General features: G+C 34.5%; 7 protein-coding genes, 2 long non-coding RNA genes and 2 pseudogenes across 12 annotated transcripts; 6 read left to right on the top strand and 5 right to left on the bottom strand.

The window, feature by feature from the left end:
- The first annotated feature begins 8,570 nt into the window (after nucleotides 1-8,570).
- LOC126719236 (uncharacterized) lies at nucleotides 8,571-19,927 on the top strand. Its single transcript, XM_050421813.1, has 4 exons — nucleotides 8,571-8,583; nucleotides 8,751-9,574; nucleotides 16,711-16,975; nucleotides 19,854-19,927. Exons 1-4 carry the CDS (start codon nucleotides 8,571-8,573, stop codon nucleotides 19,925-19,927), a joined length of 1,176 nt encoding a protein of 391 aa, XP_050277770.1.
- Nucleotides 19,928-20,018: 91 nt separating this feature from the next.
- LOC126717037 (F-box protein At1g55000) lies at nucleotides 20,019-21,698 on the bottom strand. Its single transcript, XM_050418190.1, has 2 exons — nucleotides 21,214-21,698; nucleotides 20,019-20,573 (listed from the first exon to the last, which is right to left on the bottom strand). The coding sequence occupies exons 1-2, from the start codon at nucleotides 21,601-21,603 to the stop codon at nucleotides 20,199-20,201; spliced, it is 765 nt and encodes a 254-aa protein (XP_050274147.1). The 5' UTR covers nucleotides 21,604-21,698; the 3' UTR covers nucleotides 20,019-20,198.
- An 11,711-nt stretch (nucleotides 21,699-33,409) lies between these two features.
- Nucleotides 33,410-37,398, bottom strand: LOC126717038 (protein AUXIN RESPONSE 4). The gene is made up of 2 exons (XM_050418191.1): nucleotides 36,009-37,398; nucleotides 33,410-33,951 (listed from the first exon to the last, which is right to left on the bottom strand). Exons 1-2 carry the CDS (start codon nucleotides 37,197-37,199, stop codon nucleotides 33,700-33,702), a joined length of 1,443 nt encoding a protein of 480 aa, XP_050274148.1. The 5' UTR covers nucleotides 37,200-37,398; the 3' UTR covers nucleotides 33,410-33,699.
- A 1,568-nt stretch (nucleotides 37,399-38,966) lies between these two features.
- Nucleotides 38,967-50,046, top strand: LOC126717039 (aminopeptidase P2). The gene is made up of 13 exons (XM_050418192.1): nucleotides 38,967-39,397; nucleotides 41,346-41,471; nucleotides 41,710-41,829; nucleotides 42,319-42,594; nucleotides 42,886-43,058; nucleotides 43,505-43,759; nucleotides 44,927-45,078; nucleotides 45,585-45,775; nucleotides 46,840-46,948; nucleotides 47,054-47,208; nucleotides 47,892-47,984; nucleotides 49,103-49,183; nucleotides 49,671-50,046. Exons 1-13 carry the CDS (start codon nucleotides 39,071-39,073, stop codon nucleotides 49,740-49,742), a joined length of 2,130 nt encoding a protein of 709 aa, XP_050274149.1. The 5' UTR covers nucleotides 38,967-39,070; the 3' UTR covers nucleotides 49,743-50,046.
- A 2,083-nt stretch (nucleotides 50,047-52,129) lies between these two features.
- LOC126717040 (long chain acyl-CoA synthetase 7, peroxisomal-like) lies at nucleotides 52,130-61,207 on the bottom strand. Its single transcript, XM_050418193.1, has 23 exons — nucleotides 60,960-61,207; nucleotides 59,858-59,918; nucleotides 59,669-59,746; nucleotides 59,456-59,527; nucleotides 59,278-59,359; nucleotides 58,948-59,053; nucleotides 58,790-58,866; nucleotides 58,051-58,095; nucleotides 57,855-57,941; nucleotides 57,104-57,193; nucleotides 56,902-56,981; nucleotides 56,699-56,792; nucleotides 55,727-55,815; nucleotides 55,545-55,633; nucleotides 55,279-55,408; nucleotides 55,078-55,196; nucleotides 54,795-54,918; nucleotides 54,623-54,709; nucleotides 53,558-53,661; nucleotides 53,399-53,484; nucleotides 52,782-52,868; nucleotides 52,617-52,703; nucleotides 52,130-52,449 (listed from the first exon to the last, which is right to left on the bottom strand). The coding sequence occupies exons 1-23, from the start codon at nucleotides 61,087-61,089 to the stop codon at nucleotides 52,354-52,356; spliced, it is 2,100 nt and encodes a 699-aa protein (XP_050274150.1). The 5' UTR covers nucleotides 61,090-61,207; the 3' UTR covers nucleotides 52,130-52,353.
- Nucleotides 61,208-68,386: 7,179 nt separating this feature from the next.
- Nucleotides 68,387-83,997, top strand: LOC126717041 (mannosylglycoprotein endo-beta-mannosidase). Its single transcript, XM_050418194.1, has 11 exons — nucleotides 68,387-68,624; nucleotides 73,592-73,730; nucleotides 74,317-74,544; nucleotides 74,705-74,763; nucleotides 76,310-76,358; nucleotides 76,673-76,903; nucleotides 78,474-78,643; nucleotides 78,728-78,932; nucleotides 81,456-82,124; nucleotides 82,213-82,440; nucleotides 82,869-83,997. Exons 1-11 carry the CDS (start codon nucleotides 68,479-68,481, stop codon nucleotides 83,664-83,666), a joined length of 2,922 nt encoding a protein of 973 aa, XP_050274151.1. The 5' UTR covers nucleotides 68,387-68,478; the 3' UTR covers nucleotides 83,667-83,997.
- Nucleotides 83,998-88,648: 4,651 nt separating this feature from the next.
- Nucleotides 88,649-89,610, top strand: LOC126717046 (uncharacterized). Its single transcript, XM_050418210.1, has 2 exons — nucleotides 88,649-89,207; nucleotides 89,278-89,610. The coding sequence occupies exons 1-2, from the start codon at nucleotides 88,751-88,753 to the stop codon at nucleotides 89,469-89,471; spliced, it is 651 nt and encodes a 216-aa protein (XP_050274167.1). The 5' UTR covers nucleotides 88,649-88,750; the 3' UTR covers nucleotides 89,472-89,610.
- Nucleotides 89,611-96,529: 6,919 nt separating this feature from the next.
- Nucleotides 96,530-100,501, top strand: LOC126719237 (uncharacterized; annotated as a pseudogene).
- Nucleotides 100,502-102,983: 2,482 nt separating this feature from the next.
- On the bottom strand, nucleotides 102,984-106,374 carry LOC126719238 (uncharacterized; annotated as a pseudogene).
- Nucleotides 106,375-107,772: 1,398 nt separating this feature from the next.
- LOC126717049 (uncharacterized) lies at nucleotides 107,773-112,655 on the bottom strand. 4 transcript variants are annotated; one of them, XR_007652409.1, is made up of 5 exons: nucleotides 112,398-112,655; nucleotides 112,059-112,215; nucleotides 110,468-110,637; nucleotides 109,283-109,394; nucleotides 107,773-108,271 (listed from the first exon to the last, which is right to left on the bottom strand). It is a non-coding gene; the product is annotated as an uncharacterized LOC126717049 (long non-coding RNA). The 4 variants fall into 4 exon arrangements; XR_007652406.1 differs by having other exon boundaries at nucleotides 107,773-109,394; XR_007652408.1 differs by having other exon boundaries at nucleotides 107,773-109,427.
- A 1,009-nt stretch (nucleotides 112,656-113,664) lies between these two features.
- Nucleotides 113,665-118,704, top strand: LOC126717048 (uncharacterized). The gene is made up of 2 exons (XR_007652405.1): nucleotides 113,665-114,479; nucleotides 118,316-118,704. It is a non-coding gene; the product is annotated as an uncharacterized LOC126717048 (long non-coding RNA).
- The last annotated feature ends 3,192 nt before the right edge of the window (nucleotides 118,705-121,896 follow it).

Consider the following 121,896-nt stretch of genomic DNA (forward strand, 5'->3'; position numbering starts at 1 on the left):
TTGTTGATATCAATATTCACTGGAATGATATAATTGTTGAATTTTATTGTGTCTACCTGGATAAGTTTGCTTAATTCATTTTGTATTTGTCACACGCTTTATGGTTTTATGTATTCTGGTGTAACTTCCTTTTATAATTGTTAATGTGAATACTTCCTGCGATAGTTGGAATCTAATTGTGTTTTTTTTTTTTCATATTTGCACAAGTTTTAGTCACTAGTAAATTGATTCCAACATCTTTTTAAGTAAATATTTGATAGACTATGCAAATATCGTACTTCTCTGTATATTGTTATTCTGTAGTATGTTTAGAAATTTGATTGGGCCATAATTGTTCTATGGTTTCGTAATGGATTGTAGTTGTTTTCTCAACTACCTTCACAATATTTATTTAGTTTGGCTAATCTTTCTATATTTTTTTGTGTTCTTTGAAATTTGTATATAATGGAGTCATTCTGTATCTTGAAATATAAAAGGAATTGAGGGCGGAAAAAGCAAGACACAGAGAGAGACACTCTGTGTGTGTGTTTTGTTTATTACATAGTGTCATTAATGTCCCTTATCATATATGTTCAATTGGTTAGAATCTGAACAGCTTTTTCTTTGGACACTGTGTTTTAACTTCTTTTATGAAAGATAATTTCATGTATCATAATGTCTTATATTTCATGTTATAACTTATAACTATGAGATTTACTCATAAGCAATTTGGTTATACTCCTGCCTAATTAGCGATCATTTCTTGATATCAAGTACCTAATAATGCTTGGTCAATGTCATTGCTAGTTTGCATCATTTACACTCTTCTAGTATTCTTTAGTAACAAATCAAGGTAGTTATAGTTGGGTGAGACGTATATCAAATTCCTGCCATGGTATTTATATCTGAAAAAGAAATAAGAAATCACCTAAAAGAGGGGGCGCATCTGGTTTACTGATGAGAGCCTTTAGTGGTTAATGTTTTGGTTTTAAAGAACTTCTTTTGCATCAAATACTTGAAATGGATGAGATTTTAAAATATTTGTCAAATGTTTATATTATGTTATGAACAAATTGTGGATATGCAATGATATTTATGAAAATGATTTGAGAAGTGAGTGTTCCTCCCTTTTTTCTTTTTTCTTTTTGGTTTCTGAAAAGCATGTTCTTTATATTCATTCTAGTTAGATTTTATCTTTTAGTTGGACCGTTCCTAAGTTGTTTTTTTTCTTTTTGGTTTCTGGTCTTTGGGTTATAAAAGCTTACACCTTCATTTTGGCTGTTACTGAGTTGTTCCATTGTTTTCCTTGAAACAATGAAACCCAATCAGGCTCCTCATGCATTTTTAGAGCAATTTGGGTGGAAATGGCAGCAACTGGAGCTTCATTTGTCAAAGTAAAGAGGCATATACTCGGGTTTACAACTGTCTTGAAGTCTGTAGCTTGTGAATTTTATTTTTCTGCTACTTGTTGATGCTGTATTATCAAATCCGCTGACAAAATTTGCTAGTCTATATATATATATATATATATATATAAAACCGAAGTCTCTGCTGGCACCACAATTTTTCACGTCAACATAATATTTAAAAAATAAAAAATAAAAATAAAAACATTATAACACCTCAAAACCCTAGCAACCTCACCCCTTTCTCAAGTTAAGAAATATAAAGCCACAGTTTCTGCAAACTCTCTCTCTCCAAACGTAAATATCAAATTCAACCCCTTTAATTTCTCTTTATATTTTTTAGGCTTCTATAGAGTTATAGTGAGTTATACTGATTTTGTTTTTTGTGTGTGTGTGTGTATAGATGGTCATAATACTCCGATATTCCAAGAGAAGTTTGTGTTTTCGTTAATTGAAGGCCTTAGAGAGATAAGTGTTGCAATTTGGAACAGCAATACAAAAGACGATTTCATTGGCAACAGAAAGTAATTACTTTGTCTCAAATTTTTGTTTTTTGAATTGATTTTGTGTGCTTTTTAGACCCTTTTGGATCAATTTTGTTAATTGGGTGTTTTTTTTTTTTTTTTTTTTTTTTTTGATAGTGTCCAATTGGGGGAGGTTCTTTCAAAGGGTTACGACGACCGCACTTGGTGTCTGTATACTAATAGTGGGAGGTAAGTGCTATAAATTACTAACCCTTTTAAGTGTATAATCTGTTTCTAAAATTATCTATAATATTTTGTCCTCCAAAAATTTTATCTCTTTAATTTTAGTATATTGTGTTTCTTAAGCTATAGACAGATTTTCTTTGTTTCTTATTTTCAATAATAAATCATTTTATTGCAATACCGGTAAATGTTTGAGAAATCCAATATGTTCATATCTCTATAGAATAGAGAATAGTAGAAGCCAATTTTATTACAACTACTTAAATTGAGTTGACTTAATTCCGTACAATTACAAAATATAGCATGAAAGATAATGGAATTAATTGTTGTAATTTTTATTTTCTTTCCATGTTTTGAATTTCCATGTTTTTATTGTTAATGAGAAATTAAGGCTCAGTTGCACAATATGTGTAAATTCTTCAAAAGACACTTTAAATAGTAAGTCAATGTGTCTCTTACATTTGAGTATTAGTTAGAATTATTTTCAAATGATTGTACCAATAAAAGTGAATGTGTATAAATTTTGTTTAACTATCCCGTGCATCGCACAGGTTAGCGACTAGTTATTGTAAATTGCAACGCCTTGTATTTTGTGTTCCAAGCTAGATCATCTCTTAGGCCATGAGAAATTTGGTTAGTAATTTTAGTTTCAATTGGGCCAGATTTAGTTTGCTCTCTCTCTCTCTCTCATTTGTAGTGATAGTGTAAAACCTGAGAATGTGATAATGTCTAAAATCCACCGGATCTCTCTCTCTCTCTCTCTCTCTCTCTCTCTCTCTCTCTCTCTCTCTCTCTCTCTCTCTCTCTCTCTCTCTCTCTCTCTCTCTCTCTCTCTCTCTCTCTCTCTCTCTCTCTCTCTCTCTCTCTCTCTCTCTCTCTCTCTCTCATTTGTAGTGATAGTGTAAAACCTGAGAATGTGATAATGTCTAAAATCCACCGGAGAAACTGAGAATAAACTCTAAATTTTATTAATTTGATAACTAAATGTCTTAGAGCCTAGAACATGTTTAAATAGTAAAATAAAAACCTAGGGCAGCTAGGAAAACACCCACCGAATCGTAATTTGCACTAATCTCACAAGATGAGGTGGTAAATTTTACCAAGAACAACAAAATTGAGATAATTGCAAAATTAAAAACTATTGTCTCCAAAAGACGTCCCAAAATAAACGAGATCTTATTCGGAATTTTAAATTAAAAGTTATAATGGAAATAAATATTACAAAAAATGGCAAAAATGAAAATTTTAGGGACTTTGCCCAAAAAGTGGCTTCAAATGTGGCCTAAGGCAGCATTTTTTATTTTTATTTTTTATCCCAATATCATTTCCATACATGTCACCAATTTTTACGCAATTTTATCTTTATCGTTGATGATTTTTACTAGTACTTTTTATTAAATCGTTATCACCCTGTGTGTTTCGCGATTAGATGGTCTTACTTGAGAATTCCTAGAAGTACGTACTTTTGTGATACTCGAAACCATAAAATCAAGGGATCAAAAGAAATAGAAAAGAAACACCCTTCTCCCCTCGTAGGGTTGAGAATTAGAAAGATAATAGTATAAAGTAAAGAAATGGAAAAAATAAAATGCCAAAAATTGAAGAAAAGAAAAAAAATATAAAACTAGGATACCTGCTCACAAACCCAAGACCCCACCATAATTTTCTTTTTCTCTTTCCTTCTTTTAAATTTGCTTCGAAGTTTAGAGAGGAAAGGAAATATTAAATATTAAAAAGGTTTAAGATAATCTCCATATTCAGACTTTAAGAAAATAATAATGAATAAAAAATAAGGAAAAAAAAATAACTTTGTCTCAATTAATCAAGTGAAGGAGGTGTTCTTCCATTTGTTCCTTTGTTGTTTTTGTTTCAAATAAAAGAAGGATTCCTTACTTCCACTCCTCTCAAGCATAAATTTATCTCATCTAATATTGATGAACATGAATAAAAAATAAGAAAAAAAGAATAACTTTGTCTCAATTGATCAAGTGAAGGAGGTGTTCAATTCCATTTTCTTTTTCTTTTCTTTTTTCAAACAAAAGAAGGATTCCTTACTTTCACCCCTCTCAAGCATAAATTTATCTCAACTTATATTGGTATTCATCATTGTATAGGAAAATTTTAATATATTTGCTTTACTATTTATTGAGTCATATTATTTGTAAATTTGTAGACATAATAGTGTAATCATAATTAAATGAATTTGTAAAGCACGTTGTTGATCCTTATAAAGTCACAGCTATCAACTCTTTGCATAGTATTTGGATGAAAGGAATATAGAAATAAATGATTTATTGTTTATTTATTTTGAAAGTCATAAACTTAAAATAGCAAAAGGAATGGAATGGTTAAATTTGTTCCACTTCCACCCACAAATTTTTATGGAAAATACTAAAGGCACAACAAATTTCATTATAAAAGTTTTTACATATTAACATAACAATGGATATCCTAGATAACACATTAACAACATAATTAAGACATATATTACAAAAATGATACATCAATTTATCATGTAATTGTGTTCAGATTAAAATAATTTTTTTTTTCTTGGATATGCATTTGAAGTATATGTAGTAAAATTTGCATTGCACCTTTAATCAGTAATTTTGTATTGCGTGTGGGCAAAATGGTACATTCTTATTAATTAAATCAAAATTAGATGTTTACGCCCATTCAACTAATGCACAAATCATTCTCACCAAAAAAAAAAAAAAAAAAAAAAAAAAAAACCTAAAGCACAAATAAAAAATAAAGAACAAAGATGACATTAAATTCCTTCTCTCTCTCTCTCTCTCTCTCTCTCTCTCTCTCTCCTTCCTTTACATCTAACATCCAAAGAAAGAAAGAGATCACCAAATTTACACATAAAGTTTTTCATTCCTTTCCACTTCTTTACACTATCTAAATTATATTTGAAATTAAAAGAAAAGGAATCAATGGTGCTATAAATATTGATCTACCCAACATAAATTATTCATGCAACCAAATGGATCAATGGTTATATATTTTAAGAGAGCCAACAATTGATAGCTTGACCAACGAAGCTTTGAAGCCAAATCCAAGTTCTTGTTCAATTCCTACGTAAGTATTGCTTGCTGTTATTATTTTAAATAAAACAATAGCTTGTTCTGTATTGTAGAAGTGAAATACAATAAGGTTTCATTGCTATTATGAAATTAAAATTTATGATGAGTTAGTGGGCATTTTTCTTAGCTTATTCACCAATTTTTTTCCCTAAATTGAGAGATCCAAGCCCAGTTTCATTTGAAGATGGTCGTCCTTTTTAAGTGCAGGTAGCATTTTGTTGAAGTGTACAAAAAGTTGTACTTGTTCGAAGAGTTCATTTTCCAGGTGAGTATCCAAGATAATCCTTTAATACTTATTTATTCACATACATATAGAACACCACCTAATCAATTAGAAGCAAAACACACACAACTATCAAGTGCAATAGACAAAAGCAAAGCATCCACCACTTTCAACCATATGATGAGGGGACTTGCACCTGCAGTTTCTACAGTTTATCTTGCAAACGGTTTGTTTACCCCTCTATAAACTTGACTTTGGTATCAAAAGTGCCTCGCTGCCGCTCATCTTTTTGAAGTTCAAATTCATGAGCTGGTTAATCCTGTTTAATAGGTTAGTATTATTTATTAACAACATATTAAAAAAATATTCTTAACTAATTTTTTTATTTTTTTGTTTAAAAATTAATACATTAGTTTGTAAGATTTTAATAATAAATATAATATACTCCAAGAATCATTGATTTTCATTTTGTATCGCCGGCCTTTAGGCAAAACATTACTTGTTAATTGAGTTAAAATTAGATTTTTACCCCTATTCAGTTCAAGGTGCCGATAAATAGTACATAGAGCATCCTTATCAAGACTTTTAAAAAATTTAGCATCTACCTTCTCAAAACCTATATTTATAACATATAACACACCACTTTATAAAACAACCTATATCATACTTCTATTTTTTTTATAATTTTATTTAAATATTGTTTCTATATTATTTTTCAATAATTTTTTTATTTTTCCTCTCTCCTCTGTCTCTCTCTTCTGTCTCTCTCTTTCTCACAGAACCGCCGGCGCCACACTACCACATCCACTCACCACCACCACCACTGGTATAACAAAACCCAACAGCCACCACACCCAACAGCCAATAGCCACCTCACCCAGCAGCCCACAACCACCACAAACCCATCACCCACCACACAAACCCAACCACAAACCACCACAGCACAGCCATAGCCACCATCACCGGCAGCACCCACAACCTCTGCAAATCGGGATTCCCACCACCCAAAACCAAATCAAAAACTCAACAAACTAACATCAAAACCACCAATCAAACCCAGTACCACCACAAATCACAAACCCATGTTAGAAATCACAGACCCAAAATTAGAAAGAGCATATTTTTGAAATTTCTCACCCAAAATCAAATCACAAAACCCACCCAAACCCAGCCACACCAGTCGAAACCCAGCCATGCTCGCCGAACCACCACAACCCAGCCACCCTGATCAACAGCAGAGAACCACAAACCACAAACTCGACCTCATATTCTTCACGGTTTCGCCGAACCACTACCACCATGGTTTTCAGTTGTGGATGCCGGTGAATGAAGAAAAGAGAAAGAGATATGGTTGGAGAGCAAGAATGACCGACGGAAGAAAGCCAAGAAAAGGAGAAAGAAAAAATATAAGAAGAAAAGTAAGCGGGTCCCACGGAATAAAAAAATAATATAACTTTTACCATTGGTGAACAGTACGGTCTCAAATTTGAGACTGCAGTGTTCATCCATGCCAAAAATTATGGCATTTAGAGCATTCCCATCAACTGTTCTATAAAAAATGTCATTTTAACACATCAAAAGCCTACTTTACTATTTTATCACATTATTTTACAACATTTAATTTATCAGATGTTCTATTCTTCAATCTCATACATTAAAATAATATATACATCACATTAAAATATCATTAAAAAAAAACTTCAAACGGTAATATACTGCATAGCCCCCCACCACCACTGCCCATAGTAGCCGGCCACCACCCACCGCCATAACCCACCAATATCAACCCATTAAAACCCACGAAACTCAACCCACATCCACCAAAAAAAAAAAAAAAATCCCAAGCGATCTGATCTGAGAGTGTGAGATGGGCAGTGCTACGTGATGGACGCCGATCTGCCCATCTGAACCCACCCACCGCCAATCTGTCCATTCGAAGCCACCCATTGCCCAACCCACCCATCAAACCACAGCCAAAAAAAAAAAAAAAAAAAAAAACCACAGCTAGAGAGAGATCGGCGTGGAATTGATGCGTCGGCGTTGGCGTTGGTGTCGGCGTCGTCGTCGGCGTCGATGTCGGCGTCGGCGTCGATGTCGGCGTCGGCGTCGGCGTCGATGTCGGCGTCGGCGTTGGCGTCGATGTCGGCGTCGGCGTCGGCGTCGGCGTCGATGTCGGCGTCGGCGTCGGCGTCGATGTCGGCGACGGCATGGAAGGGAACTGATGGTGAGAAAGAAAATATGAGGGGATGAGAATGAGAGAACCGATCGGTGTTTGAGAAAAAAATGAGGAAGAAACTGACTGAGGAATGAGAGAGAAAAAAATAAAATATTCATTAAAATTATAACACATCTGTCCGTACGCTCTCAAATATGAGAGCGTACTGTTCATGTGTGCCAAATTTTTTAAGATTTAGAACACCTCATGAGAGATATTTTTTGGTGTTTGGTGTGCCAAATGTCAAATATTTGGCATTTGGCACACCTGATGAGAGTGCTCTAAAATGTTTGATAGGAGTGATTTTTAAGAGTTTGGGGTGTCAAATGCCAAATATTGGCATTTGACACCCTTGATAAGGATGCTCTAAATGATATTAAGTTCTAAAGAAAGAAAATTATATATTTGGCATTTGACACCCTTGATAAGGATGCTCTAAATGATATTGAGTTCTAAAGAAAGAAAATTATCTGATTCCTTTATTTCTTATTTCATATACATTAATCATTCATTTCTTCCCACTCTTTTAAGCTCTCTAAATTCTATTTTAGAAATCCAAATAAAAGGTTTGACAGAAATGGAGGTTTAAATATATATCTTCCCAACCTAAATTTATGCAACAAAACGGACCGTACCTTATATACTTAAGAGAGGTAACGTGGTACTTGACCAACGAAGTTTTGAAGCCAAGCACAAGTTCTTGTTCCTACGTGAGAATTGCTTGTTCTTATATAAATATATATATATATATATATATATATATAATGTAGCTTATGTTGTATTAATAATGCATTATTATATATAGAAGTGAAATGCAATAAGATTTTGTTGCTATTTTTCTATTCTATTTGAAGATGATCATCATCCCTTCTAAGTGTAGGGACTAGGAGTGACAAAAGGGTGCGTTCTGTTGAATAGCACGGAAATTGAGTTTTGCTATTTATAATACAAATGAATACGGAAGGTAAGTATATTTAAGATAATCCTTCATTAATATTTTTCAAATATATAGAACGCCCTATTCAGTTAAAAGCAAATTACACTCACGAGTATCAAGTCTAATAATACACAAAAGCAAAGCATCCACCACTTTCAATTTCTTTAAACAAATTAGTTGTGTCTGATTGACAGGGGAACTTAAACACTTCAGCCATGAGCATTCTTTGGTCTCCTTTGAAGGTTCAGGACGTAATAGTTCTTTTATATGTATCGGATGCGGTAAAGGCCTACATGGCTCATGCTACGGTTGCGTTACTTGTTATCCCTCATTTCACCTTCACAAGTCATGTTTAGAAGTAGCCCACTCCCACGAGGTGCAACACTCCATACACGACAAGCACCCTCTGATCATTTGCAAAACACCACCGTATGATAAGGAGACTTGCACATGCAATATTTGCGGTGAACCTTGCATGAGGTTTATTGTTTACCACTGTCCCCTTTGCAAAATTTACGTTCATTTCAAGTGTCTTTCGTTACCGCTCTCCATTGAAAGTGAAATTCACAACCACCCATTAACCTTATTCAGGAAGTTCATCACGTTCATTTGTGATTTTTGTGGTAAAGAAGGTAAAACATTGACCTACCTATGCAATGTTAGCTTTTGTGGATTTTGGGCCCACCATAATTGTGCTTCCTTACCACGCATGGTCAAACGTATGCGCCATAAGCACCCTCTCATCCTCACTAACTCTATTAAGGATGATCATTCTGAGCACCGAGTTTGCCAACTTTGCGTGAAACATATAGACACAAATCATGGAGTTTATTATTGCTCAAGTTGTGATTACGTTGCCCACCTTGATTGCGCTACAAACGAGAATGGCATGGATGAAAATTTTATGCGGGAATCTAAAGGCAAGGAACCTGCTGAGTTAACAAATATGCTGAAATTTGAAGATTTGGAGCTTGATGAATTCGCCAATGAATCATCTTATAGTGTCCAAAAAACCAAGGTGGGTGAGGGTGAAATTAAAATACCCATAGAAATCAAACATTTTTGTCATGAGCATGACTTAAAACTTATTGATGAGCTTGAGAACTACAAAATATGTGATGGGTGTGTATGGCCTATCTTTCCTCCATTTTATAGTTGTACTGAGTGTAACTTCTTTCTTGACAAATGTTGTGTAGAATTACCTCGTAAAAAGCGACACCCACTTCACCAACACCCCCTTAAGCTTGAACTAAATAGACCTCATTTATGGAGAAATTGTGTTATTATTATGAGTTTGTTAATGAGATCTTAATCTTGACCTGCTCAATTGTATGATAATGTCCTGGTGCATGTGTATTCAATTGTCTTTGAGAACTTGTTGATTGAAGAAATTTGATGGTAGGTTTTGGTTGTGGCACGTTTTGTTGATATCAATATTCACTGGAATGATATAACTGTTGAATTTTATTGTGTCTACCTTGATAAGTTTGCTTAATTCATTTTTTATTTGTCACACGCTTTATGGTTTTATGTATTCTGGTGTAACTTCCTTTTATAATTGTTATTGTGAATACTTCCTGCGATAGTTGGAATCTAATTGTATTTTTTTTTTCATATTTGCACAAGTTTTAGTCACTAGTAAATTGATTCCAACATCTTTTTAAGTAAATATTTGATAAACTATGCAAATATCGTACTTCTCTGTATATTGTTATTCTGTAGTATGTTTAGAAATTTGATTGGACCATAATTGTTCTATGGTTTCGTAATGGATTTTAGTTGTTTTCTCAACTACCTGCACAATATTTATTTAGTTTGGCTAATCTTTCTATATATTTTGTTTGTGCTCTTTGAAATTTGTATATAATGGACTCATTCTATATCTTGAAATATGAAAGGAATTGAGGGCGGAAAGAGCAAGACGCAGAGAGAGACACTGTGTGTGTGTGTGTTTTGTTTATTACATAGTTTCATTAATGTCCCTTATCATATATGTTCAATTGGTTAGTGTCCGAACAGCTTTTTCTTTGGACACTGTGCTTTAACTTCTTTTATGATAAATAATTTCATGTATCATAATGTCTTATATTTCAAGTTATAACCTATAACTATGAGATTTAATCATATGCAATTTAGTTATACTCCTGCCTAATCAGCCATCATTTCTTGATATCAAGTAACTAATATTGCTTGGTCAATGTAATTGCTAGTTTGCATCATTTACACTTCTAGTATTCTTTAGTAACAAATCAAGGTAGTTATAGTTGGGTGAGACGTATATCAAAATCCTGCCATATTATTTATATCTGAAAAAGAAATAAGAAATCACTTAAAAAGGGGGCACATCTGGTTTACTGATGAGAGCCTTTAGTGGTTGATGTTTTGGTTTTAAAGAACTTCTTTTGCATCAAATACTTGAAATGGATGAGATTTTAAAATTTTTGTCAAATGTTTATATTATGTTATGAACAAATTGTGGATATGCAATGATATTTATGAAAATGATTTGAGAAGTGAGTGTTCCTCCCTTTTTTTTTTTTGGTTTCTGAAAAGCATGTTCTTTATATTCATTCTAATTAGATTTTATCTTTTAGTTTGGCTGTTCCTAAGTTGTTTTTTTTTTTTTTTTTTTTTTTGGTTTTTTTTCTTTTTGGTTTCTTTGTCTTTGGGTTATAAAAGCATACACCTACATTTTGGCTGTTACTAAGTTGTTCCATTGTTTTCCTTGAAACAATGAAACCCAATCAGGCTCCTCATGCATTTTTAGAGCAATTTGGTGGAAATGGCAGCAACTCGAGCTTCATTTGTCAAAGTAAAGAGGCATATACTCGGGTTTACAACTGTCTTGAAGTCTGTAGCTTGTGAAAATTTTATTTTTCTGCTACTCGTTGATGCTGTATTATCAAATCTGCTGACAAAATTTGCTAGTTATTGTAAATTGCAACGCCTTGTATTTTGTGTTCCAGACTAGATCATCTCTTGGGATGAGAAATTTGGTTGGTAATTTTAGATTCAATTGGGCCAAGTTTATTTTGCTCTCTCTCTCTCTCTCTCTCTCTCTCTCTCTCTCTCTCTCTCTCTCTCTCTCTCTCTCTCTCTCTCTCTCTCTCTCTCTCTCTCTCTCTCTCTCTCTCTCTCTCTCTCTCTCTCTCTCTCTCTCTCTCTCTCTCTCTCTCTCTGTAGTGAAAGTGTAAAACCTGAGAATGTGATCATGTCTAAAATCCACCAAAGAAACTGAGAATAAACTCTAAATTTTATTAATTTGATAACTAAATGTCTTAGAGCCTAGAACATGTTTAAATAGTCAAATAAAAACCTAGGGTAGCTAGGAAAACGCACACGAAAGCGTAATTTGCGCTAATCTCGCAAAATGAGGTGGTAAAATGGTAAATTTTACCAAGAACAACAAAATTGAGATAATTGCAGAATTAAAAACTATTGTCTCCAAAAGATGTCTCAAAATAAACGTGACCTTATTTTAAATTATAAATTATAAAGGAAATAAATATTACAAAAAATGGCAAAAATGAAAATTTTAGGGACTCTGCCCAAAAAGTGGTTTTAGTTGTGGCCTAAGGTGGCAATTTTTTTTTTTTTTTAAAAATAATCCCAGTATCATTTGCATACATGTCACCATTTTAACACAATTTGATGATTTTTACTAGTACTTTTTATTAAGTCGTTGTCACCGTGTGTGTGTTTCACGGTTAGATGGTCTTACTTGAGAATTCCTAGAAGTATGTACTTTTGTGATATCCAAAACCATAAAATCAAGGGATCAAAAGAAATAGAAACGAAACACCCCCTCCCCTCGTAGGGTTGAGAATTAGAGAGATAATAGTATAAAGTAAAGAAATGGAAAAAATAAAATGCCAAAAATTGAAGGAAAGAAAAGAATATAAAACTAGGATACCTGCTCACAAACGCAAGACCCCACCATAATTTTCTTTTTCTCTTTCCTTCTTTTAAATTTGTTTTGAAGTTTAGAAAGGAAAGGAAATATCAAATTGAAATGGAATAGATTGGAATAAAAAAGCCTAAGATAATCTCCATATTTAGATTTGAAGAAAATAATATGAATAAAAAAATAAGGAAAAAAGAATAACTTTGTCTCAATTAATCAAGTGAAGGAGGTGTTCTTCCATTTGTTCCTTTGTTGTTTTTGTTTCAAACAAAAGAAGGATTCCTTACTTTTACTCCTCTCTAGCATAAATTTATCTCATCTTATATTGATGGACATGAATAAAAAATAAGAAAAAAAGAATAACTTTGTCTCAATTGATCAAGTGAAGGAGGTGTTCAATTCCATTTGTTCTTTTGTTGTTATTGTTGTTGTTTTTTTTTTTTTTTTTTTTAAAACAAAAGAAGGATTCCTTGCTTTCACCCCTCTCGAGCATAAATTTATCTCAACTTATATTGGTGTTCATCATCGTATAGGAAAAGTTTAATATATTTGGTTTACTATTTATTGAGTCATGTTATTTGTAAATTTTTAGACATAATAGTTTAATCATAATTAAATGAATTTGTTAAGGTTGTTGTTGATCCTTATAAAGTCACAGCTATCAACTCTTTGCATAGTGTTTGGATGAAAGGAATATAGAAAGAAATGATTTATTGTTTATTTATTTTGAAAGTCATAAACTTATAATAGCAAAAGGAATGGAATGGTTAAATTTGTTCCACTTCCACCCACAAATTTTTATGGAAAATACTAAAGGCACAACAAATTTCATTATAAAAGTTTTACATATTAACATAACAATGGATATCCTAGATAACACATTAACAGCATAATTAAGATATATATATATATATATATTACAAAAATGCAACATCAATTTATTACGTAACTGTGTTCAAATTAAAATAATTTTTTTTCTTGGATATGTATTTGACGTATATGTAGTTAAATTTGCACTGCACCTTTAATCAGTCATTTTGTATTGCGTGTGGGCAAAATGGTACATTCTTATTAATTTAATCAAAATTAGATGTTTACCCCATCTATATATATAAATTAAAATTTCAAATTAGAGTTCCAATGTGTCTTAAATTATTTATTCTTAAAGAGTTTTATTTCTTAATTTTAGAATCAAATGTGGGACTACATCATAAATATTAATTAAAGTGAGTTATTAAGTACAAAAACTAAAGAATCTAGAATAAACGAATTGTAAAAAAAAAAGTGCTTCATAATAATTAAAAAAAAAATTCAAAATTTATATTTTATACCTAATTATATCCTTACAACTTTGTTTAAAACAATTTTTTTTAAAGAATTAACAAAATATAAAAATGACTATCAATAGTATTTAAATTATATATATAGGAATTATATTGTGCATCTTATTGTATATCTTTAAGTATATCCATGAGGTTATAAGCTAGTTCAATTAAACCACAAATAAAAAATAAAGAACAAGGATGATATTAAATTCTCTCTCTCTCTCTCCCCTTTACATGTAACATCCAAAGAAAGAAAGAGATCACCAAATTTACATGTAAAGTTTTTCATTCCTTCTCTCTCTCTCTCTCTCTCTCTCTCTCTCTCTCTCTCTCTCTCTCTCTCTCTCTCTCTCTCTCTCATCCAAAGAAAGAAAGAGATCACCAAATTTACACGTAAAGTTTTTCATTCCTTCCCACTTCTTTACACTATCCAAATTCTATTTTGAAATCAAAAGAAAAGGAATCAATGGTGCTATAAATATTGATCAACCCAACATAAATTATTCATGCAATCAAACGGATCAATGGTTATATATTTTAAGAGAGCCAACAATTGGTAGCTTGACCAACGAAGATTCGTAGCCAAATCCAAGTTCTTGTTCAATTCCTACGTAAGTATTGCTTGCTGTTATTATTTTAAATAAAACAATAGCTTGTTTTGTATTATAGAAGTGAAATACAATAAGGTTTCATTGCTATTTTGAAATTAAAATTTATGATGAGTTAGTGGGCATTTTTCTTAGCTTATTCTTTAATTTGTTTCCCTAAATTGAGAGATCCAAGCCCAGTTTCATTTGAAGATGATCGTCTTTTTTAAGTGCACGTAGCATTTTGTTGAAGTGTACAAAACGTTGTACTTGTTCAAAGAGTTCATTTTCTAGGTGAGTATCCAAGATAATCCATTAATACTTATTTATTCACATACATATAAAACACCACCTAATCAATTAGAAGCAAAACACACACAACTATCAAGTGCAATGGACAAAAGCAAAGCATCCACCACTTTCAACCATATGATGAGGGGACTTGCACCTGCAATTTCTACAGTTTATCTTGCAAACGGTTTGTTTATCATTGCCCCCTCTATAAACTTGACTTTGGTATCAAATATGCCTCGCTACCGCTCATCTTTATGAAGTTCAAATTCATGAGCTGGTTAATCCTCTTTAAAAGGTTAATATTATTTTTCAACAACATAATAAAAAGTACTCTTAACTAATTTATTTTTGTTTTTTGTTTAAAAATTAATACATTAGTTTGTAAGATTTTAATAATAAATATTATATATACTCCAAGAATCATTGATTTTCATTTTGTATCGTCGGCCTTTAGGCAGAACATTACTTGTTAATTGAGTTAAAATTAGATTTTTGCCCCCATTCAGTTCAAGGTGCCGATAAATAGTAAATAAATATAAATGATATTAAGTTCTAAAGATAAAAAATTATCTGATTCCTTTATTTCTTATTTCATATACATTAATCATTCATTTCTTCCCACTCTTTTAAGCTCTCCAAATTCTATTTTAGAAATCCAAATAAAAGGTTTGACAGAAGTGGAGGTTTAAATATATATCTACCCATCCTAAATTTATGCAACAAAACGGACCGTACTTTATATACTCAAGAGAGGTAACGTGATACTTGACCAACGAAGTTTTGAAGCCAAGCACAAGTTCTTGTTCCTACGTGAGAATTGCTTGTTCTTTTATATATATATGTGTGTGTGTGTGTGTAGCTTAATACAGTATTATAGAAGTGAAATGCAATAAGATTTTGTTGCTATTTTGCTATTCCATTTGAAGATGATCATCATCCCTTTTTAGTGTAGGGTCTTGGAGTGACAAAAGGGTGCGTTCTGTTGAAGAGCACGGAAATTGAGTTTTGCTATTTATAATACAAATGAGTATGAAAGGTGAGTATATTTAAGATAATCCTTTATTAATATTTTTCAAATATATAGAAATCCCTATTCAGTTAAAAGCAAATTACACTCACGAGTATCAAGTCTAATAATACAAAAAAGCAAAGCATCCACCACTTTCAATTTCTTTAAACAAATTAGTTGTGTGTCTGATTGACAGGGGAACTTAAACACATCAGCCATGAGCATCCTTTGGTCTCCTTCGATGCTTCAAATGTTTTAGAAGATGTAAGATCTAAATTATGTAGCGGGTGCGGTAAAGGCCTACATGGTTCATGCTACGGATGCGGAATTTGTTATCCCTCTTTTTCGTTTTTCCTTCACAAGTCATGTTTCGAAGTAGCCCACTCCCACGAGGTGCAACACCCCATACACGACAAGCACCCTCTGATCATTTGCAAAACACCACCGTATGATAAGGAGACTTGCACATGCAATATTTGCGGTGAACCTTGCATGAGGTTTATTGTTTACCACTGTCCCCTTTGCAAAATTTACGTTCATTTCAAGTGTCTTTCGTTACCGCTCTCCATTGAAAGTGAAATTCACAACCACCCATTAACCTTATTCAGGAAGTTCATCACGTTCATTTGTGATTTTTGTGGTAAAGAAGGTAAAACATTGACCTACCTATGCAATGTTAGCTTTTGTGGATTTTGGGCCCACCATAATTGTGCTTCCTTACCACGCATGGTCAAACGTATGCGCCATAAGCACCCTCTCATCCTCACTAACTCTATTAAGGATGATCATTCTGAGCACCGAGTTTGCCAACTTTGCGTGAAACATATAGACACAAACCATGGGGTTTATTATTGCTCAACTTGTGATTATGTTGCCCACCTTGATTGCGCTACAGACAAGAATGGCATGGATGAAAATTTTATGCGGGAATCTAAAGGCAAGGAACCTGCTGAGTTAACAAATATGCTGAAATTTGAAGATTTGGAGCTTGATGAATTCGCCAATGAATCATCTTATAGTGTCCAAGAAACCCAGGTGGGTGAGGGTGAAATTAAAATACCCATAGAAATCAAACATTTTTGTCATGAGCATGACTTAAAACTTATTGATGGGCTTGAGAACTACAAAATATGTGACGGGTGTGTACGACCTATCTTCCCTCCATTTTATAGTTGTATTGAATGTAACTTCTTTCTTCACAAATGTTGTGTAGAATTACCGCGTAAAAAGCGACACCCACTTCACCAACACCCCCTCAACCTAAATAGATCTCATTTATGGTTGAATGACTGTCATGCTTGTAAGTGTATAACTAATGGCTTTATCTACAACTGCCACGAATGCAATTTTGTCCTTGATGTCTCATGTAGTTTGATCTCAGAATTAGACACATTAACTCACGTTGGTCACGAGCACCCCCTAATCTTCTCTAGCGCAACTAATGAAGAGGAGTGTGGTGCTTGCAATTCTAAAGGAAGAATCTTTCGTTGTACTAAATGTGAATTCACTTTGGATTTTGGATGTGCTACATTACCACATACCGTAAAGTACAAACAACATGAACACCCATTTACCCTTAATTATATTGTTGAAGATGACTCAGGTGAATATTATTGCGATATTTGTGAGGAAGAACGAGACTATCCAAAGCATTGGTTCTATTATTGTAAAGAATGTAATTATCCTGCTCATCCCAAATGTATTTTTGAAGAGTCCTTATATTATAGATTGGGAGACTACAGAAATATTAAGTTCGGGAGCACTTACATATCCACCGTCCACCAACATCCCCTTACTCTTGTTCAGGAGACTAAGGATGGCTTTCATCGTTGTAACAGGTGTGGTTATCGTTGCCATGATATAGCCTATGCATGTGCCACGTGTAATATCAGTTTTGACCTGCTTTGCATGTGCATAATGTAAAAATGACGTAACTGGCATCCAGCTCCTATCAAGAACGGACACTGCCTTAAGAGTTGTGTTAATAAGACACTATCTAAGTATATATGTATTTAACTTCTTTTCTTTGCATCCATATGGAATATTGTTCTTATTATCAACAAAGAAGTATCTTTTTCAAGTAATTATTAATTATCCGTTTCTTTCTTATTTCATTTTTTTTTTTTTTTTTTTTTGGTTATAACCGAATTTGAAAGAGAGATGCTACGTCTACAACATTTTTACAACATTTTTACAACAAATCATAGGTGGTTAATTGTTATTGGGTCAAATTTAAAACTAACACTAAGATTACTTTTTTACCCCAACAAAAACAACCAGTAACAACTTGCCACTTAGGATTTGTTGTAAAAATATTGTAGAAATATTGTAGACATAGTATTTCTCAATTTGAAATAGTGATGAAATAGTGTGTATTAATGCTTTGCTGCATTTAAAGAGAGAAAACAATAAATTGGAAATATTTATAATTAAAGCTTAAATTAATTAATACACACCAAAAGCTTCCTGTCAGAGTCAGACAACATATTTTATTGTAGCTAACCAACTACAGTAGTTCTGGCCGAAAAGGCAATGCTGGCCCGTTGGGTACCAAAACCTCTTCTCCTCCTTTTTTTATTTTTATTGTTTTATAGATATAGTGCCAATATATATTTATGATTTGGTAAAGCTATCAAATACAACAATGCTGCCGCTAGCATCTCTTATGGGTATTATAATTACATGCCTTATTTATAAGAATGTCAAGATTATTGGTTATAGCGATTTAATTGCAGTCTTTCCCTTGAATATATATATATATATATATATATATGTATATATATGGCTAATCCCACTATAGCTCTATAATCTTTTTTTATGCCCGTATACCTGTCAACACAGAAACCAACTGGGAAAAAAAATCAACGAAAATTAAATTTCTTTTCTTTTTCCCAATTGTTTCAGAAAATGAAAAAAATGTCGGCATTTTAAACATACAATAATATAAAATGTGAACTTAAACGTTGTAATTGGATTTTCTTTTTAAACTATTGAAAATTTGCTAAATCCAATAATTATATTCAATGAAATTGAATTTCTCTTCCTTTTTATAATCATCTCAGAAAGAGAATTGCTACGTCCATAACATTTTTACAACACTTTCACAACAATTAAAATATATCAGCACTTTTACAACATTTTTACAATCTATCACCTGAGATTCGTTGTGAAAATATAGTAGATATAGCACTTCCCTTTCAGAAAATCAAAAAAAATAAATATCATAATTTTACATACAACAATATAAAAATAAATAAATATCATAATTTTACATACAACAATATAAAATTCATAATTAAATCCAATATTTATCTTATGGATATAATATATGTATTACCTATTTCATAACATATGGGTTTTGTACAATTGTAGACCCTATATTGTAAGATTGATGTTATATATGGTGAATACATAAAATACCTTCTCAGGATCATGGGCGCTACACAACATAAGATAACACTCTACTTTCCTTTAAACGTCAATTTTCTAGTCTAAACAAAAAAAATTTACAAAGTCTATAGTAAACTATAATAGATTTCACTTGTTAAATTATCTGATTCCTATTTTAGTTGATTAATCTTCACATGTAAGTACAGTTTCTTCTTTATTGGGGAGAATTTTCAAGCATAATCATTTTTAACATCATGCATAAGCAGCTATGTACACTTTCTTTTTTCTTTTTTTTTCTTTTTTATAAAGCAGCTATGTTAACTAAATAGGAGCTGTACGGTGAGCACAGTGCGAAACTATTCTTTCGCCTTTTACCAAAAAAAAAAATATTAACTAAGATTGCATTTGGATAGTTTATTTTTTGCTAACTTATTTTACTATTTAGTTTATTTTTTTCTACTATTCATAAATTTCATTGCACTTTTTAGTACAATTCATAAGTCCCGCTGTATTATTTCAACTTCATAAATCTCACTGCACTTTTTAGTACTATTTATAAGTCCCGTTGTATTATTTCAACTAACTTTTATCTTTATCTACGGTACTTTCAGCAAAAAAATTTTAGTTTTAACAAAATAAACTTCCAAACACACTCTAAATATATTTTTTTTTTTCTAAATAAATACAATTTAAATTTTTCTTTCCTTTATTCTTTGAGAACAACCAATTAAGCAAACATCACAACCCACTTTTGCTTTTCTCTTCTCATTTTTGCTTTTAACCTTCAGCTTTAATTTGCGTGTATTTGCTTTCTAAGAAGCAAGCAACAAAGATTCCTTTGGTAATTTTCCTGCTCTTCTAAGCCAACATTCGCTGGATTGGAGCAATTTTTACTGCTCATCCGACCACCCAACCTCCCTTCCTTCTTACTTTCTCATATAAATATAATAAAGTAAAAGAAATCCTAAGTAGTTATGCATTTAGAAAAACCAAATAAATCATACATAGCCCTATATGGAACATAATCCCAGAGTGATCAGCAATTACCATTCTTGGCCTTTCTTCACCATTTATTATATATACCTCAAGGTTCCAACTTATGAGCAGCTGCGATCAACATTTTATTTCAGAAACTAGGCCAAGCTCATTTGTCTCTCCCACTTAAGGTCCTCAGAGAATTCAGAAAGTGCAGCTCGAGGATTACCATTTGATATAGATAAGTAATATTGAGCAGTCCCATCATCGACTTGCATGCTCCTCTTCAATGAGTCAAGAACCTTTCTCTTGCCTTGTTCGGTTGTCATCTTATTCAACATATGGCTAGAGTTTCCACTCGGACCACCTTCAAGATACAACACTGCCACTTCCCTTTTCGCATAGGTATCTAGCTCGATGTAGCATACTCCATTTACAAGAATGTCAGGATTGCTTATAGGGATTAACAACCTCTCCCTTGAGTATATGCCATGGTCGCTCATCATGTTGTTTAAACGTTTTATGTCCATAACCTGCTAACACCAAAAACAGAAAATTAAGAATGTACACACAAGTACACAGACTATGTACAGGACAGGAAGAGCAAACCAACTTGGGCTAACAATTTGCATGCAGGAGAAAAGTTCAAATTTTTAAAGTACAATCTAGACCTCAATAACCAAAAGGGTAAAAAAATTTCTGTTCGGTATCTCATGTTGATATATTTTCTTATATATCATAATTTATGGAATATTATCTCTTTTCTATATCAAACATTCATTTAAAAATGGAAAGAAAATTTTACCTAATTTATCAATGTCTTATTATCTTTTAAGGTTCAAAGCTTACAAAAGGGAAACAAGGTACATAAAAAAGAGGGGGAAATACAGAAGCAAGAGTTGTAATGAAAGAGAAAAAATAATAAAAGAACATTATAATTACCTTTCAAAAATTAAAAAATAGAGCATCCCATATTCTTAATGTAGTATCTTATTCACATTCGTATAAATTTAATTTAATAAAAATGTACTAACATCAACAACTAAGCTATACTATATGCATTATCTAAAAACCTAACAAATTAAAAAACTTTGCTGTCCTTTCCCACACTTTCTCGTTAACCAAACAGAAATTAAGAAATTGAAAATTATAAAAAAAAAAAAAAAAAAAAACCTGAACAGAGTACTTGACAGCGAGACTAGCGACACTATCTCCTCTAACAATCCGATGCGAAATCGCGAACTTCCAAATCCCACTGTCTCTCCAGAAGCTTCCAGAGACAGGCTTTCCGATCACCTCTCCGAGTTTCCAATTCGCCTTGAAGGCTTCGACGACGAGCTCGTAGGCGACCGAGTTCCAGAGTCGGCACACGCAACTCGCTCCAGCGAGCTCCGAGACTCCGCTGTCGCCGCCGCCGCCGCCGAGCCTCTCGAGGATCAGGCGGAGAGTGTCACGGTACGCAAGGACCGAAGAGAGGTTGGAAGAGTTAGTTATCCTTGCCGTTGCGGATTCCGCGGTGGTTGTTGCGGTGAGAATTTCGTCTTTGTCGCCACAACAACCCATTTTTTTAGAGAGAGAGAAAGAGAGATTGGGTTTTTGAAGCTGGTGGCTTGTGAATTGTCGCCGTAACAAAAATATAAAATGTGATTTTTTTTTTTTTTTTTTTTTCAGAGTTTGGAATGGTTGGTGGCGGAGAACATTGGATATGGAATTAGAAGGGCTTCTTTTTTTCTTTTTCTTTTTAATTAGAAGGGCTTCAATTATTACGTTTATTTATCTATATCAAGAACCTTTTTTTTTTCTCAAAAATTAAAAAAAAAAAAAAAAAAAACAACAAAACAAAAAATAATAGATGTACAGTTAGTACACTTTCTATACATAAAATGATAAAAAAAAATAGTATTAGACAGATTTTGATTCAATTATATTTGATATTTCTACTAATTCTTTAATTTAATTTTTTAGTATTTAAATAATTGTTCTCTATAAATATTTTTTGTTAAATTATTGATTTTTTTTTAATAATGAAACAAATATTATATTAAGAGAAATGAGGCAAACTAGGAGAATAATCTATTTTATCTGCTTCTCTCAGAGCCCAAAACATAGAGGAAATTAGAAGAGATGGTGATGATTCTTTCTCGTTTACATGAGGAGGCCCAAGCCCAACTAGCTATCAACTGTGCTTCAGAGTTGGGCTCAAAGACTATGTTTGGTTGGATAGAAAATATTTTTTATCTTAAAATAAATTTTTGAAAAATAAAATATTTTCAAATGTTTGGTTATGTTTTTTAAAAATGCTCCGGAAAATATTTTCAATTAAACGGTGATAGATGATGGCTGATGGCAGTGGTTGGCAACTGGAGATTACGGATGTTAGTAGAGGTGGTGGTTGAGTGGCTAACAGTAAGAAAAAGTGGCTGACATTTTTAGTTGCCCGAAATACATGAAATTGCGGAAAATATTTTTTGGAAATCAATTTCTGTCCAACCAAACACATGAAACAAATATTTTCTGAAAATTGAGAAACTAATTTTGAATTCTTCAATCAATGGTGCCATGAGCTAATGTGGACGATTAGTGGAGCTCTGAATTGGTACAATTGCACAAGAAGCATCCCCTTCAAAAGAGCACCCTTTGATTTAGCCCGTATTGCTTCTCCAGTAAGGTCAAAAGAAGCCCATGTGAAGAGAATTTTGTCTTAGAGGTTCAGGTTACAGAACAAGGCAGCTTGATTAGTGTGGTTGTCTCAGATAGCATCATCATCAGAGAGCATAAATGTATAGAATCCATTTGTGACACCATATCCCAAGTTTGAAGATGTGGCTGAAAATATCTTAACCATCTTCAGCTTAGGAAAAAAAAATATATATATATATATATATTTTTTCTACATTGAATTATAAATGAATATTGAAGATGATAAAATATAGAGCCTGACGGGCCTACCTTAATGGGCCTGACGGATTGGAACTGTTGGGCCTGTGTAAAGATGATCCCATGCGCTTTTAAGGCCCATCGCTGACAGACACAGTAAGGGCCCATGATCCGAAATCTCTATCGCCTAGAAAAGCCCTAAGATCCGAAAATGGGAATCCTTGCTCACCACGCTTAGAAGAATTGGAAGTAGAGTCCCACATGGAAAAGATTTGGAGACCAAGAAGGAAAAGTCAACTCTCTACCACTATAAAAGACCTAACACCCTCGCAAATCAAGGTACGTTTAATTGACCCTCTCTAGCGCTCTAGAGTGGTGAGAAGAATTCTAACTTGACTTTCGGAGAGTGTTTGGCCGGCACCATACCGGTGCTCTCTAAAGGTTTTCTTTCGATTGCTTCTGTTGTACAGGTTCGCTTTGAGTCGCGAGTGCGGTGTGACCTATTGGTGATAGTTTTTCAACGTCATCAGTTGGCGCCGTCTGTGGGGAACGTAGCACATTATCGCTTCCTAGACAAAAGAGTTACATGGTACTCACTCGCTCAATGACAACCACTAACGACGTTCAAGAAGAAGAAGCCCCTACGACTGCCCTTGAGAGACAGGTCAGGACGCTCGCCACAGCCGTGGAGCGCCTCACCAAACAAAACCACGACCTAGAAGAGCAACTGAACCAAAAGAGTGCGGCGGTCAATAACCAAGGAGCGGATCAAGAAGGGACCAGCGCTGAAAGGAGAAATCATGACGGACCACAGGAGAGTAACTCCCCGAGCAGACCAGTGCGACGAGACACTAGCATCCCTTCAGTGACGGATGTGGCTCCATAACCCATCATCGCGGAGATGCAGGCGATGAAGGAACAGATGGAAGTAATGATGAACGCTCTCAAGGGGCGAGTGTCCAGTGATCTTGACGACGACCTTGTCAACCGGACTGACTCGCCATTTACGACAACCGTCAATTCCTTCCCCCTGCCGAGTAAGTTCCGCATGCCAAGTATGGATAGTTATGACGGAATTAAGGACCCTCTAGATCACCTAGAGACCTTCAAGACCCTGATGCACCTTCAGGGAGTGGCAGACACAATTATGTGCAGGGCATTTCCTACAACCCTAAAGGGCGCAGCAAGGATTTGGTTCAGCCGGCTAGCACCAAACTCCATCAGCACCTTCAAGGAGCTAAGCGCTCAATTTACTACGCACTTCATCGGAGGACATCGGTATAAGAAATCCACGACTTGTTTAATGAATATCAAACAGCGAGAGGAGGAGACGTTACGGGCCTACATATCACGCTTCAATAAAGAAGCGCTCTCGATCGACGAAGCCGACGACAAGATACTGGTAGCAGCGTTCACGAATGGGCTGAAGGGGGGTAAGTTTTTGTTCTCCCTATACAAAAACGACCCAAAGACCATGTCAGAGGTGCTTTACAGGGCCACCAAATATATGAACGCTGAAGACGCACTATTAGCCCGAGAAGATAGACCCAAGAAAAGAGACAGACAAGAAGATCCCCGACAGGACCAGGGGCGGAAGAAAGGAAGGGATGGAGACCGAAGGGAGGAGAGACGTCCAAAACCCATGGGCGGAAGGTTCACAAGTTTCACCCCGTTAACCGCTCCTATAGACCAAGTCCTAATGCAGATTAAGGACGAAGGATCCCTGACGTTTCCGGGAAAGCTGAAGAGTGATCCCAACAAAAGGTCCAGAGACAAATATTACCGCTTCCACCGTGATCATAGTCACGACACGGCCGATTGCTACGACTTGAAGCAGCAAATCGAAGCCCTTATCCGACAAGGGAAGCTGAAGAAGTTCGTCAGCAAGGAGAGAACGGATCAACCCCCACAAGAACAACACCCCTACCGAGAAAACGAGCGACCAAGACCCCCATTATGGGACATAAGGATGATAATCGGAGGAACAGCTGCGGTCGGATCGTCAAAAAAGGCTCGCAAAACATACCTTCGGATGGTACAGAATGTCCAGTTGGCGGGTACAGTGCCAAAGATGGCAAGAAGGGAAGGCCCCATTATCGGGTTCTCGGAAGAGGATGCACGGCGCCTACACCATCCACACGACGATGCCCTCGTCGTCAGCATGCGGGCAGGGGACTACAACATGCACCGAGTGTTGGTCGACAACGGCAGCTCGGCCGATATCTTATACTATCCGGCGTTCCAGCAAATGAGGATTGACAGGGAGCAGCTAATACCGACAAACGCCCCGCTCGTTGGTTTCGGAGGGAGTAGGGTATTCCCTTTGGGCGCGGTCACGTTATCGGTGACAGTAGGAGATTACCCCCAACAAATCACCAGGGACGTGACATTCTTGGTGGTCGATTGCTCGTCCGCCTACAATGCTATTATTGGACGACCTACGCTTAACTCGTGGAAGGCGGTAACATCAACTTACCACCTAATGATCAAGTTCCCAACGGAGTATGGGGTAGGAGAGCTACGCGGAAGTCAAGTTGCCGCACGAGAATGCTACGTAGCTATGATGGAGATGGAAGACCAAATCCAGGCCTTGAACATAGAAGAGCACCGAACGATGGCAGAACCCACAGAGAAGCTAGAGGAGATAACTCTAACAGTTCCAACCCAGACAGAACAACCAAGATCGGAACGCTTGCCAAACCCGCAATCCGTCAAGAGCTCGTAGCTTTCTTGAGGAGCAATAAGGATGTGTTCGCCTGGAGCCATGACGATATGCCAGGAATCGATCCCTCGGTCATGGTACATAAATTGAATGTATTGCCCTCATTTCCACCCGTCCGACAAAAGAAGAGAGCGTTCGCGCCGGAACGAGACCAAGCAATAGCGGAAGAGGTCCGCAAACTCCAAGAGGCAGGCTTCATCAGGGAAGTCTACTATCCCGATTGGCTGGCGAATGTGGTAATGGTGAAGAAAGCGAGCGGCAAGTGGCGGATGTGCGTAGATTTCACCGATCTTAACAAAGCATGCTCCAAAGATAGCTATCCCCTTCCAAGGGTCGACGTCCTGGTAGACTCGACGGCTCAACACCAATTACTAAGCTTCATGGACGCTTTCTCGGGTTATAACCAGATCCGCATGCACGAGGCCGATCAGGAAAAGATTTCGTTCGTAACCAGTCAAGGACTCTTCTGTTACAAAGTAATGCCATTCGGCCTGAAGAATGCGGGGGCAACATACCAAAGGCTAATGAACAAGATGTTCGCACAGCAAATCGGGAGGAATGTACAAGTCTATGTCGATGACATGCTGGTGAAAAGCCGGAAGGAGGAAGACCACCTGGAAGATCTTAAGGAAACATTCGGTACGCTTCGATCCTACATCATGAAGCTCAATCCGGGAAAGTGCGCATTCGGCGTAACGGCAGGCAAATTCCTAGGATTCATGGTATCCCAGAGGGGGATTGAGGCTAACCCGGACAAAATCCGAGCCATAGTAGAGATGGCCCCACCGCGAAATGTGAAGGAGATACAAAGCCTTAACGGCAAGATAGCGGCATTAAATAGATTCGTGTCGAGAGCAACAGACAAGTGTTTGCCCTTCTTTCGCACGTTAAAGAAGTCTTTCGAGTGGACGGACGAGTGTCAGCGAGCATTCGAGGAATTAAAAGCATACCTATCTTCACCACCCCTATTGAGTCCCTCGCAACCTGGTGAAGAACTTTTCCTCTACTTGGCTATCTCCTCTGTTGCAGTCAGTGCGGCCTTAATTAGAGAAGAGGATAATGCACAGAAGCCTGTATACTACGCTAGTCGGGCGCTCCGCGGTGCCAAAGAAAGATACCAACCTATGGAGAAACTCGCTTTTGCATTGGTCACGGCGGCTCGCAAGTTCAAGCCCTACTTTCAAGCCCACACCATGAACGTAATGACCGATAAGCCCTTGCAAAGGGCACTGAGTAATCCTGAAGCCGCAGGTCGGCTGACGCTATGGGCAATAGAATTGAGTGAGTTTGATATCAAGTACCATCCACGTGTGGCCATTAAAGGACAAGCAGTAGCAGACTTCATAGCAGAGTTTACGCGTGACGAAGACAAGGGGGCAGAAGAATCCCCCCAGTGGAGCATATACACCGACGGATCATCCAATCGGCGAGCCGGAGGGGTCGGCATAGTATTGCTGTCACCTGAAGGAGACAAAATTGAATGTATGGTCCGTCTCGACTTCCCCACTACCAACAATGAAGCGGAATACGAAGCAGTGGCGGCAGGACTCGACCTAGCCAAAGCCGCCAGAGCTGAAAGCGTAGTTGTTTACTGCGACTCTTAAGTCGTGACCAATCAAGTAAACGGGGATTATGAATGCAAGGGGGAAAGGTAGAAGAGGTATCTTGATCAAGTAAGGGCAAGAGTCGACGGACTAAAAGCAATGGTCGTCCAAATCCCCAGGGGAGAAAATGAGCTCGCCGATCGGCTAGCCAAAGCCGCTTCAGCAGAACATATGATGACACCGGGTAATGTACTCTCTTTTGTTCAACTTTTTCCACTAATAGACCCCGACAACATGCAGGAGATACGCTCCGAAAGAAACTGGACTACACAGATAACTTCATACTTAAAGGACGGGTTACTGCCAGAAGAGAAGGAGGCAGCAAGAAAGCTAAAAGTCCAAGCGGCAAGGTTCGTCTTAATAAAAGACATTCTTTACAAGAGAGGTTTCTCCCGTCCTTATCTAAGATGCCTGGGGGCTGAAGAGGCAGACTACGTAATGAGGGAAGTACACGAAGGGATATGCGGGAACCATTCTGGATCGCGGTCGTTAGTGCACAAACTGGTACGAGCTGGGTATTACTGGCCAACCATGCAGAAGGATGCCGAGTCTTACGTTAAAAGCTGCGACAAATGCCAGAGGTTCAGCAATTTTATCGGACAGCCAGCTGAGGAGCTAACCCCTATAACGACTCCATGGCCGTTCGCTCAGTGGGGACTAGATATCATGGGACCTTTCCCAACGGCGGTAAGGCAGCTAAAGTTCTTGGTAGTGGGTATTGACTACTTCACAAAATGGGTAGAAGCGGAAGCCTTGGCCACCATTACAGAAAAGAACATTAGAAGTTTTGTCTGGCGGTGCATCGTATGCAGGTTTGGTATTCCTAGAGTTCTTGTCTCAGAAAACGGGAGGCAATTCGACAACGGCCACTTCCGGGATTTCTGCACACAGCTAGGAATAAAAAACCACTACTCATCACCCGCCCATCCTCAGGCTAATGGCCAGGTTGAAGTCACGAACCGATCCCTGTTAAAGATTATCAAGACTCGACTCGAGGGGGCAAAGAGCATATGGCCCGAAGAATTGCCGAGCATACTGTGGGCATACAGGACAACGGCGAGGACTCCAACAGGAGAGACACCATTCCGACTGACATACGGGAGCGAGGCGGTCATCTTAGCAGAAGTTGGGCTCACAAGTTACAGGGTTCACAACCATGACGAGAGCAGGAATGACAAATCTTTGAGGCTACAGCTGGACCTGATAGATGAGGTTAGGTCGGCGGCGGAGCAAAGGATCGCTAGATACCAGGATCGCATGACCAGACACTACAACTCCCGGGTCCGACACAGAAACTTCCAAGTAGGAGACCTCGTACTCAGGAGGGTCATGGGTGCAACTAAAGACCCTACACAGGGAAAACTCGGCCCCAACTGGGAAGGACCTTATAGAGTTACGTCATGGAAAAGGAAAGGAACATACCACCTGGAAACAACAGATGGAGAGAAGCTACCGCATCCATGGAATGCCGAGCATTTGAGAAAATACTACCAGTAATAGTAACACGGCGAACGGCAACCAATTTTTTTTAAGCTTTTTATAAGTTTTTCTTTTAACTGTTTTTTTGTGCTACAATCTTGTCGTGCCTTTTTTTAAGCCCAAAGAGGGCAGGCACTTTTCCTTTACGCATTTCTATAATCAGATACAATTTTGATCTTCTACTTGGATGTCATTACATTTGTCCACAAAATTAACGGATACAAATGAAGTCCACAAGATGGACGGATCACCCTACAAGGACGATCACTGTAAGTCCACAAAATGGACGGACACAAAACAAAGTCCACAAGATGGACGGATCATCCTACAGGGATGATAACATCCTACAGGGATGATAACTTGAAGTCCACAGAATGGACGGATCATCCTACAGGGATGATAACATCCTACAGGGATAATTACTTGAAGTCCACAAGATGGACGGATACAAAATGAAGTCCCCAAAATGGACGGATCATTTTACACTAAAATAGAAGCCATAAGGTAGACGGATCATCCTACAGGGATGATAACTTAAAGTCCGAAAGATGGACGGATACAAAATGAAGTCCACAAGATGGACGGATCATCATATAGGGATGATCCCTTGAAGTCCACAAGATGGACGGACACAAAATGAAGTCCACAAGATGGACGGATCATCCTATAGGGATGATCACTTGAAGTCCACAAGATGGACGGATACAAAATGAAGTTCACAAGATGGACGGATCATCGTATAAGGATGATCCCTTGAAGTCCACAAGATGGACGAACACAAAATGAAGTCCACAAGATGGACGGATCATCCTATAGGGATGATCACTTGAAGTCCACAAGATGGACGGATACAAAATGAAGTCCACAAGATGGACGGACACAAAATGAAGTCCACAAGATGGACGGATACAAAATGAAATCCACAAGACGGACGGATCATTTTACACAGTAAAATAATATCCACAAGGTAGACGGAACATTCTATAAAGGTGACGAGCCCAGACCAAAATGGACGGAACATTCCACAGGTTTCCAAAGAATAAATTCTTAGGATCAAAAATATACCTACACATGCCGGATCTAGTAAGAAGTTGATAGCTGAACGGATATAAATAGGTCAAGCAATGACAGAATTCGAAGGCAAAATTAAAAAAATTCAAACATTAAACATATAAAATGAAGTGCACGGATGCATTTAACAAAAATAGGCCATTAAAAGGCAATGTTTACATATCATCAACAACGGATGAGAATTGTTCCAAAAAGTACATAAAAAAAAAAATCCATCTACTGAGCTTTGTCCGCGTTGTCGACGAGCTGAGGAACCGTTTCCGTGTCAGGCTCAGCTTGATCAACTTTTGCTGGTGCCGACTCCCCGTCACCAATGGCATCGTCAACAGCAAAGAGGTCGTCTGTATCCTCTGAGGCAACAGGCACGACGGATGATTGAACTGGGTCTTCAACTTTGAACTTCGAAATGTCCAAGTCTGGATAAGCTTGTTTGACCTGACGGAGGGCATCCATGAAGCCCTGATGGAAAGAATCGCCCAGCTCCGTGATTAGGGCGTCGGAGTCACGGTATTCACGAACCGCAACATCCTTAGCCTGACGGACTTCATTTTTTAGCTCTACTATCTCCTTGTCCTTGCTCTCTAGAGCCTTCTTTGCCTCCTCCGTCAACTGTTCAAGGCTCTTCCTTGCCTTCTCCGAAAGTTCAAGCTTCTTCTCCATCTTGGGTTTCCAGTTCCGCAACTGGAGAAGTTCTTCCTCCGTCTGCTCCGCTTTGGCCCGTACGCGATCCAAAGCCGTCTCATGGCTGAGGCACCGTCCCATCAGCCCCTTCATCATGACCATTGCCTAAAAAAAAAATAACAACGTAGTTATAAAACGAACATTGGGCAGAGGATTTAATTTGTATTTGAATAGTAGACGGGCTGTCTTACCTGTGTAATTGCAAATAGGCCCGTCTCACCCATGGCCTCCGTCGAGTGATTGCCTAAGTCTTCATAGTCCTCCGCCGAAATGATGGAGGAAATCTGTTCTAAGGCATGCTTAGAATCCTCTCGAAGAAGGACGGGCGGCTTCTCTTGATCCTTCGACGGGCCCTTCATCAGGCCCTTGCCAACCCCGTGCTTGATTGGAGTGACCGTCTTCGGAGGCTCCGCCATAAGTCCCACGACGGGATCTAAAGATACTTTGGCCTTCTTGGCCTGACGATCCGCTTTGGGTTGAGTTTTCCGCTTCGCAGACGGATTGCTTGGGCCCATCGCAGGGGGAGCGTCGTCACCAGTCTTCTTTGCGGCCTTTGCCCGGATCATGGCTCTTCTCTTAGCGTCGTCCATCTCTGAAACATGGACAGGGGAGTTAATTAGTAAAATAAGTTACATAATTTTTTCAAGTAAAGGGTGACGAACTTACGCCTCCTTATCTGTGCTTCGTACTTGACGGCTGCCGCTGTCGGTTCCGGTCCGTCGCAATACCAATGAATGGTATTAAGTGTTACCAACTTTGCCCAAGTCCTTTCCTCCGGCTTGGTCTTTAAGAAAATTTTCTCAAGGAAAGCAAACTCCTTAAGGTCAATTTGGGGGCGTCATCTAACTACAAAAGAAGATAGAGGACGGTTAGATTATATTCAACAAACTTAATAATGTTAAAGTTTGAAGGACAGTCCATACTACACGGGTCCAATATGCCCCAAGTAGTGTCGACGGGCATGAAATCCGTTTCCCCCAAACGACCCATCCAACCGTCGCCTTCTAGGAAGAAGTACTGGCTCTTCCAATCCCTATTTGAGTCCGGCGTGTCATAGATGACTTTCAGCAACGGACTCCTGGGGACGAAGCTATATATTCCCCTAGATTTATCAATTTCGTCCGGACGGTAGCAGTGAAAGAACTCCCTAACCGTCAGCCTTTTTTCTCCGTCGGACATAGCACCGTACAAGACCTCCATCGCTATAAAAACCCTCCAAGCATTAGGGGAAATCTGGTTCACGGATAACCCCAGTTGACGGAGGAGCTCACGATGAAGCGAACTCAATGGGAATCTGAGTCCGGCCTTCAACATTTGCTCATATACCCCAACTCCCTCTACCCCGTCATAGTAACACTTCTCCGATTTGTAGGGTAGACGGATCGTAACATTTTCTGGAATTTGATAATTATCCCTAAATGTCTTAAAATGCTTTTCTTTGATAACAGACGTGAAGTAATTCACCGTCCACTCCGGTAGCATGACAAACTCCCTGAGCCCATCAGCACCAATGACGGATCTGACAATCTGATCCTCACCGTCACCAGGTCCCTCGTCTGGATCAACCACCTCCAGATCCTCATATGTTGAGGACGAGGAGGAGGTGGACGGGCTCCTATCATCTGGACTATCTTGTTCTCGATGACCGGACGGATATACTTCCTCGTAATCCAACCCGTCACGAACAACCGACTGATTACTCGACGCACTAGACATTTCCTACATGAAACGACAAGAGCCTAAGACTCTGACGGTCTATGTGTCTATAACGGGTGTGGATTGTAAGGAAAATTAAAACAAGTATTAGCTTTAAGAAGAGCACTTACCAATTTTACCAACGAAGTGATGAAGGATGGCACTGACGATTAAGGTAATTGAACGGATCAGCAAATTATGACGGGTGCGCTCTGACAAGATTGACGGGTACGCTCTGACAGGTTGATTTCTGCTGAAACTGAAGAAATGAGAGGAATCACTCCCTTATTTATAAGAGAGATGCACGGAAGTCGAAGCGTCGCTTCGATCCGAGACAAGACCCAATCAATTTATGACACGTGTCATCATCATTAATGACCTTCGTACAGCCTGTCTATAGTTGGTATGACCGACGGACTCCTTATTTGCACCATCATCCTATCTTGCATAAATCCGTCAACCAGTTGTGACTATAAACTTAAAACCTTCTTTTTGTCTCATGGGCCTCATTCCGTCATAAAAAATACCCGTCATACCCTTACGTTAGGATCGTCACCCCATTGATCCTTTGTCCTAAAAACTGACGGACCATTGGGGTGAAGGGGGCAACTGAAGATGATAAAATATAGAGCCTGACGGGCCTACCTTAATGGGCCTGACGGATTGGAACTGTTGGGCCTGTGTAAAGATGATCCCATGCGCTTTTAAGGCCCATCGCTGACAGACACAGTAAGGGCCCATGATCCGAAATCTCTATCGCCCAGAAAAGCCCTAAGATCCGAAAATGGGAATCCTTGCTCACCACGCTTAGAAGAATTGGAAGTAGAGTCCCACATGGAAAAGATTTGGAGACCAAGAAGGAAAAGTCAACTCTCTACCACTATAAAAGACCTAACACCCTCGCAAATCAAGGTACATTTAATTGACCCTCTCTAGCGCTCTAGAGTGGTGAGAAGAATTCTAACTTGACCTTCGGAGAGTGTTTGGCCGGCACTACACCGGTGCTTTCTAAAGGTTTTCTTTCGATTGCTTCTGTTGTGCAGGTTCGCTTTGAGTCGCGAGTGCGGTGTGACCTATTGGTGATAATTTTTCAACGTCATCAAATATCATTGAAGGAAAGGGAGGTTGTTCTTTCAAATTTGAATGATTGTACTTGGATTCTGTAAAGTTTTGTCATGCATTATATGATATCATGAGTTTGGATTAGTAGCTAGCTTAATCATCAACACAAAATGAGAAGTTTAGAAAAAGTAATCAGAAACATTATATTTGACCATCTTAAATCCAGTTCACTTGATAAGTAGCTTACAACAATACAGTTTGAAAAGTTCACAATAAAAACCTATATGATTTCAAGCTTCTTTGGTGTTATCTTGCAGCACAACAATATAGAAATACAATCTTCTCCAAAAAAAAAAAAAAAATTACAAAGCATCTATGCCATGAAAAGGGTAATCCCATGACCCAGGTCTAACTTCTAGCGCAAATGCAAACCTTTCCATTCTGGATCCAGAAAGCAAAACACCAACTTCACCATCCCTGGCCAAGCCCATATGCATCCATATAACCAGCCCCATGAACATGAGCATGATCATGATCAGCATGATGTTCATGGCCACCATGACCATGATGATGGTGATGGTGATGATCACTGTTTTTTGCTTCATCTAACATCTTTTGAATATGCTCTGGGATTGGCTCTTCCTCAACTTTTCTCACAGATTTGGGTAATGACGATACAAACTGAACAATATTCTCAGATAGTTCATCAGCTGCATCCTCCTGATTTTACCAAAACAATGAGCTATTTAGTATTTTGAAAGCAACAAAACATTACAATCACTACAACATCAACCCATTCGAATTAAGTAATTGAGTGAACCATGCACCCTATAGTGTAAATATATAGTAACCATCTTTGGAAAAATGAGTGCAAGTCAAAGTCCTAAAACAAATTAAAAGGCCATGTCAGTGCACAAGGCTCCAACTTAGGCAACCTTACCCCCAATTCAAAGTACTACAACAAATGATGGGTTATTTTCTTTCGTTCTTTTTTTTTTTTTTTTTTTTTTTTTTTTTTTTTTTTTTTTTGAGGGGGGGGGGGGGGGTGGGGGGTGGGGGGGAGAGAGAGGAGAAGCATTCTATTTCTATATCCTTTCTTATATACTAGATGGAAATTCAGTATATGTAATCATTAAACAATGAGCAACCATTTCCAACTAGGAACTTTAATTGACTGATTCTATCTATAAATTGTACAAGCTTTCTTCAGGCAGATTTCCAAACATCTTTTTCTTTTCAACAATGACCCCAAAATTAAATAATACTAATACCAGAAGCATGTCTGCAGCATCCTGAATCATTAATTCTGATTCGCATACTCAGAGGATTGTATTTTGTGAAGGCTCCACCTTAGGTCCATCAAATGAGAGTGAGCAGAAACTTGTAGAGGGAATAAATGTCTTGATTCATGGCTACAATGAAGGCAGCACGAGTCTTGAATATGACAAGGAAAGCACAACTAAAGTGTATTAATATTAGTTTTATACAAATTCAACTCCATCAAGAACTCCACCAAAGACAAAAGTCAAATTGGGAAAATAATATTCAGAGTAGAGTTCTTTTTTTCCCCCAAAGCCTACATTATCAAGCAAGCTCTATGCAGATGACTTCCAATAGAGTGTAATACATGTCACAAACTTGAAGCCAGTAACAGCCATGGTAATCCAAGGCTTCTTTTAATGCTGGAAACATGCATCTCTTCATGTTGTCCTAAATTTTGCACACAGCCAATTATGTGCCTAGGGGAAAAGAGAAGAGAGTTGCAGTAGGTTGTTAGCCAGCATAAAACTTAGTCAATTCTCATGAATGGCTCGAGAAACTGAGATGTACCCCATTTTTTAATGGGGGTGGAGAGAGAGAGAAGAAACCAATAAACAGACAAAACTCTATTCGAGTTAACATCTCGTTTTCGTTTTTGAACATCGGACATTTTATTAAATTGTAAAAAGTTAAGGCTAAATCTATCTTCCTTGCAGCTTGTACTTGTACTTTCTAAGCCTGTATCTCTTCCAAACTATCTCAAGTTTTCAATATTTTATGAAGGCATGGAAACAACACAGTGATTTAGGCACACCATCTAAAATGCAAGCCAAGCCCCTGTGCCAAGCCATGGCCGCCCACTTTCCTGACATTGCCTTGGCTTGCACCATTTGTCAACACTAATTACTTTTGTTTTTGGCTAGTGGCATCCAGAAACTGGAACTAAACTATTCTACACTTAAACATGTATGTTTTATCTTTCCTTTGATGAGTTATATGTAAATATTTGAAGAAAGCTATACATATAGTATCAAATTCTAACAACAGACTTCTTTAAGTTGCTCCACTTGCAATATATATAGCAGTCACCAGCTCATTCATTGACTGTGGAGTACACCACTGATAAGTGATAAGGTGTGTAAAAATACTTCACAACCTTGATTCTACTTCATATGGTCTACCATCTACATGTTATTGCAGGCGTTATCTGCATCTGATTCTAGATGAGCGACATTTCAAAGTTAGCCATTCTCATTAATCAAACAGACTCTAGTCAAAAGAAAAAATTTCAGGTTAACCACAAGTAGTTGAATAACCATAGCTTGAAATCAATATAAAGTCACAATTCTCCACTTGATGTGCTAGATATTCATATTGCTTAACTAAACTCAATATCATTCCAAAAAATTGATCAAATCAATTCTTCTGAAATTTGAAACCCAAGCAAATGCAACCAGGATTCTGAAACCACTGTTCTCAATCACAAACAACAAAAACAACCATAGCAAGATTCTTACCTGAGCCCACCGCCCACCAGAATGCGTGACAAAAGCTGCCCGGGGCAGTGCATCAGCAACACGACGTCCCGCTTCACTCCATTCTTTGGACCAACCACCAGACCAGAGCACTTGCATTGGCATATCTTTTAACCCCTCAGAACCACCCCACTCAGCAATATCAAAGCTAAAATTCATCTTCTTCCCCGTTCCCACAACTGCTCTCCTGCCATCCCTTCCCCTCAAAAGAACTCTATTAGCCTCCACATCCGAAGCACCAATCCCCTTCGAACAACACATCTTAATCAAACTTCTAAACACAAATGAAACCCCCAACATGAGCTCTCTAAGCACCGGGAATTCCAAAACACACAAAGGCAACGCCCCTACACCTCTAGAATTAGTATCAACAAGTGTCACACTCCTCACCAAGCTTGGATTCTCCAGAACCCAATTTGATCCCAACCCCAAACCCGAATCGTGCAAAACCAAATGCACAGGAGCCAACCCCATTGTCTGCACCACTTGCCCCAACACCCTCCCCATCTCCACAGGACCCAATTCAATTGGCCTAACAACCTTCCTCTTCGAAACCCGGTTCCCAATCTCCTCATAAGGAATCTGACCAGTCTCAATCATCCTATCAAACGCAAAAAACAGACCCTTTTCTTGAATTTCATCATACACATCCATAAACCTCCCTAAAATCCCATTCCCTCCCTCAACAACCTCTTCCACAGACTTATCCGAAAACCCATTTCCTGGGAAATCAATAGCAACAACATGAACCCCTTTTGAGCCCAAAATCCTAATAACTTCACGAAATGAGTAAGAACTAAGACCCAAACCATGAACTAAAACAACATTTTCAGACGCCACAGGACCATGTTCAACAGTGAATACCTCAATAGGTGCTTGGTTTGGACTCGTTTGGACCTTGACAATGCGACCTTTAGAGTAATGCTGACGAAGATTACTGGGTAGACTCAAAAACCAAGACTTGGGGTCTTGATGAGGGGTTAGATAAGAGACTGAGATAAAGAAGAAGGTTGCGAGCGAGACCAAGAGAGTGAAGTAAAACCAAAAAGTGAAGGGGTTTGTGGAAGCTGGAGGTGAAATGGGTTTGTGGGGTTTGGGTTTTTGGGTTTGGGAGTTTGATTTTTTGGGGGATTTGGGTTGTTGTTGCTCTTGCTCTTCGGTTATGATCGCCATTGATGATGGATCTGTAAGGTTTTTGGAGCTTTGGGTTTATATAGAGCTACAGCAAATAGTGACTCACCGGAGTTGCTGACGTGGCCGGTACTCTTGGTAGTGACAAAGTGAAAACACACCCAGCTCAGTTTTTTCGCAGTGTTCGAGCTTTTTCCCAAATCGAAGAGATTCAAAATGGCAACAGAGAGTCATGAGTGGGGTATGAAATTATGTCGAGGCTTGTTACGGCTAAACTAGTCGCGTTTATAAGTATTTTTTAGTAACGAGCTCTTTATTACAACTCTTTTTCGCTTTATCCAGACTAGGTAATAATTTCAAAAGCGGCTTTGCACTTTTAAGATTCGTCGTAATAATTTCAAAGAGCGACTTTGTTAATGAAAAGCACCACCATACTTTTAGTATTTCAATTTTCAACCAATTCTTTTTGAAGAACAAATAAAGTATTAAAATAAATTAAATATTTGTATTTTTCAACCCGTCAAACAATACTTTTGAGTATTTCCAACTAATTAATTTAATTTAAAGTATTAACATTCTTTTTTAAAAAAATAAAAAGAAATAATAAAATATGATTCTTTTTCAAATCTTTTTGACTTTTGAGTTTTTCTTCTAATTAATTTAATCTTTCTAGTTTTAATAAAAGGAAATAAAATATAATTATTTTATACACTTTATAGACAATAAGCAAGAATAGATACAGCTAAAAACATTATTTCTAAAAAAAAAAATTCATTTTTGAAGAACAAATAAAAAATAAAAGGAAATCGACAATAATTCATTTAAACACAATATAACTCTCTTTCAAATCAGTTAGACTTTTGGGTTTTTCTTTCAATTAATTTAATTTTTCTAGTTATAATAAAGGGAAATAAAATATAATTATTTTACACACTTTATAGACAATAAGTAAGAATAGACACACCCAAAAACATTTTTAAAAAAAATCCTTTTTGAAATAACAAACAAAAAATGAAATGAAATCAAAAATAATTAATACACAATTTATAGACAATAAGTAAAAATAGATAACAACTTATGCCATTACCAATCTATTATTCAACAGAAAACTTAATCAATTATGCAATTTATAAACACTAGTATATAAAATCATGTATACACATAGATACATTTAAAAATATATGCATTCTTTTAATCATAAAAATATATATAATATTAATCAAATTATTAAAAAAATTAGATATATATTAAAAATTTTACCTAAATTTAATACTACTTATAATCATTTTTATTCTAATTTTTAATAAGATATAAAGTGTGGTGATATTTATTGGTTTTTTATCTTTATATATTATTAAAATTGGACTTTTAGTATCTTGAACCTATTAACTTACTTAACACAAAAATTAAAATAAAATAAAATAAAATAAAAAAAACTTTAATGGACACGTGGCACAAAATTAACCCTCAATTGAAATCTAATTGAATTTTTTTTTTTTTAATTTTGGCTTAAAGTATACCACACAGATAAGTAAAAGTAGATACTACTTAAAAACAAAAACAAAATAATAAAAATTCAATATAAAAAAATAAAACAGAAATTCTTTTTGAAGAACAAATAAAAGGAAATAAAATATAATTATTTTACACACTTTTATAGATCATAAGTGAATAAAATCTTGTCACATTTTCCATGTAATCATACAAAGCAAAATTTAGAAAAAATAAACAATGCAACGCTTTTAAATTATTTTCCTTAAAAGGTTTCAAAAAAAAAAAATTATTTTCCTTAAAACGACACCCATTTCCTCACATTTCCAAAGTCCCATCTTCAGCTTCTTCGTCCTCTCAATCTGTGACTTGTTGCCTTCACTCTCTCTCTCTCTCTCTCTCTCTCTATCTCTCTCTACAAAATGGTGACCATGAGCTCACTACCATCACCACTAACGTATTCTCACTCACGCGCTCGCTGCCTTCGCTTCCTCTCATCAGTCTCACTCTCACTGCCAATTTTCCACAAATTCAAAACCAGCCCCAAACTCTTCACCAAGTCTCCGAACCCACCAATCCTCACTGTCCGAAACTGCGGTTCCATCACAGCCAAGCCATCCTCCGATATCAGGAGAAGGAACCGTACCGGTTCGGAACCGGACGAGAAGCTACGGAGGCTCCGGGAGCTCTTTGTGAAGCCCGGGATTGACATCGATGCCTATATCGTTCCCTCTCAGGACGCTCACCAGGTTGAGTTTTTTCATTGGTTTTGAGTGAATTTGTGACTTTTGTGGTTTGAATTCAATTGGGTTTTCTGAGTTTTGCGTGTTTGTTATGGAAATTTGTGATTTTTTGGTTCAGTTTTTGGTTGAAGTTGAATTTTTCTTCAATGTTTGGTGCTTGTTTTGTGTTATAGAGGAGTAAATGGAACTGAGTTTTGGGATATTTAGGCTGAATTATTGGTTTTTAGTTGAAGTTGGTTTTTTTTTTTTTTTTTTTTGGGGGGGGTGGGGGGGGGGGGGGGGGAATAATTGGTGCTTGTGTTGTGTTATAGAGGATAAAATGGAACTTGGTTTTGAAATCTTTAGGCTAATTTCATGGTCTTTGGTTTAAATTTTATAACTTGCTTTTGCTTAAACTTGTGGTTGTTGAGTATGGGAATTTTTTGAGCTTTTTGTTTGAGTTTTTTACTGAAGTTGAGAAAATGCTTACTGGTTTTAGAATGTTTAGGCTGAATTCTTGGATTTTTGGTCGAAATTTTATAATTTTCTTTTTGAAATTTTGGCTTTCGGGGTCTTGAAGTTTTAAGTGATTGTGTTGAAAATTTTGAGCTTCTTGGTTCAGTTTTTGGCTGAAGTTGCAAGTTTCTGGTGCTTTGTGCTGGTGTTTTAGAGGAGAAAATGCAACTGGGTTTAGAATTTTCAGGCTGAATTCTTGGGTTTTAGTTCTTCTAATTTGGTTTTGTTTGAACTGGTGTTTTTTGGGGCCTGGGATTGTGCCTTTGGTTTTTTTTTTTTTTTGTTTTAGCATGCAAATGGCTATATATATTAGATAAAGTAAAAAGTATCACAGAGAAGTTTAGAGGTAGTATCAGCACTCTGAAATATATATACAGACCAGCTAGTGAAATTGTTAAAAAATTAAGTAGTACGCAAATGGTTAGTTCCCATCATGTCACAAAAGTATGTAGTGATCAAAAAGGTCTGGCACGTGTCATATAAAATCTCCCTTTGCATTTCACTGCTTCCTCTATCTACTAGCCGGTCCACTACTCCATTAGCCATGCGGTAAATATGCTTTAGCAAGATTGTCCATGCTTACTTCATTAGGGACCTGCAATCAGCAATTAAATTGGTTAGTATAGGTGTATAAGTTGGAAGAAATGGAATTTAACAAAGTTACTGAGGTTTTTGTTGTTGGATGTGAGCTTGTGTGTTAGAGTTGGGCTTTTGTTTTTTGTTATGTTGACCGTTTATGTCAGTTTTTACCAAATTCAAGTTTTGGCAGTTTATGATGGTGTATATGTTGGGAAATCAAATGGTTGTTTACGCTTGCTGCACTTTTTTCTGTAAATTTTTTATTAAGGTTTTTATCAAAAAGAAAGAAGAAAGCAAGAAGGCTTTTATTACTGTATAACACACGCACGCACACGCACACACTCGCACACATATGTACATGTATGCTGGACTGTTTCTTTCTGTTTGGTCTGAATTGTTGGTTGCTTCAAAAGTTTGAAATTTGGTACTTTTAGCTTTAATGTTATTTTTAATAGTTCCCCTTTGGTGTTAATCACCTTTGTTCATTTATTCTTGGATTATGAACGAATTCTGTGAATGAATGGTTCACAGTTGCAAAGCAAATTTATTTGCTAAGATAATATCTGTATTAACATCTTTATAGATATTAAAAGTGCCATATGGCCTATATCTAAGGCTCCAATGGTTTCTAGGAAACATGATGAAAACGAAAGGAAATGCAACCGGGGAAAAAAAAAAAAAAAAAAAAAAAAAAAAAAAACCCTGCTATTCTTATCCATAGAATGTAAACATTCATTGTTCTTTTCATACTCTTTGGGCACCAACTGAGTGTTAGGAATTATAGGGTTTATGTTGCTTTGCTAGTGTACTAGGGATTGTAGAATTTCTGCATTAAATGTTTCCTCCAGCAAATGTTAATTGCATTTTTTTTCTCCCACAGAGTGAGTTCATTGCTGAATGTTACATGAGGAGGACCTACATATCAGGGTTTACTGGTAGTGCTGGTACTGCTGTTATCACAAAGGATAAAGCAGCTCTTTGGACAGATGGGCGTTATTTTCTCCAGGTTTGAGAAAAGGATACTTGCTTCGTGTGCCAACTCTTCAGCTTTAGCTCTGTGCTATATGCATAGTCAAAACCTTTAGTTTCCCCTCTTTGGTCAGGCCAAATCATTATAGTATTATTGGGGAAATTTAAAAAAAAAAAAAAAAAACTAAATTTGGAGAAGAAATATCTATTTTGATATCCTCTACAATAAGACATAGTATTTACTAACAAGTTTTTTCCCCTCTTTGTAATGATAGGCTGAGAAGCAGCTGAATTCGTGTTGGATTCTCATGCGGGCTGGTAATCCTGGAGTTCCTACGACTAGTGAATGGCTTAATGATGTTTTGGCTCCTGGTGGTAGGGTTGGCATTGATCCTGTGAGCAATTCTCTGCTTCTTTATTATTTATTGTTTTTGGCTAAGCATACTCTGCTTCTTAAAATGGCCGCACCAAATTTCTTGTTTATATTTCTCTTTACTGTGCAATTCATACTCCATCACATTAAGTGCTGATTTTGACTTCTCATATGCGCTTTCATTTTAAACTTTGGATTTCACCTAGCTTTTTTATTTGCAACCATGGAGCATATTCTAAAAAGTTCATCTTATCATGATTTATGGTTTATTTTCATAAGTATAGGGCATTATCAAGTAGGAGATTGATTCACATCTTGTTTTACTTTGTAACTCTCCCTTTCTGTCAAAATATTTTCATTGCTTCTTTCTATTTAGTTTCTTTATTCTTTATTTTCTCCCCATGATAGGCTTCCCTTTCTTTCTGTGGGTAGATATCTGCTGTTGGTTATTTATGCTCACTGTAGGATTCTGTCTCTGATGCCAGTGTCTTTGGTATTGTGAAGGGAGCAGTTTCTTTTTTCTTCCGATGCTGCGGAGGAACTGAAGCAGGCAATTGCAACGAGGAATCATGAGCTGGTGTACTTACATGATTTAAATCTAGTGGATGAAGTTTGGGGAGAATCACGGCCTAAGCCTCCTAAAAAACCAATCAGAATACATGACCTAAAATATGCTGGTTTAGACGTAGCGTCAAAATTGTCTTCGCTGAGGTCTGAACTTGTTGATGCTGGCTCATCTGCAATTGTTATATCAGTGCTTGATGAAGTTGCTTGGCTGTTGAACTTGGTAATATTTCTGAACAGCTTTTTAGAGTGGAGTTGCATGTAGACGTTGTTTCTCTGAATTTGTTGGAATTCTTGCTCCTTTGCTCTTCTTAAAATAAAGGAAAAAGAAAAGATATATAGAGCATGGTACTTCCTTAATAGATTTTGTTTTTTTCTTTCCTTTAGGATAGGGGTAAGGGAAGGGGGGGATACATTGCCCCACACAAAGCTGAACTTATTAGTTCGAATTAATTTTCCTGCTTATGTCTCTTAATCTTTAAATCGATACTTCAATTTTTTTTTTTTTTTACAGAGAGGAAGTGATGTTCCCCATTCACCTGTTATGTATGCATACTTAATTGTTGAACTTGATGGAGCAAAATTATTTATGGACAATTCTAAAGTCACGCCAGAGGTGATGGATCACTTGAAGCAAGCAGGCATAGAGTTGAGGCCATATGATTGTATTCTTTCTGAAATAGAAATGTAAAGTTTGGAGCTCCCTCTCTTTTATATTTTATATGTGTATGTGTATGTGTGTGTGCACGTGTGTGGGTGTGTGGTTGCACAAGTGCAAATGGAAACTATCAATATGTGTGTGTGGTGCACTGCACTGGAAAGCATGGTCCTTTTTTATACTGGTGAACTGGCTTTGATTTCAATATACTATATGGTATGAGATTCAGGCTCATGGGCTGTGAAAAGAAGTGAAACTGTGATCAGTTTTATTCATACCTATCAAAAAAAGATCAGTTTTATTCATGTATATAATGCTGAAAACACAGATAATCATTTTTTTTCTGGCATAGTTACCACGATATTTTGAGGTTAGACTGGCCTTAGGTTTAGGTTTATTGTTACATGCATATTGAGGTGAGCTCATTTCATGAGCACTGCAAGCTGTAAAATTACAACAGAGTTTCCTTCTTCAGTTTGGCAGCACAAGGGACTCACCTTTGGTTGGATACATCTTCTGTTAATGCGGCCATTGCCAACACCTATAAGTCTGCCTGTGACAAATATATGGAGAGCCTTGGGAATAAAACCAAAGGGCAGAGTAAGATCTATGATTGCTCCAATGGTCAGTCTGGTGGACCCACTGGGGTGTATGGATTATCCCCTATTTCTCTGGCAAAGGCAGTGAAAAATCATGCAGAGCTAGAAGGGATGCGGAATTCCCATTTAAGGTAATTAATTGTTTCTCCTAAGACCTGATATCTACGTTGATGAATTTATGTGACCATTTTGCATTTTATTTTTTCAATTTCAATGTCTTCAATGGTAATCTTCATTAATAAGTTTTGTATATATGGATCATAGAAAGATATAGAATGTAAGCATTAGGGTTGGCATGTTTGTTTTTTGCCAAGTTATTTTAGTGATCATTTGAAATTTTTAGAAGTAATACAAAGTAATATGAAGGAATTAATTGTTGTTGTCATTATTTGGCTGGAGACTCATCACTAGTCATTTCTATTTTTCTAGTGCCACAAATTATTCATTGGAAGGAACTTAGATGAAATTTAGTTCCTGAATGCATATCACTTCATTCATTAATACATATTATTCCTATTGATTATTTCATTAGCATTTGTCTTCTATTTCAGATAATATCTTTCTCTCTTTCATTCTTTGTTTTTCATTGGAATTGCTAATTATCTTTCTTTGCCAGTGTTCAGTCATCTGGGTAGATTTTATTACTCTGGGTCAATAATCAAATCATGTTATTCATATAGGGTTTATGAAACTGTTGATTCATAATTAATTATTTGTCATTATTCATATAGGGTTTATTTGTCATTAGTCCATAAGATTTACTACCCTCTAATTAAATATCCTTCATCGTCTCTTGTATTTTTTTTTTTTTTTTATTAATACAATTCCCTAAGTGCTACTTATCAAAAAAAAAAAAAAAACAATTTGCTAAGAGCCTTGTAGCTCAACTGGTTAGCACCTCTTGGTGTTTCCAAGGGAGACATCCATGGTTCAAATATCCTCTCTCCCAACTATTGAACTATCAAAAAAAAAAAATCTTTTATTAATAAAAATCACTTCACCTGTCAAAAAAAGAAAAAAAAAATTATCATCTCTCCTGTGATTGTGTGGATAGATATAGGTATCTATGGAAATTAAGAGCATAATATTTTCTCACCATGTTGGGATAGAATTTTGAAAAAGAACTTGTAAAGCAAGAGCAGGATACTAGTAGTCTAAGTAGGCTTGTGTGATGGAGCTTTTGTTGGGGATCAAACTTCTTATTTCTTTACTGGGGAAGCTTGAGTCTGTCTTCTCAATTACATAGTTGAATTTTGCTAAGGAACTTGTGGAAGATGTGACTGATATCTTCTTTACAGGGATGCTGCTGCTCTAGCACAATTTTGGGTCTGGTTAGAAGATGAAATTCATAAGGATGTGAAATTAACAGAGGTGGAAGTTGCAGACAAACTCCTGGACTTTCGTTCCAAGCAGGCTGGTTTCATTGATACAAGCTTTGACACAATAAGTGGTATATCAATTCCTGTAACTCTGCTGACCATTTTTTTTTCTTCTTATTTTAAGGATTTAGATCATATTTTACTTATCACCAAATAATAAAAAAAAATTCAAATTATGCTTCTAAATGGTATAAACTTTCTGTAATTTTGATTACCATTTCTCAATTCATAGGGAAAATATAGCCATTCTAAATGGTACATCAGCTTGGATACTAATAAATTGAACTGAAATTATGCCCTCTATAATTCTAAAGTACTTTTTTTTGCTCCTATGGAAAAAGGATTTGGAAAGTATTTATCTTCATAACATGCTTGCCTGTGACTTGAAGTTTTTGTTTCTTGTACTTTTTAAAGTTGATTTGGTCAACTTACAAGCTTCAGGGTTCAGTTCCTTTTGGCACTTACTCAAAGGATAATTGTATTAGTCGCTCCACAAATTGCAACTAATAATATATACAGAAGCTGTTGCTATCTGTAATTAAAACTCTCACTGTTAACGGTTAGGATGTTCTTCCAGCTTCTGGTGCAAATGGGGCTATCATACACTACAAACCAGAAACAGAAAGTTGTGCTGTTGTGGATGCAAAGAAACTCTTCTTATTGGATAGTGGAGCTCAGTATGTTGATGGTACTACTGACATAACCAGGACAGTGCATTTTGTTGAACCTACTGCACGACAAAAAGAATGCTTCACTCGAGTTTTACAGGTAGCTTTTTTTTTTTTTTTTTTTTTTTTTGGTTATCTGTTTAATTAATAATGCCCACAGAATTATTACGAGCTTATTTATTCCAAAATGCCTAGGGGTGAGGGGATTGATAGTTTGTTTTGGAAGTTAACCCCGAATGGTATTTTTGATGTGTGCTCTTTCTATAATTCCTTATCTACTCCTACCTTTCCTTTCCCTTGGAAATGTATTTGGAGAAGATACCTAGAAGAGTGTCTTTCTTTTTATGGACTGTAGCTTGAGATAGTATTCTTACTATTTACAACCTTGTAAAAAGGAACCTGTCTTTGGTTTATTGGTGTTGCTTGTGCCGTTGCAATGGAGAAACACTGGCATCTTTTACTTCATTGTAAGTTTGCACACACCTTATGGAGTGAAGGTTTTTTGATGTTTGTATTGCACTGGGTGATGCCAAGGACGGTTGTTTCTCTTCTTTTTGCATGGGAGAATTATTTGGGGTTACACTCTTCTTTGGTCTGGAATATGGTTCCAGCCTGTTTGATGTGGCTAATTTGGAGGGAACGAAATCCCCACACATTTGATGATGTTGAGAAATCTACTGATTTTTTGAAGTCTTTGCTAGTTGGGACATTGTTTGGGTGGTCTCATATTTGGGGTTTTACACAATGTAATCCGTTTTTGATTTCATGCAATCTGTTTCTGTTTCTATTTGATTTGTTTGTACTTGTTTCTAGTACAATCTATTCATCATCGTAAACATGGTGTACTTTTATTTAATGAAAATATCTATTACCTATCCAAAATAAAAATTTGGACTTAGAGAAGTATGAATCTCTTGTCACTTCAGAATATTATTGCTTCTTACATTAAAGCAATCTGCTATTTTGTGCATTTTGATCTTGGGTATCATCCCTTAACGATCTCTTGGTTAAATAATCAGTGTGGTTATATATATTGTTTGTAGCATGTGTACTATGGTTTTTTTTTTTTTCTTGTACTTCTTGAGAGTCCAGATGCCTAATTTTGGCAGTTAAGATTTTTTTTTTTTTTTTTTGGGGGATTTTTCTGATAGTGTCCAATTGCAGGGTCACATAGCTCTTGATCAGGCAGTTTTCCCTGAATCTACCCCAGGTTTTGTGTTGGATGTATTTGCTCGTTCTTTCCTTTGGAAGATCGGACTTGATTACCGGCATGGTACATGTCCAACTCCAAACTTCTGTTATTTTATTATTTGATTGTGAAGTAAACAAACGAATCTGTTGGCTTAATTAAATGATTTCATTTTCCTTCCATTTTTAGGAACTGGACATGGAGTGGGAGCTGCATTAAATGTTCATGAGGGCCCTCAAAGTATTAGCTTTAGATATGGAAATATGACCCCCTTATTGAGAGGCATGATCGTCAGCAATGAACCTGGCTATTATGAAGACCATGCCTTTGGTATTCGAATTGAGGTACACTCTTCAGTGGCTCTTTTTTATGCCCTTGAAAATTCATTCAGCTACCAATATCACAGGAAAGTTTACTATCAGTGACTAAATCCATTTATTAGGTCCTGTTAGATAAAAATGGGTATGTTTCTTTGACTTGAATGCTATGTTTTCAAGGTTCATTGGCTAGACAAAAATCAAAGTAGTTGGTCGTGAAGAAGAAAATGTATGTATGAGCTAAGCAGATACATAAGGGTTTGCATTACCTTCTTAGTGCAAAGATAGTGACCACAGAGCCTGCCTATAATTTTTGTAACACTTGATAAAAGTTGTTCTTTTCTATATTTTCCTGTATGGATGTGTAGATTGATTTTAGATGTTAAAACCTTTAACAGGTTGTTATAGAAACATGTAGCACTTAAAAATATGTAGTTTCATTTGTAAATTTCCTAGAAGTTGAGGTTGGGCTCAAATTTTTTTCTTCTAATAATTTTGTTACTTAAAGAAAAAATTAAAAAAGAAAAATAGTGTGATGCTTAGCTTACAATTTCACTTATTTTTTAGTTAATTCATAGAATATTCTGTTTCTCTCTTTTTTCTCACAGAGATGTGTTTCTTTATTGTTGATGCTGGTTGCATGTTAAAATTATGATATGTTTTTCCTAATCGTACTCTTCTTAGATGGTGATTTAAGTTTTCTTCTGCAGAATCTCCTTTATGTGAAAGAGGTTGACACACCTAATCGATTTGGAGGGGTTGGATACCTGGGATTTGAAAAACTTACATTTGTCCCCATTCAGGTATGCCAACATTTTCCTGGTACATCACGTCTTTTGCCAGTAACATAATCCTAGTAAGGTTGTGTGAGAAATCAATATCAGTGCATCTTTATCTTTGCTTGGCCCAAAATAGGCAACTTGATTTTACAGTGGAATAAAATCTGATATGTTTGCTGTGTGGGGGATATCAGCTGTAGGCTTTTTTTCTTTTTCTTTTTTTTGAGAATTGGCTGTGGTCATTTAATTGTTCAAGTGTTCTACTTTCCTGTAGCCTCTTTGCTGAAACTCAGTTTACATTACATCATGCTCACACATACTGAGCTCTGTTGCTCTAGTGGGCTTCAAAATAGGTTAGGTGGCAACACTAATATTCTTGCCATTGGAGGAACTTAGTCATGGTTAAATGGATGCATTAGTCAAAGAGAGATACTCTAATATATATATATATATATATATATATATAAGAGAGAGGGACTCTCTCACACACACACATATTTAGAGATTCCTGTAACCTATTTTAGACATACTTCTCAATACTTTATGCTTGGAAACTTCATCTTTGGTGTTTTTTTTTTGTGTGTTGTTTGGGGGGGGGGGGGGGTGGGGCGATATATTTGACAATCACATAGAAACTTTCAGATTATTTTCTTAAAATTCTACTGACTTATAATGTTCTTCTTTCCCCTTCGAGGTAAGCATAAATAGAATATTATTTAAAGAAAGAGTGCTAGAACTGAGTGTGATGTTTCTATGGTCATGATATTCTGCCATCATTCTAATCAACATCCAAAATGGACAAGTGGCACTTAATTAAATAAACGGAAAGAATTGACAATCTGTGTTATTTTCAAAATTGTCAATTGTAAACATGGATCATGAAATAATTTCATGTTGCATCTTACAAGAGGTCCAAAGCTGAGTCCTTTGTAGTGTTTCTTAATTCAATATATGAGAGGCAGGAAAAAAAAAAGTGGCTACATGGATAAGAATGTCCTCTGTGGATTATATTATTTTGTACCATCTACTTTTGAGTTATTGATTTCCGTTGCAACTTGAATTGTCTGTCTAAAACAAGATTGTAATAGAGATTTTTTTTTTCTTTTTTATAAGCTTACTGATTTGCTATTTTCATCATGCAGAGTAAATTGATTGACTTATCTTTGCTCTCTGCTGTGGAAGTTGATTGGCTCAATGACTACCATTCACAAGTGTGGGAAAAGGTTATATTCCACATCTAGAAACTATTTTGATCTCTATGTACTTTTATTTGGTATATAGAAGTTTGGACTCATGGTGACAAACTACTGAAATATGTTTTTATAAAGATCCATGTTTCTCATAGCTATTGAAATTCAAAGTAGGTTTCGTGTGAGTCACGGAGAAAACATCTATTTTTATTGTACCCTGTTGTATTTAGCGTACTGGATTTAATTTGGTGTTTTACACCTTACTTTTCAGTCAGTAGAGAAAATCATATAAGCCAAATTTTGCAGACACATGAATATCATGTCACTGGTTTAGAATGATAATATGAAAACATGTTTTAGAACTCCCATATTTTTTTTCATTTCAAAAGGTGGAATAGAATCATTGTTTTATCTTATCTCGCAAGTACTTGAGTTCTGCACACACATATGCATAATCAGTCAATCTGTCTTACCTGCTTCATGTGTTGAATTTCTGTTAACTAACCTAGAAATGTCACAGGTGTCACCGCTGCTGGATGGTTGTGCTCGTCAATGGCTTTGGAACAACACACGGCCACTTGTCAAACAGTGATGTTAAGCTTAGCTTTGTTCTTTGTTGTTCTTTAATAATTGAAGAGTTTTCTTTCATATTTTCCTTTATACATGTAATGTAGAAACCAAACATTGTTTAAAAAGATTATAACTTGTACAGTACATACACTGTAGGGATTAGTTTCTTTTTTTTTTTTTTTTTAAATAAAAAACTACTGAGATTATTCTCAAGATGAAATTTCATTCAATTGCTGTTTTAGAATTGTTGATGGTATTCAAAGGTTTTAATTTATACTTGCCAAAGTTAGGGCCTATTTAAGATTTAGTAGACCTTTTTTATTCTATCCCCATCTTCATGTCTAATGCTTCTCATCATTATGTTCCTTATAGTCATGGGAATAAGGATTTTCCACTGCTTTCTGTGCTGCAACTCCACCATTGTGATATCAACTCTAGTGGGTTTTTACCTTTCATGGCTCTAACATGTGAGCACTCATGATGGGTCCAATGTGCTCCCATAGAAATCAGTTTATTGTCTCTGACTCTCAGGAGGCAGCGCAACTTTCTCAACTTAGGTTTTCTGGAAGTTAAAAACCGGTTGGGAAAGTACTTTGCCCATAGTCATCAAGAGTTTTTAACTCAGATTAAAAATTTAGGGATTCGCTGTTCACCCTTTTGGTATTCACCGTTTACAAGGGAGATTGCAGGTCCCATAATTGGTGTGAGAACTAGAGCTTAGCCTCATGAGTTGGCCAGTCTCAATATAGTCCACAAACTTTCAATTGATACATTTGACTCAAAGATTTGGATTCTAATGAAATTGATAAGGTTCTGCCCAAATTAACAAATTTTGCTTTGCATTTGTTGGACAAATAAATTCCCCGACTGGATTGATTCAATAACAACATAAGCCTACAGGAATTTTCAATTACTATATTTTGACCCCTAGAGTTTGGATTAAAATAAAATCAATAAAGATACTTTAGACGGAATTTAAAATCTTAGGGGTCAAATGTAACATTGGAACTTTGTAGAAAGAACTGTGATGGACAAATCCACAATTGAGTGAATTGTAACTCTCTCTCTCTCTCTCTCTCTCTCTCAATTTTAAAAGGTTACATTGTGTAAGACATGGACCAAAGAAAGAAGGGCATTCGAGCCATACTTCCTCCTCTACCTTCGCCATATTTGCCAGGCAAAATTTGCCAAACAATGAAAATTCTGAAAAATTTTAGCCGGACAGCACGCATCCAAACTTATTTAGTTAGTTAGACTGTTTTTGAAAGTCAAGTTTGACAAACTCGACTTTGGGTTGGATTATAGACACAATAGTGGCGTTTTTTTTAGTGGCGTTTTCTATAAACGCTGCTATAGCAACTAAAAAACGCCACTATAGTGTGCGTTTTCCAAGCCCAAAGTCGAGTTTGCCAAACTCGACTTTCAAAAACAGTCTAACTTACTAAATAACTTTGAACACGTGCCACACACACCTAATTTTTTCCTAAAAATGGTCTGTTTGGCAATTTTTTCCTATTTGCCATAACAGAAAGCAGCTCTGTTGGCACCATGATCAACAAAAGCAAAAGATGAAGCACCAAAGTGTGAACAAAATGAGCCGAATATCGTCCACTAGGAGTGCCAGATCAGAATAATTGGGGGGTAGGACCCTAGTAGCTTTGATGGCTTGCACTACACATTGTTTGCCACATTAAAAAACAAACTCTCTGTGAATTCATTATTACCTTTCCCCACCACTGCTTTACTTCTTGCAGAAACCACTGTGCCCCACTGGTTCCTGGCAACAAATCTTGTGACCACAACTTCATTTGATACTCGAAGACCCACTAGATTAAATGCTTTTTCAGACAAAGGAATAAAGGATGGCCTCCCCCAAAAAGAAAAAGAAAAAAAAAAAAAGAAGACCGAGGGAAATATTTGGCTTTAAAGATGCAATAAAACAAGGAGACACCAGCCTTGTTTAGCCAGGAGAGCATCATTAAAAAACCCTCAAGTCCCTAATTATATTCCTCTCAAATAACTTGTTTCTCATTGCCTTTTGCAGCTCTTGTTCTATCTATATTCTTCTGTCAGAATCTCTCTTTTCAATTAGTCATTTTCTATACAAGTTTATTTCCTACGTGCCATCCCCTTAGTAAACAAAGCATTTTAACTTAAGGTTTCTTATTTATCGAACAGCATTTCAGAACACACCCTAAATAAATAAGCAAATAAATAAATCAACTTCGTCACAGAAATTTTGCAGGTTTTCCAGACCAAAAATGTTTGAGCCCCTATTGGGCAAAAAGTAGAGTTACCTATGAAGCCTAGTTAAAAACAAAACAAGGAATAGAGATCTTATTCATTCAAGATAAAAGCCACAAACACTCAGACTTTTGGGATTATTAGGTAAATAGAAAATTCTAAAGCTACTATTAATATCAATTTTATTAAAAAATGTCTCACAAATTGACATGACAATGAATATAATAAGTGTCACATCAACAATATAATAAATAAATTCCTAGATTACTTATTTTGTTTTATGTTAAAAAATTAATACATCAGTTTGTAAGGTCTATTTACTAAACTGTAAACTTCTCTTAGGTACATATGCCACGTCTCTGCGTGCTGCTTACATGAACTTCTTGTCATCACATTTTCTGCGGTTTTGGATCTGATTTAGAAAGCTCAGCATACATGTCTGATATTACTTTGGCAAAGTATGCTTTTGCCTGAGGCCTCTTGATCTGCAACATAATTCAAGTCAATACATTCTCAACAATGCTTTGTTTTGAGTGAAAACAGGTGGCTAAGAAACCAGTCCAATCCACTTTCCTTTCGTCTTTTGACATTTAAATGGTGCATTAGCGTTATGGGGCCTATGGTCTAAGAGGAAAAAGAATAATCTGCATACCTTGAATGTTGGAGTGAGAAGGCCATTCTCCAAGGTGAATGGTTCAAGCACTAAAGTTACAGCTTTTGCAAATTCGAAACCTCTCAACTGCAGTTATAACAGAAGCTTCAAAACTAAGGACTACTATAGAAGCTAAATAGTTTAATAGTTTATCTTCAAAATTACCTGGGCTTCCATTCCAACAGCATCCATTTCAGCAAGAACTGCAGCTCTCGCTCTGGGATCATTGCACAATTGTTCTAGATTTTCATACTGCAGAAATATGGAATTTGAAAAGATTGGTAGAAAGAACAAGGAAAAAAGTAAAACATTCCTTCATTGTCCATTGATGCCTCATATGGAACCATAATGACTCTAGGCAGAGTACATAAATAATCATCATTGAAGAATGTGCCTCCAATCACATTCAAGCACTCACACCAACTCAACTCAGCTTCTTGTAAGAATAAAAAGACAGTTAAAAATTCCTTGCACTACAAAATGCAAAAAATACCCATTGAAATTGGTGGACAACTTTACCTAATCAAAATTGTATGAATGGGTCTTGCAAACCTTGAAACAAGTTTTCTAAACAAACTAAAAATTGATGCTAACAAGAACTTATGGTTCAACAATATAATATGGTTTATGCTGTGCATAATGGTTAATGACAAAAAGAGACGAAACCATATGTTGATTTCTAAATGGCCTTGAAAAGAGAACTGTTTCAAACAAGAATGTCTTATTCAAGACCTATATGATTCAAAAAACAGCAAAAGATTAAATTTTGTGGAGTCAACCACCTTGATGCCTTCAGACGCAGCCCAAGCTTCCATTACATCTGGATCCACTGCAACTACAGCTACTAGACTCGAGTTCAAGCTATTGCCTAAGAACAAATTAAGCAGTCAGCATTGACTAGCAGGGGAATTCGATATACAGAATAACTTCCATTTCCTTACCATATATGAAACATTGAGAAACAAATTTGCACTTGGTATATACATTCTCAATCTTCTCTGGTGCTATGTACTCACCCTGTGCCAACTTAAATATGTTCTTTTTCCTGTTATGAGTTGACAACAGAAATTCAATAAGATCATACAAATTTCAGATTTTATTCAATTGTCATATTTCAATAAAATGATTTCCAGTCAGAAGACACCCAAAAAAAGGAATTATTTTTCTGATGGTTTAAACTTGCTGCAATGAGACAGACAAAGACAGAGCCCAATAATTTATCCACAAGTTACCCTGTATCTACCCAAAAATTATCTTATTCATCATAGAGCAGGCTTAGGAGATACTTTCTCGTATCTAACAGTATGTATTTACAGTCCTGTTACCACATACAGGATATACAGAGGCAAGTTAGCTTATTACTGATGCCAAAAAAAAAAAAAAAAAAAAAAAAAAATCTTAAATTCCCTCTCCCCTAACATCTTTTGTATCAGGCACATTTTGCAAGCATGCAGTTGGACTTAAAACTACATATTCTCCCCATGCTTGCCATGAGTGCTAATATGTCAATTGTTATTGAGTGAGAAACTGGACTATCCACATGGTTATCCTCATCATGAAATTTCAAAATTTATTCTGTGAGCTTATGGATAATGTGAACTAATAATGTGATATTTAGCATGCATCACATGCACCGGAGGGTATTTTCTGACAGTGAGCATGACAATAGATTGATTTTTATTTAGGTAAAAGAAAAAATGTTTTACTATTGCTTTTGACCATCCCATACAAAATTAATTAAGTGCACAGCCAAATGCCATATCTTTCCCTGTAAAGTTATACATATTCATCTTTCATGGAAAATGATCCACAATGTAGTTAGAACTTAGAAAATTGACAGTTCAACTAGCAAACTCCAAATCTCAGAGATAATAGTTCTTGACTTTACATTGCAATTTAAATGTTTAAGAGCACTATAAGCAATGCTATTTATTTTTGAACAAAAAACCAAGCTGTGCCAATATCAATTCTTTTAAATATCATGATAAAAATTATTAAAACACTACCTATCAATAATCTTAAGGCGGCCTCCAGGTAACCATGACCCAATGTCTCCTGTATGCAGCCATCCATCATTATCAATGACTTCACTCCTGTCCAATCAACTTTACAGTCAGGTAGATTCAAATAATAATATATTTTAGTTCCATAAAATAGTAATGTATGCAAGAAGAGTACGTTTGGACTTCATTTTTGTAGTAGCCTTGAAACACAATCGGACCCCTCACACAGATCTCACCACGAGGATGAGGCTGATCTTCGGAGGTGTAGTTCATTTCAGGAACATCCACAAGTTTTATTTCTGAAACCGAAAAAAGGAAAATACAGCTAAGCACAAAGGAATGCAAACATACTGACAAAGGAGAATCTGAATCTGGTAACTAGAAACCAAAATCCAATCAAGCGTGATTGCACCATAATTTTCTTTGATTATCTTCAATGCAATGAGTCAAGAACTTACCACAGGCAGGACTAGGGGACCCAACATGACCAGATAAATTGTCACCCACATCCATTATGCTTATGACACAAGAAGTCTCGGTCATGCCATATCCTTCAAGTACTTGACAGCCAAAGCACCTGTTATTTGTGGAGACATCAGTCCTTATTAACATTCAAACAGACAACCATTCTACATTCTATAGTGCATTCTTCAACTTACACCCTCAAAAAGTCCATGATATCTGGAGACAATGGTGAAGCACCCGATCCCAGAAAACGGATCCGTCCTCCAAGCTTTTCCTTTATTTTATTGAATACTAACCTGTCCCACATTGGTGATGGATTCCGGCCTGAAATCATTACAATTTATTTCTTTCATCATGTGAACTCTACGTTGTTCTTGTATTTTATGATAATGGAGGGCATGGGACTTAATAAGAAGATTATGCTATAATATGAAAAGGGTGTAGTTATGAGCACCAATACCACTCATTATGGCTTGCTTCTTTGAGTTGTAGGCAGCTCTAAATAGTCCCTCCCTTAGCTTTCCAGAATTTGCTACAGCATTTGTAATTCTATTACAATAAACTGAATTAGGCCTGCAGTTACAATGCAAATAGCAAGCAAATGAGAAGTTTAAGCAGCACCCAGCCATTAGCCATGATTACCCATCATATATTCGATTATACAATCGAGGAACACTGCAAAATATTGTTGGTCTGAGAGCAGCCAAGTCATCCATCAATTTCAAATTGTCCTGAAAACAAGGACACAGTTATACGTGAACTGGAATAAAGAAATAACACGAACATTATTTAAACCTGTTAAAAAACCAAAAACGTGCAACACCAAGGAACTTGCTGTATACTGTGGATCAACATTTATAAAGCACTGAATACTTGCTGTTTTGACAGTTAATCAAATTTTATAACCATCTGAGCCACATTACACTCCCTTACTGTTGTGCTATATTTAAATAGTGTATTTCTAAATGAATTGCCAATATGTCTGGTTAATGTGAAAATTTAAACATTGAATACTTGCATGTTCATAAGAACTAAAACCACAATAGCAAGTTTTGTTAAAAGCTGCACCAAAAGTACTAAGGTTTTATACTAACTCAGGAACTAAAGCTATTGTCGTATGGAATACAGTAGAAATTGAGTGTCAATGGCCAGGACCAACACTAGCTTGAATACTAGAATCCTGAAGTCTTTTTTCTTCTTTTTTTTTTTTGGTATGTAATGCAATAGGAGTCTCATCAACTCAATGTTTAGAAAAATTAAACCTTAAAAACTTATCACTTTGTATTGTGAAATGCCAGACTTTAAATATGACAGTTCAGTCAAACAATAAACAGGAATATATGAAAAAATGCAATAGCATTTGTGAAATGCCAGAATTTCGCCTATTGTATTATGTAGTTCATATATTTACTCTTTTGAGTTTTGACAGACTAGAATGCCAAAATAACATGCTGAACCCATGTTATGGGAAAAAGGTACAAGCATAAAAACATTATTTAGTTCCTAGTTCCCTCCATTTGTATGACATATACAGTGTGTAATTTAACTGACATTTATGCTCAAGGTTTTCAACCTCGAGTTACTAAAGATTCGATATTCAAATGTACCACATACCCCTTGGTAGAAACCAACAGCACCACCGTAGTACACTAAGATAAATTGGTTTGTTCGTTCATAGATGTGTGCCAAAGGAAGATACGAGAAGTAACTGTGAAAAGTAGGATATTATTAAATAAAAATAATATTTCAAGATTAAAAAAAAAATTGAAATGACTTTCAAATTGACTTCATATTCTATAAGAAATTATGGCACTCACACATCAGAGGAATTGAACTTGATTGCGCGACAAAAACCAGCAGCACTCGCAATCAGGTTTCCATGTGTCAATACGACTCCCTTTCCAAGAGGAGAAAATAAAAAATTGAACCATAATTCTATATTACTTAGCACATGGTTAAAAATGTAGGTAGCAAAAATAGCCACAGTTGAGAGTTAACATTCATACACAAGTTCACTACCTTTGGTGTTCCAGTAGTACCACTCGTGTAGCATATGGTTGCAACATCTTCAGGTTTAGGAGGGCAAAAAGGCTGCAGACTACTGCGGCCCTAAAAGAAAATCATCTGTAAGGTGATGGAAAAATATAAACTCCTTCACATAAATATTCACTCCCACAAAAAGAAAGAAATTAAGATATCAATTTTGCATTTGAGATCAATGATCCACAAGACCAGTTATGGATTGTGAATGGAGTAAAAAACTAATCAGGTTTGTGAATGGAGGTAAAAACTAATCAGGTTATAGTATTTTGCTTACATATAATCATTCTAAGAACATCAAAAGGATAGTCAGAACATCTGAAAATTTTATAACAAAAAATTCAAATCAACAGAATTGAAAAATATAAAGAGACACTGCGTGCATGAAGCAGACAATTTGAATGTGGTACATCGAAACCAAAAAGGCTAGTACCCTACCAATTTAGTTGTGTTCAACTTTTACTACATGGAGTATCCAAGTGAATAAATGGCTACATTGGCATTTTCCATGGTTTGGGCTTACAATCCAATAATCCCAAAATTATGTGATTCAAATGAATTCTAAGCACGTCATGACCAGGCTATGAGTATATTAATATGATCAGAATGTCTAGTACCCTACCAATAATCCCTTATATATCTATGTTTTCCTTTGGTCAGGCTATGAGTGTATTGATGTGATCAGAATGTCATTCTTAGAAGAAAATAAGAGGGAAAATTCCAATCTTACCTGACCGATTAGTTTCAAATATGAGACAAGCTTCACTCCAGATCCAGAAGGAAGAGAAGGCAAATATTCGTCTACACCTCCCACTACCTATGTCATCATGGATGCAGGGAAAAAATATAAGAAAACTGGGTTACAAGGATCAAGCACTGTTTTGACTTCAACAAGAATACTGCAAAGAGATTTGAGAAGTACACACCACTATAAGACGTACAGATGGAATCCCAGATAGGAAGCTCAACAACTGCAAGTTCCAGGAAAAGGGATAAGATACATTTGCAAATTGGGAATCAAAATTTATTTTATCAGTGATTAAAAAATGTCAAAGAAATGTAGAATTGAGATTCGATTAAGGACAAGAAGCAACATGAAAGTGGTTAGGGAATCCACTTTCAACTAGATCACCGAAGCTTATAAGCAAGGACTGGTGATGGAACTTCAAAATAGCAGGAACAACTCTGTTTTAGGGTTATAAGGTATACTAGCAGCTAAATTTTTGACAAAAAATACTGAAATAGATCTTAAACAGAAAAAAGACATCATGCTTCTTAAAACAGGAAAAAAAAAATTACACATGTGAACTAAACCTGAAGCATTAAGCAATCTATTTGTAATGAGTAACCTAAAATCCAAATCACTGACTCAGCATTTTCAACTGGAATTCCATTTTTTTGGGGTAAGGTCCTTATGCTGAAAATTGTAAAGAAATGTTATTATAAGGCATTGATTTGGTTCAAATAAGAAAAAATCTACAACAATTCACATCTTCCCCACTTTACATTCCCATCATTATCTTTTTACTTGTGAAGCTTAGAAACATGCTGAAATGTATTAGAATTCCTTCTCAGCTAGCAGCAATACACACCAATTTAAGCACTCATCTTTAGCTAAGCACAACCTAATGTACGCAGCTTAAAAGAAGAAAAGATCAAACTCACAGTGTTCAAAGTCTGTGGGACACAAAAAATAGCCTGTATATCAGCATGATTCACAACATACTGAACTGCATCTGGGCCTGCACTAGAAATTACACAGTCAGAAGTCAGAACAGGGCTCATAGATTAGGAAAGATACATCCGGACTTATAGATACTCACCAAGAGTGTCATACAGGGGAACCGAGATATATGAATATGATGAACAGGCAAGATCCACAATCAGCCACTCTGGTCTGTTTATAAAATAAAGTCCAATGGAAGCTCCCTGTTCCATGAGAGACCAGACAATGGAATCATATTTACAGTTATAAAATATTTCACGATATGACAATTTCTAGCTGGGTATGCAGGTCCCTAACATAAATTGAAGTTTATATGCAGGCTAAATACCAGACACAAGAACAGGAGTTATGAGCTTATTCAAAATATGTTCAATAAAAATGGGGTCCTTAAAAACCAAGAATCTAAAGTGCTCTACAAGTTAGTCACCTTTTGAAACCCATGATACTGAAGGCCAGAACCAATTGCTTTGCAAGCAGTCCCCGCTTCGCCATATGTCATCCATTTGTACCTTCATTTGTCAGGAACATGCCACACAATCTTACGTGGAGAACACTAATAATGTACAATCAAATTGATCTACATGCTTGAGTAATTGATAACTTACTCTCCAACCGTACCATCTTCCCGAATTCGTGTACCCAGGTACTTGTAATCACGGAAAGATTCAACAGCATGCCTGTATTCACAATGTTCTCTTGTTTTACAGTAAATTCAGGCGAAAATCTCTAAGCGTACATACAGTTGTAATTACAAAAGCAAAATGAGCAAACAGCAACAAGCACATTGTATTTACTAGCAAGAGAGTAAGAACACTCACACAAAGTTATCATGCAAAGTCCCAATTTCAGGATGGTCGGCAAATCTAGTTACAAGCTCCAAAGGAGAACGCACTGATCTGCCACCAATGAATAACAAAGTCCTCACATTGTCAGAACAAAAATAAAGTGAAAATAGTTAGCTACATGAAATGAAGCTAATGGAAGTGAAAAATAGAAACAAGCATTACCTATACACATTCCATTTTCCTGTTTGCAATTTTTCTGGTAGAACTACACTGTACCCCTGGCCTGCTCAAAAGGTCAAACCCAACATTTTGATACAAGAGCATGCATTAATACAAAGAACACCAAATAAATAAATAAAATTTTAAAAGCCAATTGTAATCAGGGTTCGAATCCACTGTAATTATATATCAATAAATCTTAATACACACTTGCTATTACACACCCAATATGCACTCTTTTTTGAAATCGTGTTTTAAAACACGATTTCAGTTAATAGTTAAAATTCAACTTAGGTCATGTCTAAAAAGATAATTTCTGTCAATGTGGCAGTGCGTAATCTTATTACACACTTCCTATTTGCACACCTACGCGCTCTTTTTTAAAATCATGTTTTAAAACACGATTTAAGTTAATAGTTAAAATTCAACTTAGGTCATGTCTTAAAATATAATTTCAGTCCATGTGTAAGTGCGTGTATGGTGAGCATGCAATAGCAAACATATATATATTTGGGTCCCGTTAACAAATGCCTTAAAATATTTGATAATAGACCATTTTACTATTTTAGGAAGGTTTTGACCACTTTAATAAAAATATATAAAACGGTGTCAAAAAAGTCAATTGCTTTTTCTTTTTCTATAAAAAGATTCTTAAAAAGGGCTTTGAGCATTCGTTAACTTTTTTCTTATATACATCACATAGAAGCAAACGAGATGATCATTATCTTTTTATTTTAATTTTTCAGCCCAAAAAAAAAAAAAAAAGTTTTTTTTTTAATTTTTTAATTGTAACGCTTTATTAAGAAAACAAAAACGCATGGAAGAACAGAACGCCCAAAACGACAGCATTTCATTGCTTTCGCGATTTTTCAGGATTTTATTTTTTCGGGAAAAAAAAAAATCACGAGAATCCGTTAATCTCGAGCTACGGACCAAACGTGGCCTAAGCATCACAACAACTCACATAGCTCCAAAACTCAAAACTTACAAAGCTACAACATCATCTATATTCAGAGCTTCCATACTTCAATTGGTTGTTATGCTTATCAAACTCCTACACACACAAACATACATACATACAGGTAGAGAGAGACAGAGAGAGAACCGTGAAAGAACTCAGCAGCAGTGAGGTTTGGTTGAACGTGAGAGGAAGAGTCGTCGGAGGAGGCGGTGGAGGAAGGGAGGAGGTGGCATTGAATTGCATGGAGGCGACGGTGGGCTTGTGATTCCAACATTTTCTCGGGAAAATGTTCGAGAAAGAAAGAATTTTCTCAGAGAAAGAGAAAGAAGAGAGAAAAAAAGAAATTATTGGTGGGAAAGTTGGTCTATCTTGTCTGTGTGTCGTTTGCTTTACGTTACAAAAACTTATCAGAATTTAATAAATAAATAAAAATATATAATAAAAAAAATATCAGAAAGTGGAAAAGGCACGCTTTTTTATAATGTGATTATTTAGATGATATATAAAATTATATATCATATGATGATTGATGAGGATGACAATTTATAAAGATAGGCTTCACTTTTGTTAAAGATAAGACTATTTATTAGCTTATCCATCAAGGAGAATCTAGTAATTTAGTTCATACCGTTGTGCTGTGTTTGGTGTTTTAATTTGATGATAAGGAACAAAATCATTAAAAAAACGGACGTCATAAGTTGAAATTCTATATAAAAAAATATCTAAAATGATTCAAAAAAAAAAATCAACAAATCTAATAAAATCGATTCTCCTGAAAAATGAAAATGCTTTTTTTTTTCTACATTTCTTTGTTCACTATTAGGCTATATATTTACTACTTACTATTAAATTCACTAAAAAAAAAAGCACACATTAAAAATTTATTTTAGCTATTTTAATACATCATTTTATTATATTCTTTACATCACATTTTCTATACTTTAATCACTTTATTTAAATTATTTATTTATTTATTTCTTTTTACCCTTTTTTTTATAGTTCCCAAGTTCCCACAATCATATAAGAGAGAGAAAGTTTGAGTAATGCCCAACCATCACATAATTGACATAAGAGAGAGAGAACAAGTATGAATAAAAAAAATACCCAAAATATTAATAGTATTCTTGCTCGTTCACTGCTATTATTAGAATGTTGATGTAGCAAGCATTTGATACATCTTATGAAGGTCATTTTTTGTGTTTGGTGTGTCTGATGCTAGTGCAATAATGGTATTTGTTGTGGTACTCCATGATCATCGGTTCTTCAAACTCCATTCCCTCCTCCACTATTTACCAATCTAACAAATAATTGCCTATTCCTTGCAATTTTGTTTTGATTAGGGTCTACTTTTGTCTAATAAAATGCAAAATGTATTGTAATTCTTTTTTCTTACACCTTCATTACTTATTTTGTAAATGTTTGGTTAGGAATCAATTTTTACATTAGTATTGGTCCCTTAATTGCCTTTTCAGGTTCCTTGAGATGAATTTTCAATATTTTGTTGCTAGCTCAAAGTGAATATTAGGGATTGGGGTTCAAAAATAGCTAATTTAATAGGACTTTTTGTGAAATGTGCTAGTTGCAAATGAGCATGAAAAATCCTAATTGACCAAGTTACAAATTACTTGCTTAAAGTTACCAATCTATTCCAATTGAATTGAATCAAAGTGCATCATTTCGAAATTAAACAGGGTGAAGTAAATCATCTAGAAGTAGAGCGTACCATCTCAAATTGAAGTAAGGTGTAGGAAAAATATGATTCAAGTCTGCTTGATTAGTCTAACACTAAATTGCCTCAAAGTAAACAATTAATTTGATCAAACTTAAACTAAGAACTACTAATTGCATCAAACTTAGATACTTGATTGAAATGAGAATATGACTACAAGGAAATCTAACTTACAATCAAAAATTCTTCTATAGACATAAAAGACTATTTGATTACAAACTACTCTTATATACGAATTTAACTCTAATGATCTCACGAGTGCTATGGTTTGTGCTCTAATGGTCTCGTAAGTGCTTTGGTTTGTGCACTAGTTGTGCTCGATGTCCTATCCTTGTAAAACAAGGCCTTTATGAGTGTGTAACTTATGTTTGTATATGAAACTATCTATTATATTATTTTAAAAAAAAAATTGATGTGTCAAAATTTTTTTTTTTTTTTTTTTTGAGAAACTGATGTGTCAAAATTATAATTGATGTTTTAAATATAAAAAACAATTTAGACTCAATTAATATATATATATATATATATATATAACTTACGCGGCAAACTATCATGAGGTTAACTAAAAGTAAACTTCTTTGATTCTTTATATTATAAATTTAATTTGTTAGGACATATGTGATTTGATATTAGGAACATATGTCAATTTAGAATTGGCTAATCTTTTGACAAAACGCATTTTACTTGTAATTGGGTAAATCTAGGATGTGTTTAATACTTCAAGGAACAAGGTTTCAAGTTCTGGTGTTAAAACCATGCAAATCTGTCCAAAAATCAAGTGGAGAAGTGTTGGATTTTAAATCTCGATAGCTAGTATCTATCAAGGTTTAAAAAGCTGTTTTAGCCCGATACTCGACAGTTGTTCGACAAATAGGGTATCTATCGAGGTTTATGGAATTCAATTTTTTGGAGCTGATTTTCATCCAATCTGTATGTATATGTTTGGCATTTCTTTTCTCACAACCCTAAACATATATAAATATTATTTTAAGAGTCGTCAAAGGTTGCGCAAGTGTGAAGCAAAGTTTTGTTCATGCAAATTGTGATCAGAAACAAAATTTGCCCTAGTTTATCTTTCTCTTGAAGAAACTGCTTTGTTTGTACACCGTTAGGTTTTGTGACCAAGAAGTTTCGTGATCTTCATTGTGTGATGAACTGAAAAACTTTGCAGTCAACATCTTTCTCAAGTTGGTGATTAAGTCGCGTACTAAGATCCGCGCATCTATTGGTTAGTTATATACTGGGAGCCATGCATTAAAATGAGAGATTGTCACTATAGAACAAGTCCAATTGGGTATTGGGGTAAAGTTTCAATTGTAGGTTGGTATAAGGTACTGAGATTCCTTTACTTGTAACCACTTGTTGTGATAATGGTGAATTATCGGGAGTGGTGACCTTAAAATCACCTGGTGAAATTTTTGTCGTGTAGGTTTTCTCCATTTGTAAACAAATCACCATGTCAATTTAATTTCCGCTGCATTTAGTTAATTGGTAATTTGTTTGTGCTACCATGCGTATTGCTTGCTAATTAAATTAATTAATTAACTTGACCAATTAATTTGTTAATTTATCACAAGGGGCCAATACATTCTTGACATATCATAATTGATTTTAAATTATATTATATATTTGAATTACTCATTAGAATTTTATCACCCAAATTTGCTTTTAATAATGGTAGAATAAATAGTCCACATCCAAACACAATCATACTAAATAAATGTCTATGAATAATTACAATTATTATCAAATTTTAAATTTAGACAATCATAAAAGAGATATATATTTTTTAATATTTTGTTAAATATTCTATGCATTACATAAAAAAGCTAAAGAAATAACAAAATTTTATCACATTTAAAAATGGCTAAAATGCAAAACTCACCCTTTATATTTTTTCAAAATTCATTTCAGTCTTCTAAATTTACTTTAGTTCATTTCAATCCTCTAACTTTTAAGTTTATTCAATTATGGTTTTTCCATCAACTTTTGTTATATATTGTGGTTAATTTTCTTTTCTTTTTTTAATTTTTTCTTCAAAAGTTTTAAATTAAAAATAAATCATTTAATGATTAAAAAGTATTTTTCAAAAATTTTTAACAAAAATTGATGAAAATGCCTTAATTGAATAAATCTGAAACTTAGAGGACTAAAAAGAAAGCGAAGTTAGAGAACTAAAATGAATTTTAAAAAAACTTAGAAAGTAAGTTTTGCATTTTAACATTTTTAGATTATCCTACCACCTGACACATGGGCCCACCAATATCTGTCATTAAAATCTTTTTTAATGATCTATGTATGTGGATAGTAAGTTTATTTAGGAATGTGAATGCATAGATGCATTTAAAATTAAACACGATTTTTATTATAAAAATATAAATAATTAGTCAAATTATTAAAAAAATAGCATGTAGCACATGCATAAGTATAGATACATTTAAAATTAAACACATTTTTTTATCATAAAAATATAAATAATTAGTCAAATTATTAAAAAAATAGCATGTAACACATGCATATGTATAAATACATTTAAAATTAAATACATTTTTTTATCATAAAAATATAAAATAGTTAGTTGAATTATTTTTAAAAAATAAACATTATTAGTCACATATTAAAATTCTTACCTAAATTTAATATAACTTATGATCATTTTTTTTCCTAATTTTTAATAAGATAGAATGTGTGGTGATCTTTGTTGTGTGGTAATTTTTATTGAGTATATGTGATTGGAATTATTTATTTATTTCATTGTTCATTAATATTAAATTATTAGTATTTTGCACTCATTAATTCACTTAGCACAAAAATTAAAAAACTTAAGTGAACACATGGTACAAACTTAAGTAGATAATTATGGTATAGTTTCCACATAAATTTAGACACATGGCGCAAAATTAGATTCTAATTTCACATTCTAATTGAACTTTCTCTGAGTTTTGCATTCTTTTTTTGAAAAAAAACCTTTGCCTATATATATATACACTATATTTCATCAATTCTTACTATACTCTCAAATAAGGGAATAGAATGGACATTATTTTTATTCAATTGTATTTTTTAAACAAAACAGATCTATTTAAATAATGTGACCTAAACAGTAAACACATTCTAAAACATAAATGTAATAGATATGGAGATGAAAACAACATATTGTACTAGTATTTATGGTTTGCTTACTCCTATCTCCTATTGGAAGCTAGGGGACGAAATAATAATCACAGAGAAACAGTCATTGACCATTTCAAATGCCCTTTATTAAGTTAGGTTAGGTTCCACACTTCTGTCTTAATTAAAAGGGGGTGAGTGGTGACAGATTTCACACCCTTTTCTTCAATGTGTGATGGACTGATGGTTCTCTTATGGCTATTAATTTGACTTTTGCTCCATTTTCCCACCAAATGCATTGATAATGATCACACCCTATGCTATGTCTTTTTTGATCAATCAATGCAAAAGTAATGAAGATCATTATTACGTACAAAGAAGACCTATGTGAATCTCGAATGCTTTCAAGAAAAGTAATATATTTAACCCATAAGTTTGTCCAAGGATAACAAAAAAGTAACCCTCTAGAGGGATTTGGTATAATATTCTTGTAATATTGGAGGCTTCCAGTTCCAGTTTGCAAAAAGATCATAGCTTTGGACCACAATGTTACAGGTTTGTAAGACTTGATGAATAGGCTATAGGTGAATCATGAATGGGACATTACACCATGGTCATGCGTACTTATATATTGTCATTTCATTTTTGGTAAATCAATGAATGGATTTTATTGATTTTCTACAGAATTTACAGCTTTTGGTGACCTGAATCCTGATCAATCAATCCCATGATGGGCATGGAGTTAATGCATCACCTATATGGCTCTTGTAATTGGGTGTCTCGTACTCTCTAAGGACACAAATAAATATTTGGCAATTTATGCTTGTGCAAAATTTGGGTACAATTTCATTAATAAATTTAATCATGAGGTTGTATTGACCTAAAAATAAATAAGAATATTTAGTTAAATTTAATTGTTCTTGAGAAATATAACACAATTTATATTGCGTTAATTAATATAACTATGTGATTGAATTTAATTTGTGTTGGGTTTGAGAGCCTAATTAAGGTAACTTCAATGGCCTATGGAAAGTTTATAGTGTAAATGCAACCTGCAATGCACCGTGCACTTCAAAACATAGTAATGGCCACTCTTTAATTATTATATATTGTTATAACTTTAGTCAAACTTAACGAAAATTTAAATTTCTAATACACACTGTATTATATATATATATATATATATATATATACACGAATTTTTTTGATATTTTTGTCAAATTTAATGAAAATTCTAAAGAATAGTTGTTGAAGTACTTATTAGTTATTACCCGTAGTTAAAAAGAAATAATGTCCAATTTTGAAAATTGAAGGACAAATTAACCCTGCAAATCAAATATGTAATAATCAGTTGAGTCATTGATACATAAGTTTTCAATCTAACAAATCTTACAGCATTTTCTCAACAAACTAATGTATCAATCTATGACAAGTCAAGATAAAATGTAATAAAATAGAAAAATTATTGCTACTTTTTATAACAAATCTTAGATTTTTTTTGAGAAAGTATAACAAATCTTAGATAGTAAGTTGTTATTGACAAGTAAAAAAATGATGTTATTGGTGAATTCATATTAGAATCAATAACAACTTATTACCTAAGATTTATTATAAATTATTTGTAAAAATATTGTAATCATAGAATTATTTAATAAAACAATAATAAACACAGTGTTGTAATAATAGTTGGATTTTATTGTGCTTATGAACTTTCTCATGCTATATTTGATAAACATTCCTAATTTTCATCTGCAAAATTATCAAGACAAAAAAAAAAAAAAAAAAAAAAAAACGCTTTAACACAAGCTTGAAATTTTTGTAAGAATCCAATAGATTTGATCAGACATTCAACATAACCGGAAATCTCCATTATCTCCACCTTCTTACAAACGGACACATCCCACGCGGCGCGACCAGCACTATCAGGATGTCATAAAACGACACCGTTTGGACCTAAACGTGTTCAAACATTGACGCGATAAATTTGAAATATAGTTGTTTTCAATCAAAAATATTATTTTGATGCTACAATTTAGGGTCATGGATTATTAGCAATTTGGTAATTACATTTTGTTAACCATCAATTTGATCATGGTATTTTAATAATAGTCTAATTCAAGTTTTTTTTTTTTCAACTTGTAGTTACTTTGATCCATATTATTATCAATTTACAATCATTCTGAATCCAAATCTGACTTTAATTTAATTGTTAATTGCTAAGTTGAAATTTATGTTTCCTGGAGTTGGAAATTGGTAAATTTAATTTGTAATTTTTTGTGTTTGGTTGTGCAATTAAATTTGTTATTTGATGATAAGAATCATATTGACTGAAACTTAAAAATAACATAGATTAAATTAATTACTACTCAAATATAAGAATTAGGGTAAGGATTTGCAGCAACTTCTGTAAAATACACGTGTCAAGTGATAATTTGGTAAAAAATTCAACCTTCATAAATAAGTTTTTCATTTAAATACAAATTTAGGTAAGTGTCTGTCTAAGACATTGACACGTATATTTTTATAAAGGTTACTACAATTTAATTTACAGCAAATCTTTAATCTTTTTATATTGGTTTCCCCATTTTTTCATGTCAGGGCTAGGTGGAGATCCCTGCCATGAAACAAATGCAGACAGTCCGCGTGGGGCAATCAGGACCCGGCCCCACCAAAAACTTTCAAAATACCAAAAATACCCTTCCCGTACCCTTCTCTCTCAAGCTCACGCACCGACAATACAAAGACTCAAAAAGATTACAACACATTGAGAACTCTCTCTCTCTCTCTCATTTCTGAGCGAGTCAAGACTCGGTACGGAACGCAATGGCGAGTATAGGGAAGACTCGGCTCGACTCGGGGTGGCTCGCGGCGAGGTCCACGGAGGTTAGCCTGAGTGGGACCCAGCTCACCACAACTCACCCTCCCTCCGGCCCCACCTCCCCTTGGTTAAACGCCGTCGTTCCCGGAACGTAAATTCTCTCAGTCACTCTCTCTCTCTCTCTCTCTTCAATCGTATTTTCCTTTAATTTTATTTATTTTTTTGGGATCCAAATAAGTATGAGTCACTCTTAGAAACTATTATTAATCAAAAAAACAAAATTGGAATGTTTAGGTCTCAGCATTTTTGTGTGTGATGCTCCCAAAATTGATTCGATATTGATTGAGTGTGTGTTGTGTTGGTGGTGTGTGGCGAATTCCACATCGGGCATATATGTCCTTTTATTAATTGCCACAATGAGGCATAATTCTAGTTCTTTTGGGTATACCACAGATGTGGGTATCGCTCTTTTTTCTTGAGCTGGTTACATTATGATCGAGTTCCTAAATCTTGATTATCGGTTCCATTTGAATTGAAATGAATGGATTGGATTTTGCCAAGTCATCAACATTTTAAATAAACATTGGCCATTAACAATTTTGGTAGGAACTCAGTGGCCACGGATTTTATATATGGGTTTGTGTGTGTGTGCAAAAACTGGTTTCTTGGAGTTTTGTATCACTGTATTTGTCATTAGCTCGAGTGCCATTAGTTTATCAAATCAAATAAATGGCGTTTGGTATTTGTATATATATTGGGTTCAAGTTATACTTGGTGTGTAACTTTTAATTGTTGTTTTTTTATTTTTTGGTGAAACCATCATTGCACCAAAAACTAAATACCAGAGTTGACGTTACGCAGAGGATATTTAACAAAATAGATGGAAAGCTATTACAGAGGATAATGCTAAAAGCCTTTGTCTTTAGAGCCCAATTTGCAAAAGCAGGTACTACGTTGTTGCCTTATTTTTGAACCCAGCTAATCTCACATTCCCCAGGCTTACAGGTTGCTCTCTCACATCTTCAACGATAGGTTCTGACTCCCGCTTAGGCCTTAAATTTGTTTGTAGGATCTATGCATAATTTGGCATCACTCTCAATTATAACCTTGTTGAGATTTTTCTTGCTTAGCTAATTGGGTTGCCCATCTAATTGTTTCTGCCTCTGCCACTTTTGGCTTACACATTTCTATTTGCTTCACCATAAATTTTAACACTTCCCCATTCCAATTTTTAATAATCACAGCTTAGCATGCCCTGTCATTCCCCTACGCAGCATCACATTTGAGTTTATAGAATCCAGTTTTTCGCTTGCACCATTTCTTTCGTGGTGGGATATGTTACGACCTTGTTTCTCTTTACATATTGTTAAATAGGTTTCCCATAGCTTCTTCACTTTATGAGGAATATCTCTCAGGTGGATTCATTCTTCATTAGATCACTCTGTTACGCAGCTTCCATATGAAGTCCATTGATACTGCTGTGAAAAGGTGAAATCTCCTCCTGGGATACATGCATCAAATGGTTCTTTAGAAGGGTCAACTTAAATTTTCAGTCTGAAAGTTGTCAACTATAAAATTCCAGCCAGAGTTAAACTGCATAGAAGACAAGTTATGTTTTCAAGTTCCAAAAGGCGTGTCAAGTTGTGCCACATTGGTAATACCCGCACAGCAGCTCTCCACATTAAAATTTTCAATTTCTTGTGAATTTTGAGCGTACAAAACTGCCGTCCATGCAAAAAAGGAAACTCTCCTAAGAGTCTTGGACCTGCATATGGCTTTCCAAGGTAAAGGCATAGGAGGTGACCCTTGTAAAGTCTCATAAAATGATCGCACAGTGAACTCCCCATTACTCATTACCTTCCATCTCATCCTATCACTCCCCTCCCTGGTCCTATCACATAGCTAGCTAAATCATTTTGTCAGGCTTGGGAAATCTCCTAGGAATTTTCCATTTGACATCACATGCTTTATCTTCAAACAATCTTGAGATTAGCCCTTCATTCCATCACTGCCCGTTTGTTCCAGAAAGATTTGACGCCACCATCGTTATTCTAGGAACATCACCATTTGTAGGTTTTGGCTTAAAATTCTCAATCCATGGGATCCATGGATCCTCCCATACATTGATGCTTAAAACATCGCCTACCATATAACAAGCCCTGTTATTAATAATATCTCTTGTGCTTTCTATCTCCTTCCATCTCCGCGAGGCCCTTCTTTGTTTGCCTCCCTTTAGCCAATCTGAGTTATGGGAGTATTTACCCGGTAGCACCTTAACATAAAGGCTATCTTTGTTCAAAGCCACCATCCAACCTAGCTTTGCAAGCATCGCCCGGTTAAAATGTTTGATTCTCTATGCCAAATTTGAATTATTGTACAACTTACAAAACCTAATATCCTTTTATTGGTAGAGTATTTTGTCAAACCCGGTATTGGGTTATGTGTACTTCTAACTGTCATGCTCATCAAATATCAAGATGACCAAAAAAAAAAAATGTTTATTTTTGTAAATTCTTCATAGATATAGTTTTTTAAGGGGTCTTTGTGACGTATATTAGTAAATGGATGGGTTTATGGATTGGATATTAAATGACACCTGATTGATATGAATTTGGCATGCATGATAAATAAGTTATTAAGTGGTGTGACTTATGTTAAAGGAATTGAGCCCAATCCTATATGTATACTGTTTCATTGAAATGCATGGAATTATGTAAATCTTACATATAAGAACCAAGATGTAAGTAATAGGTTGGATTGGTTGAACTTATTGGATATTGTAAGTTATGTGTTGGGTAGGGTAGGAAGAATGCATTTCAGCTTGACATTTCAAAAATTCTAACAATACATTTTGGTTTCTACCTTACTCATCACAATTTTTGATGGAGTAAAAAAATGTGTTGGCTAGGGTAGGAATCAAATGTTTTGTTGGAATTTTTGAAATGTGAAGCCATGTGTATCAATGTAGTCCTGTGTGCTTGTAAGATTAAATTATATGAAGAATTTGATTGAGATTTAGGTCTCAAATTTGTGTATTTGAGTAATTTTATTTTTTATTTTATTAATTTTTTTTTTCATGTAGTTCTTTTGTACCATATTTGGCATAAATTTTACAGTGATGGCATAGTTGTTAGTATCGTATCGTACGATACGTATCGTATCATATACAAAAAGTTTCGTATCATAAGGGCATATCGTAAGTGCTCATAAATCGTCCGATACATAGTTGTATATTGTATGAATTGTATCATATCGGTGAATCGTATGTATCGTACAATACATAGACATGTAGGTTTAAAATGGGTTTTTTTTTGTTAAAATTTTGTGATTTTATTTGATTTAAACAAGTTGTTAGACTTTGTTAACACAAAATTATTGGGAAACTTAATTGAGTCTAATGAATTTGCAAGTCCATGAGTTTTTTTCCTCCCTTCTCTTTCTCCTGCAAAATTTAGAATATACTCATAGCACTCACTTTCATATGTGCAAATTTATTTTCTATGCTATTAATAATGTATTAAATGAAAATATAATTATTTTTTATTTTGTTATTATTATTTTGAGTCTAAAAAGCTAGAATGTCAAGAAAAAATATAAAGAAAAAATTATTAGAATAAAAAAAAAAAAAAGCAAATGTTGATAATAATAAAGAAAATGTCTATGAAAAAATAATTTTGCAACATGCTAAACATGATGATAACATTGACTTAGATAGAGTTGATTAGCCAAGATGATAAAAAGATATTATTATTTTGGTTCATATATCATATATTACTTCTGAGTTTGAATGTGCATGTTATAAACATAAGTTAATTTGATTTATTTAGTTAGTTTTGTCAAATTTTATTACATAAGTAATAATTAAATTGGTTATTAGTTGAATATATTTTGAATTTATAATGAATATACTTTTTATATATATATATATATATCTATAATTATTTTATAATTTTATTAGGTGTTTGTGTATCTTACGATACATGATTTGATACGATACATGATACAAAAAAATCAAAAATCGATTCACGATACGATTCACGATTTGACAACTATGAGTGATGGATTCTAGTGATGGTTGTAATTGCAAAAATTTGGTCTTGTATTTCACTAAAATTCATGAAATTATGTAAATCTCGCCAATAGAAACAAAAAAGTAAATAATGGGTTGAATTGGTTACACTTATTTAGTTTTGTCATTTGTGTTTGGTTACCCACAACATGAAATGTATGGTGATAATTTTTGAGATGTGAAGCATTGCATATTGCTTTACAATTAGAAAATCAGATGATTTTAAGAAATTGAATGAGGTTCATTAGTTGTTCGACACATAAACTGTCAAGCATGAAGTTAGCTCCGTTGTGTTTGATGTGGTGCATTTGGAGGGAACGCAACTGGCAGACTTTTGAGGACTTAGATAGATCCAATGACCAGTTGCTTGCTCTATTTTCTTGTTCCCCTTTTAATTGGTCTAGGGCTTGGAGACTCACATCTAGTGAATCTCCCCCTTTGTTCCTTAGCTCTCTTTTTCTTGGTAATTAGTTTTTTTCCTCTGTTTTTGTTTTTGTTTTTGTTTTGTTTTGTTTTTTTTTTTTTTGGTTTTTTTTTTTGTTTTTGTTTTTGTTTTTTTTTGTTTTTGTTTTTTTTTGTGTAATCTTCGGTATGCTTTGTGCTTCTTTGCATAAAGTAGTTTTTTGAATATACATCTTTCTTACTTTTCAAAAAAGAAAAAGAAAAAAGACCAGTGTACTATTCTTCTGTTTGCTGTGTTGAGCATGGGATATAGCTGATCAAGTTACCTCATAAACATTTACTTTGGAATTAGGAGGTCATATTTTACTTGCACTCCCTGCTGGTCTATTGTTTATTTATGGCTCTATTAATTATAATTGTAAAGTTTTTGTTCTATAACATCCGCTACTTATGCCTCTGTTGATCATACTTGTAGAAATTATTTTTCAATAACATTCACTATTGTTCATAGAAATAAAGGTTGGCAAGTGTTGTATCTATATATACTCGCGATTATGTTATAGCTATTGTGAGACTTTGGGGGCAGAAAAAGAAAATGAAAGTTGTATTCTTAAATCAGTCAAGGCTAACGGTGATTTGATTGACAGTGTTTTGGCAACTTTGGTGGAGAACAAAGTCGTTCCTGATCCTTTCTATGGGCTGCAAAATGAGACAATTATAGATATTGCTGATTCTGGGAGAGAGTATTACACATTCTGGTTTTTTACAACTTTTCAGAGTAAGCTGGTACGCAATTTACTAACATGAAATATGTTCTTGAGATTTTATACTTATTGAAATGATTTTCACGTCAATTTTTTTGAAATTGTAAGATTTCCTTTGGTTGCATTCCTTATAGATTCAACTTGACAGTGCCTATTCCTGCCAACCTTTTGTGAACTATTTTCTTGTAATTTGTCAGTACTTGGGTAGCTGATCAGTGTTATTGGGTCAGATTTTAACCAAAAGATGGTCTGAAAATTTTTATTTTTCTGGAAATTGCCAATGCCATTTGGGCCAAATGGCACCTCCAACACCCATAAGTATGGGTGGTGAGTGAGGTTGGGGTTTCAAATCCTCTTTGGTACATGAGTACCCTACCAAGAAAAAAAAAGATAAAATTCTGGAAATTGTTATCTGGTTTTGACATTTCAAATTGTGTTGAAATTTATTGAACTTGTCTTGAAGCTGGCAGTTCCTAAGCCTTTCTACTTCTCAGTGTCAAATTTGAACACCACCCCCCCCCCCCCCCCCCCCCCCCCCACACACACACACACACAAAAAGGAAAAAATGAAAAAAGAGAAAAGGGTCTAATTGCTTGTCCTTTTGCAGTCAGGAAATCAGCACCTGGATCTGAATTTTCGTGGAATCAATTATTCTGCAGAAGTATATTTAAATGGGCACAAAAAGGTCATGCCAAAGGGGATGTTTCGGAGGCATTCTCTTGATGTCACTGATATTTTGCATCCTGATGGTCAAAACTTGCTTGCTGTTCTTGTTCATCCACCAGATCATCCTGGGAGAATTCCCCCTAAGGGAGGGCAAGGTGGTGACCATGAGGTTTATAGCTAAATCCAAAACCTATTTAATTTATAAATTATTTAATTTTAGAATTACACTTATGATTTGGATCCCATGCGAGTGGAGTGATGAAGTAAAAATCTAAATTTTGATATGCTTGGAAGACATGCAATCTAACAATAACGTGTTTTCATGGTAGATTGGAAAAGATGTTGCTACACAATATGTCCAGGGTTGGGATTGGATGGCTCCTATAAGGTAACTATGTTTGTCACCTTTGATTGTGGTTTTTTTTTTTGATAAGTAATAAACTTCATTGAAATTGAAAAAGGACGAAAAGAAAAACAAAAAAGAATCATGGCACACAGGCAGTGTGTTAAGAAACAAAAAAGAAAAAATCTAAACAGTAATGAAGGTACAAAAATCAAGCATGTCAGGTAGAGACATGAAGGTAACAAAACCCGAAGCATTTGCCCATTCTAACAATGTATGAAGGAAGAAAAGCTTCAACTTATGAATCAACCTTTCATCCCCTTCAAAAGTATGTGTATTCGTCTCCCTCCATATGACCCACATAAGACAATGAGGGATCATACTCCAAAGAAACTTAGTTTTGAGTATACAATTCCTGCCTGACCAACTTGTTATAAGATCCACAACACTGCATGGCATGACCCAATGATTGTGGTTAATTTTTTTTCCATAATGATATTGTTATCTCTAGTTTCGTGTTGGAAAATGAGAGACAGTAGATGCATATTGATAAGAAATTATTTGAAATTTCCTGTCAGAACCAGAATGAGACAGGCAACTGTCTATGGATATTTGAAACTTATTTTTAGTGAATAGTGTCAGTGTGATAAATCATTGAGAGATCAGTTATACAGTGGAGAATTATTCGGTTGAAAATGGATCACTAGTATATAAATAATTCCTCTGTAGTTTTTTTGTTCTTTTTGAAAAGTAATGCAATTCTTATTGATATAAAACATTGAGTTACCCAACTATACAAGGAGTAAACAATAGAAGACCGTACAATCAATCATACATAGTACATGAATCTATCAAATCAATAACTCAAAACTCCGATTGTTTCTCTTCCTCCATATACACCACATCAAAAATTGGGGGGCAGCCATTCACAACTTACCATTCCGATAACTGCGTTTTTATGTAGTTTATGCAGCTCATTCATGGCAGTTTTGCATTTGAGTGAAAAAGAGGAATTATGAGAACAAAGGTAAGGGTGTCTTGGTACAATAAATGACCAATGCACTGGTGAACTGCTGAAGGTAAGTTTAGAGATTAGCTGTGAGCATGGATGGACTTACTAGTCAAGAATTTTAAGGGACGCACAATATTGTTAACTAAGTTTGACCTGGGAGAACAAAATATAGACATATATATAGTGTATACAGTGAGTGGATATCAGCTTCAGGACAGTTTTCCATTTCTAATTTAGATGCTTGACCTTTGTAATTTTCATTAATAATTGTTGTTGTATCTCTTGCATACTTCCCTTGCAAATGGGTTGCACCTCTGCTATTTAATGAATTATTTACTCATTAAAAAAAAGGGAAAGTCACATGATGCCGGAACTTCTGTATGCATCCTCCCATGATAAAGGAAAGGAAATCCCATGTACATTCACTTCTTATTGTGTCTTTTGCATTAAAGAATGTGTTTTCGTCCTATTGTAACCTATCCATATGTTCCATTGCTAGTTGAATGAACCATATATTCATAGAATATATCAAAGCAAAATAATTTTGTTTCTAAGTACTTCACATTTCTATGATTACAGGGATAGGAACACTGGCATATGGGATGAGGTGTCTGTATCTATAACTGGGGTGAGCTATATTGCATAACTGCCTTCCATAACAATAGACATGCGATAAAATATCATGTTAATGACATTTGGAACTTTTAAATGAATGCAGTAGTGTAAACATTAATAGTACCCTCATAAGCTGTACATATGCATGGTTATGAAAAATGTAGTGTAGATTTCTTCTGTAGTTCCTTATTTACTTTTATTTGTGGTCATGCAATTCTTTCTGAGTTAGAATTTCAAAATTTAATGGTGCTTTTGTTCCTTCAGGAGAATTGTTCTATGCTTATTGTAATTAGATAATTCAGACTGATGCTTTATTATTTGATGCAGCCAGTGAAAATAATTGATCCCCACTTGGTTTCATCATTTTTTGACGATTACAAGAGGGTATATTTGCATGCTACAACAGAGTTAGAAAATAGAAGTGCCTGGGTTGCTGAGTGTTCTTTGAATATCCAAGTAACAACGGGAATTGAGGGAAACATTTGTTTAGTAGAGCATCTTCAAACTCAACACCTGTCAATTCCTGCTGGATCACAAGTGCAATATACATTTCCTGAGGTCAGTGATAGCATTCATTATTATGTGAATTTTATTTAGAATAGTCTTGTTTCAGCTTGCCACTCTTTCTTAAGCCATTCAAAATTTAAGATACTCTTGTTTTACTAAGAAGTTATCAACCATTAAGAGCAAGCTTCTTTTGTTCGTAGTATCTTTAGCACAATTTTAAGTCTATGCCACATTGGATTGTCCCCATATAGAAAATCAAAAATCAAGATAAGACCGGCAAACTTATAAAAAAAAGAAGATTAGACTGGCTTGGAGTTAACATTTAGGATCTAGGCTATGTGAGCTATCTACATCCTTCTTCCCAATTGAGGTGAAGAAGACTTGTCGACTTATTCTAGCATCTTATGCAACCTATAATACTTATCATAGAAGTCTATTTATTAATACATTCCTCCTCATGCTTCTGAAACTTGGCATACCCTCTCTTTTTACTTAAGTTCTTGTTCTTCTTTTGTCAGCTAAAGGATTGTTTTGGATTCTACCCATTAAATATGCTCTTAGGTCTTATCTATTTGATGTATAGAATTTACTGTAGTGATAGTGGTTAACCTTGTTTTATACACACACGCACACGCACATGCACACACACTCATATACATATCTGTCAACTGCCAAATTTTTGCTAGAGCACGTCTTAAAGCTGAACTATTGTTGGCCTCTGCAGTTTCAGTTTTCCTTGTTAATCTGTGTAGACTGTCTATGACGCTCGTATATTCTCCTTATGATTCGGTTATTGAAGTTAGATTTTTTTTCCCCTTCTCAATATCATACAAAATCATACAATGGTATTGTACATTTAGGTAATGAGCTTCCTTCTCAATTCATTTCATTCATGTTGTACATTACCATTCATTAGAAATTAGAATTATAGTTAAGTGATTAAATTCACCATTTCACAGAAGCCTAAGTTTTTTGGAAAATTGATAATTTATCATGGTATCATATCAAGAGGTCTTGAATATGATTCTTGTCTCCTTCACTCTACCTCCTATTTAAAAATCATATCCTAAATATAGATTAAACTAAGGACTTCCTACTCTGATACCTTGTTAAATTACTGATTGTTAAGCTTTTGGAGAGTCAGTAATATAACATGGTGTTAGAGAAGGAGACTCTGAGTTCAATCCTTGGCTTTACTCTACCCCCCATTTAAAATGTTAAAAATCCCACGTGTTTGGTCCCCTCTTATTAAGGGAAAGTTTAGGCCCATACGTGAAAGGGAGTGTTAGAATTATGTTTAAGTGATTAAATTCACTATTTCCTAAAAGCGTAACTTAGGAGAGAATCGGTAATTTATCACCATTAAAAAGAGGTGAAAGCATAAATGACCTCCTCCATCCCCAAGTTAAAAAATTGCATACTGTGCCTGAAGAATAGAAGGAATATAGCCTTGTTACTTATCCCTACCTGGAATGATCCAAAATGGTATCTAGAGATGTGTAATTTCTGATTACTGAGCATTTGGAGCATCCAATTATTATGGATTCAAATATGTTGCATTTTTATCTAGTTTTAGGCTCTCAATACTTCTGTTGTAGGTGATAATGGTATGAATTTGCAGCTTTTCTTCTACAAGCCTGACTTATGGTGGCCGAATGGTATGGGAAAACAATCCTTGTACAATGTTCATATTACCATTGATGTAAAGGGATATGGAGAGTCTGATGCTTGGAGCCATCTATTTGGCTTCCGAAAAATTGAGAGCCATATTGATAGCGCCACAGGTGGAAGGTATTGCTTTATATGCCTTCTAGGACATTTTACATAGGTTTTGATTTTGATATTATGATATGTATATAAATTTTTTCTTTACAGGTTGTTCAAGGTCAATGGACAGCCTATTTTTATCCGTGGTGGTAATTGGATATTGTCAGATGGGTTACTACGTCTTTCAAAGGAACGTTATGAAACAGACATCAAGTTTCATGCTGATATGAATTTTAATATGATCCGCTGTTGGGGTGGTGGATTGGCTGAGAGGCCAGAATTTTATCATTATTGTGATATTTATGGACTACTGGTGATCTCTCTCTCTCTCTCTGTATGTGTGTGTGAACAATTATGGATGGTGTATGCAAAAATAGAAATAGAAGTATAGAACAAACAACCACACAGGGAACATAGAGATAGAGACTTACATGGTTCAGCTTTAGGCATGTGTTCATGGGCGGCATTGAGGATAACTACAATAGTAGCACAAAGCATTTGCAAACCCAACCCAGAATACACCTAACGAGCTCTTTCTTACAAATAACAAAGATAACTGCAAAGTTGGTTTGGTGACTTGTTGTGGAGACTACCCAACCAAATAGGACTAGGCAGTACTATTTTCTTTCTCGTACACAATAGGAAGAGGTAAAACAAACCATACCAAAGTCAGCAACTGTTCTTATTGCATGTATGAGGGTTGAGTTCCACATCGAGAGAAATAGTAATGAAAGTGAGTAGTTGATGGACATTGTTGGGTCTAAAACCTTTGGCCTAAGCTTTTGGGTTTGAATGGTACCCCAATATATATCAATAGATACCTCAATATATATCTATGGGCTCTTGGTGGACCCCAGGAACACTTCTCAACCCAACAAATTGTTATTAGAGTTATGGTCAACTTTCTGTTTGAAATTTTGAATGAGTGGCTTGGCTTTGATGCAGTTCGTGTGAATTTGGTTTTCACTGCACTTGGTGCAACTCTTGCATCCATAACATTTTGGATTTGTGAAAGATTCACATGCAGTGGGAAGCTAGGTTGACGTGGTAGAGGATCACATGGGAGGGGGAGATCTATTGAGAGTGCATGTGTAAGAGTTGAGTTCCGTATCGAGAAAAAGTAAAGAAATTGAGGAGTTGTTATATATAGTTGGGTGCTAACCAATTGGATGAAACTTTTGAGTTAGAATAATGTCCCAATATGTATATCGATGGGAGGTAATCTGGACCCCTCAGGAACTACTCTCTCCTTAACAGAAACAAAGCTAATTGACTATCAGTGGGATATAGTCCCAAGTGGCACATTTTATGTGGACCTCTTATTCAAACTACACTATCACTGGGTGTGTGTGTGCACATATCTATGTAGGTGTGTGTGTTTCTTTTTTCTTTTCTTTTTTTTGGGGGGGGGGGGGGTGTGGGGCGGGGTGGGTTATAGTAAGATTGGGACAAATTTTGGAACATCTAAGTTTTCAGATTCACCAAAATTTGTTGGCTTTATACTGAGGGGTATTGTCACGGGATGCTTGCAGTGTAGGATGCTGTGCCAAGAAAGTTTTGTAGAGAGTTTTATAACTGAAAAAAGCTAACAACTATAATCTGCAGCACTTATTTTACTTGATCTTTGTAATTTTGGTTCTTGATTTTTGCCCCTTTAGTACATTTCCAGTGTACTTGGGTTGGCTATGATTATTAATAATATTTTTTTGTTGCCTATCAAAAAAAAAAAAAAAAAAACTGCAGTACTTTCCTGAGAATGATGGTAATCATGTAACTATATAAGTTGATGGTAAGTTAATCACTGAAATCAGTCCCATGATGAAGATTACTATAAATTTATGGCATTGTTGATTTTTATAATGCTTTTCAAAATTATTAGGGTATTAGTTTTCTCTGACCAAAATTGTCTACAAAGCTTTTTCCTTAAGTTGTAGAGTACTGACAAAGTGGCAATAGTGTGTCACAAACAAAATTTATTTCCATTTTTTGAAGTGTCAAAAGTTGATTTAAAAACAAGCATAACTGATGTTGTGGGAACAATTTAAGACGAGCAAGACCATGCTTGTGAGAAAATTCTTAATTTTCTTTGGTACAACTCAACACTGCTTGATTTCTAATTTCTCAGGTCAGCAACTTGGATTATTATCATAATCATTTGACCTTGACCTCTATTTCAGGCTACACACTCTGTTAGACAATTGTCTATTTTATCTTTTCTGACTGCCTCTGCCTTAGACCTTATATATTTCTAGCCACCTCTTGTTCTTGAATGCTTTGAAACTTAAATAAAGAACTCCTTACTAGTCAGCACAGTGGTCTTTGTTTGCATAATTAAAAACTGTCTTAATCAAATTTTCTACATCTTGTCCTCAAGGTTATGTCTAGATTTTAGTTAATGCATTCATTCTGTATTCTATCTTTTATTGCCATTATCAATGATTTAACTAAATTACTTAGGATAATGGCTTTGTTGAGTTCAGTTGTATTTTTTAATTGCGATTAACCTATTTCGGCGTTGTTTTCTCAAAAAATTTAGTTGACATTGTCTACTGTTTGGTATGTTGCGGTAGGAGTCTTGGTACTTTTAATTTTGGTACACTTGGTTATTTTGTAACTGAAGCTTTAAAAATGTTACTACCGGAGTGAATTCTGCATTGCATTATTTTGAATGTTTCATCCTTTTGAGACCCAAACCTGTCTACAGGGTTAAATATGGCTTGAGGCTAACCAAACCTAAGGATTCCAATATGCTACTTTGGATTTAATATTCTAAGTTATTGTACGATTAAATTACTCTAGTATAACTTGTTCCATATGGTTGATTTGATTTTTGTAGGTGTGGCAAGAGTTTTGGATTACTGGAGACGTTGACGGACGGGGTGACCCGGTATCAAATCCAAATGGTCCCCAGGATCATGATCTTTTCTTGATATGTGCAAGAGACACTGTCAAGTTTCTAAGGAACCATCCAAGTCTTGCTCTTTGGGTAGGTGGAAATGAGCAAGTTCCACCAGATGACATCAACAAAGCTTTGAAAAATGACCTGAGACTCCATCCTTATTTTGAAAACTCCAATGAAATCAGCAAATCTTCTGAAGATTTATCTGTAGTGCCAAAAGATCCTAGCCAATATCTTGATGGTACACGTGTTTACATCCAAGGATCCTTGTGGGATGGGTTTGCAGATGGAAAGGGGGGCTTCACTGATGGCCCTTATGAAATCCAAAATCCCGAAGCATTTTTTAAAAATGACTTTTACAACCATGGATTCAATCCTGAGGTTGGTTCTGTTGGAACACCTGTTGCAGAGACTATCAGAGCAACTATGCCTCAAGAAGGCTGGCAGATTCCATTGATTAAGAAGCTTCCAAATGGCTACACGGAAGAAGTTCCAAACCCCATATGGGAATACCATAAATACATTCCCTATTCGAAGCCAAAAAAATGTGTTGATCAGATTGAACTTTATGGAACCCCAAAGGATCTTGATGATTTTTGTTTAAAGGTGAATCAAATTTTTCCATAGCAATTCTAGATGCCTTTTGCATTTTTTTTTCTTTTTTTGTGGTGACCTAACTTGAAATGATCATCAGGCTCAACTGGCTAACTACATTCAATATAGAGCTCTACTGGAGGGCTGGACTTCCCGTATGTGGAGTAAATACACTGGCGTCCTGATTTGGAAGACACAGAACCCTTGGACTGGTCTTAGAGGTCAATTTTATGATCATCTCCTAGACCAAACTGCTGGTTTCTATGGCTGTCGCTGTGCTGCAGAACCAATCCATGTCCAGCTGAATCTGGCTACCTATTTTATAGAGGTAATTTCTACACTAGTAAGAGTTAAAATTTATGAGTTTGAATTGGATTTTGAAATTCAATGAATATTTAATATTCGATGAAGTGTTTTCATAGGACACTTATTGAGCCTGAATAATCTTTTGAATTCAATATAACTGATGTTTTCTTCTTGACAGAGCAAAATAAAAGGTTAATAAAAAAAATCTTGCAAATTTTCTTGTAGCTGATTTTCCTTTTTGTTTTTTTATGTGTGGGTTGACAAGACCAGAGGGGTGGCTGTAATCCTTAAGTTTGTGTTTCTTAAACTAAAGAATATTTCAGAAGAGGGCATATATGAAACTAATGCATTTTACTAGAAGACATTCTTCGTACTTGATACTATTTAAAATAATCCCATCCGCAGATGGTATGTAACTTCACAATTGTTTTCTGATCCTGCCACAAGCAGGTTGTCAATACTACGTCTGAGGAACTATCCAACATAGCTATTGAAGCCTCAGTCTGGGATCTAGAAGGTACATGTCCGTACTACAAAGTTTTTGGAAATCTCTCTGCTCCAGCCAAAAAAACAGTACCCATAGTTGAGATAAAGTATCCAAAGTCTAAAAACCCAAAGCCGGTCTTCTTCCTTCTCCTCAAACTCTACCACACATCAGACTTTGGTATTTTATCTAGGAACTTTTACTGGTTGCATCTGTCTGGTGGAGATTACAAGCTTCTGGAGCCATATAGAAGGAAAAAAATACCCCTCAAGATTACATCCAAGGTTTTCATCAAAGGGTCCACTTATGAAATTGAAATGCATGTTGAAAACATGGCCAAGAGAGCTGACTCTAGAAGTTTAACATATATGAACAATTTTACAGCCAAGCAAGGTAATGGTGATTTTGATATGGCCTCAGTGGAACCTGCAACTAGTGGGACAGACGAAAAACATGAGGTCGGTTTGTTCCAGAGGATTTTCAGATGTTTCACAAAGGAAAATGGTAGTTTGAAGGTTACCGAAGTAAATGGGGCCGATGTAGGAGTTGCTTTCTTCCTTCACTTTTCTGTTCATGCATTGAAGACAGACCACAAGGAAGGAGAGGACACAAGAATTCTTCCTGTTCATTACTCGGACAACTATTTCTCGCTAGTGCCTGGAGAGGTTATGCCCATTAAGATCACCTTTAAGGTCCCTCTGGGTGTCACGCCTCGAGTTGCGCTGCATGGCTGGAATTACCATGGTAGGCATACTGTCCATTGAACTGGGTAAAGAATACTCTTTTAATTTTGTTTGCAACCTTGTGGAAGTATAAAATCTATTGAGGTCAAGTTTTACAGAGGAAATCATTATCACAAGTTCCTGGAATGCTGGAAATATACTTATTGTCCTCTTCTGCTCTGAGAAACATTTGTCACTTAAAGTTTCACCAATGATACCGGGAATGAAGCAGCTAAACAAATTGAGAGAACTTTCCAAATTTCTGCCAATGTTATCTAGTTCTTCTTAGGTGAAATACCTTCAAATTTATAATATATGGTGTTAAGTGTTAACTCCATGTGTAAATAATTTGCAGATATGGACCTTTTCACCATTTGCTTGCTTTTTATGTGTGTTTTCTCAGTACTTTATGTCGTTATATGTCTTGATTAAGAGAGTGATGGAATGAAAGAAAGATAGAGAGGGGAAGGGTGTTTATTCAATTAAAAGTTAAAACTATACAAATAAGAAGCTGCCTTGTTGCATTTCACAGATTAAATTGGATTGGCTTTTCCCTGCCTGGATTGGCTTTCAGCTGGAGGTTTTGTTGGATTGAATTTGTTGTTTTGAGTTGCATTGGCTTACCTAGGTTAAGTGAAAAATGTGCATTAAGAATTAAAACCAGCAAACACTTAAGCAAGCTTAGCTACACTCTTTACTTGATATCAACTTGTTTTTTTGTGTAAAATGAAACTTGAACTCCAATAGGAATCTCAGTTTCTTTTTCTATTATTAAAATGATTGAGTAGATTGTACGTAAAGAAACAAAGAAGTGTGTTTCTTCAAAGTATCTTTGTCTTGATATTGTAATCTTGTTTTCTTGGTTATTAGAAAAGAATTTGAAGGGACGGTAGCAAATTTTGATGTTGTGGCATATTTTCTTAGTTATTAGAAAAGAATTTCAAGAGATGGTAAGAATAATTGATGTTGTTTCTTATTTTCCTTTTTTTGGTTATTAGGAAAGAATCTAAAAGATGGTAAGAATTGTTATCAACCTAGATTTCATTTTCTTTTTTTGTCCTTTGTTTTTTTCCTTTATCTAATGTTTTTGAATAAAGGAATGATAATCTTATTATAATTTTATGAATGAGTATCATGATATTTAATCACTTTCCTTTTTCTTTTCTACATCAATCTAGTACTTGTAATTTTGGAAAAGAAAGAAAATGGAAAGAGGAAACAAAAGGCAAAAAAGGGAAAACAAGCTTAAGTAGTATTTGTTCTGCCTTTAAAAATGAAGACCAATTGTGTTAAAGCTAAATTCTTAAATGTACTAATATGTTCAAGTGGCCAATTAACTATAGTTACTAATCTACTTTCTAAAAGAAACTAGTTAAATTAACTAATAATAAACATCTTTATCGACATTTATAAATTAAGAAAAAAAGATGATAAAAAAAAGTCAAGTAATTATGTATATCTCTTAGGTAATCACAATAGAATCACATAAAATAATTTAATATAACCTTTTGAATATAAGATATAATTAGCATTTGACTGTCTTATTACAAGTTTTATGTTAAGATGCCATTGGTGTACTAAACTTATTAGGAGCAAAACAACTTCTTTAGAGGAAATGCAAGTTATCTTGCGCAAAAGGCACAACAGAATTAAAACTAACGAAAATTATGCTACGTTCTATTGCATCATATGCTAATACAAACCAAAAAAAAAAAAAAAAAAGTGTTTAAAAATCAAACATATTTTTGTCAAGATTTGGTGGCTCAATGCAAATGGAAGGTTGGCAAAACATGATAAAAAAATTAAAATAAAAGCTTAAAATAAATAACTTTTACAAGCTTGAATTTATGACTCACATAGAAAGAGAAGAAATACTACAACAATAGGGATCTTTCTTGGTGATGACTCCTAACTAATGAAAATGATCTTCCAACAATTTAGGTCAAATGTTTTGAGGATGGACCTTTTCAAGTCTAATGTAAAATAGTTAGGCAAATTCATATATGAACACAATTGTTAATAGATTCTATAGTAGAAAAGGAATATATATATATATATATATCTATATATATATATATATATTATTTGAAAAATAAGGATACTATTGAAGAAGGTACTAGAAATTTTTTTTTAAATGTAAGCATAGAGATGATTCTTGAATGGATTGGGTCACACAAAAGATAACTTCCAAGTTTAGAATATGTATATGAAGGAATAATAAAAAAATAAAAAAAATAAAATTTATTCATTCACTTAACTTCTTAATGTCATTTATTATTTTCTTCCAAATCAAGAAAGAATTACAAAATATGCAAAGAAATATTCAAAATGTAAACAATAAGGCGATAAGAATAAAGAAAAAGAAAAGGTAATGGGATGAGTGAAAGAAGTGCATTTGAACTTAGCTCGTTTAGCAAGCCAAAGAATGCTTTGAAATCAAAAGTATAAAATTCTTCCTATAAAAAAAGTATAAAATTCTATAGAATTTTTGAGTTGTCCTTTCTTGTTAACCTAAAGAATAGAAATCAGTATTAGTAATTTCAAAAGTTAAATTTTCAGTAAATTCTATCTCAAAATTCATCATTTAAATGTAACACAAGAGATAAAATTTCTTTTGTGGATAACCTAGATAGAGATGCATATATAAATCTTATAAATGAATGAGCGAATGAGTCACAAATCTTTACTGGTGGTATCAATAATTTCATTCCATGCTGTGATTTCCCATGCCATGACAAAATAGCGTAAATAAATCACTCGTATAGTGTTGTGGGTGCACCAATCACTCAATGTACCAAAGTGCCGCATAAATCTTTCTATGTCCCGCGTCAAGAAGTGAAATGGAAGCCGTATCAATCATAGGGATGCCCCCATAGAGAACTCCCACGTAAGGATCCTGCTGATCCAAAATAAGAAGCGCTGGAAACAAGTTAACGAAAGGATGGTGACAGGCTGCTATACAAATATAAAAGAGAAAGCATATGGAAGATGAAGCTATGGCTTGTCCATAGCGGTCCCACTTTATGGGTTCCAGATATTGTAGCACCCATTGTAGGAAACACAAAAGGAAAAGAAAAAGGAAATGTTACTATGAAGTATTCAAGTCTAAGTTGGCAAGCAAGCATATGCCTTGCCTACTTGCCTACTTCTTCCTTTATTCTTTATTTCTTTCTTTTGTTTTCTTTGTTTTGGAGCAAGCATCTATTCATGGACACAATGGCATGAAATCCTATATATAGTAGATGTTATATAGGGATTTCATATGAAGTTAGACTTAAAACATTGAGGATAATTTGGAAGCTTCCTTAAGTGTATTTTGAAGCCAAAATTGGATTCTTATTGATGTAAGTATTGATAGCTGCCTTTGTATATTTGTTCACATGTATATGTGTTTTTCTTTTGGTATTTATAAACAATAGATTACTTTTCTTACTTTAAATTTGTCATATAGATGTTAAATGTAATAAGATTTTGTTGCACTTGACACTATATTTTTGTGAGATATATTACTTCTAGATGGTTTGGTATGTTACATTTAATGTAGTTTGGATAAATGGTATATCACTCAATTATTTTTCATAAATCAATTTTTTCTTGAATCACATTTTTATTTAATATCTATTACAGGTTAATGACACACAAAATTTCAAAATAATTAAGTATTTAAGTATACAATATATATATATATATATATAATCACTCTTCATAGATAAGTGAGTTTTTAATGTCTAATCACCTTGTTATTTAGAAAGAATAATAGATCTCCTTAATATTTAATAAGCATGATAATTGGAGGAAAGAAATTGAGTCTAATAATGAGATTACAAGCGATTGTTATGGAAAAATGGTATTGAGGAATATAATTTCTATAGAAGATAATTATCCAAAGAAGAAAAAAGAAATAAATAAAACTTTGGTAAAAGTTACCCAAAAGTCAAACCTAAACATATCTCTATTAAATATTCATTTTATCTCATATTAATAGTAAGATAGTTTACATTCACTCTCAAACATGCCCAAATATTTGTTTTTTTTTTTTTTTTTTTTTTTTTTTTTTTTTCTCTCTTATTTATCACATATGGGTAAGAGAGAATTTCAACCTAAATAAATAAAAATTAAGGGAGTGATAGACTCAACATTAAAAAAAATGTTTTTATTAATAACAAAATTTCTATACTGCATTTCTCATTGTAAAAATGGATTAGCATTGAACCAAGCTCGCTTATGTGAAACTCTAAAAGATTTTGCTCTTTCATTTTGAATCCCCAAACTACAATTACTAGTGAACTTCTTTTAGAGGTATTGTTGGATTAGCTTTGTTGTTTTGACTTTTGAGTTGTATTGGCTAAATTGGAGTAAGGAAAAACTTGCATAAAGAATTGATCATATCAATATAAATACAAACTTTTTTTTTTTTTGAGAAGAATATAAAGACAAACTTAGTTGCACTCTTTATTTATATATTGAATAAATGCAAACTTAGACTTGTGTTAAATGATTTTAAATAAATGATAACGATTGACATAAACAAAAGAAAAAAAAAAGTAAAAAACAAATTGTATTTCTCTAATCACAAGAATGGAGGATCAATTAAAAACATATTTTGAATTTTTGTTGCACAAGCATTCTTACTATATATATTCATAACTATTTAGGTGCATTCCCTTTCACTAAAAAAAATTACGTTCATTATTAGTGAAAATAAATTATTTAAAAAAAAAAATCCATTCCATAGTACCATGGAAGATTTTACACCTTCTACAGTGTTACATAAAAAAATTGAAAACACCCACAGGCCACGCCCAACCCAAGCAAGCCCTTTAAAGTTAAAACATTCACATCTAATATTCATTAACTCCAACGGCCTCCGTTACTTAACAGAACAGGGCTGGATTTGAATGAATGAATATTTGTTAAATAAAACCACACCTTCTTCCAAATCCCTCTTTTTTTACTTTTACTCTTTTACAAATCTAAAATTCAGCTCTAAAAGTTAAAACCCACCAATTCTCTCTCGCTCTCACGCACTCTCTCTTTCTCTGTTTTTTTTTAAATTTCTCTCTCTAAATAAATTTGATGTTGTCCGTGATTGTCACTGTTACTTTGCATGTGATAGAAAGAAGAAGATGGAGCAGCAGCTTCTACATTTTTGCGATTCAAAGCATCCCTTGGTCTCCGCTCTCTTCAGAGGATTCACTTGTTGTGGGTGCCAAGAATCAATTGACGGTCCTGGCTACTGGTGTAGAAGAGCTGGATGCCCGGTCTACGGCAAAGTTCTTCATAAATCATGTGCGGAATTACCCCTTGGGTTGCACCATCCGTTGCACCCAATCCATCCTCTTATTCTCTCTCCCGAACAGATAGATTATGGCAAAGACATTCAATTTAGCAATTGCAAACTCTGCAACGAATCTCGCAACCAATACACTTATCGGTGTTCCCGCTGCGACTTCAACCTTCACATTACATGCGCTTCTGTACTGCCCACTTTGGAAGCTGAAGCTGAATTGCACGACCACCCATTGATCCCCATTTGGAAGTGGATCACCTTCACTTGCGACCTTTGTGGCAAAGAAGACAAAGGTATGCCCTTTCTGTGTAATACATGTGGTTTCTGGATTCATAGAACATGTGCTTATCAATACCCACGCAGAGTCAAAGTTGTGCGTCACAAGCACCTCCTCCACCTCACCCATTCTTCTCTTGAATTCCACCAACCCGACCCCCGATTTTGCCAACTCTGTGTTCAAAAACTGGACACACGCTATGGGCTTTACTATTGCTCTAAATGCGATTTTGTTGCCCATCTTGATTGTGCTATATTCAAGGAAAACAGGGAGGATATAGATTTGCAAAAATTTGAAGATGAGGATGAAGTTCCAGAACTCGATGAATCAATTGACTCAGTAACTTACAAAGTCAACAAATTCAATATGGGGGAGGACGAAACTCAAATAGCCATAGAAATCAAACACTTCAGTCACGAGCATGACTAAATGCTTACTGATGAGATTTTAAATAACCAAAAATGCGATAGTTGTGTAAGAGACATTTCCCCTCCGTTTTATAGTTGTGTAAAGTGTAGCTTTTTTCTTCATGAATCTTGTGTCAAATTACCCCAAAAAAAGAAACACCCACTTCATCAACACCCACTCACCCTCCTTCCAAAAGCACCTCATAGGAGTAAGTCGTTTGAGTGTAATGCTTGTGGCCAAGGTTGCAATGGCTTCACCTACAATTGTTTTATATGCGAGTTTGATCTCGATGTTGAATGTAGTTTGAAATCGGACATCTTTACCCATGAAGGTCATGAGCATCGACTTATCCTCTCCAACACAGCACATGGGCAGAAATGCAATTGTTGTGATAACAAAAGATACCAAGTATTTCGTTGTACCACTTGTGAATTTGTACTAGACTTTCAGTGTGCTACATTACCACATACTACAAGATATGGACAACATGAGCATCCCTTCACTCTTAATTATAGAGCTGAAGATGACTCCGGTGAATATTATTGCGATATTTGTGAAGAAGAACGAGACCCAAAGCATTGGTTTTACTATTGTGTAGAATGTAGTTATCCCGCTCATACCAAATGTATTCTTAGTGAAAACCCAAATTGCAAATAATGCATATAATGGCCAACTATTTGGAGGTACTTACACATTTGTCTGTCGTCCACACCCCTTTTCTTTCATTGAGAAACTAAAGACCATCCTTAAATGTAATAGTTCTTGTGAAATATAGAGATATCAATGTGCCAAGTGTAATTTCTACATGCGCAGATAATGTTTATAGGAAGGAAAAATGTGAGTGAAATTCTTCAAATAACAATGCAATATTTCCTTTTCATGTTCTTACCTTGTCTTTTTTCTCGTTTCTGATCTTAGTTTGCTACAGGATTTTCCCTCTTGTCATTAGAGTTTATCACCTCTCTTTTTTTGCATTGTACTATTGTAATTATCATTCCTGATGTTTGTAGAGAATGTTGGCACCTTTATAATTGTAATTATGTATACCTAGCAAGGTAGAAATTGAGTTTGTGGAGAATGAAGTATTCATGCTTTAGTTATCAAAAAGAACTTCAGTGATAACTTTTGTTAGCAAGGGACTTATAAACGTGTACTCCAAGTAATGGGGTTTTGGAGGATTTGATCAAAGAATTCAGTAGGGTGTCTTTTAAAGGAACTCTGTCTCGTGCAAGGATGAAGAGATGAGGTTGGAAGGTATACAGCCACCAGATGTTACATTTTTGTCCTTGCTCCGTGCTTGCAGCCACGTTGGCTTATTTGAAAGGGGTATGGACTATGGAGTTGTTGGAATCCATGGAGAAAGATTAGAGGCTAAGTCCAAGATCAGAACATTATGCTTGTGTTGTTGACTTGTTGGGTTGGGTAGGACAGCTTAATGAGTCAAAATATTTTACGAATGGATTACCCAAGAATTTGGCAAGCATTGCTTGGTAGTTGTAGCATTCATGGTGATTCAGAGATGGAAAAATATGCTGCAGATCAGTTGTTCTCTGTAGCTCCTGAAAGTCCAGTGCCATATGTTTTATTGGCCAATTTGTATTCTTTTGAAGGGAAATGAAAGAGAGAACAAGAACTATTAAGAGAATGAGGGAAATGGGGGTGGCAAAAGAAACAGGTATGAGTTGGATCGGATTGAAAAGAAAGTCCAAAACTTTGTTGTTGGGAACAGAATGCATGCACAATTTGTAAAGGTTTTGGCTGAGTTGTTTAGACACATGACAAATGAAGGATTTGCTCCATATAAGAGGTTCATTCTCTATAACTTGGATAAGATGGGAAGGGAGAACCATTGGTTTGATTTACTAACCACTAAAAGATTTCTAATGTTCTGTTTTCAGTCTAGTAACTTCTTGATGTAATTGGATTATTAGCTGGTTGGTTTTAAAGCTGGTTGAACTTCTAAATGCTTTTGCCCAATTAGTTTACTTGGTCATTAATAACAAAATAGGGAGGGAAAGAAGTTAGTAGATGGTTCATAGACTTTTAAGACCCTATATTCTCCATTTTTCTACAAATTCTCTGTCAGCTCAACAAACTAAAAGGATATGTGCTCATGCAAATTTTTTTATGAGGATCAATTTGTTATATACCCACACGTGCGCATTTGATAAGCTTTGATGATTCTTGTTTCTTGACTTACCTCTTGTAAAATATATGAATTTGGTTGTATAACCCTATTTAGTTGATTAAGATGTTTAAGATGCTTTTGCCCTCGTGTTGTGCTTTGATAAGTTAGGGGCTAGACTAGGGTTTTTTAGGGTAGTCAAGTCTGGTACTCACGCCAATGCCTTGTCCTTTGGCTGTTATCGTTGTGTTTTCTCCTAGGCAAAAGATAATATAATGAGTGCTCAAAATAATGAATTAATGAGGGCAATAGTTTTCTCATGTTTATTTAATTCAAGCTATGAAGCATTTTCTTTGGTTTTGCTAGTTTGGTGTCCAAAAAATTGCCTCTAACAAGTTTCCACTAGAGGAGATGCATATGGTTTTGGTATCATGCTGCTAGAGATGATGACATGAAAGAAGCCCTCAAGAGAACTATTTCCAAATGGACTTGATCTAAGGAATTGGGTAATTTCAGATATAGCATGAATTTTTCATATTACACTGTATTTAATTGCATTTAATACAAAACCTTAGGGGTTATTCTTGAGAACTTAAATTTTTTTGTCTTTTGTTTGTGTTGTTGTTTAATGCAAGTGTTGCGTATTTATTTTGTTGGACAGGAATCAATTGAAGGAGTATTAATGAAACCTGAGGAATCTAGCATGTCAATGACCCTTTTGCTGGAAACAGTAGTTTTATTGATAGACACAAAACCTCCATGGGTTTGTAACATAGTTGAATATCTTTTTATGAAAAAAGAAATTCACTCTGTTTAGGGAGATTTCTCTTACATGGAAGGTATGGTTTTATATCTACGTCTTTTTTTTTTCATATTTTTTTGGTTTTCTTCTAGTTTAGCTAATCCTATAGAAGGCATCTTTTATTTGTGAGGCTTTCCCCTAATTTGTATCTTTGTGGTAGAAAAATTTATGTTTGTGAATTTAGTTGAATGGTGTTAAGGTGTGTATACCACGTAATCATGGTGTTAAGGTGTGTATAACACTGCAATTGAAAGTTTTGATGATTGTCAAATTATGCTGAAAGCAATTATATTTGAGTTTTTCTTTACGTGACACCTTAAGATTATGCTTAGGGGCCTTTCTTTAGCCTTACTAAGTATTTTTCCAAATTGCATCTGTTATTCAATCATGCCTGTGTAGATATCTAAACTTTAGAACTACGCATTGTATACACATCTAAAAAAAAAACTAGGCATTGCCTATCTGTTCTTTTGTCTGAATTCTATTAACTTATAAGAGTGAATGGAAATCTGAGACTAAAGTCATTTATTCAATTTTACTAATATTTCTTGCCTTTAGAGTTGGAAAATTGGAAATACTGTGAGATCTCTCCTTTTGTTAATACTACTTTTTTGGGGGCATGCTCCCCAGATCATAGTTTTTAATTTCTATTTTCTTTACTGAGGATAAGGAAAATTAATTCCAAATATCCAAGCATAGTTGGTAGTCTGTTCAGTGGTTAAGATATAGTTGGTAGACTGATCAGTTGGTTATATATCCACAGGTGCACATTGGATTAGCTTATGATGATTACCTCATCGAAAATAAATAAATTTGGTTGTATAACCCTGTTTAGTTGATGAGGATCTGCTAACTCCATTTTAATTGATATAAAGGTTTATCTAAGCTATATTCGGTTGAGTTACATGGAACTTTTCCTTTCATTATCCTTTCCTCATTTGTTAAGCATTTACGTCAAACAAAATTGTGAATCACTTTTTTTTAACAATCCGATCAAACAAAATATGGGCAGGGGATTGAAGCTTCCACTAGAGGAGATGCATGTGATTTTGGCATCATGATGCTAGAAATGACAAGACAAAAGCAGCCAACAAGAGAATCATTACCTGATGCACTTGATCTAAGAAAATGGGTGGTGTCTGCATTTCCAAAACATATTATGGATGTTATATATGCCTCATTAAAGCGGGAGGCAGATTCATGGGGCTCAAGTTGTGCTTTACAAAGCTACATTGAAATAGTTGAGGCAGTGTTGAAGTGCACGATGAGAATCCACAAAAAACAACAATCTGTCTTAGGTAAGGCTGAAGAATGCTTTGAAGGAACAAGAATATTAAAGACCAAGCATGGTAAAGAAGATACATGGGTCGTAATGATGGTGATTAAATAACAAGGATATTGCCTGATTTGGTCTGAAACTAAGCTTCCAATTTGCTCTTGCAATCACACAAACATTAGCTTCTGTAAATCATTTTGTAAAACAGGGTCAAGTAAGAGAACTTTCAAGAAATTGGAAAGTATTCAGTATGTGATTTTGTTGTCAGCAGTAACATGAATAATTCAAAACAAACAGAATGCGGCCTGCAGTCCCTGGACTATAGGTTAGTTACTTGAATCCCAAAAATAAAAGAAAATAATATGAGACATGAAAAGTAAGAATGCACTAGATATCAAGTTCCAAAGGGGCTGTGAATGAAAATTCTGTTAGGCTAAGTAATTATTTTATTAGCAAGTCACGGTGGCAAATTAGGGCGAAGCCATGTGAAGAAGTGGTAGTGATGTGACTACCTAGTTGGATTTTATTAATTTAAGGATTAAAGCTCAATGGATTGACAAGTGACATTAATCCAATAAGTTACTAACAGATAGCAAGCAAGTGGGTAGTAACCTTGAGAAAGTTACCCAAAAAAAAAAAAAAAATAATAAATAAATAAATTAAATGCAAGGACACATGCCAAGAAACCAAGCATAACCGCTAAAGCCGCAAGTATAAATAGAAACTCATTTTACATGAAAGGTCCACTAGGCACAATCAAGAACACATTATAACACGTCTAAGATTATTTGTACTTAGATTCTTAGGAGATCAAGTAGTTCTTAAGACTTGTACTTGTAAGTTGCTTCCCTTGTAATTGCGCACTTACATTTAATTAAGTGTTTGTCAAGCTTGATGCGATGTTTAGCTGTTTGTTTATATTTTATGTTAGATTGATGACTTAGGCTTTAATCTATTGTGATCATTGCAATTTAGTTTACTTTGAGATGATGCACATCAAATTTTATTTAGCACGAGTAGGTTTACTTCAAGTCAAAGCACTTTGACTTAGTTTTTTTAGGATCAATAACTTTGAATCAGTTTAATTTACTACAAATCAATGTCAATAGAGACAGCTTAGGCTTGGGAATTTAATTTAGTCACTTAGTGCTCTAGTCACTTGGGATTGTTGATCAGTCATGGCCAGGAGACAAGATTTCTTATTAGATGTTATTAGACGGAATGGGATTTTATATAGTGTGACATTATGTATATGTTTAGATATATAACAACAACAAAGTTTTAGTCCTAAAACTTAGTGTCGGCTATGGATTCTCAACAGATTAGATTGGGTTGATCACATGAATTCTTTCTTTCCATTATATCCTATCTAAAGTCTTGCTCTCTATTACACCCTTGATTGACGTCTTTTTTTATAATTACTTCTACTAATGTCATTTTTGGTATTTCACTATTTCTCTACTTTTATTGCATTCTTTCAACTTAGATCAACTCAATCTCTTTCTTACTGGTTTGTTTCTCTTCCCTCTTGTTTAGATATAGATTTTATTAATTTTTAAAGTTAAGGGATGAAATTAATATGATTAATAGTTGAAGGATTTATTGTGAAAATTAAAAGTTAAAATTTATAAAAATTAATATATAAGGAAGAAACTGAAACTGAAACAAATGTATGCAGATCAAAATTTTAGTTTGAAAAAGAAGACGAATAGAGTAATACTTTTAACCCTTAAAATTTAAGATTATTTTTATTTTGGCCTTGTATGTTTGATTATGTTTTCATATTGGTCATACCATCTATTTTCATTAGTAATCTAACCGTCCATATTTGTTTTTGCTTTAAGAATGAATTTTCTACATTCCACGTCATCTTTTTTGAGACCAAATTCCATATAATTTTTAAAACTATCATTTAAGGTGTGCTTGTTTGGAGATGAAATAGGGTGGATGGAAAATTTTGGAGAGAAAATGGGAAGAAAAACTCTCATTTTTTGGGTTGTTTGTTTGGAGGGAGGGGAGGGAAAAAAATTGGTGGGATCCAAGTGTTCTCTCCGGGCCTGCCAAAATGTTTTCTTTCCAAAATGGAGAGAAAACTGAGTGGGCGGAATTTGATAGATAAATGACAAAAATGCTTGTCCAATCCGTTGCTCTTTTTTTCTTTTTCTTTTGTATTTTTGTTTTTGTTTTTTGTTTAGACGTGGTTTTTTTTTAGATATGATTTTTATTTTTAATAAATTTGAGTGATTGCTTTTTTTGTTTTAAAAAGGCATTACTTTTTAACAAGGGTATATGAGTTAATTTATACAAACATATTTTTTCCATCCTCCACTTTTTCACTCCCAACTAAACAAAAATGAGGAAAATTAAAATTTTTTTTTATCCCCTCACTTTTCCACTCTCTTATCATTTTCTATCCTCATACTTTTTCACACTTCCAACCAAAAGGCCCTTAAAGAAATACTTTAAAAACATAAACAGAGAAGGAAAACAAAGACAAAGCACAAAATGGAAAAACAAAATGAATATTATGAAAAGAAATATATAATGCATCAAATTATCCACATATTTATAGTCTGAAACATGTGGCACTGTAATGCCAAAGCCACAGCTACAGCCACAGAGAGAGAAAGATGGAATGTTTTTGCCTATGCAGTTCAAATTCAACCCTCCAACTCTCCCACTTCATAAAGCCGTTATAAATCTTAACGGTCACAATTTTCCCTCTAATTTAAAAACCCAAAGTTATTTTGTCCTTCTCTTTCAACTCCTAAATACACAGTGAATTGCAATTGCAGAGAGAGGACCAAAGGGGAGGCTCCTCTGTCCAGTACTTCAGCTTACGTCGTGCCCGGCGTCGAGCCCTACTGCTCTGCCACCGAGCTCAAAGCCGCTTTCCGAGCCAAAGTATAATGATTTATATCTTATTTGAATAAGTTTTTGCTTTCGTTTTTTATGTATTTGATTGCCAAGAAAATTTGAGGAAAAAAAAAAAGATCTTTGGGTTCTGGGTTTTGTTGTTTTGGGATTTGGTTGCCAAGAAAATTGAGGAAAGAAAAAAGGAGTTTTGGGTTATGGGTTTTTGCTGTTTTTAATTTGATTGCCAGGAAAATTGAGGAAAATAAAAATGAAAATGGATTTTTGAGTTATGGGTTTTTGTTGTTTTGGAGTTTGGAGAAATGAAGAACTCGGGTAAGCCAATTGGGTCCCAAAAAATGGCAACTCTGTTATTGAAGTTTATAATTTGGACTATTTTTATAAATTTCCATAGCAAAAAAGAAAGGAAGAAAAAGATTGACGTTTATTGGGGTAATTGGAAGATACGATTTTGATGATAGACAAATCATTCCTAATGTGCTTACCAAAATAAATTGTTATAATTATTTGTGTTTACATATGTGGGTGTGTATTAGAGAATTTGTGTTTATATTTGTATGCCTAATTTTTTCTTTTCCGTAATTTCAATTTTGTTACAAAGGTGAAGCAATTCCATCCTGATGTAAATAGAGATGTGGCAGATTCCAATTCAATGATTCGACGTGTAATTGAGGCATATGAGGTACTAATATTTACAAACCTACCAAATTAGTTTCTTTCCCATTATGTTTGTCTTTTTTTTTTTTTTTTCTTCTTCCAAACATTAGTACATGTTATGTGTGGTGGAAAGAGAAAAGGAAAATAGGGGTTTTTATGTGAAATTTCGAATTAAGATAGTGTGAGGAAACTCTCATTTTCATTGGTTATAATCAGTCCAGATTTTTTTTTTTTAAAGAAACAAACACACACACAAGGGAATGAGATTCTAACACAAAAGTTGTTTCACCAATCTCAGGTGTCATTGTAATAATTTTTTGAATACATTTTTTTTTTTTTTTTTTTAATCTTGTTAAATCTAGATAATACGGATAAGTTTATAGATTTCGTTATTGGTTTTGGAATCCCACATAGTTTAGAAAAACTAGCCTCTGAACACGCGCTCACGCGCGTGCTCAGAGGCTCTTCTATTTTTTGGGTAAGGATTAAATTAGAGCATTTATTATAATTTGGAATTATTATATTTTTCAATCACAAAAAAAAAACCTAGGAGTGTGATGAGTGTCATGTGTGGAAAAATCATTTTCCAATCACAATAATTTTTCATCACAAAAAAATCTAGGGGTGTGATTGGAAAATTATTTCTCCACACATGACACTCATCACACTCCTAGTTTTTTTTTTTGTGATTGAAAAATATAATAATTCCAAATTATAATAAATGCTCTAATTTAATCCTTACCCAAAAAATAGAAGAGCCTCTGAGCACGCGCGTGAGCGCATGTTCAGAGGCTAGTTATTATTATGAAAATGCGCAAGTTTAATTAAAGCATAAGTTTAACTGATAGGTTCGAGTAGAGAGTATTGTCAGATATTTACAGACTACTTATTAATTGCATAAGTTAAATAGTTTTTCTTTTTCTTCACGTATGATAGCATTCTTCACGTATGATAGCATAAGTTAAATAATTTTCTAATTACACCCCTAGATTTTTTTGTGATGAAAAATTATTATGATTGGAAAATTATTTCTCCACACATGACACTCATTACACCCCTAGTTTTTTTTTTTTGTGATTGAAAAATGTAGTAATCTCAAATTATAATAAATGCTCTAAATTAACCCTTACCCAAAAAATAGAAGAGCCTTTGAGCATGCACTCACCCGCGTGCTCAGAGGCTAATATTTTTGGTGTTGTTGATCTTTTTAAAAAAAAATATTAATAACATTTATCAGATAGGCGGGGTTCGTATGCAAAGGGCACTCATCACACTCCTAGTTTTTTTTTTTGTGATTGAAAAATATAATAATTCCAAATTATAATAAATGCTCTAATTTAATCCTTACCCAAAAAATAGAAGAGCCTCTGAGCACGCGCGTGAGCGCATGTTCAGAGGCTAGTTATTATTATGAAAATGCGCAAGTTTAATTAAAGCATAAGTTTAACTGATAGGTTCGAGTAGAGAGTATTGTCAGATATTTACAGACTACTTATTAATTGCATAAGTTAAATAGTTTTTCTTTTTCTTCACGTATGATAGCATTCTTCACGTATGATAGCATAAGTTAAATAATTTTCTAATTACACCCCTAGATTTTTTTGTGATGAAAAATTATTATGATTGGAAAATTATTTCTCCACACATGACACTCATTACACCCCTAGTTTTTTTTTTTGTGATTGAAAAATGTAGTAATCTCAAATTATAATAAATGCTCTAAATTAACCCTTACCCAAAAAATAGAAGAGCCTTTGAGCATGCACTCACCCGCGTGCTCAGAGGCTAATATTTTTGGTGTTGTTGATCTTTTAAAAAAAAAATATTAATAACATTTATCAGATATGCGGGGTTCGTATGCAAAGGGCCCCAAATTATTATGTGTGGAAAATTATTTCTCCACACATGACACTCATTACACCCCTAGTTTTTTTTTTTGTGATTGAAAAATGTAGTAATCTCAAATTATAATAAATGCTCTAAATTAACCCTTACCCAAAAAATAGAAGAGCCTTTGAGCATGCACTCACCCGCGTGCTCAGAGGCTAATATTTTTGGTGTTGTTGATCTTTTTAAAAAAAAATATTAATAACATTTATCAGATAGGCGGGGTTCGTATGCAAATTTTTGAATCATCTGCAGGGTGTCCATATTCATGTGTAAAAAGAGCACCTCATGCCTTCTCATTTGCTTCTACTGGAAGTGCTAGGGTGTCTTCACAAGGTTGGTTAATTCTCTTATTTTTCCATTCCTTGTGAGCTTGTATGTTGTTGATTATTAGGTCTAAGCCCACTTCCCCAATACCTAATGCTGTATGTGCTGTCATTGTACTATTATACTACCAGCTGTACTATACTTATATACCTCTATATTATCTTAACTAGGTTGAGAGCTTATATCCTAAATAGAAGAATTCGAAGAAAGGCACATGTTGCCAATTTGGCTTTTTATTCATAAAAAAAGGTTTCCAGTTTGGTAGTTCCAATAGTATTATAATTATTATCATGAATTTGATCCAATGATATTAATTAAATTTCAAAACATTTGTGCATATGATTAGGTCATGGTGAAGACTACCAAGTTCAACTCGTAGTAGGTCAATGCCCAAGAAGTTGTATCCATTATGTTACACCTTCACAGAGAATTATCTTAGAGGAACTAATACACAGGTAGATAGTCATATCTCTTACCTTCCTTGAAATCACTGTTGACTGTTGTAGGAAAAAATATTGATACAAATGAACTGTATAGAGTCACTTCACTGTAGTCACACTTGTGAAAGAAATGGAGCTAGCATGTGTTCTTGACTCAGCTTGATTAGTGTATCACCTGCATTTTCATGCTCCATATCTATTTCAGCAAAAAGCCCAGGATAAACATACACTGGTTGGTGTTATGAATAACCTTGATTTGATCACATATCACTGACACATATACTATCTTACAATTTTGGGATATATCTTATGGTTTCTAACTATGATTTCTATTTCTGGTTTATTTGATATCATAGTATCTTGAGCTCGCCTTATAATTCATCAGCCGATGCAGAATTGCTTTATTCTCTTCTAGTTAAAGCCAAGTTTGAGAACAATTGGTACCAAAAGCCGAAGAAGCAACCCAAAACTTCAACCCAACATGTTGATTGGTTTTAACATTTGGATGGTTTCAAATTCATGTGGCCAATCACACCCAGATTATTGGAGAAAATGGAGTGCATGTACATTGAAAAGCAATCCTGGGGAATAATTAGTCTACTAAGGAGATGTGTGAAATCCTTTTCTTCCCCCCACACCCCACCCCCCAGGCATGGGAGGAGGGGGTGTTGATTGGAATTATGTCAATGGCATGTGTATCTAGTTAGAAGTTTACATTTCATTTTTGTTACAAAATCCACCATATTTTTTGAAAGGAAGTTCAATAAATACTAAAAATTGATGTGATATCAATTGATTATGCTCTTATGCTCCATAAAACAGTTCTTTGCTTGCTAAACCTACCTTAATTACAAGCTTCTAGTTGGTCAGCTCCTCATCTACTACAGGATGGGTAACACTAATTTATTTCTATGAGTGAAGTTCTTGTGGTTTCACCACCACATTCAGCACCATGGCATGCCATTCAGTGAATAAAGGCAGATGAGCAATATATTATGGTTCTCCACAATCCCCACTTTCAGTCTTCAGATGTGGTTCTCATGCTTTTCACAGCATATGAAAGCCAAACAAACTTAGAAACTGTAATATGATGCCTAAAGCCATGATGCAGGGCCTTCTTGTAAATTAGTATCCGAGCGACTGAGACCATGCCAAACGATCATGTATTGCCTGTTTGCGTGTGTGGTGGCTCAACATCTGCTCAGACCAATAATTAAAGACAAAATATTTGTCCCAAGCCACACTTGATACATCATTACTCAATGGGGAGTTGGGAGAAAATGAATGTAAACATCATTACTCAATGCAGGATCATAGGCTTAGAGTGAAAAAGTAAAGGGATAGGAGAGAGATAGAGGAACACTGATTGTGCTTTAATTTGGTGCATTTTGCATCAGTTCCTGCTACATCATTGAAGAACAGACACTATTTACCCTCCCAAAAAAAGACAAGGAAGAACAGAAACTTGATTGAGATTGTGTAAATTAAATATGGGAAGAAGTCCCGTCAAATAGAGATTTTTTCTTTTGACCATCTTTTGATCGTATTGCAATATATAAGAACCACTACTACAAACACTACTATACCCTTGATCATTGAAATATTGAAATCCGAATTATGCGTTATAATATAGAATTCAAGCTACAGAATTTATTGAGTAATATTGTTGGACTGAAATGTATTGATTATGAACAAATGCAAAGGGCCTTGCTCTATAAAGAGGAAAAGATAAAAACAGAGGACTATTTTGAAATGGCCTTCATGAAGCGATTTAATGAAGAGAAGATGCCCACTACACCATCAATGAAAGATGGACCTTGCCCTGACTTCTCCTTTACATCTCCAAATATTATTTGCATTGATAAGCAAAAAATAATTTAACTTAAATTGTTTAACAGTCCACTAACACAGGATTTAACAATTCAAATAATAATAATAATAATAATAATAATCCATTGCCATACACAGTGTATTAATTAATGTAAAGGTAGTTTTTCTTTTTTTTGTTTAACACATGTTAAACCTGCTCTAATGAGACATTCTAAAAATTTAGTAGCAACCTACCTCAAGGTCCTCAGCATCGAGATGACTTATGAGTTCTTTAGCAAGAAGGTATCTGTTTGGTCTATCCTTGTCATCATAGAACACCTTCCATAATCTTGTAAATGATCAGAAAACAGATTCAAAAGTAGAGTTATTAGACATACCCAGAAACATGGGAAATAGGACCCAAAAAAAATTGCTGAGAAGGCCAGCCAGATTGTTTGACTTAGCCCCATTTGAAGGTGAGACTGGTAAAATCAAGAACTTGGGCTCTGTTCAAACTTCAAAGATTTAATGCTTAAATTTGGTCAACCATTTGACTTTGAATTATTTTGTGGCCTTCATCTATCATTTTATGATCACATGAAAGAATCACATAGCAATGCAGGGATCATAACATATGGTTATTTAGAAAAAAAAAAAAAAAAAAAAAAAAAAATCTAAACTATAAAGTCTAATTCAAATCATATCAATTTTTTCCTTTTTGAAATATCACCAACGAATAAATTCCTTTTCTTGATTTGGGATTGCCTGATCAATCCTTAGTCTAAAAGGTAGATCGGTTTGTATTCAACTCCCATCAGATTGGTGTCTCAGTGTCTGGACTTGGAAAAGTTCATGTGCAAGTCACTGGTGTTGCAGTTAGCCAAGCACAGTGTAGTCTGGAAGTAACTATTCACTAAAGGTGCCCATGAGATGTACAGAAGTTAGTAAGATGCAAAATGGCCCTTACCCTGAATAACACCTAAACAATGCACCGGATGGCAAAGGTCTCATTGAGTATACTGTTGTAAAAGTTCTGCACAAAAAAATGATAAGAGTTGGTAATTTGATACGATTCTAAACATGTAGACAATTGATACAAAAGTTTAATACACACAATTTATGTAATGCTACTAATGCTTTAAACAATTCAATTTGTCCCTAAAATGGGCTTAACTAAAGGAAGAGCACTAAAAGGAAAACTGTGAGCTAGTTTGAAATGTTGAGAGAAAGCAAAACATACTGTAAAAAAAACTCCTTAACTTCCGAACGTTAAAACCAACTCCAACATCTTCGCTGATGAGACGTGGGTTCCACATGATGAGAGGCCTTGGCTGCCAATATATAATATACTGTGAGGAAAAATTCTTTCTAGCTTGAGGGAGACGTAATGAAAACCATGACAGTTTCCTAATGATGGTATTAGAGAATCTTTCTGAAAGTACAACATTTAAGCAAATTCCATCACCATATAATTGAAATATGAGCAACTTAGCTGATGCAATGAAATCAAATATTCCTAGATTAAAAGAATAAAAAGAGAAATGAAGTAATATTATATTAGAATACACCCTAAGCCATAGTACAAAACAAATACAAAGGTTGGACAAAATGTTACCACAATAATCTAAAAGAGTCAAACAAACTACGTAGAGAATTGCAGTTGCTACAGTTTGAGCACAAACAATTCATTTTATCTGATGTTCATAATCAGATATCATCAAAGACACATATGGATAGGACCTTTCAGTTCAACACTGTTAGAAGCCATGACATGAAACATTGTTTGTTGTATAGATATGTGTCAACAATGTAATTCAGATACTACCAATCTAGAATTGTTTGTACATGAGGATCATGCTAATAACAGAAATGAGGTGTATGGTGACCACCACTTCTAATAAAGGACTGAGGAGATCAATTCAGTACCGGATCATCTGAGAGGTCAGATGCAATTCTCTCTACATATTCCAACATCTGGTAGTCAGGAACAACCATAACCACAATTTCGTCTTCACTTTCTACAGTCTTCCTATCACTTAAGCTGGATAAAATAAAAAAAATATTGCATGGCTGAGTCATGAAGTTCAATTAATCAATAATCAAGTAATTCAGTGGAATTTCATAAGTGCAATCAGCACAAAAATCAATAGAAGGTGAAATATGAACAACAAAGTGCCAGATTTGTTTGGAAAAGGATGGCTAGCCAAGCTACCAATCATGCTCAAAGGAATTTCAATAGGGAGGTCAACATTACCTGGCAAATTCAAAAGTGGCATCTTTCCACCGGTATTTTAGAAGGGCAGCAGCACCAAGCATCTGGAAATATGGCTTTAATTCTCTACAAATTAAATTTATAGAATCAAGTAACTGAGATCATAATTATTAAATAGTAAAACTAAAATTTCAAATTACATAAAAGCAATGGACAATACATTATTAACCAATATAACATTGCGAATTGTAATCAATTCCTTAAGATAGCTTGCTTACACAAGGAGTGCTACTCTAAATATAGAAGCATCACCAGTCATATGTCCCTAGGACGAGTGAAACTAAGACCAGTTTTTACTTTTCTTCTTGTTACCTACTGGAATTTCCAACTCCAGAATAAAAGTTAGGTAAAATTAAGTTAGATCCTCCTTCACATATTAATTCATTCTCTCATACTATGTGGTTCCAGTAAGTCAATCCCAAAGTTTCTTAACTTCAAGCGAAACTTTGAAATAACCTGACATCCTGTCTCTTCAATTAGTGTATCCAAGAAAATCCTTGATAGATCCCAGAGCTCAGCTTGTGCACCTTCATCATCTAGAAACTGCAACTGAGGAATTAGGAGCTCAACCTGTAAAAAAATGACCAAGCTGTAAGAACAAAAGAAAAGTGCAGACAAGCAACTGAAGTGGACTAACCGAGCACAAGCTTTTTCCATCTCTGCTGTGATTATCTTTCCCTTTCAAGAAAAATGCTCAAAATTTTAATACTATTTTACATTTCAAAGATCAAATATTAATCTTGCCCTCAGACAGGTTTAAGCTAAATTTTTTGCAACTATTATTTGGAAACAAGGTTTAATTGGTTGATATTTTGGATAAGCCAGCATTAGAACTCAGAAAACGGTATGCTAAAATTTTTTACTTTTTTTCACCTTTAGAGACTATTATTTCATTAATATCCTTATTTAAAACTCCACAATTGCTTTTGATGCCGAGTCTCCAATAGAAAAGAAAAACTAACATCTCACTTGGGCAGGACTGCTTTTTAAAAATTTGAAATATTTCTTTACTTTTCTCTTCATTTGCCTCATTTAAGCTTCTGACTGATGGCCATGGAAAAAACCAAAACAAAGAACTGCTTCCATTTCAAATCAATAAAGCTAAAATTTTGTTGCCACCTACTATGGCTCTCATTCCTCCAGAAGACAGAAATAGGCCACTTGCTTGACTTGATTGCCGGACTGCTCCTTCCAAGTCAGGAGGCAAGCAACTGAAACATAAAATAAATCATAAGTGATTTTCCTTTCACTTATCACCTTCAACGCCAAGAAACAAGAAGTTAAGTAATCCAAAAATGACAATTTATCTACTCTAGTCTCCACTCAACCAAACATAAATAAATAAAAAATATTAACATAAAGGCTAAGGGCTTTTGCATTATCGATGTTACACTAAACCCAAAACTTTAAAATTATTACCTAGTATAATGGTAGACAACCTCCTAGGCTAATAGACAAGCCTACCAGTTTGATCATGAACCACTTGAGCCTAGATAAGCTGCTCAGCCTTTCCAAAGGCTAATTACCACCCAAAGAGATGAAATTATTTCCCACTTTCCTTTATATCCAATTTGATCATTGGACATGTTAAGTAAATTATCACCATACTCTCCAAATTATCACTATAAAGATGAAAATAGACTGGTGTACCAAAATCTGAAATTGACAGCCTCTGACTACATATTAAAGACACAAAATGATTATGGTGAGATCAGCACAATTAAACCAATTTCAAATGTCTAATAAACACAACCAAATGGTTTATTCTCTCCAAAGGCCCCAAATTTGGCTGTTTATCTAACCATGCATGGTCACTCAACTCTGAGAGAAGGAAACATGAAACCCAAAAAGAGGCAATACCCAGATAAGCTAAGTAGCTGTAAGTGTCTACAAGAAACAAAACCTGTCATCTTCTTCTAATTCTTCTTGAACTGGGTGTGGCTGTGCTGGCAAAGTAGAGGGCGTGACTGTTTCAACTTCAAGACTGTCTAGGGGAGGCTCACCTTGGAACTTGTCACATATCCTTGAGCTAGGCCGAGCTTTGGTAAGTGAAACTCCATAGTGCCCATTAAGGATAGAGTGAGAAAAAGATAAGGAAAAGTGTGTGGTGGAGGATGAGTTGGGCAGTGATGCGAAGGAGCAACAGTTGAAGAAACAGCAACTTGAATAATTTGAAGAAGCCATGAAGTTTGCTAGAGCTACTCCAGTGCCAAAGCCATAGAAAACAACATACTGAAACTGGTTTTTTATCAAAATTTTGTTGGTTGTTGTTTGATTTTGACTGTTAATTGTCATGGACAAAAGGCTTTTGTAGTTTTAGTATGCATTTGGTGTGTGGTTAGAAGCTGCCACACCTTTCATAGCAAGAGATCCAACAACTGTCTGCCACGTCAACAAGAGGCACGTGACTTTCACGTGACAATCGCTTTAGTTATTTACTGTTAGTTGATTAACTTATTATGATCTTTGTTTCTTGACTTACCTCGTCTAAAATAAATGAATTTTGGCTATATAACCCTGGTTAGTTGATTAGGATCTTTAAAGCCCACCCCAATGTAGTTGTAAAAAGTTTTAGCTAAGTTAAATTGAATTGAGTTGCTCTTAAATATTTTTACTTAAAGACATGAAAGCGTGACTTGTGAAACTAATTTGTGAAGAATTAGCTAAATATTGTAATCAGATAATTCAGATAGGATGCTTTCTTAAATGATGCAGCCAGTGAGAATAATTGGCCCCACATGGTTTCATCGATTTTATTATGATTACAAAGAGGGTATATATGCATGGTACAACACAGTTAGAAAATAGAAGTGCCTGAGTTGTTGAGTGTTCTTTGAATATCCAAGTAACAACGGGAGTTGCGGGAAAGTTCTGTTTAGTAGAGCATCTTCAGAGTCAACACTTGTCAATCCCTGCTGGATTGCAATATACATTTCCTGAGGTCAGTGATAGCATTCATTATTATGTGAACTAGTCGCTAACCCGTGCAATGCACGGGAAAATACAGAAAAATGTTCAAGAAATTCATTTTTTTTAATTCATCTTCCGCTAGATTGATGAAAGCTATAAGATTTATTCCTAATATTCATGTACTTAAACAGCAAGTTTAAATGGTTAAATGTTGCAAGTTTGATGAATCTATAATCATAACCTCTCCATTCCAGAGTTACAAAAGTAAATTTATGAATCTTTACTCCTCTTTCGGCAAGCACAATTATTTTCCAATTAAATCTCCTTTCAAATAGTGTTTCTCATTATTGGTACATTTTGTTGTTGGAAAAGAGATATGCAAGTCTAATCTTTAGTTCCTATTGCAAAGTTACATGGTACTTATAATTTGTTTCTAAATATTTGGTGATTGATTTATTTAATGAGGCTTGTTATATAAACTAATTCATTAAAAAAATTTCAAATGTTTCTCGAAAATTTAATTGGTTGAAAACAAAATCGGTGTTATTTAACAAATTTCCACTTTGAATTCATTGAATTTTATTAAAATGCAAAACCCCATTTAAGACTAACGGTATTTGCTAAACTATCTAGCCATGCAACTATAAAAGTTGATAGTGTCTATATTGTGTGCAGGAGTGTGGATATGCATACACAAAACATACAAAATTAAAATACAAATTCTGTGTTCCTACTTCTCTATAAAATCTAAAAGGGAATAAAAACCAACATCATAGTTGAATACAAATTGTATCTGAAAGCATAATATAAAAGACGTTTCTTATTAACTTATATCCCAAAATTTTAAGGAACATCTCAAATAGTTTAGTAGCTAAACATAACTTTTAGTAACTATAGCATTCAGCAAGAACCTTCAATATCTGGCCTACTTTACAATTTTCTTTTTCAATAAGTAGCCTAATTTACATACATGATAGCTTAGCAACTGAGAGAAGAATTCCACTGAAATTTCTATGGCACCATCAAACCCCAAACTTGTCAACATGCGCTAATAGCCTTTGAGACATATGTGACACTTGCTCTCAACCAAAATGCTTCCTCTTTCCTTTAGATTCAATTTTTCCACCATGTTCTATAATAAGTTACATACAATCATCATAGAACTCCTAATCATAACTTGAGGCAAGTTTTCAAGAACTCCATAGAACTCCAGTTTATGGTTTTCTTCCATGCTATCTATGTGTGGGAGTGCACCATCAGGTACACAATTCAATGTAAACATTTCTCTCTAGTCTAGAAAAAAAAGGGCAAATAATCATCAGTTGAATTATTTCCATTTAAAACAGATTTTGGATGCATGTTTGATTCAATAACTTAGGAAAAAAAATAATTAATAGGAGTTTCTTTGAATAAATTATGTTGAACTTATGACTATAAATAAAATCTAGATAAGATTTCAAAGAAACTATTACGCATTTACAGCTTAATATAAAGGACAAACCGAAACCTTAACATAAGAAAGAACAAAGGAGAAAAAAAACTTCAAATGCAGTAATTAAATTAAGCTTACTACCAAAAAGAAATAAGGAAAAAAAATAAACAATGAATAAAGAATCATCTGTAACCCTTGCTTAATGATGTACAACTACAAACATGGAAAAAAAAATGAAAGCATCTACAACGAAAGAAGAAGTTATTACGGTTTTCTTCCCATATGAATGATGGTATGAGAGTTCCCAAATATGTTGGATTGAAATAACCAACACAAGTGAAATAGAATAGAATACCATAGAAACATCTTAGTAGAAATAACATAAAAAATACGTTTATTAGAAGAAAAAAAAACACAAAGCTATAGGTCATTGCTTTGTTAAATCTCTCTAAAAAGAATACCTACCAAAACGTACAAAGTAATCCACAATTGGCAAATTAACAAAGCAAAATTCATAATTCACAAAGGTATCTAAAAAGAACCTTCACAATTGATTGTGCTTCCATTTACTTTTGCTTCACTTTTTTTTTCCTCAACACCCAAATAGATGCTCAATTAAAATTGTGAGAAGATAATCCAACATCCAAAGCCCAGAAAAGTCTCTAAAAATCACATATTTGGTCATCCATATAAAAATATATATAATAAAAAAATAAAATAAAAACTGTTGGATTAAGGACATCAAAAAATAAAACAAAAACCAAATTATATGAAAAAAAAAAAAAAAAAAATCACCACAAACAACCAAAACAGTCACCAAAAACATTGACAATGATGACAAAATTAAGGACATCAAACCCACTTAGAATTACCACGTTATGATTTTTTGTTGATGACTCTGATTCTTTCTTGCTTTCATTGGCAAGTAGAACTGGTGCTCATTGCTTACAACCCCAAACCATAATCCACTCTCCAATATGTCCACTGATATATTTAAAAGCGAAAGAAAAATTAACCCTGAAAAAAATATAAAAACCTCAACTTTTTTTTTTGATAAGTATACATGATAAGGATGATGTGCCCTTAATTTTATTAAAATACATATAAGAAGGATGTGGAATTAAATCATATGATTTGGGACCAGGCTCTATCTTTTCAACCGGACACATGATTCAATTGCATTCATTTATTTGTTTATTTTTTATGTTACACAACTTAGTAACTTCTTATTTATCATTCATAAGGAAATAAATAAATAAAATTAAACATTAGATTACTCTGTAATCATCTTTAAAAAAAAAACTAATAATAAAAAGAGTTCAAATTTGGTAAGGATTTAGTAATAATAATAAATAAATAAATCATCCAAATGATAGCTTGGAAGATTGAATAGCTCATTCATGACCAAGAATTTAAACCACTGTGGCTTACTTGTTTGAAGACTGATATGCAAAGTACAACTACAGAATGATGGTTTCCAGGTAATTCAGGTGGGCACATACATTGATTGTCGATTAATGGATGAGAGTGTCCGTAAACTAATGATAAATGCAGCATGTATACTTCATACCAATGAGATTTTAATGCTGTAATACTTAAGATTTAAGAACCTTTGCTCCACAAAAACGTACTTGGAAGCATAAGCATCGTGTTCATCTCTTGTTTGAATAACTCTAGGCCTTTTTTGTTAGTTTCTCTACTCTATTATCAATTTATCATAGTGAATGTGGCAATACCTAATTACGTGACAATTGATTAACATATGTAGTTAAGTGACAATTAAATCAATTAGACATTTAAATACATCCAATCAATGCACAATCATCTATATAAAATAGGAAATTAGTAATATTGATTAAGGTATGGATAAAGGCTTCAGTACAATCCATAATGACCCTCCCACACAACTCAGCAAGTAGCAGAACTACCAAATCGACACTGAAGATAGATGTACATTCAACAAAGTCACATGTATTATGACTACAGTCTAAGGTTCAAATGATAAACTATCCATTATAGCGTGATGAGAATAATGTAAACCACATATGGAGATTGACCTGCAAGCTGCAGCTATTCAAAAACAATGAATCTTGATATGTTCTTTCCTCACAGCCTGCACAAGGAAGGTGGATACATTCTTCCTCCAATCTCCTGAAGTTGTATAACCTTAGCTTCAAATAATCACAGATTGGGGTAATTTTCTTTACCCTAATTTTTGAGCTTTTCTCTACAAACAATGGCAACAACTAAAAATTCAAAAAATTGCAGACCATAAACTCAATACCCAAACAGAAAAACACAGAAGAATTAACCCTAAAGATTTTACATATACATTGAAAATAAAATTTAAGCAGGGCTGGCTCAATGAATTTGGGGGCCCTAGACGAAAGCTTTAAATGGGGCCTTTTATTATATTTAATTATAAATTCATATATATTTTTCAATTAAAATTTATTTTTCTTGCTTTTTGAGAGGCAAAATTACTAATTAAATTTTTGCATTCAAGTTCCGCTAACATTTGCTTTTCAATTAGTAATATGGCTAATCTACTTAATCTTTCTTATGACATAGTTGATCTTAAATAGGATTTTATTAATTTTAATTTTGAAAAACTTATTTCTGCGGAAGCAACTGCAACAAGTATAGTTAGTAATATTCTCAAAGCAATACATGCATTTGAAAAAGATTCTAGCCTCTTTATATAATTTAGTACATTAATTGGAGAGTTTTCATTTATTTGCAAAACTTCTTTTAAAACTTTTAGTTAGGGGTGTCCATGGGTCAGGCCGGGTCGGGTTTGTGACCAACCCGGAACCGACTCGATTTAGTCGGGTGGATTAAAATTTGACCCGAAACCGACCCGGACGACTGGCTGGATTTTTCGGTTCAGGTCTTGTCGGTTTCGGGTTGTTTCGGGTCGGTTTCGGGTTTCATCGCCGAAGCCGAAATCTGGCCGATCCAGCGAGATCTGGCCGAAATTTGGCCGGATCCGGCGAGATCTGGCCGAAATCTGGCCGGATCCGGCGAGATCTGGCCGAAATCTGGCCTAGATTTCGTCGGATAACGTCGAGATCTCGCCATCTTTGATCTGGTATGCTGAATATTTCGCCGGAAACGTTAAAGGTTTGGAGATTTGGTCTGGGTTGCTTAATATTTCGCCGAAAATGTTTAAAGGTATCGGAGATTGGTTTGGGTTGCGTAATATTTCGCCGGAAACGTTAAAGGTATCAGTTCGGGTCGAGTTTCACGGGTTTTGAAATGCAAAACCGCCAACCGACCCGCCGGGGGTCGGGTTTGACAGTTCGGAACCCGCGTCCGACTGCCGGAGTCGTCGGATCGGGTGGTGGCGGGTCGGAATCGGGCGGGTTGGCCGGGTTGAGCGGGTCACCGGGTTTGCTGGACACCCCTACTTTTAGTTCTGAAAATAAATCTAAGCCATCAATATCGGAATTAGTTTCATGTGTGAGAAAATATTCAAGATTAAGACAATTTTTTTTCAAACTATACAATTTTTTTGATGGGATATTATATAATATATTATTACTATTTGGGGGCCCCTTTATCAGTGGGGGCCTTAGAGCACTGCCTAAGTGGCCTATAGCTTCAGCCGGCCTTGAATTTAAGTATACCTCAACTTGATATACAGACCTTGTAGCCAATGTAGATATTGACAGCTCGTACAGAGGAGGCAGCTAACAACTCCTCGCCATTAAAGTTGACGGTGGCCTTGAACTTAGGCCTGTGGTCGGACCAATTTGCCTCTCGCAAAAGGATACGGATAGGAAACAGAGTGTTGATTGAATTACTGAAATACAAAAGAGAGATCAATGCAGCCAATAATTGAAATTAGCAAAACCCATTACAGGGCTCCAAACCCATCAATCTAAGCTAATCATTCAGAACAAACACTCCCAAACGAAACATGAACAAATGGCCCAGACCTGTATGACTAAGAAAATGCAAAGGTGAAATTTTTGATGTAAATACCTGAAGTGAAGTCTATCAGTATTTCTGAGCTCTTCTTTAAATATATTGTTTTCTGATTCAATTAAATGAGGAGAGGAAGAGACGAAGGAGGGAAGAGAAAGCTACAATTCTGAAGTTTTGAAACCGTGAAAGATAGGAAGAGCAAAAGGAGGGGAAATATTGATGAGGTATGAAGGAGTGATTCACATAAATAAGGAGAGGAAGAGACGAAGGAGGGAAGAGAGAGGTTGGCGTTAGAAAGCCGAAGGTCTGAAGTTTTGAAACTATATTTGGAGAAGAGAGAGGTTGGCGTTAGTCAATCTAAACGTCTGAAGAAGAAGCAGAAGGAGAAGAAAGGGTTGGCGTTAGAAGAATAATAAAGGGTTGGGTTTGGGCTTTATGATGGACAGCAATGTAATATTCATGTTTTGGGCTTTATGGTGGACATATTCAAGCTATAAAGATTGGGCTTTTATTGTGGAGATATGGCTGGAAATATATATATATATTTTTTTATATAGTATTTTGAAATTAGCGAAAAATTTAGTAAAAGTATTTTAAAATTATAAGAGAAATTCAGAAAAAAAAACATTTGGAAATGACATGGCGGCTGATGTGGCTCAACGGGAGCGTAGCAACATTAAATGCTACGCTTCAGCTTTTAGTAATATATTGATTTGTGAAGAATTGTCTTCTTTCAGCTTGCTTCTTTCTTAAGCCAACATTCAAAATTTAAGATACTCTAGTTTTACTAAGAAGTTATCAACCATTATGAGCAAACTTGTTTTATTCGTAGTATCTTTAGCACAATTTTAAGTCTATGCCCCATTGGATTGCCCTGCGTAGAAAAAAAAAAAAAAAAAAACAAGATTAGACAGGCTTGGAATTGACATTTAGGAACTAGGCTATGTGAGCTATCTACATCCTTCTTCCCAATTGAGGTGAAGAAGACTTGTCGACTTACATCTTATGCAAACTGCAATACTTATCATGGAAGTCTGTTTATTAATAGAGATTAAAATAAGGATGTGGTGTAAAAGCCCACATTTACACCCTCCAATGCCAATACGTCACATAAGATATTTATGAATAAAAGATTAGGTCCAACCACAAAGAATAATTCTCCCTTTAAACACTAGGACACATGCAGTATCTGTGGGATCAAATTTTGTGCTTTTCTTCTTCCCACGTAGTTGTCTTCGTTACTTCAACTCACATAGCATCACCTCTTTGGAGTTGTGGTATTTACAGGTTACAACTAGGTCATGCTTTTTGATTTTGGGTCCAAACTTTAGTGTCTAAGGGTATGTTAGGTTAGATCTCTTTTGATCCTTAGATTGTATCTCATCCTATCTTGGAAAGCATTAGGCTTTGGCATTTAATAATAGTGAGACTTTTGAGTCTGTGCCATTCGAGCTCATTCACTCTAATGTATGCAAAGAATCTCCTATTTCTACTTTGTTAGTTTTTTTAGTTAAAATTTTTCAGAGATAATATTATAATGAGTTTACTAAAATGATTGAAGGTTCTCAAAATCCATTAAAATCTACTGATTTGAAAATGTCCTATAGTACAAACAACATGACTTCCTTATGGAATCATTTCTTATATATCTTATTGAAGAACTTTGCAGAAAAATGGTTGAGTAAAATGTAAACTTTGATATATTTTGTTTTCCAGACTCTCATTCTTTTTGCATCTATTATTGCATCCTTCTCAAGCAAAACTGCACCTGCTGTTATCCATAGAGGAAAATAAATTTTTTTGATTTAATAATATAGCCACTTTACAGGATGGTGTTAAGGATATTTTAGAAAAATAAAATAGAAGAATTTGAAGAAAGACACAAGTTGCCAGTTTGGCTTTTTATTCATAAAAAAGGTTTCCAATTTGGTAGTTCCAATAGTATTATAACTACTATTAACATGAATTTGATCCAATGATATTAATTAAAAATTTCAGCTTTAAAACATCTGTGCATATGATCAGATTAGGTCATGGTGAGGACTACAAATTTCAGCTCGCAGTACGTCAATGCCCAAAAAGTTGTATTCATTACATTACACCTTCGCAGAGATTTATCTTAGAGGAGCTACTAGACAGGTATATAGTCATATCTCTTACCTTCCAGAAATCACTGTTGACTGTTGTAGGTGCAAAAATTGATACAAATTAACTGTATAGAATCACTTCACTGTAGCCACACTTGTGAAGAAATGGAGCTAGCATATTCTTGAGTCAGCTTGATTAGTGTATAACCTACATTCTCATACTCCATATAGATTACAGCCAAAAGCCCAGGATAAACATACACTGGTTTGTGCTATGAATAACCTTGATGTGATCACATATCACTGACATAAATAGTATCTTACAATTTTGGGATATATCTTATGGCTTCTAACTATGGCTTCTATTTATAGTTTCTTTGATATCTTAGAATCTTGAGCATGCCTTATAATTCATCAGCCAAGGCAGAATTGCTTTATTCTCTTATAGTTAAAACCATGTTTGAGAACAATCGGTATCAAAAGCTGAAGAAGCAACCTAAAACTTCAACCCAACATGTTGATTGGTTTTAACATTTGGATGGCTTCAAACTCATGTGGCCAATCACACCCAGATTATTGGAGAAAATGGAAGCTGATACTGCTTATATATGCCTCCAATCATCTATGTGAATACTGAATGTTGGTGATGTCAATTTAACTCATCGGGTTGATTGGATTTATGTCAATGGCATATGTAGTTAGAAGTTTACCTTTCATTTTTGTTATTGTTACAGAATCTACCATAATTTTCGAAAGGAAGTTCAATAAATACTAAAAATTGTTGTGACATCAATTGATTATGCCCATATGCTCCATGAAACAGTTCTTTGCTTGCTAAACCTACCTTAATTACAAGCTTCTAGTTGTTCAGCTCCTAATCTGCTATAGGAAGGGTAGCACTAATTTGTTTCTGAGTGAAATTCTTGTGGTTCCACCACCACATTCAGCACCATGGCATGCCATTCAGTGAATAAAAGCGGATGATCAAGATCATATGGTTCTCCACAATCCTCACTATCAATTTTCAGATGTGTTTACAGCATATGAGAGCCAAATAAACCTAGAAACTGCAATATGATGTCTAAAGCCATGATGCTGAGCCTTCTTGTAGATTAGCATCCGAGCAACTAAGACCATGCCAAACGATTGTGTATTGTGTCTGCATGTGCAGGTTTGCATGTGTGGTGGTTCAACATCTGCTCTGACCAATAATTAAAGACAAAATATTTGTCCCAAGCCACATTTGATACAGCATTACTCAATGGAGAGTTGGGAGAAAATGAATATAAATATCATTACTCAATAAAGGATTATAGGCTTAGAGGGAAAAAATGAAGGGATGGGAGAGAGTTATAGAGAAAGAGGAACACTGATTGTGCTTTAATTTTGTGCATCTTGCAGCATTTCCTGCTTTATCATTGAAGAACAGACACTATTTACACCCCCCCCCCCCCAACAAAAAAAAAAAGAAGAGACATCGAACAACAAACACTTGATTGAGATTGTGTAATTTAAACAGGGGAAGAAGTCCTGTCAAATAGAGATTTTTTTTTTCTTTAGACCATCTTTGATTGTATTACAATATATAAGAACCACTACTATAAATAATATTTATAGTCTGCACCCTTGATTGTGAAATATTGAAATCCGAATCATGCATTATAATATAGAATTCAAGCTACAGAATTTCTCAATCCCATAGCTCAGATTGGTTAAACTTATTGGGTTTTGTAAGTTATGTGTTGGGTTGGGTAGGAGGAATGCATTTTGGCTTCACAAATCAAAATTTTCAACAATACATTTTGGTTTCTACGCTGCTCATCACAATTTTTGTTAAGTAAAAAAAAATGTGTTTGTTAAGGTAGGAACCGAAATGTATTGATGGAATGTTTGAAATGTGAAGCCATGCGTATTGATGTCGTCTTTTGTGCTTGAAAGATTAAATTATATTCAGAATTTGAATGAGATTCAGGTCTCAAATTTGTGTATTTGAGTAAGTTTTTTTTATTGCCTGGTTCATTTTTACCATAAATGACATTAATTTTACAGGTTTGGATTCTAATGATGGTTGTAATTGCATAAGTTTGGTCTTGATATTTCATTGAAATTCATGAAATTTTCATGTAAATCTCACCAATAGAAACAAAAAAGTATATAATTGGTTACACATATTTAGGTTTATTATTTATGTTTGGTTACCTGCAATGTGAAATGTATGTCGTAATATTTGAAATGTAAAGCCTTGCATATTGCAGTAAAATTAAAAAATAGATGATATTAAGAAATTTTGAATGAGGTTTATTAGTTGTTCAATACATAGACTGTCAAGCATGAAGTTGATTGACCTGTGTAGTTTCTGCCGTTTGCTGAGTTAAGCATGGGATATAGCTGTTTTAGTTACCTCATAAACATTTACTTTGGAGTTAGCTGTTTTAGCTGTGTTTTGGTAACTTTGGTGGAGAACAAAGTCATTCCTGATCCTTTCTAAGGGCTACAAAGTGAGACAATTATAGATATTGCTGATTCTGGGGGAGAGTATTACACATTCTGGTTTTTTACAACTTTTCAGAGTAAGCTGTTGAAAAATTTATTAATATGAAATATGTGTGCTGGGTGTCTTGGTGACAAAAATGGACCAAAGCACTGGGTGAATTGCTGAAGGTAAGTTTGAAGATTAGATGTGCTTTACAAAGGCTTGGGAAATGCTGGATTGAAATAGTTGATGCAGTGTTGATGGTTCTTGTAGCATTCATGGTGATTTAGAGATGGGAAAATATGCTACAAAGAGCACCATAAAAGCCCAGCACCATATATTTTATTGTCCAATATCTATTTTCTTCTAATGGGAGATGGAAAGAGAGAGCAAGGACTATTAAGAGAATGAGGGAAATGGGGTGGCAAAAGAAACGGGTATGAGTTGGATTAAGATTGAAAAGAAAGTCCAAAGCTTTGTTGTTGTGGACAGAATGCTTGCACAATATGGAAACATATATGGGGTTTTGGCTGAGTTGTTTAGACACATGACAGATGAAGGGTAAGCTCTACATAAAAGGCTCATTCTCGATAACTTGGATCAAGATGGGAAGGGACAGCCATTGGTTTGATATACTAACAACTCAAATATTTCTAATATTCTGTGTTTGGTCGGATAATCTCTCAATGTAATTGGATGTTTGGATTATTAGCTTGTTCTTGATTTAAAAGCTGGTTGAACTTCTACTTGGTTTTGCCTACTTTGCAAACTTGGTAGATAAGGGCCAAATAGGGAGGGAAAGAAGTTAGCAGATGGTGTGTACCACATTATCTTTTAAGACCTAGAGTTGATTAACAAATTTTCACCTTTTTGTACCAGTTCTCTTTGTCCGCTTGTCAAACTAAAAGGATATGTTGGTTTTCTATGAGCATCAATTGGTTATAGACCCACAAGTGCGCATATGATTAGCTTATTATGATTCTTGTTTCTTGACTTACCTCGTCTAAAATAAATGAATTTGGCTATATAACCCTTGTTAGTTGATTAGGATCTTTAGAGCTCACCCCAATGTAGTTGTAAAAAGGTTTTGCTAAGTTAAATTGAGTTGAGTTGCTCTTTTAATATTTTTATGTAAAGACATGAAAGCGTGCCTTGTTCAACTAATGTAACTCTTTCTCTTTATAATTTTATGACATTGTTTCTTCTCACCGATTAGCTGCTCAAGTAGTGCAATCAATATCAATGATTGTCTGTAACTTCAACTGTATCCTTAGCAATCATCAACTTGTTTCACTAAGATGGTTGAATTACATGGAAATTTTCCGTTTATCATCTTTTTCATCCTTCATTAAGAATTCTCATCAAACCAAATTGTGAAATGCTTCTTGCTAACAAGTCCAATTCCTTGTAAACAGAATATGGACAGGGGATTGGAGAGGAGGCTTGATCAATGGAAATGGGATGGCTTTTGCATTTCCTAAACATATTATGGATGCTCTGGTTGCCTCATTAAAGCAGGAGGTGTATTAAGAATTTAGGGGGCTCAAGTTGTTATTTACAAAGGCTTGGGCAATGCTGCATTTAAATATATACTTGATGCAGCGTTAATGTGCACAGGAGAGAATCCACAAAAATGGCCATCTATGTCTTTGGTAAGGCTGAAGAATGCAGTTTTGTATGAGGTTATTTTTTGACTGAGGTGTTTTCCTCGTGTTGTTGTAACTTCTTTACCGTGCAGCTAATTTTTGCTGCTTTTGTAATCCATGTTTTACTTATTGAAATAAAATAACTGCCTTTCTTATAATTATTATAAAAAAATAAAAAATTCTTTAGGCCTTTGAAAAATTGAGATAACCCTTTTTTAGTTGGCATTTAATTAATACTAGTCGCATACCCGCACGTTGCGTGCGGTAATTTTTTTAGGATGGTCTCATTAAATATTTTATTAATACTATAATTTTAGTTATTAACCATTTGATTTTCATTAGTTTTTAAGTTAACAAAAACCTTAAATATACCTTCTTCTTCTTTTTTTCTTTTTTTTTTTTATTACCTTTACACACACACATATAGTGAATCTTTACACATACCTTTAAAAAAACTCTATATATTCCACTTTTTTGATTGCGTAAAATTATAGATTACTACTCCATAATGATAGTGGCTAATTAATTTTATATTCTTTTTTAGTGATCTCATTTGTAATGCTTCTTACCATTATCATATATTTACTAACTGATGATTTGCATAACAAAGACGATAAATGAGAGGTAGCATTGTTCATTAGATTTTCAAAAGTAATAGTGCATGAAAATTATATATATATATATATATATATATATATTATAAATAAGGTTAAATGAAATGTCAAAAAATGGATTTTTAAATTTTCTAACTTTATTTCTTACTCAATTTCTACTACTATCTGAGAACATCTCTTTTTTAGTTATGATTAATATGGTTTCCATAGTTAGAATTTGATTAGTTTTAAATTTAAATTTAGTACTATGATTGTATTGAATTGTTGATTGTTGATTTAATTTTTTAAGTGAATTAAACGGTTTATGTTACTACACTGTAAAGTTTTTAATGTTCTCTACACGTTAATCTCTATTTTATTTTTTACTTCTCCTAACAACCTCTTTGTTTTCCAATCAACGATTACTAATTGATGTTTGTTTTTTTTTTCTTTATCTACTCTTTATTACTTTGTATTGGTTTTTTTTCTATACCATCTCTCTCTCTCTCTCTCTCTCCATTGGCAACCTATCGTTTTCCAAAATTTGATGATGATTCTATGACATTAAATATGCATTATTAGTTTTTTTTTTTTTTTTTTAATTTAGTGTTTCTAACTTGATTTGTTTTGTATTTCATTCTTCCTTTGATGCATTGGGTGTGAGAATGAGTGTTTCCCTATCATTACTCCACTTAATGTGGACAATTTTATTTATTTAATTTAGGCAAAATATTATATTTAAAATTTTTAAAAATAAAAAAGGAGTGGAAATATAAATAATTTAATGATATATATGAGGATGTGGTTGAATTTAAATGTTAAATAAAATGATATGAGAAAAAAAATAAAAATAAAATACATAACAATAAACACTAACTTATTCAAATAATTCTATGTAATATAATAATAGTACATTCTTATATACTATTTTTAATTATTTATAATGAAATATGATAATATTTAACAATCAAAGACATAAAAAATAAATAAAAAAACTTAAAACACAAAGCTAAATCCCATAAACCAAAATAGAGCTCTAAAGAATACAAAACTTTATCAAGCTAAAATAGAGATGCAAGAAAAATAAAAATAAAAATCTACCAAAAAATTGAGGGAGAAAGAGTGGGAAATAACCACTTTTCTGTGAGATAAAATTATGTAAAGAATAGAAGAGTGAATGATAAATTTATACTAAGAGGATGATAATATAAAAAAACAAAATAAAGGAAGATAAAAGGAAAGAGGAAGAGTGATATCAAGGTAGAATTTTTGGGGAGATGAAAAGGTAAAGAGAATGAGAAAGGTTGAAGAAAGTGTAAATGTTAAAAAAAAATGAGTACAATTTGATGAGCACAATTTTCTTTTATTTGAATTTAAGTAAAATATTACATTTTTTATTTTTTAAAACAAAAAGAGAGAAAATATAAATAATTTAATGATAAGGAGGATGTGGTTGAATTTCAATATTGAGTAAAATGGAAGATAAGAAAAATTAAAAGATATAACAATAAACACTAAATTATCCAAATTATGTTATGTAATGGAATACTATTTTATTTTTATCTACTATCTTTAATTTTTTATAATGTAATCGGATAAAATTTAACAATCAAAGAGCAAAATAGTAATAATAATAATAACTTAAAACACAAAACTAAATCGTATCAACATAAATTAGAGTTCTTAAAAATACAAAATTTTATCAACCTAAAGTGGAGATGCAATAAAAAATAAAAATCCACCAAAACATTGAGAGAGATAAAAATCCACCAAAACATTGAGAGAGAGAGAGAGAGAGAGAGAGAGAGAGAGAGAGAGAGAGAGAGAGAGAAAACCTTTTTGTAAGAGAAAACTATGCAAAGAATGGAAAAGAGTGACAAATTTATAGTAAGAGGGAAGAGATAAGAAGAGACAAATAAAGGAAGATGAAGAGAAGGATGAATAGCAATATTAAAGTAGAGGGTAGTGGGGAGATGAAAAGGTGAGGGAAGAAGAAAGGTTGAAGAAAATGTAAATATTTAAAAAAATAAGTGAATGTAAAAAAAAAATTATAGGAAAATTGGAAATAAAAAAGAAATATATAGAGATGTTAAAATCGACAAAGATAAATATGTAAAGTCAATAATATATATATATATATATATATATATATTTGTAAAAAAAAAAAAAGGAATAAATATTAATTATGTGGCGAATGACGTGGTGATGAGGTGGCGCAACAGGAGCTCAGCAGCTATAAATGCCACGCTTCAGCTTTTAGTAATATATTGATTGATGAGTAAAATGGAAGATAAGAAAAAAATAAGAAAAATTAAAAGATATAACAATAAACACTAAATTATCCAAATTATGTTATGTAATGGAATACTATTTTATTTTTATCTACTATCTTTAATTTTTTATAATGTAATCGGATAAAATTTAACAATCAAAGAGCAAAATAGTAATAATAATAATAACTTAAAACACAAAACTAAATCGTATCAACATAAATTAGAGTTCTTAAAAATACAAAATTTTATCAACCTAAAGTGAAGATGCAATAAAAAATAAAAATCCACCAAAACATTGAGAGAGAGAGAGAGAGAGAGAGAGAGAACCTTTTTGTAAGAGAAAACTATGCAAAGAATGGAAAAGAGTGACAAATTTATAGTAAGAGGGAAGAGATAAGAAGAGACAAATAAAGGAAGATGAAGAGAAGGATGAATAGCAATATTAAAGTAGAGGGTAGTGGGGAGATGAAAAGGTGAGGGAAGA

Source organism: Quercus robur, chromosome 3 (assembly GCF_932294415.1).
Source record: "Quercus robur chromosome 3, dhQueRobu3.1, whole genome shotgun sequence".
Lineage (NCBI taxonomy): Eukaryota > Viridiplantae > Streptophyta > Magnoliopsida > Fagales > Fagaceae > Quercus > Quercus robur.

Excerpts from the sequence above, each read along its gene's own strand:
- LOC126717037 (XM_050418190.1), bottom strand. The coding sequence starts at position 21,603 with ATGGGTTGTTGTGGCGACAAAGACGAAATTCTCACCGCAACAACCACC. Across the intron at positions 20,574-21,213 it reads CTGTCAAGTACTCTGTTCAG|GTTATGGACATAAAACGTTT; the intron begins GTTTTTTTTTTT and ends TGGTGTTAGCAG.
- LOC126719236 (XM_050421813.1), top strand. Across the intron at positions 9,575-16,710 it reads ATAGTGTCCAAAAAACCAAG|GTGGGTGAGGGTGAAATTAA; the intron begins GTGGGTGAGGGT and ends CAAGAAACCCAG. Across the intron at positions 16,976-19,853 it reads GTTGAATGACTGTCATGCTT|CTTTAATTTGCGTGTATTTG; the intron begins GTAAGTGTATAA and ends TTTAACCTTCAG.
- LOC126717039 (XM_050418192.1), top strand. The coding sequence starts at position 39,071 with ATGGTGACCATGAGCTCACTACCATCACCACTAACGTATTCTCACTCA. Across the intron at positions 43,059-43,504 it reads ATTCTTTCTGAAATAGAAAT|TTTGGCAGCACAAGGGACTC; the intron begins GTAAAGTTTGGA and ends TTCCTTCTTCAG. Across the intron at positions 49,184-49,670 it reads ATTCACAAGTGTGGGAAAAG|GTGTCACCGCTGCTGGATGG; the intron begins GTTATATTCCAC and ends GAAATGTCACAG.
- LOC126717040 (XM_050418193.1), bottom strand. The coding sequence starts at position 61,089 with ATGTTGGAATCACAAGCCCACCGTCGCCTCCATGCAATTCAATGCCAC. Across the intron at positions 59,919-60,959 it reads TGCTGCTGAGTTCTTTCACG|GCCAGGGGTACAGTGTAGTT; the intron begins GTTCTCTCTCTG and ends CCTTTTGAGCAG. Across the intron at positions 58,867-58,947 it reads TCCCCTGTATGACACTCTTG|GCCCAGATGCAGTTCAGTAT; the intron begins GTGAGTATCTAT and ends TTTCTAGTGCAG.
- LOC126717038 (XM_050418191.1), bottom strand. The coding sequence starts at position 37,199 with ATGGCGATCATAACCGAAGAGCAAGAGCAACAACAACCCAAATCCCCC. Across the intron at positions 33,952-36,008 it reads CTGGTGGGCGGTGGGCTCAG|GAGGATGCAGCTGATGAACT; the intron begins GTAAGAATCTTG and ends TGGTAAAATCAG.
- LOC126717046 (XM_050418210.1), top strand. The coding sequence starts at position 88,751 with ATGGAGCAGCAGCTTCTACATTTTTGCGATTCAAAGCATCCCTTGGTC. Across the intron at positions 89,208-89,277 it reads TTGTGGCAAAGAAGACAAAG|AGTCAAAGTTGTGCGTCACA; the intron begins GTATGCCCTTTC and ends ATACCCACGCAG.
- LOC126717041 (XM_050418194.1), top strand. The coding sequence starts at position 68,479 with ATGGCGAGTATAGGGAAGACTCGGCTCGACTCGGGGTGGCTCGCGGCG. Across the intron at positions 68,625-73,591 it reads AACGCCGTCGTTCCCGGAAC|TGTTTTGGCAACTTTGGTGG; the intron begins GTAAATTCTCTC and ends TTTGATTGACAG. Across the intron at positions 78,933-81,455 it reads GTGATATTTATGGACTACTG|GTGTGGCAAGAGTTTTGGAT; the intron begins GTGATCTCTCTC and ends TGATTTTTGTAG.